Here is a 114,455-nt window from a genome sequence, read left to right as displayed (position 1 = left end):
GACTAATCATGTTTGTCCTGTCCTATAAAATTCATTCTCTGTATCTGTCATCTGGCACAAAAGTCTATGTTTCTCACAGGATTGACCAGCAGTTGCTAATAGCTGGCGTTGGGTTTTTGTTTTTTTGTTTTTTAAAGATTTTATTTATCCATTTGACAGAGATCACAAATAGGCAGAGAGGGAGGCAGAGAGAGAGAGAGGGAAGCAGGCTTCCTGCTGAACAGAGAGCCCGATGTGGGACTCGATCCCAGGACCCTGAGATCATGACCCGAGCCGAAGACAGCGGCTTAACCCACTGAGCCACCCAGGCACCCTGGAGTTGGGTTTTTTAATTAGTAGGCTCACTACTTCTAAAATACATATTTGATGTGTTCCCTAATAAATTTTTAAAAATTCATATTTCTTTAGTGGGGCTTCTGCAACATACCTATCTGATTTAAGTTTTTTGTTTGTTTTAAAGTAATGCTGAATCCCAATCTGCAAGTGAACTATAGCCGGATCTCTAGACAGTCATGCCCCCACCCCACAGCCACCCAAATCAGACATTCAGAACTCCAAAGTTACAGACATGAACTGGCATGATTTTTCACCTTCACAGGCCATTCTTCTCTTTACACATAGGATTGACCTCAAATTTTCTTTGAAAAGCCAACTTCTCTGGCAGGCAAAATTTGATTTGATTTATACACTAAGTTTTTCAAGAATATAAATGTCATGCAGAGCTGAGGACTTATATTCAGCCAGGAACAGTATTTTACACAATTTACAAGCTCCAGAGCCAGGGAACGAAGACCTCTTATTCCCAGCCCTCTCAGTCAGACAGAAACCAAAACATGATGGATGGATGGCTCTTCTACGCCACTTTGAGCTCCCAGCCTTATTTTGTACTCCTTTGCGGCAGGCGGGTAAAGAGTCAGGTCTTCCCCAGATTAGAGTTTCCCAAAGATATACAGTCCAGGGAAAGGAGTGAGGCTGTTTGTGTTTTTCCAATTCAAGTCCCATCTGGTTTCCCTGGGGCCATTTTATCTGCGATGTTCTCTGGTGCTCTCTTCTTTGTCTTGCTGTTATCCGATCACCCAAGGCTTCTCCAGTCATCATTGCGAATATTCCCACTGGTCAGGGAGCTCCCTGTGAGCATCCTTTAGCGCAGCTGTCACATTTGAACAGCATCTGCTTTCTGACAAGCTTGAAGACAGAATGAAGTCGTGGAGGCTTTCCCTGTGGAAGTGGATAACACGAGTGGCCTTTGGGACTTGGATCGATAGCTGTGAGTTTAGCCTAGAGGCTAATTCCCAGAGGGGGCAAGGATCTCTTGGTCTCTGCTCTGTCGTCCATGTGGGGTCCTAATGCTGGAATGGTTCCCTAAGCCTTTGGCTCCAGCTTTTTCTAGACAGGGAAACAGACCGAGGTAAAATGCTTGCTGTGTTTTAAATAGATTCTACTCGCTGCAGCCAGTAAGCCCCACAGCTCGGGAGGTGAATGATCCTTCCCGAGAGGGTTCTGTTGCGTCATGCCTCCTGCCTCCCGCCCCTCCCATGCTGCCCGCCCCAGCCCTCCTGCTCCTTCCCTCTGACCTGACTCCACTGGTGTCAGGCGTCCGCTTGCTGCTCCCTGGATGGTTTCTCTTCAGGCCTTTCTGGTTTTAGTACTCATTACGCTTTTATTGGTTTTCGCTGTCTGCTTTTTCTTTCCCTGAAGCTGATTTTCCTCATACTCTGTATCTTTCCATCTCTTGTGACCACTCTGTCAAGTGCATGTCTCCATCTGCTGCTGCTCCTTGTCTGACTCTGCCATGGCTTCTTAGGTTGTTTTCTTGCCCGCACCTTCCCGTAGCCTGCTGGGGGACAGAGTTGACCCCGGAAAGAAGTCGGGTACAGGGACTTCGAACGGACAATGGAGGAGCCTATCCCAGTTGTGGGGTAGGTGGCAGCACCAGTCTGGGTGGTGCTGGGCAATGTGGCAGGGAAGTGGGTGAGTCAGAGGAGGGTGGAAGAAAGTAGGGGACACGAGTGATGGCCAGCACCCTTCGAAGGTGATAATCAGAAAAGGAGGTGGAAGGCTGGGTGGCAGCTCGATGTCACAAGGAAAAGCTGAGCAGGAGCTACACTAGGGGAGAAAACCAGGCGAGCGGGACTTGCTGGAGATGCTGCAGCCCAGCTCCACCGAGCAGAGGCCAGCAGCGGGTGGGGGGGGGCGGAGAAAGGGGAGCCTTAAAGACCCTTTCTCTCCATGCATTTCTGGTCCTTTTCTTCTATTTCCTTTCATGTTCCTACCCTCATGTTATATTAGCAACAGAAAACGAAACAAAAAGCAATCTCTCTTTGAAAGGGAATGGTAAGATCTGGAGAATTTAAAGCTAGATGCATGCACTTCCCCGTTTGCTGGACTCTTGGGCCCCTTTGCGCACAGGCTGCTGGAGCTGGGAGAGTTAGCCTCTTCCTGGAGCACCTCGAATGGAGTCCCTATAGCATTTTGACTGCTCAGCCGGAGTGCCCGAGGCAAGGGCAGCCGGCAGTGGTGCCCACCCACGGAACCCCTCCACGCACATGGGGTGGCTATTGGCCATGACAGCTGGAGGGATGGGACTGGTCTTGAGCAGGGCCTGGGCTGAGGAATGGCTTCTGGCCCATGACGCCAGCCCTGTCCTGGTCCCCTCTTCCCCCCAGCAAGTGAGCTGCAGAGAGGCTTGTGGTTGGAGAAGGAGAAAGGAAAACTCTTCCCTTGCTTAAAAAATGTTTAAAGAGGTAATAAACACATGTGGCAAAGAAATCAAAGGATACAAAAGAATGTATGATGAAAAGTCTCCCACTTCTCAAGTTCCTCTCCTCAGGCATCCTGGATGTACCAATTTCTTGTACATTCTTCTTACTTCTCCTTTTTAGGTCTGCTGTAATCCAGAAGTTTTTAGGTTCTTGACCCAATGGAATATTTTAAATTGTTTGGATGTATATGTATGTATGTAATGTGTGTGGAGGGACTAATGATAATAAAGAAAACTGTGTCTCCGTTTATTGCCAACAATTCTTTCTGGGGCAGGAACGGTTTAAAATATTAAAATAACTAAATAAACTCTTAAAATGCTACCACTAGAAAGGACCTTCCAAGTCCCTTGCACCAAAGTCTCCATTTCAAACACAAGAAAGAAGCCCAGGAAGTGACTTTTCCAGGATCACCAAGTGAGGCAATGGCACTTTTAGAGTCGCCTTTAGAACAATAGGGATCCCAAAATGAAAGACAAATGATTGGGCATGGGTTTAGAAATTTCCTCCATTGGATACAAACATAGGGAAAGAAATCAGTAATTTCCAGGAAAAGCCTGAAGTCACATTCTAATTGAAAAAACAGCACACCTGCGTACATGATGCTCGCACATACACACAGGCAGTGGCAGCGGACAGAAGATGAAAGTCGGCAAAGTCGACGGTCTCTCCTGCTGAGCTGGGCAGAGGCTGTAAGAGGCAGCATGACGTCACTCCCCTCCTGGGGAACATGCACCCCTTGGACCTGGGGTCACTGGGCAGGCATTTTTTGTTGGGCAGGAGGGAGAAATGCCCACCCAAACTCAAGTAAGAGGACAACCTGTGCTTGGAGCCCAGATCAGAGATGCTGTGGGTGCGAGGAGGGTGTGCCTGGCCATGCCACCGGGGAGCTCTGCCACCACGGGATCCAGGAGCACCAGCAACCCCAACTGTTTATGCCGCCTCCCAGGAGGCAACTCCCCCACCCCCATGATTTATATGCTGACAAAACGGCAGGATAATTTTTTAAAATTCTGCCTGCTTTGACATTTGCTCCAGACTCTGAACAATTTCAGTGTCCAAACCCAGATTGATGGGCCTTTTGATGGCTTCAGTGAGAGGGGACATGTATGACTATAAACACTGGCAGTAAAAACCCTCAATTGCTTTGAAATGGTAAATTTCCAGGCAATGTGGATCTGATGTTACACGCCTCCTGCATTAACAGCTTTTTCTTCCTGTTCAATTATTTTGGCTGGTAAGGGAGTGGAAATTACACTTCAAAATATATCGATGGATATTTTCAGCCTTGCTGAGAGCTTCAAAAGATGTACCAATCCCAGGAACATTCCCTTAGTTTCCACCTCCAAGTTTCTCAGGGAAGATGGGGGTACCAGCTACAGGCACTGTTAGACTAAAGGAGGCACAGGAGCAAGGCCGGGGGTCTCTGCATTTCAGATTCTCTCTGGTCTTACCACATAATCTCTTTCTCAGCCAAATTTCACTCCAGCCCTAAGTCTAGGGGTCAATTCTAATATGTACCAGGTGATGAGGTCCTTGATAAAGAAATGAGTATTCCCAAGAGCTTGGGTCCAGGGCCTTGAGACATGGCATCCGATGGAGGTGGAAAAAACCACCAGTTCTCTATGGCTTCATTTTCATGAGGGATCCAGAAGTCCTAATCTCTGATGCACACGGTTCTCTCCTATGCCTGGGTGCTGGGCGCATGGGCAGCCACCCAGCACATTTGCCCCAGTTGTGCTTCTGGTTCTCTCATCTCTACCTAACCTGGCTCCTTCCACTCCTCTTCCTGATCACCAGACCTGGATTTACAGCTGCTTTTGTGGACAGACCGCAGAGAGCTCCAGTTCAGTTGAACATGCCTCCCAAATCTGTTCCTCCACCTGCATTTCCTGTTTCAGTTCATAGTGGATTACCTTACACCAAAGCACTTGTTCGCTACATAAGAAATGTGCATGCTATTCTTCATCCCTTTCTCTAACCCCACTTCGAACCTATCACCAAATCCTTTGAGTCTGCCCTCTCTCTCTCCTCCAGACTTCTCGCCCTAACCCAGGCCCACGGCACTGCTTGCCTGGACCATCACAGTATCCTTGTCACCCCCTGGTACCACCGGTCTCCAGCCTCCTCACTAAAATTTGTAACCGATCATGTCACTCCCTGGTTTAAAATCTTAGATGGTTCTCCATGGCTTACCAGAGGAAGTCCAAATGTCCCCACAAAGACAGAGAAGACATCTGTTAACTGGTCAATGCCTACACCTCTGCCCTTGTTACCATCAGCACCCCCTACCCCTACCCCCAAACCCCAGGAGCCATTTCCTGAGCTCCCACACAATTCCACATCCTCGTGTCCTCTGTTTGCCTCTTCCTCTTCCCAGAACACCCTTTCACTCTTGCCTACTGGCCTGCCTTTTAAGATTCAGCTCTCAGATGACTTCTTACTTGGAGAAGCCCCCTTTGTGCTTCGAGAGAGTTCCATCATATCCTCTTATGGACGTGTTTTTCCCCAGGATCAGTTACTGGGCTCCTCAGAAGCTGCGGTCAGTTTTTGTTCATTTTCATATCCGTAGAACCTAGAATTGCCTGGCATGGTAGGCACTCAAGAAGGAAAGGAAAGAAAGGGACTGGGCATACCACCCTATGTAAGCAGACTCTGTCATCTGAGCAGGCTTGTGGGATTTTCATGGGACAGAATGGGGAGGAGGAGCAGCAGCCCTTGGGTGGACCCTAGGTATTTACTCACTCATTCACTCACACAAATATTAGTGCTGTCACAATGCCCTAACACTGTGCTAGAAACTGGTGACAAAAGAAGGCTGCCAGGCCCTGCTCAGAGGAACTCCCATTCAAGGGTGAGAGACGGGCATGTGACAAACACTGCCCTGGCATTTTGGGCCATCTGTTTGGCTCTGAGGACCTTTGCCACTTATCTCCTTAGAGGCTGTGGAGAGGGGGAAGGAATGAAGCAGAGCACCCGGGAAATGGGGAGGTCAGGAAGGCCTTGCAAAGGGCTCTGCCTCCAGGACCAATTCTGCTGACCAGCTGGCTTTATTTATACATTTCTCCTTTGTAGAAACTCCTTACTGTTAAGAGAAAGTATTTGACACATTTCTAATTAACCCTCAGCCTCTGCAATCTTATTATTCCCAAATGCAACAGCTGCCTCCTTTCATGACTAGTAATAATATTCCTGGAGTTATCCACCAGAACCAGGGGCACTCCTCCCAAATTCGGATTGACCTTTCTGCTTCCCATGCCCCACCCTGCCATCCTGCAGACACAGCATTTGGCCCCGGGTCCTGGGGTTGCAGGGAGGGGGGCAGGGCTCCCAAGGAAGCACTGTTGGGGAACCTGAGTGAGTCCCCACACTGGCCACACTGACCCCAGAGGAGTCACTCCCTTTCTCAGCTCTACTCCTGCACACAGCTATCCGCTCCTCTTCCTTCCCTCCCTTCCAGCAACAACTACTTAATGAGCTCGTACTATGTGTGGCTATATGCCAAGCTGTTCTAAGTGCTGGGGAGACCATGGGGGAACAAACACAAGTACTCCTGGCCTCGTGGAGCTTACACCCCAGCGGCAGAAACTGATCTGAAAAGCCAAATAGGAGAACGATGACTGATAAGACTCTTGGGAGTTCCTTTTTTTTTTTTTTTTTTTTTTTAGTTTTTTTTCTTTTAATATACTTGACAGAGCACAAGCAGGCAAAGTGGCAGGCAGAGGGAGAGGGAGAAGCAGGCTCTCCATTGAGCAGGGAGCCCGATAGGGGGCTTGATCCCAGGACCCTGGGACATGACCTGAGCCGAAGGCAGATTCTCAACGACCGAGCCACCCAGACGCCCCTTGGAGTTCCTTTCAACGAGCCAGGCCCTCTCCTTGATGGTTTATAAGGAACTTAGCTTAGAAATAATATTCCCTTAGGTGGTGCCTTCAGTGCAGCCCGCTGGCTGTGGGGATTGTTTGTGCCACCGATCCCCCAGTGGGGGCTGAGGGACTCCTGCAGGCACCAGCCCCTTTGTCTGTGCAAGGGAGAGGGTCTGGTTCCTCCTTCCTCACAGGGTCATTGTGAGTATTCTGAGATCTTGCTTTGGCACAGTGCCTGTTGCCTGGTAACATTCGCTCTGTTCACCATGTCTTCCTCCTTTGCTGCTTAGAGCAGACACGGTGGTCTAACAAGTCCCCCTGACCCACCATCCAGGTCCCTGCTGCAGCTGCAGAGAGGGCAAGAGGCTTCCAAGCTGACCGAGTTGCAAGGGTAATGGGTATGCTGGCAAGAATGGACACCCAGCAGTAGCTGGGGTCCCGGATGCTGCCTCTCCCCAGCCCCCTCCAGGCTGCTCAACACAGACTGTGAAGACACAGGCAGCCATGCCCTGATGTGGCAGGATAGTTACCCTTGTTGGGCCTGTCCAGGGTCTGTTCTCCTTCCCAGCCCTGGTGAACATTCCCCTGCATTTGCCCTGGGCAGGCCTTTCTAGAGCCCCATAGCCAGGAGCCAGCAGCAGTGCCTGTGAGAGGCGTGCGGTGGGGTGGGGATCTGGGATGGGGATGGTTACCAGCACTGGAGTTTCTGTGCCTTATTTCCTACCTTTCACAACAGTGCTGTCAGTTAAGGGCTGTCAATGCCCCTTATAGGTGAAGAAACTGAGGGTAAGAATTCACCCAAGCCACTCTCCTAATAAGGGACAGAACCAGCATTTGAATGCGGGTTGTCCAAGTCCAGAGCCAGGGTCTCCCCTGAACTCCGCAGCCTTTCTCCCCTCTATGATCTACCCGCACATCAAAAGCACGGGGACAGAGAGCTCCCTGGGGCTTCTGGGAGCACGGGGAGCACTTCGCTTTGCCCAGTTGAGGCTCCTGAGTGCTGGCTTTGACAGCTTTAAAAGAGAAGAACCATGCGGGGAGCAGTGCCACATTTTGGAAGAAAATACCCAAGGAACAAGCGGTCCTAAAGGCACAGTCGGAGGGACCTTGGAGGTCGTCTCCCCGCATCCCTCATTTTCCAGAGGAGAAAATGGAGGCCCTCGTGGGGAGGGGAGGTCCCTGCGTGCAGAACTTCTGACCACCCTGCAGACTGCCCAGTGTGCTTGGAAGCCCTGTACTGGTGCCCAGACTCTGGCAGGGGAATCCAGCCCCGCCTCCTCCCTGCTGGGTGGCTCTCGGCTCCCGCCACCGAGAGTATCCCCGAGTCCAGGTGTGCAGGTTGTGGGGCTTCAGAGATCGCGGATGTAGGGAGCCCGCTCAGCACCTGGCCCCTGCTGGGTACCCAGTGAACCTCGGCTATTATTACCACCCTGGTTCAGTGAGTGCCGGGCAGCACCAAGTCTCTTAGGTGTCGCTTTGCTTCTCTGATTCCACGGGACTCCATTCCTAGGACCAGAGAGGAAACAATGCCCCCTGACGTCACTGATCACTGAGATCCAGCCCTGTACCTAGTTAGGATTCAAAGCCCTTGGGCTGTAGCTGAGGTGGCAGCCCCAAGTTCCCAATGTGCCTGTGGCTCCAGGCCCATTGCTTAACCTCTGCCTAGGTCAGATTTCTGTCAGCCAAATGAGCATGGTAGTGACCTGCCTCCTTACCCCCTACCCCACCATGGGAAGTTTACTGTGTCCATCTGAGGGAGGGATGGCTGTGAAGTCTAACGTCATTCAGAGAGGCTATGTCCCTGTGGGGTTTTTCTCATGGTGGTGACATGGGGATGTGTGGGGGTGGGGCAGGCAGCCTTCTCTTCCAGACAGAGCTACCAGGGAGTGACAATGGAGACAGAGTATAGCATCCTCACCACTGAACCCTAGGGAGTAAGAGGTGAGACCTGTGGAAATCCTGCCGAATTCCACCTCTTCCTTCCCTCCCTCACCTCATACAGCCCTCCTTCTAGAGCCACCAGAAACCCCATCACCCTGATTGCAGTTTCTAGCTTCATCCCCCATGCCTAGGCGTGAGTTTGGAGCTTCTCACTAGGGGTTGATGTAATGTCTTTGGATCCCACGCCCTCTCACCTGGTTTTCTCAAGACTAAAGGTAATTAGACACAGGCGAGGCTGGGCTGAGTGAAGCGGCCAGTGGCAACGGAGGGCCATCCTCCAAGTCTTTCCACTCTGCTGACCCGAGAGCCTGTGTGGAAGTGGGGGCACGAGGAGGGCAGTTCCCTTACATTTTCTTATGGTTTGGAAATGCCCCAGGCAGCAAGCTTTTCCGGGCTTCCCACAGAGGGCAGGACCCCTGGATCAGCCTCATGATTCCTGGGGAAACCAGGAATGGCTTGGCTTGACAGTTAGTTTTCTCTATGGAGATGAATCCTGGCCCCTCTAGCTGTCTAATTAAACTTCCCAGGCAAGAGACACCCAGGAGAGCAAGGCTGGCCCACGGCTCCTGGGCCAGTGGCATCTCCACAGCATCTCCTGTTGTTCTCGACCACCACCTGCCTCGGGCCTCGGATTCCCTACTAGTCTTTGTGAGACCCTCTTTGTACACTCTTTCCAGGGTCCTATTCTCAGTGTGGCTGTTTCTGGACTTGTTGACGTACCCTCAGGGTCTTGTTCGGAGTGAGGAAGAGGGTACTGCAGTAGCGACCATGATCCTTCTGCAGCAAGGACTCATTAGGCTTTTCTTTCTTCATTTTCCTTCATTCCAACAGAAACAGAATGAGCCTCTCTCTTACACGCATGGTTCAGTCCTGCATGCTGGAGAAACGGGGGGAAATGAGTACTGCTGATGGCGGTGGTTGGGGAAGACATGGGCTGTGACCTCACCTTTGCCTGAGTCCTGAGGCTGCTTCATTTAGAGTCAGGGACCTAATGTGGGCCAGGACCCTCTGTGAGAGCCAGTGTCCAGTAGCACCAGCAAGAAGCAAACTCCGTGCTAACTCTGCCCACGTCCAGGGACCAGCCTGCCCAGAGTCAACTCCCAAGTCCCTTCCAGCATCCTGGGCCCCAGCAATACCGGGCGGCTCTTTTTTCTGGAACACCTCAAGCGCGGCCATCCTCTGGACCTCACTACTCCGGCATCCAATACCTTGCCCTGCCCTGCCTCTTAAGAATTTATTCAGGACGCCTGGGCGACTCAGTGGGTTAAATCCTCTGCCTTTGGCTCAGGTCATGATCCCAGGGTCCTGGGATCGAGCCCCGCATTGGGCTTTCCCGCCCTCCTCTCTGCCTGCCTCTCTGCCTACTGTGACCTCTGTCTGTCAAATAAATAAATAAATAAATAATCTTTAAGAATTTATTCAAAGGTTTATCTACCTTCTGTGAGAAGCCTCCTCTAAGACTACCTTGTAATGCATTATTCCTTCCTTTGTAATCCCTGCTCAGTTTATGGGACATTTACCCACTTCGAGTCTGCTCTGTGCCGGACACTGTGTGGAGCCCAACTTGCCTTCCGCTCTGAACACAAGCGGTTCACATCGGATTCTCAATGCCTCCGGGGCTGGGGCCAAATCTCTGTGATTTCTGTGTCTGTGTCTCACCATCGTGTTTTGCACTCTGTGAAAGTGCGAACGGAGAGATGGCTTCTAGACTGGGCTCTGCCCACTAATTAGTCGTGTGGCCTCGGGCCAATCTTCCAGCCTCTCTGGTCTCCTTTCTCCCTGACAAATAGCTGTGATGATACCCATGGTTGTTCAGGGGACAGTGAAAGGTCTGGAGAGAAGACTCCTGAAAGCTGGGAGCCCCAGACCCGTGAAAGATATGGGGGTAGTTGTAGCCCCATCCTTTCACCGGCGGCGGCGGCGAAGCCGAGTCTCAAACCCTCCGCTCTCTTCGAATGTCAAGTGCACCAGCTTCCAATCCCTCCTCCGGGCGGGCCTTTGGGCGGCTGGGAATCCTAGGCTGCGGAGGATTCCGGGGCAAACTCCAGACTCTCCTCCCGCCCAGCCGTCCCTTCCCGAGGCCTCGCAGAACACACCTTAAACCCGGCGCCAGAGCGCAGTTCCAAGCGCAGCCCAGAACCGCAGCTTCGCGGCGCGGGCCCGGGCCGGGGTCGCGCATCTCCAGCCGTGACTCAGGGCCGCTCCGGCCGGGGGTGCGTGGAGGTAGGCGGGACCCACTAGGGCCGCGCGGGGGCAGGCGCCGGGCGCTCGGTCGCTGAGCTGTGGGAGCAGAGGCTGGCTCTGGCCCGTCGCCATTCCACCGCGGGCGTCTGGCTCGCGGGGCCTTGCTCCAGTGCCGCTTCGCACCCGCCGTGCTCCTCTACCCGTGCGCCGCGGCCCGGGCAGCCGGCGGGGGCTGGAGCGCGGGGCGGGCTCTGCGCGCGAATGAATGGGCGCCCGGGGGACGCGCGCGCTCGGGGCTGAAGGGCATTAGGACCGTGAGGATCGCTCTGCGCTCCTGTCTCTCCCTATCACCCCCCACCCCCCACCTCTCTCCCTTTTCTGCTCTGCAGGACTGAGCAGCCAGGCGCGAGCGAAAACAAACAGCTGGGGCTGCGAGCGCCCCCACCCCGGCCCCGAGAGCAACCGGACCGGGCCCCCACTCGGGGCGCCCGCCCGCCCACCATGAGGAAGATCCGCGCCAATGCCATCGCCATCCTGACCGTAGCCTGGATCCTGGGCACTTTCTACTACTTATGGCAGGACAACCGAGCCCACGCAGCATCCTCCGGCGGCCGGGGCGCGCAGAGGGCCGGCGGGAAGCCAGAGCAGCTCCGCGAGGACCGCACCATCCCGCTCATTGTGAGTACGCCCTGCGCGCCGGGCGGCCGGCCGGGGAGCCGCGGCGCGCGTCCTTAGCCCCGAGCGGCTGCAGAGGGCGCGGGGCAGGGGGCTGCGTGCCCGCCGCGCCCTGCCGGCTTTGTATATGTTGGAGCATTCCTGTCCGTTGTTATGGCAACCTCTGTCGGGCCAGCCGGGCCAGGGCGCACGGATGGAGGGAGGGTGACAGCGGATGGGGGCTGGGAGAAAGTGCTGCAAGTTTGGTGGGCCCGGCGAACGCGCGCGACTGGGAACGTGGCTCTCTCAACACTGCGCGGGCGGAGCCAGGGGCTGGGGGTCGGGGGCCGGGGACAGTCAGCACCTCGCCCGCCCCAGGAAGGCAGCTGGACCTTGCGCGTAGCGAGAGGGCAGTGGGAACCTCGCGCGGCTGAGCGCGTAGGAGGCGGTGCGCAGCCCCTCTCTAGTCTCCCGGGGGCAAAGGACGTGGGGTGGGGGCGTAGGGTAAGGCAGGGTCGCTAGGGGCTGCGCCGGGCTTTGCGCCCCCTTTTCGGCTCGGATCAACTTGAACTTGCTTCTCTCGCACGGAGGACTCGAGTTCCCACTGCACCCGCGGCATTCTCTGGGTCCGGAAAAGGTCTCTCTTCCTGTATGCGCCCTTCACCCCAACACGAAGATCCATCACGACTGGCGAGCTGGCAGTGTGTGCGCTAGGGCTGGGAGATTCCCTCTCTCGCGGTCAACTCCGCGATGCGCCAGTGGGGAAACAAAGGTGGCGGAGCACGGCGGGGGCCTCCGCGACGTTGCCGGGGCCCTAGGCGCTCCGGGGACTTGGGCTGGGGCGTGCGGAACCCCCGCCGCCCTGCAGGGGGCGTTGCTGTCGCCGCCTCGGCAGGGGCCCCGGGTGACAGCCCGGTGTGGCAGGGGCACCTGTTGAGGCGTGAGGCTCTGGGACCCGCGGAGAGGCGCGGTCGGGGGACTGCGTTCTTCCGACAGCGGCCGGTGGTGGGCGAGAGCCTCGGGCGACCCTCGGAACAAGCTGCTACGATGGGGCAGCTCTGCCAGAAGAGGACCAGAAGGAGGGAGAGCAAAGTGTGGGGCCAAAGGGGGAGAGTAGAGCTGGGTGGCCATTCTGATGGAAAAGATCTGGGCCTGGGGAGGGAGGAGTGCGAAGCTCCTCTGGAAGGGGAGATGCAGGTTCAGGAGGTCGAAGGCTTGTGTGGAGTAGAATCTGGGATATTTCTGCAAAGGCAGCTGAGCCCCAGGAATATGATGGAGGCGGGTGTCAATGTGGAAATGTTCACGTATTCCCAACCTGCCCCAGATGCCGTGTCTTGTCAATCCCCCCCACCCTCCCCACCTCTGGAAGACGTAAAAAAAACCCTGCAGGGGAATCGTATTTCCTAGCTTTGCCTCTGGAGACCTTGGGGTTTATGGGTTTTCCCCAGCCCCTCTCCCCCAACTCCCAGATCCCTGTCCAGCTGAACTCTGTGGGTGAGCCTGATTAGGTGGCGTGTTCCCTTCTGAGCCCAGGGTCCCTGTCACTAGGAACTGTTTCCAGAGCACTTGAGGATGTTTGGACGGAAAGGCTGATGAGCATAAATCCCCCAGTGTAAAGACTCCAGGGTATTGGGATCTGGGCAGACTGACAGAGTGGAGTGGGAACTGGCCAAACCAGTAGTGGCCCCAGACCTGCAGGGAGCTTGTGCAGGACCCATCCGAGAGACCCTGTTCTTACACCTTGAGTGGGCCAGCCCGGGTCTCAGGGTAGGGGGGCTTGGATCGGCCGGGGAGAGGCAGGCTGGCCAGATGTTCTGTCCTTCTCTCTGGTGACGCTCTAGTGACGTGTGGGGAAGAGGGTCTGAGCTGGAGCAGAGGGGGAGGGGAGAATGGAAGGGAGAGAGGAAGGGGAAGGGAAGGAAGAGAGCCCAGGGAAACTGTCGGTGGGAGCAGAGCTGGAGTATGGGTCTTCTCACAATTGTGTCTCCTTCAGAATCCTGACCTTGCTCTTGGACCTATCCTCACTCCTCCTTGCCCTCTGAGATCTGCCAGGAGGGCTTCTCAGACCAAGAGCCCTGGAACGGTGTGGGGGGCGTGGGGGGTGGGCTCTGCTGGAGGCCCCCGCCGAGTTTTGAGGGGAGGAAATTAGAGGTCGTGAGGGGGCACCCATGAACAACCTCCGGCCCTCTCCTTGTTCCCATGGGGTTCGACTTGCTGCAGATTGGAGCAGGGCTGTGAACTGGAAGCTAAGTTTAAAGTGTGAAGGATTATCAAGAAGATCCCGGGATCCAGGGAGTGGAGGTGCAGGAAGAGAGGGAGAGTGGGAGTTCGGGGGAGTGAGCCACAGCCTCTTCTCCGGCCGGCCACCACGGGCCCTGGCCAGCGCGCTCTCTGTTCTTCAGTTTTAGCTCTGTTCTGCTGCATAGACATTGGTCCCCAGTCACACACCTCCATGGACATAGCCTCGCATTGTCTTCCTATCTTCCGAGGTATTTCACTTCAGGAGGGTTATTAGTCATATAGGCTGTCACGCAGGGACTATGCTGGAAGCTTCTTACATCTCCATATTGATGCACACAGCCAGACTTAATAAGTACTTGTTAGGCGGATGAAGTAGGATTTCTGCCTGTCTCTGGGAGCAGCCAAGCTTCACCACCCCCCCACCCCCCCAGGTCCCCCATCCTAGTGTTTTGTTCCTGGCTCCAACCTGAGCATAACTAAGGAGGTAGGGGAATGCATGTTCATCTCCCCTGGGGGGTTGAACCCTATGTCCTGCCTAAAAGAGGCAGGTGCTTCTGAGGGTTGCTTTCTCCCGGAACGCTGTGGTGAACCTCTCACTGGTCTCCCTGCCCTTCTAAAACATGTCTCTGTCTAGTTGGGCCAGGACGCTGCATGTGGGTTTTCAAATTCTTAGGGAATGATGTGGCCAGCGCTGCTGACAGAGGCTGAGAAAATTCAGACAAGCGTCATCATCACTCCCCTGGGGAATTGGAGAGCAGAGCTGGGAAAGGGAGGGTCTGCCTAACAGCCTGGGCCGGGGGGGGGGGGGGGGGGGGGGGGGCAGCTCTGCCTTCACAATGTCTGGGCTATTCGAAGCCCGCCAAGTTGCTTCCAGACCTTGGAGGCGCTGTTTGGCATTGCGGGGTGTCGGCATAGCAACCGTATGGCCCGGATTTCTCAGGGAGGTCCTGATTTTTAATATTCTGTCCTGCTGTCAGCCCATGTGTCACAAATTTTGATGTGAAAAATTGGTTATGGAATGTGTAAAACTACAGGGAGATACTGACTCCGTCCCTAAGTGGCTGCTGACGATGTGGCAGGACTCGTGATTTTTCCATGCCGTTTTTTTCTGAGCAAGGCAGTGGATTTGGGGAAATCCACTTGAATCTACATTGATGCATGCTGGCCCTGGACAGCCGCTAAAACAGGCGGCTGAGCAGACACGGCCGGCCTTCGGTCCTCAGACCTCGCAGTCAGGAAGAACATTTGTGATTGGTTTGGCACCCAGGTTTTCCATATGCTAGTTCTCTAAGAGGCATGGGTGGGATGCTAAGGTGCTACACGGAATTCACTTTGCAGGCATATTTTAAAAAGACTGTCCATTACGAATATTTTCAGGAAAGGGGTACTCATTTGCAACATTGCCTGTTTGGAACCGTGAAAGTCTTAGGCACGAGGGTTTTTTGGTTTTGTTTTTTGTTTTTTGGGGTATTTTTTTTGAGATTTTATTTATTTATTTGATGGAGATAAAGAGCACAAGTAGGCAGAGCAGCAGGCAGAGGGAGAGGGAGAAGCAGACTTCTCTTGACAAGCAGGGAACCCGATGTGAGACTCGATCCCAGGACCCTGGGGTCATGACCTGAGCTGAAGGCAGGCACTCAGCCAACTGAGCCACCCAGGTGCCCCAGGCACAAGTTTTCTTATCCTCCAATTCGAATCCTGTGGATGATTACGGACAAAATATTTATATCTCTGGACCTTGGTTATTTTATGTCAAATGGGGGTTAAATGATTTCTAAGGTTTGTTGATCCTTAGACAAGCTCATGAGAGCTTCATTTCTAGAAGCAAATAAATTGGCTTCAAAGGAATTTTCCTGAGGCGCGTTGTGAGGTTTATTGCTTGTGGAGGGACAGGTCCCTGTCAGGAGGAGGTCCTGCAGTGACCCCCAAGGCCTCAAAGGGATCCCTGCTCACAGAGCAGGAGGGGACACTGGTGACGGATGGCTTTCCTGGTGCTGTACCCTGAGAGTGGAGGCTTCAACAAGATCTTGATGGGTTCATATTTTATTTATCATGTGTGCGTTTCGGAACTGTGGAATAGGGTTTGCCTAAAAGACAGAAAATGATTTTATATTTCATTTGTCTAGGTGCCATGCACAAGACAGAGGATGGGGAGAGAGATGCATGTTCACCTGTAGCTCCCCTTGCCAAAGGGTTCAGATTGGGAAGCACCTGGTCTCCCGTCATTTGGGTCCCAGCCTGGGTCATGCTGAGACCTTCCTGTAGGACCTGGGGACAGCACAGAGGCACCAAGACTGGTAAGGGCCTGAGAGCCCAAGAGTCACCTCCTTGGGAGGCCTGAGTCCCGAGGTCCCAGGATTCTAAGGTGCTACTCACTCTTCAGATGGGTGCCATATTTCTGTGCAGTAGCAGTAGTTCCAGCACTGGCCGCTCCAGGCCTTGGGCCTGGCTTTCTTCTCTGGTAGTTGAGTTTACCAGCTCTGGGAGCAGAGGAAGCCCTTGGGTCTGGAAATGCCATTTCAGGAGATGTGGAGGGGCGCAGGCCATTCAGACAATTTCCTGGGTGCACTCGCAGACGGTGTGCAACGGCTCTGGAAATGGCCTGCAGGGCCTTGGTGTCTCTCCTCTAAATGGACACTTCTCTTTGGTCCCTACCTGTCTGGCCTCTGTCAAGGCCGTTACCTCTGTGTGATATTTATGGAGGCTGCGTTCGTTGGCTACTTCTATGGTAGATGTCTCACAAACCTCAACCTCTCGGATTCCCCTCAACAACCTGACGAGGTAGGGGCCGTTATCAGGTCCAGCTGACATATGACTAACCGTGGCTTACTTACCCACAATAAGGCAAGTAGGAAGTGCCTTTAGAATGAGGTGTTTCTGCCTGTGAGGCCCAAGCTATGTCTTCTTTCCCCTGAAGCATCTTTAGGGCAAGACCAAGGCTGATGCCCCAGCGTCTCTTTCCTGGAGTACTTAGATCCGCGTTGTGTTGACTCCAGAAACATTTGATGGGGGAAGAAACGCAAAAACCATTGAGAACAAGATGTTAGCAGTAGAAAAGTAGGATTATGGGTAATCCCCCCATCCGTCTTTTGGCTTTTTCAACATTTTTTTTAAGTAGGCTCCATGCCCAGGGTGGGACTTGGGTCTCACAACCATGAGACCTGAGCTGAGATCAAGAGTCAGAAGCTTAACTGACTGAGCCATCCAGGTGCCCCTCAACATTTTTTTTTTTTAAGATTTATTTATTTATTTGAGAGAGAATAAGAGGAAAGAGAGAGCGTGGTAGGGGGCAAAGGAAGAGGAAGGGAGAAACCCAAGCAGACTGTGTGCTGAATGCAGACCCCGACGCGGAGCTTGATACTACGACCCTGAGATCAGACCTGAGCTGAAACCAAGAGTCGGTGCTTTAACTGACTGCACCCCCAGGTGCTCCTTGACTTTTTTTTTTTTTTTAAGATTTTATTTATTTATTTGACAGAGAGATCACAAGTAGGCAGAGAGACAGGCAGAGAGAGAGGAGGAAGCAGGGTCCCTGCTGAGCAGAGAGCCCGATGCGAGACTCGATCCCAGGACCCTGGGGTCATGACCTGAGCCGAAGGCAGAGGCTTTAACTCACTGAGCCACCCAGTGGCCCCACCTTGACGTTTTTTATAATAAACATCTTTTAACATTATAATGACAAAGCCCTTTGGGATAATTATTTTAAAATGTATTCAACGTTGAATAAAATCACTCTCGACTCCTCGATGGAAGTAAACTTCTTAACCACATCTCACACTTCTGACTCCCCCATCAGTGCTCAGCATTGAGCCAATGGAAAAGGCAAGAGGTTTATGTGACTTATTCCGTAAGGCGTGAAGGAATAGAACGGGGGTGAGTGGGCAGAAGTTGCAGTGAGAGAGGACAACGGTCACTGAACCACCCCTCTCTCGAACAGTCCAAAGGATGACCAGAGTTTCTCTTCACACCCCCTGTCAACAGGTCAGCAGTTTCTTCGCAGCGGTTGCCCGGGGATGAGAAAAGGCTTGCTGTCTGTCCATCTCCTAAGACGTCAGGCAGCTCTGTGATGGGGTTTGAAATAGGGTCCAGTTCTTACCCCACAAGGGACCTGGCGCTGTAGGGAGCAGGGCTGGCTGAGAACACGGAGGCCAGGCCAGGGAGGAGGATGACTGAAAGACCCATAGCGGTCTGCCACTGTGCTGTCCCCTCCCTGTTCCTTTGGAGCCACCAAGCAGGCAAGCGGTGGGGGGCGAAGTTGGTTGGAGGCAAAGCCACGAAACAGCAAATGTATTTAGTGTCTTTCGTGCTCCTCAGAATGAGGCCCACAAAGCTTTCCTGCCCGATTGAAGCCAGGCCTGCCCATCTCCCCGACACCCTGAATTTCAGCTATACCTCAGAACAGTATCTGGCTGGAGACAGTGTGACCACCCGCAGGATTTTTGTGAACATATCGGAATAGGTAGGAGTGGCAGCCTGGAGTATTTTGGAACTCAGGGGGCAAATAGGAGAACGCTTTTCGATTATACGCCCTAGGCAAGATAAGGCTCGGGCCACATTTGGGAAGACATAAAGGCAAGTCTGTCCCCAGGAGAGCCTTTCAACTCTTCTGGACCCATTAGGAAGAGCTTCAGGTGTGATTTAAGGGCCCCAGTGTCTCTTTTCTGCCATCCCATGAAGTGAGGTGTGGCTCAATGTACATTAGGAATAGCATATCCCAGGGCTCAGAGGTGGATGACATCTCTTGACATAGTCAGAGTGTGACACCTGCCATTAGAGGCCCTTGAAGGGGTCAGGACCTGGCAGAACAGAGTGGCCTGAGATGGAAACAGGTGTTGGCCACAGGGGAATGAAAGTGTGACGGGATGGAGAGATGATGTGGAATGAAAACCAAGTGACCCACTTCTAGGGTTAGTCTTGCCCCCAAGGGGTGACGTTTTCTTAGGTGAGTCACCTCCCCTCTCTGAGCCTTAGTCCCCTCATCGGTCAGATGAGTGTTGAACTATAGGACCTCCGAGGCACCTTCCAACTCAAACCATCTTTAGCTTTGTTGACCTACTTCTGAAGAAGTGAGGTGGCCCCAAACCAGGGCTCAAGGTCTGCTAGTGCCTAGATGAAAGAGAATAAGGCCATAAGGTGAGGTGTACGAAGAGCCAGACCATTCATGTGCAGAAGAGCATGAAACCTTCAAGGTTTCAAAAGGAATAAGCTGGACCTACTTCTCTTCCCTTCGAACGCTGTCTGATGGAGCTGCGCAGCTCCCTTTCTGCTACACTAGAAGCCTGCGGTATTTGTGTGTCTGGGGTTGCTCACAGGCACACATGGAGGGGTGTCTGTGGGTGGACTTCAGACATCTGGGCCATCTGGGGAGACCAAAAAGAAAGCACAAAGACCCCCGAACAGAGAACGGATAGTCCTGCGTCCTTGCACTTGACTCAGAAGACAGGTGTGGTCATTGCCCTTAGGCCCCAACCTGGAAATGATCATCGTAAAAATCAGTTTAAGGAGATCAGGAGGTTGGCCATCTCCTGGTAGCCTTTTGCTTTTCTGGGGTTACAAGAAGAAGATAAGAAGAAGTGAGATGAGAGAATTGCTAGGAGCTGCGGCTACACCGAGAAGGGACGACGGTTGACAACAAAGGAACCAACCAGGAAAGGCCATAGGAGTTTGGAGCAGTCCCCTCTTCCTGAACACACACACACTGGTCAGAAGTGCTGATGGCATCATTATTCCTTCTCTTGACGATTATTTGCCGAACACTTACTATGTGTCAGGACTGTTCCAGGCTCTGGAGATAACAAACTGGGTAAAAGGTCCTGGTCTTGACAAGCTCGCTTCCTAGTCTGGGAGAGACAGACCATGAACAGATAAATATACAATGCATTAGGTGTGGAGTGGGGGGCAATCCCATGAAATAAATACCATGAAAATAAAATAAAGCCACAAAAGGGGACAGAGAGACGAGAGAAGGATGGCCAGGAGAGGCCTCTCAGATAAGATGGTGTTTGAGCTGTGGCATGAATGGAAAGAGAGCCATACGGGCACCTAGCGGGAGAATGTTCCAGAGGGCCAAGGCCCAGGGCACCATCTCTGCAGGGTGTGTGCCCGGGGCACTTGGCTGGGGCAGGCTCAGCAAGGGTATAAGTGGCCCAAGGTGGAAGTCTGGGTCATTAGGCCCGTAGGCTGTGGAGAGGAGGCTCAGGAACATGTCCCTGAGTCATCAGGAAGTGATAAATTACACCCAGTGTACAGGCTGGGTACGTCAGCGGACTGTCATTCCGTTCAGAAAATCTTCCAGAAATGTGATCAAATATAATGGGAAGTGTTGATTCTTAAAGAGGTAACTAAGTTCTTCGAAAAACAGTCTATGGCTGGAACACTTCATTTCCTTATAAAGTGAGATCAATGAGGTACTTGTGTGTGTTGCGTCTCTCTCTCTCTCTCTCTCTCGGCTCATGAGGGGGAATGGAGGGTGCTGGTGCCTGAAGAAATTTAAAAGACCAAAGATAATGGTGCCCTTGTTGAAATACTGCAGTGACGCAGGGTGGGGGAGGGCTCTGTATCGGGAGGGAGAGTTCTGTGTGGGAAGAAGTCCTCCATATGGTGATACCTAGTCGAGTCCCCCTTTGTTTCCTCGTCTGCTTCACTGCATTCTCCTCAGGTGCATTTGGGACCCCAGAAAGGATGTTTTCTGGCAATGCAGGAACTTGGAAGTCTTGTCCTTGCGTACAAGCAGGTTCCCCTTCTGTACCGGCAGAACCCTGAAGGTGGAAGCATCCGGGGCCTTCCCTCAGACATGGCGTGGGCCCCCGAGGCCTGGCAGGATCAAGGACCCCACATGGCTTTTTATCAGGCAGGCAGTGGAAGAAAGGGGCTGCTTTCAGGGGCAAGACCGCTCTGCCTAGGCCTGTCTGAGACTGTGTCCACTGATGTCCAGGTGACTTCCCCAGTGCCCCGGTGGCTGGTACGATAAGGCTTCATGTGTCCCCGGACAGCCGCCAGCGCTGTCTCTGTGGTTCAGGTCACACACCCTCAATTCCAGACCGCTGTCAGTCATGCCCTTTCAGAGGCTGCTTTTCAGAGTTCAGATTTTCATCCCTTTATCTTCTCCCAGCAGCGCTGGCTTTTAGCTTCTTTCAACCAACTGTTGGGGAGTACTTCTGACATTCCAAGGTCTTTCATCTCAAGGGGGTCTGGCCCAGGGAAGCCACAGCCAGAAGGGACCCATGTTGTCAAGTTGCCAAGTCTTCAGTCAGTTTTGAGGGGTGGGGGGTAGCTTTTGGAACCTCGCACGTCTCCGACCAGATTCTTTGCTTAGAAACGAGCTTTTCCCCTCCAAGTAATGTTCCTCCTTGCAGGGTTGGAAGGGGAAGAGGCTGAGGGGAGTAGGAGAGGTTGGGGGCGTTATCCAAGGGTTTGGGGTAGAGCCCTGCCTGAGGCTCAGGGAGAAAGAAGATACGATCCACTAGTGATATCTGAGCTGGTGTTGATGGCTTAAAGGAGTCGAGTGGTAGGATTGAGCCAGAGCCCCCAAATAGTTCACCAGACCTGAGGCCAGAGGGAGAAAGGGAACCCAGGGAGAGAGCACACACACTGCAGGGACCAGGGAAGATGATGGAGGACTTTTGGGAGCCATAAGCCAAAAGGGATGTGCCGAGTAGAGCCTGGTCACAGGGTATCTGGTGGAGGGTGGCCCCTGTCCCTGGGTAGCCAGAGCGTGCATGGTCCAGATGTGCACTGACCACTACGTGACCACAGCCACATGTGGCTACTGAGTGCTTGACGTGTGGCTGGTGCAACAGGGGGAACTGAGTTTTAATTTTATTTAATTTTAATTGATTTAAAGTGAAAAAGCAAACACTCATTTCAGTTATTGGGCAACTTTTAGGAGTGTTTGGAAGAACTGAAGTTTGTGGAATCTACATTTTGAACTGTAAAGTTTATGAACTGTCAATATGGAGCAAGTATTTCTGGCGAAAATTTAGTGTCTCAGTTGAAATGTGCTGTAAATGTGACATACACTGAATTTCAAAGACTTAGTACAAGAAAAGGATTTTAAAATATTGACTACATTTTGAAATGATAATATTTGGATGTATTGGGCTAAATGATATACACTATTAAAATCATTTTTATCTGTTTCTTTTTACCTTTTTAATGTGGTTACTAGAAATACGTAAATTCTGCTTGGCTAGCATTCTATTTCTTTGGGCTGAGCTGGTCCTTACACGTGTTCACGAGCCCTCTCTAAAGTGCTAGGAGGTTGTCGGCAGAAGGTTTTACGTCAAGTGAAGAATGTAACTACATTCCCAATTTACCTTGACTTCGGGGTAAGTCCTTTCTGGTCCTGCTGCTGCAGAGTCTGGTTCCTAACGCCCGTCATCTATGGGCACGGGACACCTCCCAGCATGGGCCTTCGTCCTCATACCATCATTAAAACCAAGGCCAGTGTTTTCTTGCAGCCTCTTCTCTTTTCAAAATCCCTTCTAAGCTCTCGCTGTGATGAAAATGGGTTTTGGGTAGGAGGGGTCGGAGCAAGGGAAGCAGGGAGCCTTTTACTCCCTTGGAAAGTAGAGGGATTAGTTCCAGTCTGTTGCTTTCGGTGTTTCGTCTTTATCCTGTTAGAGCCAGAATGATAAATAGGTCTCGGCTCCACGGCCAGCCCAGAACCTGTGGAAGAGGCTGCCCGCAGCCCCGCGGGGAGAAGGCTGCTGAGGCTACTTCGGGACTGAGTGGGAAAGAGGCGGCTGATTAGCCATGTCTGTAAACGGCACGGACTGGGACTGTAGAACACGTGCTTTGTGTATCTTGATTCTGCCTGATGAGGTTGTCTTCTTAGAATTTTCCTCCACTTTAAAGACTTGCGACATGTTTTAAGAAGTTGGCCACTTAGAAGAAGCAGGGATGAGGCTTGCGCTGAGTTAGAGTGCAGAGGGAAAGTTGATCATCTCAGCTGATCAGAACCCTAACCAAAGAGATGTGACAAGAGCTTTAAAACACTGTGTGGACTTTTTAAAACACTTGTTCACTGACTCAGAAGAGGTGTGTTGGCTCTTGTCTGGGACCAGTCTACTGGCAGGATAAAGACAGATCTGTAAACCCAAGGAGAAGGGTAGACACTTGGTGGAGGGGCTGGGAGAAGAGAAGAGGCTTGGTTCTTTTTACTTTTTTCCATATCTTCCCTCCCTTAAAAGTGGGCTCTGAACTGGAGAACATCTGTTTCTTGGTGCCACATTTCTGGTTATGGCTTTGTTTGAGATGCAGAATGAGAGTGGCCAGGAGCACAGCCCCTGGAGCCATGTTCCAGCTCTGCCACTTACTGCAACTTATTTAAACATGTCGTGCCTCAGTTTCCCTATATGTAAAGTGGAGATACCAGAAGTCCCCATTGCAGATGGTTCCCATGAAGATTAAATGAGTTAATCCCCATAAGGTGTTTGGAATCATGCCTGGAGCGTAATAAGTACTACACTAGCATTGGCATACAAGTTAGTAACGATGATATAAATTATCATCATTTGTTAGCTTGTGTATTACTTATTTAAAGCTGTGTAACAAATCACCCTAAAACTGAATGGCGGAAAGCTGCACAAATCATTTAGTCTCTCTCTTTTATGGGGCCAGGTATCTGGACGTGGCTTGGCTCCGGGTTTCTCAGTGGGGTTGTAGCCAGACGGGAGCTGGGGCTGCAGTCACCCAAGGGAGCGAGAGCAACTCTCTCACGTGGCTGGCAGGCTGGTGCTGGCCGTTGGCTGGGGGCCTCCGTCCTTCTCCATGTGCATCTCTCCACATGTCTGTTGGAGTGTTTGCATGGTGTGGGGGCTGGCTCCTCCTGTAGCAAGGATCCAGGAGACCAAGGCGGGTATTGCAAAGCCTTCTTGACTTAACCTGGGAAGTCACATAAGCAAAGGAGTGATGTGATCAGAGTTACATTTGGAGAGACCTCTGTGGCTGTTGCTTGGAGAAGAGACAGGGGAAGTACAAGGGCAGAAGCACTTTCCGACTGCCTGGTAAGTGGTGGAAGCCTACCAGCTGGGTTTCATATACTTTCCCCTTTATCCATCATAGTAGGCCTATGGCCTGAGTATTACTATTCCCATTTTACAGACAGGGAGCCTGACTCAGATTGGGCAGGTTACCTGCCAACAGAGCCAAGTTACCCGGGGTTGCCTGGCACCAAAGCCTGGGGAGACACACGACCTCTCGGGATGACCCCCTCGTGATGCTGTGGCTTATAAGGGAAAACACTATGTGAAGGATCTTAATTCCTCTATTTCTCCAAGTTAGGATAAGGAACCTGAGAAAGCCAGACAGGGGAGGAACAGGGCCCTGGTGATCTCGGCACCTGCCAGAGCTGGGGGTGGAGTTGGGGGGGTAGATCAAGGGGCTGGGGCAAGGTTTGGAGGATTGTATGGACCAAAAGGGGTGGGCTGGGGTGAGACCCCCACACTTGGCTTAGTCTCTCCAAATTAGCAAAACTTTTGAGGTCAGGGAAGCCTTAGCGTTACGTGAGCCCTAGAGATTTCCATGCAGAAGGATCAGGCCTACCCACCTGCCAGCTGGCAGCAGTAAAATAAATGAACTAGACCAATATATATCTGTGCAAATGAGCTTAAAAACATGATGTTAGGGGCGCCTGGGTGCCTTAGTGTATTAAGCGTCTGCCTTCGGCTCAGGTCATGGTCTCAGGGTCCTGGGATCAAGCCCCGCATCAGACTCTCTGCTCAGCAGGGAGCCTGCTTCCCGCTCTTCCTCCGTCTGCCTCTCTGCCTACTTGTAATCTCTATCTCTCTGTCAAATAAATAAATAAAATCTCTTAAAACAAAAAACAAACAAAAAACTCCATGATGTTAAGGATGCCTGGGTGGCTCAGTTTGTTAAGTGTCCAACTCTTGATTTTGACTCAGATCATGATCTTGGGGTGGTGGGATCGCCCCGTGTCGGGCTCCACACTGGTCATGAAGCCTGCTTACGATTCTCTCTCCCCCTCTCCCTCTGCCCTTCCCTTCCTGGGCATGCACTCTCTCTCCCTCTAAAAACAAAACAAAAAACCCCACACGATGTTAGAGAGGGGATTGCAGATGATTTTGTATACTTTTATGCAAATTAGAGTAATACAGTTGTGCTGTTGTTCCCGGATGTAGGTGAGTGTGTGTGCATATATCTCTCAAAGTGTAACGATGGACTAAAGAGGAGAAGCAGCACACTTAGAGCAATGAGTGTTCTTGGAGAGAGGCGGAGGAGGGGACCAACAGGGAGTTTGATTTTATCTGCAATGTTTTATATCACTTGTTTTTGAAAAGAGATGCTTGAAGCCAATCTGACAAAATGTTAGTAAATTGTTAATTCTGGTAGCTGTGCAGGTGATTCCTAGTCTTTGTACTTTTTAGAATTAAAAAACAAAAACCAAAACCCAAAACCTTAAGTCTAAAAACATTTTAGAAGGAAGGGAAAGGAAGAGTGGATGCCCCAAGGTTGCTGGGTCTCAGCTGCATGAAGAGGGAGAAGGAGGGTAGTGGAGGGAGGGTTGAAGGCAAGATTCCTGCCCCCTAGCCCCCCAGAAAGCCTGTCACCCACACAACACTGTTTTCACTTGCCTGGAGAACTGCAAAACGATTCTAGATTCTCAGTTCTCAGGGCTTAGGCATGTCTTCTGCACCTGAAGATCAGCCGAGGAGGGGCTGGCATTGGAGGTAGTGGTGCTGGAGAGAGCACTCCCTCCAGCAAAGTCCCAAGAGTTGGGGGTGCAGGGGTCCAGGGGAAGGAAGGGTGAGGGAGGGGGAGCCCAGGCAAGCAAAACTGAGAGCCAGAGCCTGGGAGTTCCATCTGTGAAAGGACATGAATAGTAAAAATGGGTTCTTCACTTCTTTTGGGTTGAGGGGATGACAAAGTCTTGTGAGATAGATCAAGGTATGAGGTTTCTGTCTACTGTTCTCTTTTCTCTCTTTAGACACTCACATGTTTAATATACAAAAGACAGGAATTCGAGAATGAGACGAAAATCACTCCAAATCCCATGATTGGACTTACTATTACTAACATTTTGGTGAATAATCAATTCAGATCCTTTTTGGTGAATTTTTTTTTATGATTTATTTATTTATTTGACAGAGAGAGACACAGCGAGAGAGGGAACACAAGCAGGGGGAGTGGGAGAAGGAGAAGCAGGCTTCCCGCCACCGAGCAGAGAGCCCAATGCGGGGCTTGATCCTAGGACTCTGGGATCATGACCTGAACTGAAGGCAGACACTTAACAACTGAGCCACCCAGGCGCCCCATTGGTGGATTTTGTTAAATGAAATCGTATGGGACACCTGGGTGGCTCAGTCAGTTAAGCGTCTGCCTTCCGCTCAGGTAATAGTGTTGGGATCCTGGGACCGAGCCCCGTGTCTTGAGCCTGCTTCTCCACCTCTGCTTATGCTCTCTGTCTCTCTCTCTCTCAAATAAATTTAAAAAAATCTTAAAAAAAAAAAAGAGAGAGATCGTATATTTTATGCTGTTTTATAACTGGTTTTTTTCAGTTAGCACTGTATCATGAATACTTTCTCTGTCATAGTCTTCTTCCGAATTTTTTTTTTATGGCTGCCTAGATTTTCATTGGGTGAATATTTATAGATTATATAATCACAATTCATGGACACCAGAGATTGGGTTAGATTGGATAATATGAAATTGTTGATTTTAGGTAAAAAATGGCCAACTATTGGCAGTTTCAAATGATTCAACCAAATACATTTTCTAGTTTTTCATTTTTATGAACAACACAGCAATGAACATCTTTATGGGTGCACCTTTACGCATAGCCTCAATTAGTTCCTGAGATAGAATCCTGGCAATGGAATTGTTGAACAAAATATCAAACATTTTACTAAAGACAGATCGGATAGGACTGGGATTAGGGAGAGGTGAGTGGGGTGAGTGGTTTAAGTCAGGGCCAGATCGGTCCACATCTCAAATGTTAGTTTTTGCTTATTCTGGATATTTTGCAGTAATTATAATTTTTTTTAAAATTTCTTTTAAAATATCTATCTTGGGGCACTTGGCTGGCTCAGTTGGTACCCCTACAATTTTTTTTTTTTTTTGTAGGCTCCATGCCCAGCATGGAGCCCAATCTGGGACTTGAACTCACAACCCTGAGATCAGGACCTGAGATCAAGGGTAGGATGTTTAACCAACTGAGCCGCCCAAAATAAAATCTTAAAAAAAAAAAAAAGATAAAATATCTATCTTGAGGGGCAGCTGGTGCCCCTCTGTGAATGAGTCTTTAAAAAAAAAGGAGAAATGATGGGGGGCCTGGGTGGCTAAGTGGGTTAAAGCCTCTGCCTCCAGCTCAGGTCATGATCCCAGGGTCCTGGGATCGAGCCCCACATCAGGCTCTCTGGGAGCCTGCTTCCCCTTCTCTCTCTGCCCACCTACTTGTGATTTCTCTCTCTGTCAAATAAATAAATAAAATCTTTTTTAAAAATATCTATCTTGATCCCTGAGTTTGTTTAGCGTCCCCTTACATTTCACACCCCTCGTGAGTACCTCGCTGCCTCCCCCTGCTCTGGCCCCGGATAACAGTAGTGTTTCCCCTGTGGCATCGTCATCATGAGTGAGGCTTGTAAACTTCTCAAAACAGTGTCAGTGTGCTCAATCAGCATGTTTATCTCCTTTCAGAAAATATGTGTCGTCAAGCATATGACAAGCGCTAAGCTAGAAGTTGGGTTGCCAGGGTGCGTTAGGTTCCTGCCCTCAAGCTGCTTAGGAGTGTAAGGGAGCCCACCGGGGTGGGGAGCGGGCTGGATGCCATTGCGGGACAGGAGCTGGATACAGCGAAATCTTTGCCTCGTACAGCGAGGGGTGATGATGTGGGCTTAGTCTTTCATCTGGGCACATTCTGGTTGCCCACGGAGCAAAAGGGACAGGAGGCAGGAGGTGCGTCCTGAGCCAACATGCGGCGTGGGAAGCTTAGTTTCAAGTCGTTCTGTTAGTAAGGTCGTAGTCTGCAACGGGAGGAAAACCAGGCGGAGAATGAGCCTCAGTGGCAGTGGAGAGACACTGGGATACTGGGGTTCTGCCCTGAGCCCCCCTATCTGTCTGTTCCGAACTCACACTGACTATGGGAAGGCCAGGCTTCTGCGGTCCGCTCACCCTCCCAGGGGCGCCTCCTTCCTTGGGTCATAGATAATGGTGACATGGATGCCAAAGGTTGATTTCTTCTTTTTCTTCTGATTTTCTTATTTTTAATCGTGGCGTAATATACATAACATGAACTTTACATATTAACCATTTTTAAGGGTCCACAGTGGCATTGAGTAGCATGAACACTCACAGGTTGTGCATCCATCACGGCCGTCCATCTCCAGAACCTTTTCATCATCCCAAACTCAAACTCTGTCCCCATGAAACACGAACTCCCCGACCTCTCCTTCCCCACCATTCTACCTTCTTTTCTGTGCATGTGCCGATTTTAGGTGCCTCCTGTAAGTGCATCATGATCTTGAGGTTCATCCGTGTTGTAGCCCTTGTCAGAATTTCCTGCCGTTTGGGGGCTAAATAGTATTTCATCATACACATATACCACATTTCGCTTCTCCATTCATTTATGAATGGATACTTGGGTTGTTTCTGCCTTTTGGCTGCTGTGAATAATGCAGTCGGGAACATGTGTGTGTAAATATCTGTTTGAGACCCTGCTTTCAATTCCCGGGGGTATATTCCATAAAATGGCATTACTGGATCATATGATAATTCCATTTTTAATATTTTGGGGAACTACCATCCTGTTTTTCTATTCTGATTATTTTTGCCAGATCGGTCAGCTGAGGCACCCAGCACAGGCCTGACACACTCACAGTGCCTTGTGAGTGGGCAGTGGACACTGGTTGCCAGGATGAGGCTCCTAGAGATGGAGTAACTCACACAAGGCCCCATAGCTAGAGGTGGGGGAGAGGGGCCAGAACACACTGGAACCCTGGGGCCAACCCCAGAGGCCAAAGGCTATCTCCAGGCTGCGTCTGCTGTGTGAGAAGGCCTGGCTCTCCTTGGTTCTGGGAGAAGCCTCATCCTCCCTACTCCCCCCTTCCCTCCCCTGCGAAAAGAAGCTGAAGACACAGCCCTTAGGGAGCCCCCAAGCTTCAGAGCCATCAGTTGCAAAAGTTGCCAGTGACAGTCGTGACTTTCAGGAGAAGAAAGGGGCAGACGGGTCCAGTTTCGGTCACCAGAGTTCAGGAGGAAATCTCAGCTTGGGCAGCTCAGGGCAAGTGAAAACGGGGAGCATTCGCCACATGCCCACAGCATGCCCCGAGCACCAGGACTGCTGCTGCTGTGTGTCAGCCCAGCCACACTGTAGACTGCTTTTCTTCAGCTGTCCCTCGCACACCAGTGGACAGGGTCAGCAGTCATACATGACCTCTGCAGCGCCTGGTACACAGTGAGCACTCCCAGAGTCTGCCGATGGTTGAGCCTGCAGGGCGCCTACGGTGTTTCAGGCCTGGAAGACCTTGACGCACGTTCTCAGATATAACTCTGCAAGCTAGGGACTGTCCCCATCTCTACCCTCCCCATCTCCACCAACCGGTTGGAGAATCGGAGGGTCGGAGAGGGAGTGACTTGCTGTTCTTGCTGACTTGTTTGATGTGTTCAGCTGATCAGTCACAGTGCTGGGCTCAGAAGCAGGCTCAGAAGCAGTCACATGCTTCTCCAAGGAGAAGGGAACCTGTCTCAGCTCTAGACCTGGGCAGGTGGGATGCTGCAAGGGAAGGAAGCGCCTGCTTGGATCCCTGGCATGGGAGCAGTGGGGAAAGGGACGCAAGGAAAAGGCAGTTCCCAAGCCGGTGGACCCCAGCGCCCTGCTTGTCTGCCCTCCCGGCTCTTCAGTGTTCTGTGAGCTCTGGCAGAGGATATCTCTTTCCTCTGGCTGTGTGGTCATGACACCAGCCCAGCCCTCCAGCCTCCCAGGCTCTATAAGCTCACGTGACCCCGGGGAATCTGTGCTTGCTTAAAAACGATGACATCACTCTCTTTTCTCCCAGGACACTGACTTGTGGTGTCTCTGAGACCTGATATTTCTCAGGCCTGGGGACCCCAATATTGTCCCCCTTCACTCCAGACACAGCCCTCTGCCCAGGCAGAGGGGTGCTGAGTAGGAGCCGAGCCTGTCTACACCCCAAGCCACTATGGTCATCATTAGAAAAACAATATTCATTCTGAAATGACTTCCTGCTGGTGAGAGCTTGCATACACAGAACTCCTCAAGGACCAAGTGCTAATACTCTTACTTTGCATAAATTACGTGTTCGGGTTTGCCCCAGAGGACCTCTGAGAGATATTGGAATTGACATAGATTATGTCTACACTAGCTGATTTTTTCTTCTTTACAGGTAGACGGTTTAAGCTGCACGGTGAGGCTTTATATCCTTCAGAGGGGCTTGGAACCCAAGACCACCCTTGTCTTCCAGACATGAACTCTGTGTAGTTCCCCGCACAGTCGGCTGGACATAGCATTGTGTGTGGGAGCCAGGCCTGATTCGAGACCCCCACCTTACTGATCTCTTTCGTTCCCCCCGTCCACTGTGCCCCAGCCACACTGCCCTGCTTTTCCACGGGTGACTCAAGGTGTCCTGCCCCAGGCTAGCCCCCACTCCCACGCTGACTGTGGCTTGCTCCTCTCTCCAGCCCTCTGCAGCCCTTTACCTGTTTTACTGCCTTCCACACACTTATCACTCCCTGATCATGCTCGCAGGCCCTTTACTGCTCTCCATCTCACAACTCCCCTGGAATGCGCTGCACGCAAGAGGGGAGATGGTGTGGCGTGCATGTCTGTACCACCGAGCAGGGCCTGCCCTGCAGCTACCTGTAAATATGTGTCCTTAACCACGGATGAGTGACTGACCTCTCAAACCATTGCGTCATCTGCGCAGTACACGGGAGTCACGAGGTTTACATGAAAAGAGCTCTACCGCCCCCATGGACTGTGGCCTCCAGTAGACACGTGAGCCGGGGACCGAACGTCTGGTTCGCCCAGGCAGTGCCTGGCACCTAACAGGCTTGCCAGACGTGTGGATAGAACTGGAGGGAAGCTGATGGTTCGGGGCATGGCTGCTGTTTCTTTGCTCACAACACGGCTCCTCGCCGGCTGCATCACCAGGTCTGGGTTGTCAGGACGTAGGCGTGTTCGCCAGGTTCACACCTGGCCTCTTACAGGTCCCGATTCTTGGGCTCGTGCAGGTGAGGAGCTCGGTGTAAACTGCCAGGAACTTTTCCAGGGTCCAAGATAGGGTGATGGGGCTCACGGGAGCTAAGACCGTGGACTCTGCCAGGGTTCAAGTCGAGCTCCATGAGTGACTAGCTGTGTGATGGCGGGCAAGTCACTGAACCTGTCTGTGCCTAAGTACCTGCATCCCCGGGTCGTTACGAGGACTGGATTACGAACTCTAAGTAGTCTCTTCGAATGGCGCCTAGCACTTGGTAACGCCACCTTACCTGTGTTGTTGATATCCCTCTGTTTTCTCGGCTTCCCTGTGTCATGTCTTCAAGTATTAAAGCTGTAGTCATTAAGCACCTACGATGTGTCACGGGCTGTGCCGGGTGCTGAGGGTCACAGATGAATGAGATGTCCCAGCCCCTGTCCTGGAGGTGTGGGAAGAGATGATGATGGGGTCATGGACAGATGCCGGGGGAGGACAAACCTAACTAAGAGCGATTCAGCTCAACCAGGCCCCTCCTGCTTTGCAAAAATAGATTCTAGGTGCTCACACCTGTCCTGATGAACCATCTCTCTGGCCCTCTCCTGGGTCCAGCATTGTCTTAACAGGGCCATAGAGACCCTGCATCTCATTCATATCTTCCAGCCAATCCCCTGCTGCAGTTCCTCCAGGAAGGGCTGCCCGCTCTTCAGCCCCAGGGAGCAGGGAGTGGTAGCTGACGAGCCCCTATCCAGACTCAAGGGACCCTGAGCCGCCACCATCAGGGAGGAGAGATACACAGAGCTGTCCCGGGGATGGGGATGCGGGTGTAGTGGCAGTGTTGGCCGCCAACAGATGGGTATTAACGAGGGAAGCACAGTCCCGGGTCTACCCTGGGCCACCACTTGAGGTCGTCGCCCTGCTCGGTGTGTTCCAGGAAAGGGGAGAGTCAGGAATCAGAGCCAGGAGGCCCTATCCATGTGGCCTGCTCACTTGAGAACAATGTTCCAGAGCAGAAAAGTTGCCCCCCACCCTGCACCCAGCGCCGGGGCCTCGACTGAGCACCTGCTCATATGCACGAGCTGCTCTTCCAGCAAAGCGTGGGCGCTGGCAATTCCTGGACGCAGCGCGCCCACTTCCACAGCGAGCTGGGGCAAATTATGTCTCCATCCTGTGTCTGTTTCTTCACCTGCAAAACGAGGGCAATGAGAGCAAAGTGCCTCTGTCTGGAGAAGATTTCTGTGAGGATCAGCTGAGATTGTGCATTAAAACGTGTAGTATTGAACTTGGCTTTATTACCCTTTATTAGGCTGATGTCATTTACTTTGGCTGTCATTTTCCAGGGACATTCAAGTCATACCCAGAGCTCATCCCACACAGAAATAGGATGGCTGTCATTTAAGAAAGACCCCTCTTTGCCAAAACAAACTGTCCTAGGTACCATATGTGTATTTCTCTTTTGGGGGTGCTGTAGTCATTGCATAGAGAGACCCGCCCAGGTTCCCTCAGACTCTGGACACCTGAAGGAAACTGAGGTTCTCTCTCCTGTCCCTCCCATAGGGACCATGTCGTCCCTCACGCAGAGGCGCTGTCTCTCCTAGGTACCCACCCAATATTCCTCACTAACTCTGACTTCTCTGTACTTCTGCTCGGTCCCGGCATGTGGCTCGGGACCACTGTGACTCTGTCCCCGTATCTGCCTTCAGCTCAGTGTTTTGGCCCAGCCAGGGCAGCCTCACTTTCCGGCTTCCTGAGAGAGACTCATTGGCCCAGTTCATCCTGCTAAGCCAGACCACAGAGATTAAAGGTCACTAGTGAACCCCTAGATGGGATGCCTTTGGGTCAGGTGCCCGCCTGGGCAAATGGCTGAATTAAAGTGTTCAGAGTCACAGACTAGGGCAGCAGGGGGTCTGGGGATGCTGGGTTGAGAGAAGGGCAGAGGCCTTTGGAAGGGGGTAGAAAAGGGAATTCTCTGGAGTGATACCGATGTTCGATTTCTTGTTGGAGATTTGGATCACACAGGTGTGTGCATTTAACAAAATTCCTCTGAAGATACTCTTAAGATCTGTACATTTTACATGCACTCACACACAACCTTAAACAGATGTTGATCCCTAGTTAATGACGTGCATGCTGGCGGGATTTAGGGGTGAACTACAGTGAGGTCTACAGCTTCCTTTGAATACACTGGACTGTGCAGATGAACAGGATGGATAGAAGGATGGATCTAGGGGAGGGTATGTGCTTTTGGGTAAATTGGAAGGGGAGATGAACCATGAGAGACTATGGACTCTGAAAAACAATCTGAGGGGTTTGAAGTGGCGGGGGGGTGGGAGGTTGGGGTACCAGGTGGTGGGTATTATAGAGGGCACAGCTTGCATGGAGCACTGGGTGTGGTGAAAAAATAATGAATACTGTTTTTCTGAAAATAAATAAATTGGAAAAAAAATAAAAATAAAAAAATAAAAAAAAGAAGGATGGATCTATGAGGAAGTAAATACAGCGAAATGCTAATCGTGGAACCCAGGTGGTGGGTACAGGGGTATTCACTCTATACTTCCTTCAACTTTCAAACATTCAAACAATTTTCAAACATTCAAAAATGTTTATGAGACAATGTGAAAGCTTTAATAAGAAAAGAAAAAGTATGGGAGCGGGTGGGCTCTGTCATCCCAACACTGTGCTCCTTCTCCAGGACACCTGTGCCCCAGGCTGGCTATTGAAGGCCCAACATGGGCTGACCAGTATCTTACTCGTATCAGAAGCTGAGAGGAGTTGATGAATAATTGAGAGGCTCTAGGATATGTGTAAGGCACCCCCCTCTCCTGGCTGTCCAGACCAGGTCCACATCCAGCCGGTCACTGGAGAGGACCATACCTGGAGGCCATTCAGGAAGTTGCTCACCTTTGGACGGTCTCTGTAGAAGAGCAACTCTGTGCCACACCCTGACTTTTATAGTGAGTGTCTCTTGTGTCGTCACTATTGACATCATTGTTGTGTGTCCACAGCGTGAGCGTCCCCAAGATAAAATCTCTGTCTCAGAGCCTCGGGTCTGGTTGCTTTTGCAGCCCAGCATGGAGGGCCTCTCCCAGGTGCTCGGTCAATGCTTACTGGCTACATGCAAAGACGAGTGCATTGTAGAATTCAGCGCAGAATAGAAGCATCTCTCTCCCGACTGATGGGCAAGCTTTCTTTTAGCCAACAGTGAGGACAAAGCAGCCTGTGGTGCTTCCCTTTTGGTGTGGGTAGAAATTCAATATAGCAATTACAGCTGCTCTGGTGGCCTGGGGTCCCTCACTGGGAGTGGGAGGGCTCCCCACTCCTTCCCTTTAGTAACTCTGGGGTTTTTGCCTTCCTATGTTTAGTGCTACAGGGAATACATAATAAATAAATGAACAAAATCAAGGCCAATTCTTTCATTTTGCTGTGAGGAAAATGATGCAGAGAGGTCTAGTGACTTGCCCGAAGGCAAACAGCAGTCTGATGGGCAGCCGAATCAACCCAGATCCCGGTTCCCCCGCCTCCACAGCCCTTTCTCCCGGACCACACCGCCTCCCATGCTCAGATCTGAGCCACAGCCACAGCGTGGACATGACGCAGCTGGCCTGGAGTGAGATGGGCTGACCAAAGTCCGGACTGTGGGGCCCAAATCCAGTAGGGAATTCTCCACTTGATCCTCATCTGGGTAGTGAGTGATGAGTTCTGAGGACTCAGACAGAGCCCTCCCTGGTACCCAGAGCTCTGAATGGTCCCTGAGGTCTCCTGAGTCCTGAAAGACCGTGGTGCTAAGAAACCACCGTGGCGTCGGTGACCTCCCAAGTCCAAAGCAAACCAGCAAAAGTATCTGCTGCCACCTCTCTCAATTCCTGGCGCCCTGCTTTCCAGTGGGGACGGGAAGAGGCCCAGGAGGGTTGGAGGGAATGACCTGGAGGGCCACCTAGTGGTCTGATTTACAGGAGGACAGAGGGTCCCTTGCTGAAAGTCACTCGGCTTGTTCTGGCCAGCTGATGGGGAGCCGAGGGTTGGGCTCCAGGCCTCCCGGCCTCCGGCCACAGCTCTTCCCACAACAACATGCTGCCTCTTTAGAAAGCCGCAGGACAGTTGTTCTGCACTGGGGCAAACCAGAAGGCAGCTGGAACGGGCTGACCGCCAGCTGTGAAGAAACCTCTGATGCAATCGCTGGTGAATGAATTCAGCAGAGACGCCGCCAAACCTGACCCGCATGGACAGCTCAGGCCCTCAGGGCCACAGCACTCCTGCCAAAAATCCCCAGCCACCAGAGTGTCCCCAAAGCCCCACAGGGCTGGTCGCACTGCCTCTGTTTACCCCTTCCTTGAGGGAACTCTGAGGCTGGCCCAGCATGTTGTAGCCCTGGACCTTATAGGACTCCTTCAGACATGATGCGATTCATGGACCCCTCACAGGGTACATCCTCAAGGACCAGAAGTCTCCATTAGGTTTCCTGAATGCTATAGATTGGAAAATAGTCTCTAGGGCATCAGACACTTAAAAACTCAACCCAAGGTCTGTAAAAGTCAGCACCTGGAGAATGAGAACGTGCATGTGTGGCCCAGGCTCCTGTTTTGAGTCTGATGTTGACGTGGACATTTTTTCCCTGGCCAGTGGACAGAGATCATTCGTTGCTTTCCTTTGGGGCCTCTGAGGGATGCTGAGAGCCTAGAGGCCTTGGAAAGGCCGAAAAGGGCTGAGCCTATGTGTAAGTCATCGCTTTGATGGGAGTGCCATTTTGGAGTCTCTGAGGGCAAGTTAACATGAAACGAGTCATGGGGCACGTATAGGATACCTGGAAGGCTGGGAACCAGCCACATCTGGTGGTCCAAACCCCTGCAGGCCTCACTTTGCTGGAAGGTTTACTACAGTTCTCCTGCCGCCCACCTTCTGTCCTGTGGTTACCCTTTGGCAGGAAGAAGGGGGATGCCGCCAAAGGAGCCCGCAAGGACCACTTTGGCTTCCATGGCCATGTTGGAGGGGCTGGAGAAGACCCTGGAGGGGCTTGGATTTACCCTCCCACTGAGCTTGCCTCAGAGACAGGAGGCAATTCCTTTAAAGGAAACTAGGGTGCTCTTTAAGGGGTACCTGGGTGGCTCAGTCAGTTAAGCATCTTCCTTCGGCTCAGGTCATGAACCTGGGGTCCTCGGACCGAGCCCCACATCGGGCTCCCTGCTCAGCAGAGAATCTGCTTCTCCCTCTCCCTCTGCTCCCTCCACCCACCTCGTGCTCTCGCTAGCTCTCTCTGTCTCTTTCAAATGAATAAATTAAAAAAAAAACTTAAAAAAAAAAAAGGAAACCAGGGTGCTCTTCAAAAGGGGAAACGGATGCTGGCTTCCCAAAACAGACTGTCTTCCATGCCCAGTGCAGAAATTGTTCTGAGCTATTTTTGTTCATTAACTTAATATGACCATATGCTTTGTTGGTCAGTGCCAATGATCTAATATGTATGATTCTTTTTATTTTTCTTTTTTTTTAAAGTTTTTTTTATTTATATGAGAGAGAGCATGAGCAGGGAGAGGGGCTGAGGGAGAAGCAGACCCCCCACTGAGCAGGGAGCCCCATGCAGGGCTTGATGCCAGGATCCTGGGATCATGACCCAAGCTGAAGGCAGATGCTTAACCGACTGAGCCACCCAGTGTCCCAATATGTACGATTCTTAAAAGTGAAAGACAGTGCCATGGGACTAATTACTGTTGTGAACTGGTCTGTGCGTCTCTGTTATCAGAACTCCTCTTTGTAGGTGTTCCCAAGTTTGCCCTTTGGCCCACACCATCTCGCTCTGCCTTCCCAAGGTTCCTGGGACACAGCTGTGCTACATTCAGTCCTTCCAGGAGAAGGACACTTTGCCTCTGGAAGCCGACATCTGGGATGGCCTTACAGGCAAACAGGAAGGTGGGGGAAGAGAAAACTGTTCCAGGACATCAGCAAGGAACCCCCAGCTGCCTGAGCCGGGAACAGCTCTCCACAATCATCTATCTTTGGTGCCTCCCCAGAGGCACTAAGACAAAAACATCGGCGTGGGCTTTGCCCTTTGGTTTCACTGTTGATGATTTTAAACTGACGGAAGCAAATAAGAAGGTTATAAACATAACAAGGTTCTCATTGACCCCCAGATGCTATGGTGGAACGTGATTGAAAGATTCGCATTAAGAATGTGACTCCCGAGAGCACCTTCCGGCGCTCAGAGCTGCCGAGGAAAATTCCCTGTACGCTGCACCTCTGGGCTGGGAGCAAAATCACAGCCCAAAAGGTAATGGTCTCAGAAAATCATCAGCCCTTGAAAATAAGGGTAGAGAATGAAAATGTGATTTCAGCCCTCTCTGGAAAGAATGAAATGCCCAAACCCTCCATCCCAGTTCCACTACCGATGACAGTTAAATGGTGTCAGAGGAAGCAAATGTTACCTGGGAAGGCTCCCCAGAGCTTTCAGGATGCATGGAGCTCCCTGGACGCCTATGATTCTTGGAGGAGGTGTGGACGGTGGCCCACAGCGCAGGAGAGAGGATTGGAGGTCTTCCAGACCAACTGGGGCTCACCGATTCTCCTTTCGAGTTTAAATTCTTAGCTCCAGGGGCACCTGGGTGGCTCAGTGGGTTAAGCTTCTGTCTTCGGTTTGGGTCATGGTCTCGGAGTCCTGGGATCCAGCCCCACATTGGACTCTCTGCTTAGCGGGGAGCCTGCTTCTCCCTCTCTCTCTTTGCCTGCCTCTCTGCCTACTTGTGATCTCCATCAAATAAAATCTTTAAAAATAAAAATAATTTTAAAAAAATCTTAGCTCCATTGGTCTTTACCTCAAGTTAATGGATAAGAGAAATTCTTTTTGGAAGGACTGGTCTTTTTTGGGTTATATTTAATATTTTCAAATTTTACATAGAGATGTTTGAGATTTGTCCGCAAAGTCTCTTGGGGGGACTCATGTCTGACCTTCTCACATCTTGACCCTGGGGCGTCTGGGTAGACCAGGTAGTGCAGACAGCTGGGCTGGGGCAGAGACAGCCGGGTGGGACTAGTGCCGGTACCACCTGTCCTGTTCTTTGTGGCCAGGGCAATGGGAGGGGCCGCTTCTTCCACAGACATATATCAGGTCCAGACCGTGGCCGGGGCCCACCAAGCCTGTGTTTGCTGACTACTGGGCCCAGGAGCTCAGGCAAGGTAGCCATGTCAAAACTCCCCTCTGCTAGGAGGGCTGAGAATGATGTGGAACAAGAGCTTGATGTGCTGGCTTTCAGGCCCTCTTCACCAGCTGTGGAGCCCCTCTTGAATTTCTCCATTTTCTAATGTGTAAGGTGGCTTATCAAGTGAGATCGTGCTCTTGATGTTTCTTTACAAACTATCAAGTGTCTTAAAAGCATAAGGAATCCGCCATCCTTACTGTAGTGGGTGCCCCAAGTCCCCTAATGGGTGTGATGTCACAGGCAAGGCTCTGGAGGGAAGGATGTGGGTGTCCCTCCTAGGCACAAACCAGGAGGCGTCCTGCTGGGTCCCTCTTTCAGATGGGAACCTGGGATGGGATAGGGGACACGTGGATGGCTTGCCCTCAGCCTCAACACTGGCTTCTGTTTGTGGAACTTCAACTCGGTGCCGGGAACCGTACTGAGTGTTCTACACCATGTCATTGTCTTTTCCCAGCATCCCTGTGGCATAAGGACTGGGGCACAGAGAGGTGAAGTAAATTGCCCAAGGCTGCACAGCTAGTGACAGAGCTGGGACCGCCCCTACCAGGTTGTCCCCTTCTTCAGTTAGTGCTCTTAGCCTGTATGCCCGATCACCTCTTCATTTTCCATGATGACCTCTGTGCTGGCCCGGATGAGAAATGGTGGATCGGCCTCTCAGGGGTGTTGCCTATGCTGGGTCCTGCGCCTCCGGGAAGAGAAGACGGAAGCTTTCTTAACGATTTGCGATGAGCAGTATATCTGTAGGTGACAAGAAATTTAGAGAGAAGACATCGCCTCCATTTGTTTTGTTTTGTTGTTGTTTTTGTTTTTGTTTTAAATATTTTTTATTTATTTATTTGACAGAGAGAGAGATCACAAATAGGCAGAGAGGCAGGCAGAGAGAGAGAGGAGGAAGCAGGCTCCCTGCTGAGCAGGGAGCCCGATGCGGGACTCGATCCCAGGACCCTGAGATGATGACCCGTGCCGAAGGCAGCGGCTTAACCCCCTGAGCCACCTAGGCGCCCCATCGCCTCCATTTGTTAAGCCCTAAGTACATGCTGGGCACCTGTGAGGCTCACGCTACACATATCCCAGTCCTCACAACCCCCGAACTGGCACTTTTCTTTTCTGACCCATTCTACAGATGAGGAAGCTGAGACTTAACTGAAGTGAAGTATCTTGTCACCGGTCGGATGGCCAAATCGGATGAGGAGACAGGGTCAAACCTCCCCATTCTGTCTTGCCCCAAAGTCTTGGTTCGAATCTTGCCCGCATACTGTCCCAGCGCCTTGCAAAGGAACACAGGCACTGAAGTACACATATTAGGGGTCGCGCTGATTCCCTGCTACTGTCTCCACCTCTGGGTTTCTAAACCAGAGAGAGAAAGGAGCTCTTCATGGCTCATCTGTAGGATTTAGCACTTTCCTTTCAGACAGACGACTTTTTTTTTAAGGTGTTTTGGTTTTTTGTGGTCTTTAATTTTTTTTATTTTTTGAGAGGAAAGAGAGGGAGAGCACGAGCTGGGAGAGAAGCAGAGAGAGGAAAAACCAGTTTCCCTGCTGAGCAGGACCCCGGGATCATGACCTGAGCCTAAGGCAGATGCTTAACTGACTGAGCAACCCAGGCGCCCCCAGACAGACTATTCCTTAAGCAGGTTTGACTGTTTACTCCATAAATATTTCAGAATACAACTGGACAACCCCAAGCCATTTGAGTCAATTAGGTAGTGGTTTCTTCCTTGGCTAGAGTTTATTGAGCATTTAATGTATATCAAGCATTTTGTGTTATTTTTATTTTGTTCTCAGACTAGTCTGAGTTAGGTGGTGATATTGTGAGTGCAGTACATGGTTAAGCACTGGGCCCTTAAAATCAGGCTACCTTCTCTGCTGCTTGCTAATCACCTGACCTGTGCAACCAAGGGCAAGTCACTTAACCTCTCTGTGCCCCGTTTCCTCATTTGTAAAATGTCATCCACAGGAGAGTTGGGAGGCTTAAATGGATTAGCCATGTAAAATACTGGGACACCTGGGTGGCTCAGTGGGTTAAGCATCGGCCTTTGGCTCAGGTCATGCATGATCCCAGGCCCTGGGTTCGAGTTCTGCATTGGGCTCCTTGCTCAGCGTGGAGCCAGCTTCTCCCTCTGCCTGCTGCTTGTTCACTCTCTCTCTTTCTCTCTGTGTGTGACAAATACATAAATAAAATCTTAAATCACCAACAACAATGTAAAGTACTTGGAACCACTAGTGCCTGCCATTGTAGTAAGCCTTAGGTACTGCAGACCGCTTTACAGACAAGGTCAGAGGAAGGCAAGTAACTTGCCCAGCTACACTGGGAGAGTGGGCGTTTAAATGCAATGAGTCTAATGCCAGGACTCATGCTCTTCACCACGACTCCCTACCTCTTAGTGGCCCCAGTTCCCTTCCTTTAAAAAAATATCACTTTACTGGGAAGTTTGGCTGGCTCAGTCAGGGAAGCATGAGACTCTTGATCTTGGGCTTATGGGCTCGAGCCCCACAGTGGGTGTAGAGATTGCTTAAAAATAAAAATAAAAATAAATTAAAAAAAAAACGAATAAACCCCAAAACCCATTTTACTGAGGTATAACTTACATACCATGAAATGCACTCGTTTTAAGTGTATATTTTGATGACTTTTACTAAATTTATAAAGTTGTGCAGCCATTACCATAATCAAGTTTAGAATCTTTCTATGACACCACCCCCCCAATCTCTTCTGCCTATTTGTAGTCACTTTCCAGTCCCATGGACCTGGGCAACCACTAATCTACTCTTTGTCTCTATGGATTTGGCTTTTTGGGGCATTGCATATAAATGGCATCATTCAGTACGGGGTCACGTGTCTGGTTTCTTTCACTTCCGGTGATTCTTTTGCAGTTTGTATCAGTGGTTTTTTTCTTTTAATTGATGAGTAGTATTCCATTATATGGATAGATCACATTTTATTCACTCATTCGCTAGTCGATGGACATTTAGGATATTTCCACCTTTTAATTTGTATGAAAACCTTTTAAATTGTACTAATTTATTATGAAAAATTTCAAACATACCGTGAGCCCCGCAGACCCATCAACCACCTTTGGCAGGAGCTTCAGCACCCATGCGGGTGGTTTTAAGTAGACCCCCACCCAGACATCATATCCTTTCGCTCTCTAACTTCTTCCTCCAAGCATATGAATTTGCATTTTTTTTTAAAGATTTTATTTATTTATTTGACAGAGAGAGATCACAAGTAGGCAGAGAGGCAGGCAGAGAGAGAGAGAGGAGGAAGCAGGCTCTCTGCTGAGCAGAGAGCCCGATGCGGGACTCGATCCCAGGACCCTGAGATCATGACCTGAGCCGAAGGCAGCGGCTTAACCCACTGAGCTACCCAGGCGCCCTGCATTTATTTATTTTTGAATAGATAATATATTCATAAGATTCCAAGATCAAAGAGTATAAAAGACGTACAGTGAAAAGTTTCACTGTGGAAACTTCTATGCCCCATCTGCTCCATTTTCACTCAGTGCCTTCCAATGACTGTTATTTTCATGTATTCTTCCAAAATGCATATAGAAGAAAATAGGAATATACGGTCTTTGCCCCCTTTTTACACGAAACGTAGCATATATCATTATACTGTTCTGCACCTTGATTTTTTTCACTTAATAATATAGTTTAGAAATCTTTTCATATCGGAAGATAATTTCCTTACTCTTCCATTTTTATTTTTACGGCTTCGTATTATTCCATTGTATGGAGGCACTGGAGCTTTATTCAGTCACTCACCTACTGATGGACCTCGGGGCTGCTTCCAGTCTTCTATAGGCAATGAATGCCATTGTTCAGAAACTGGACACACATCATTTCTCACTTATCCCAGAATATCTGTAGAATAAATTTCCTAAAAAGGAATTGCTGGGGGGCACCTGGGTGGCTCAGTTGGTTTAGCCACTGCCTTTGGCTCAGGTCATGATCCCAGGGTCCTGGGATCGAGTCGGGCATCGGGCTCCTTGCTCCGGGGGGAGCCTGCTTCTCTCTCTGCCTCTGCCTACCGCTTTGCCTGCTTGTGCTCTCTCTCTGACAAATAAATAAATAAAATCTTTAAAAAAAAAAAACAAAAAAAAAGGAATTGCTGGGTCAGAGTATATGGATTCATAGCATTTGTGATTTTCATTGATTTGCCCTCACTGACAGTTGTACCAATTGACAGCGCCCCCCCCACGAGCAGTATATATGCAAGTCATTGATTTTAACTTTTGCATAATAATTCAGTTCTTGCCTCATTATCTTTCTTGCTTTACTCTCTTTCTTTCTTTCACTTGGTATTTCGCTTTAGTTCATACATTTTTATGTTCAGAAGTTTTGAATGGGTTATTACCTGCACACCTTGAGTCATTTTTTTAAAACGTTTTTGTTAACAGCTCTGTTGTGGTGTAATTCACATACCGTGCAATTTACCTGCTTAAAGTACACCTTCGATGGTTTTTAGTCCGTAGCCCATTTTTAATGCTCATCTCTAACCTTTTAAAAATGTGTTTTTCCTAATTATGGAAGTAATACCTGTTCAGTTCAGAAAACTTGGAAAAAACAAAAGCCACTAAGAAAAATAACGTAGTGCCATCACTGTTAACATTTCTTTTTATTTTATTTTATTTTGGTTAACATTTGGTTAACATCTTTTTATTTTTTTGAAGATTTTATTTATTTACCTGACAGAGAGAGAGACACAGAGAGAGGGAATACAAGCAGGGGGAGTGGGAGAGGGAGAAGCAGGCTTCCCACTGAGCAGGGAGCCTGATGCTGGGCTGCATCTCAGGACCCCCGAATCATGACCTGAGCCAAAGGCAGACACTTAACACCACCCAGGAGCTCCTGGTTAACATCTTTTTAAACAAAAATGGTACCTGATGTATATATTATGCTGAGGTTTGCTTTTGCCATTCTCAGTCCCTTTAAGTCTGTCGCTCAGATCTTCAGCCCCTAGGGCTGCTAATTGACTTCATCACCATCATTAGGACAACATTAGCAATACCAATGCTAATATTCCCCACTCTCACTGATCTGGCCGGGTGCCAGATGCTGGCCATTGCACGCTTTATGACATTAATACTATGCTCCTCCCACTTTACAGCTACAGAAACAGGCTCAGAGAGGTTGAGTAAGCTGCCCAGTGTTAATCAGGTAACAAGTTCACATCTTGAACTCTTATCTGTGTGACTTCAAAAGTGCTGGTGACTACCAGTCAGAATGGCTAAAATTAACAAGTCAGGAAATGACAGATGCTGGCGAGGATGTGGAGAAAGGGGAACCCTCCTACGCTGTTGATGGGAATGCAAGCTGGTGCAACCACTCTGGAAAACAGCATGGAGGTTTCTCAAAATGTTGAAACTAGAACTACCCTGCCACCCAGCAATTGCACTACTGGGTATTTACCCTAAAGATACAAACGTAGTGATCCAAAGGGGCACGTGCACCCGAATGTTTATAGCAGCAATGTCTACAATAGCCAAACTATGGAAAGAACCTAGATGTCCATCAACAGATGAATAGATAAAGAAGATGTGGTATATATACACAATGGAATACTATGCAGCCATCAAAAGAAATGAAATCTTGCCATTTGCGACGACGTGGATGGAACTAGAGGGTATCATGCTTAGCGAAATAAGTCAATCGGAGAAAGACAACTATCATATAATCTCCCTGCTATGAGGAAGTGGAGATGCAACGTGGTGTGGTTAAGGGGGTCGGAGAAGAATAAATGAAACAAGATGGGATTGGGAGGGAGACAACCATAAGTGACTCTTAATCTCACAAAACAAACTGAGGATTGCTGGGGGGAGGGGGTTGGAGAGGAGGGTGGGGTTATGGACATTGGGGAGGGTATGTGCTATGGTGAGTGCTGTCAAGTGTGTAAACCTGGTGATTCACAGACCTGTACCCCTGGGGATAAAAATATATTATATGTTTATAAAAAATAAAAAGTTTTTTAAGAAAAGTGCTGGTGACTAACCTATACTTCCAATGAAAGACGTTCAGGCACGGTTCAAAACAACCAGCTTCTCCCTCAGGAAGTCTCGGTAGAACCTGACTTCCAGGCCAGGTGGGGTGTGGACGCCTCTGCTCCTCTCTGCTCCTTTAGCTTCTGGAAAGAGAGTGGAGGGTTGGGGGATGGGTTGCTGGAGAAGGTTTCCCACCACACACTAGTCAGTTCATAGCTCTCCTAGCCCCTACCTGTTGGTACAGAATTATGGAACAATTCAGAAAGCACTGAACTCTGGGCTTCATGTTCCTTTCGTTTCCCACGTCCTCCCACCATGTTCCAGCCTCTCAGCCACTTTGGGGGTATCTTGCCCTGAGTTTGCTAAGCCAAATAGCCAGCGGGAGTCTCCTGCCTGTTAACTAGAACAGCAGGTTGGCTGCTTGGTTGCCGTGGCAACAGCTGTTGTGAGTAAGTGGTCCTTGTAGCATAAGACAATTTAATAAACCAAATTCGGGGGAAAAAAAACAAACAAAAATAACAACAACACAAATTTGGGGGCCCAGTGGACATCTACTAGAAGCCTTATTGGGTGTCTTCTGGGGCACTGGGCTGCGCGCGGTATGTGACCTTGGAGGTGCCTGCCCGCTGCTGCATCCTCTGTCCTCCGAGATCCCGAGACTCAGCCCGAGTCATCACCCAAGGCAGACGCCTCGCCCTTCTGCTCCCAGCTACAGTGTGTGAGAGCAGCTCTCCCGCTCGGAACCGCCGGAAAATCTGGATAAAGCATTCAAAATTCTGTGTGAGGTTGAGAATGAGGTGGCGAGCGCAGATGTCCACCTCTAGGGACCTATTTTAGCGCGGGTGCAGTGGCCCCGGGGAAGCTGTGAGCCGTGTGCTGCTGTGAAAATGGCAAAACTCTTGCAAAAACTTGTCGGTGCTTACTGCCCGGCTTCTCTCCTTCAGTTCCTTTTTGATCCACTCCAGCCAGAGTTTTGTCCCCACCGGTCCTCTAAAATGCTCTTGTGAAGGTCGCCAATGGCCTCCAAGTGACTAGATCCCCTCCCTAGTTCTTGGTCCTCCACTTTCTTTTTTATCAGCTGCCTTTGACACTGTCCGGTCCTCTCTCTTCTTCTGCTTTAGGGAAACCACACTTATCAAACCACCCTTTCAGGGGCGCCTGTGTGGCTCAGTGGGTTAAGCCCTTGCCTTAGACTCAGGTCATGATCCCAGGGTCCTGAGACTGAGCCCCGCATCGGACTCTCTGCTCAGCGGGGAGCCTGCTTTCCTTCCTCTCTCTCTCTGCCTGCCTCTCTGCCTACTTGTGATCTCTTTCTCTGTGTCAAATAAATAAATAAATAAAATCTTAAAAACAAAACATAAAAAAACACCCTTTCTGGGTGCTAGGGCTTCCTCCTCCCTGACCCTTAAACGCTGGAGGGCTGCGGCTCAGCGTTTGGTCCTCTGGCTTGTTCAGTTTTCACTTGCTTCCAGAGCAATCTCACCCAGACTCAGGTTCCCGGGAAACAGGCTCTGGGAGTGCCTTGGGATGAGTGCCTGCAAGGTAGCGAGGGACTCCGGGTCAGAGGGACAAGTAGACCTGTGACAGCAAATGCTTCGGCACACTGCACTGGAATCCGGGGAGCGGTGGGCACTGGGCTTCGCAGGAATTCACTCACTGAATTTGCCTAAAGCCTCTGTGAAGGGGGTTCTGTCACTGTCTCCGTTTTGCAGGTGCAGGGTTGAGGCTGGGTGAGGTTATCCAGCCCGCCCACCGCCCACTGCCCACCGCCCACCGTGAGGAGATGGGACTCAGACCCAGTCCATCTGCCTCCCAGAGTCCCAGCCTCCTACTGTTCTCGAACGATCATGTGGAGTCAACTCTTGGACCAGGTCCCTCAGAGGCCCTGCATGCCCCTCACCATCAGCACCCCAGAACACACAGCACGGGCCTCCTCAGCCCTGCTCCCAGAGCCCTTCACCATGTCGAGGAGAGGACCCATGCCCCTCCCCAGGTCTGGGCCAGGGCCTCAGGCCCCACAAAACTGTGAGAGTCTCTTATTTCCTTCAACAATGCATGAGAACTTTGTACCTGCTTCTTGGTTAATAGAAAAGTAACGTCCCATCTCCCGAACACTTGAACAAAAGGAAGAAGCACAGTGATTATCTCATGGCTTTGTGCTTCCCTGGATGGATTACCTCATACCCTTGACCCTTTTAGCTAGTAGATGTGGGGAATGAAATGTGAGCAGGTGAGCAGATTCCTCTTCCCCCTACCCCCCAGCACCTTCCTTTCCTGCCCTTTCTCCTTTTTTTGCCTTCCTTTTCTCCAGGTGCTATGACTCACATCCCCCCTGGGCTGGCTGCCCTCAGGCTGGGGGTGGTGGAAGGTGCTGCTAGAGGGGCCCCCCTCGGATTCTAGCCCGATCTGCTCCTAACACACAGAGGCTGCCGTGTTTCAGGATCTGACAGAGCTCTTCTCTGCCGATGAAAGAATTCAAGCAGCCCCAGAGGCAAGATGAAGGGATGAGCTCCTGGAGAGCTAGACCCCCCTTTTCCCAAGTACCCTAGTGGCTGCTTTCAGCGCAAAGCATGCAGACTTCAGGGAGGGACGTTTCCCACCTTACTGCCATATATCACGAATGGTTCAGAAATTGGAGGATAAAGAAAGTTCAATGTCATACAAGCATGCAGACCCAGAACTGGAGACCCCGGCCAGAGTCAGGAGTGGGACGAAGCCATGCTCACCGTTGCTTTTGGTGCTGCGGTTGCTGCCAGGTCCACCTCCAAGAGCTGTTCTTCCCCAGGGCTCTGGGGACGGTCTCTGATCCCTCTGGAAGCCATTCTTGCTCTTGCCTACTCAGAGCTGAGGTGGTGTTTGAAGGCTGCAAGAGAGGCTTTGAGTGCATCTTGGGGGCATGCCCAAGGAAGCACCTGCAGAATTTTCACAGCATGCACCCCGAGGCTGGAGGGAGAACGGGGTAGGCTGGCTTTATGTGTGATGGCCTGGATGTCTCTGACTTTTGAAGTGCTGGGCATCAGTTTGAGGCCCCCAGGTTTTTAGTTTAGTTTTGGGTGGGAGTTGGAGGTGGAGGAGGGGAGCTGGTCCCCTGTGGAGGCCCTGGACTGGGGTCCTGCCCGGACCGGGAAGAAAAGGAATGCCTGCCCAGTGGCAGAGGCCAAGGACATTGGCTGGCCAGCACCTTCTCAGGTAGCTGTGCTCGGTTTTAGGGCTGCATGCTGTGCTCCTAACCTTGGCCTAGCCAAACAACACAGGAAGGACTGGAGCTTGGCAGACCCCTCCAGCGGATCAACAGTCACACGACAGGCATGGTTGCCATTTTACAGAGAGGACATCAGGTGAGACAGCTCATAAGTGGCAGAACCAAGAATAAAAGCCCATGCTCTTTCTTTGAAAAAGATGATTCGATTTTTAAAAATCACAAAAGCATGGAGTGACTTCGTGGTTCAGTCCATCGTTGACTCGGGTCATGATCTCAGGGTCCTGGGATGGAGCCCTGAGTCTGGTTGCCCTGCCCCTAACCCCCAACCCATTCTCTTTAGCACGCTCTCTGTCTAATAAATAAATAAATTAAATAAAATCTTTTAAAAGATTAGATAAACCACAAAAGCTACACATGCCTATTTTAACAAATGCAATAATACAGAGCTATCTCAAGGAGACATTAATTGTTCTCCTGCCCCTGTTGGCCACCCCACTCCAATACCGTCTGCCTGAGCTTAACATTCACAGCCTGCCATGTGGTCTTCTTTTCCCTATCATCACAGAAATGCACACACACAGACATAGCTAGCTCTCTCTACCCTGCGCTCTTTACATAGGAGATGGAACCTTACCCTTACAAAAGATCCATCCAACATGCTTTTCCCCTTAAAATACTGGGGACATCTCTCCAGTATTTACGATCTAACTCATTCTGTAGAACAGCCTTATGACAGTTTGTATAATGGGTCCCCGCTAGTGGACATTCGGGGTGTTTCAAGCCCTTGCCAATATACACGACGCTAGAAGAAACATGCATATGTGGGGCTTTACACACTCATGCTTTTCTCTCTGTTGTGTAAAGCTCCCAAACTGGGATTACCACTCAGAGCTCCGTATGTTCTATTTTTTAAATTATTTTTTAAAAATATTTTATTTATTTATTTTCCAGAGAGAGAGAGAGAGCACGAGTGCGTGGGTACGAGCAGGGGCAGAGGCAGAGGGAGAGGCAGAGGCAGAGGGAGAAGCAGGCTCCCAGCTGAGCAAGGGGCCCGATGCGGGACTGGACCCCAGGACCCCAAGAACATGACCTGAGCCAAAGATAGATGCTTAGCTGACGGAGCCACCCAGGCATCCTATGTTTTATCATTTTTTTAAAAATTTAAGACAATTTTTATAAGCTCTGTAGGTTTTATTTTATTTTTTTAAAAATGATTTTTTTTATTTATTTATTTGATAGAGAGAGAGAGGTCACAAGTAGGCAGAGAGGCAGGCGGTGGGGGGGAAGCAGGCTGGGGTGGGGGAGCAGGCAGGGGGTGGGGGGGTGCGGGGGCCTGCTTCCCGCTGAGCAGAGAGCCTGATGCAGCGCTAGATCCTAGGACCCGAGATCATGACCTGAGCTGAAGGCAGTGGCTGAACCCACTGAACCACCCAGGAGCCCCTAAGCTCTGTAGGTTTTAAATGTAAACACACCTTGCTAAATTATTTTCCCCGGGAGTGGTAGAAAGGAATCCTTCTGCTAGCTGTGCTGTCTGCAGCCTCCCCAGCCGTGCTCAGTTCTCTTCCTTTTCGTGTCTGCCTGCCTGACAGATAAAGATGGCGTCCTCTTTCACTTTGATTTTCTACCTCTCAGTTGTCTCATATGTTCATTTGCATTTCTTCCTTGAGGAATTGTCTGTGTCCTTTGCCCATGTATCATTTGGTTGTTTGTCTTTTTTTTTTTTCCCCTGAGTAAGCCCTGAGGCCCAGCATGGGGTTCAGACTTGACCCTGAGAACAAGAGTCCTGCGCTCTACCGACTGAGCCAGCCGGGCGCCCATGTTCGTCTTATTCATATCAGTTTGGCAGAGCTCTTAACATATTTCAGGCATTAATCTTTTATCTGTCAACTGTATAAATATTGACTTCTTAAATAATAGGATATTATTTGTCTTTTGAATTTGTTAATAGTACTCCTGCCATGTGAAAATTCTTGATTTTTGTGTAACCCAGTCTAGCTACCTTTTTTTTTTTTTAACCTGTGTCTGGGCTTCCTGCCCTCCTTAAGGATCTTACTCACTGTTTGGCTATTTTACTAAATTTTATTACAATATATATTCTTCCATAGTTATATTTTATTTTTTTTGTCTTTTTCTTCAAGTTTTTATTTAAATTCTAGTTACTTACCATATACGGTGAAATTGGTTTCAGAAGTAGAATTTAGTAAGTCATCACTTACATACAACATCCAGTGCTCATCACAGGTTACCTCCTTTTTTTTTTTTTTTTTTTTAAGATTTTATTTATTTGAGAGAGAAAGAGAGGGTGCACCTGCCAGCACAAGCAGGGGAAGTGGCAGAGGGCGAGGGAGAAGCCCCAGGACTCTGGGATCTGGACCTAAGCCCATCTAGCCCCGCCCCCGGCCACCTTCCCTTCATCAGCCCTAAGTTTGTTCTCTCTACTTAAGAGTCTCTTATCATATGTATATTTTAAATTCATCTGGAATTCATTTCAGTATCTGTTGTGACGTGAGGGCCCAATTCTGTTTTCTTCCATATGAATAGCCAGTTATGTCAACACTATTAATGCCAGACTCTCTTTTCCTCACCGAATTAGAATGCCAATTTGTCATATACTGAGTTCTTGTATATATTATTTCTAGATTATATTCTGCTCTACTGACCTGTTTGTCTTTTCCTTAGGCAGCTTCATACCATTTTGATTAGAGAGGCCTTGGATTAGATTTAATAACTGGCAAGGCAAATCTCTCCCATTGTTTTTGGCTCTCTTTTTTGGGGTGGAGGGGGTGGGATGGAGAGATCAGGACTCTTTTCAGATGTTTGTTCTTCCCAAGGAACTTTCAAATCTTTTTGTCAAGATGAAAGGAAAGAGAGAGAAGATGACGGGTATTCCCCCTGGAAAGGTATCCCGTGGGTGTTGGCCTGAGTTTGGGAGCCCAGGCTCCCGCCACCAGACCCCTGGACAGGGCTGGCCTTGTGACCCCTGGATCACACAGGAGCGCTGTGAAAAAGATAAAGGCAGCTTTAGGCCGAGCTGGGAACTTCTTTGCAGAGGATTGTGTTTTCCCTTGGAAGAGAGACACAAATTCATGTTATGGTCATTGGGTTTGGTGATTATCTTTTGGTTGAAAACCGATCATGGGTTGGAGAGAACTTTGTGCTGCTTGACAAACTGAGGAAAAATGCCCTGTACCTGTCTTTTTGGGTATGTGGCTAAGTTTTGTTGGTGCATTTTTATAAAAGATGTCCGGAGGCAGAGTTGCTAGATGGGAGGGTGTGCAGAGTTAACATTTCAATAGCTCCAGCCAGATTGCCTGGCCCTGGGGTGGGGGGGGCGGCCCTCCTAGGCTCCCAGCATTCTCCCGATCTTGTCCAGGGTGCCTGCTTGGTTCTCGGGGTGGAATCCGGGTTGGTTCACTGAACAGCTGCTTGAGAGAGCTACTGCAGAGAGCAGGCGGTGGCCGGTGGCCGTGGGGCTGACACAATACTCCTTTATCCACCCCTCCCCCTCAAAGGCACAGATACACAAGTAAGAGGCACCAATTTTGCATTTCCCTTCTGGTTCTTCTTCCTGTCTGTGCAACCGGGGCCAGCTTGAACACTTTCCAGCAGTAATTCTCCTTCTGCCTTGCAGCTTCCCCCGCCCCAGTCCACCCCAGCCCCCCCTGCCCCATTGCTCGGGAAGCACTCGCTGTGTGACAGTGGCCTGGGAGTACTGAGCTAGATTCTATCCCTGGCTTTGTCTGTTTTTTTTTTTTTTTTTTTTTTTTTTTCAAAATCTATATTTAACCAGTTTGGCCCTAAGGGGAATCAGCCAAGTCAGGGCTCGAGTGAGTGCCAAAGGCTTGGGATTGCACCAGGAGTTCCGAATCCAGAGTCCAAGAATGGACCTCTGGGAGTTTGTGAACGTCTCAGGCCGCCCGCAGAAGCATGTGGGGCTGTGTGGGCTTTTTTTTTTTTTCCCCCTGAGGAGGGTTCTTAGCTTTTAACGGGGTCTCAGAACAGATGTGTGACCCCAGCCCTTCTCCCCAAAAAGAACCCCTGCCATGAGGACAGGATAAGTAACTTTATAAGCAAGCAGAATAAATGAATGGCATTCTAGAAACCCAGGGAAAGTTCTTAACAAGAAGGGAAGGGAGGGGGAACTGTATGCAAAATTTTGTGTGACTATTGCTTCTGAGAATAGAACAGAGAGCTTTCATTAGATCCCCAAAGTGTTCATAACTTCCAAATTTAAGAATCACAGATACAGAAGCTCAACGACATTAAAGTATTAATGTCATCTGAGAGGATAGAGATTTCTAATAGAAAGTTTTTTCAAAATGTAAATATCCATAATTCATTGTAGAAGATCTGAAAAACTGTTCTGGAAATCTTCTAAAATTCACTTATAATCCCGACGCCCACTTTTTTTTTTTTTTTTAATAGGATTCCTCTAGAATGTCTGCTGTCTGTCTCTGATTCTCTCTCTCTCTCCCTCTCCATGTATGTTCGTGTGTGTATGCAAACTTAGAATCATATTTTTTTTTAAGATTTTATTTATTTATTTATTTGACCGACAGAGATCACAAGTAGGCAGAGAGGCAGGCAGAGAGAGAGGGGGAAGCAGGCTCCCCGCTGAGCAGAGAGCCCGATGTGGGGCTCGATCCCAGGACCCTGAGATCATCACCCCAGATCATACTATTTTTTTAACAAGATTTTTTTCTACTTATTATTTTATGAGCACTGTCACCTCTTGTTAGTTTTCTAAAACAGTTATTTTTCAAACTTCTCTTAGGAGTGGAACCCTTATTTTCAAGCCAAATCTTATGCAGAAAGCTAAAATATGAACTAAAAGATGTGAAGGTCTAGCTAACACACAGGGACAGAAGGAACAATTTGAAAGCCACTCTTCTAAAAAATGAGCTTTAATGGCTACATGGTATCCGATCATATAGATGTGAAGTGTAGCCAAATTTAGCAAATAAAAATATAGGACGTCTAGGTAAATTAGAATTTCAGATAAACATCTAATAATTTTTTAGTATAACCATGTTCCAATTTGAATCTCAGAGAAACAATGAGTTCTTTTTTGGAATAAGCAAATCCCATGCAATATTTGGGACATACTTATGCTAAAAAATTATTCATTGTTTATCTGAAATTCTCATTTAACAGGGCATCCTGTATTTTACAGGGCAACCTTATGATGTGCCATAGTTTATCTAACCAAGCTCCTATTGTTGGACATTTAGATTATTTCCAGTGTTTTACTGGTATAAAAAATACTGAGTGATATATCTCTGTACCCCCATCTTCATAGAAGTCTTATCTTATAACATCCTAGAATCAGAATTGCTAGACCAAAAGGTGGTAAACACTTTAAAGATTTTTGGTACCCCTGCCATGTTGTTTTCCACCAAGGAAAAGGTACCCTCAAGAGCAGTGTCTAAAAGAGCCTGTTTCTGGGGCACCTGGGTGGCTCAGTGGGTTAAAGCCTCTGCCTTTGACTCAGGTCATGATCCCAGGGGCCTGGGCTCTCTGCTCAGCAGGGAGCCTGCTTCCCACCCCCCTCCCTGCCTGCCTCCCTGCCTACTTGTAATCTGTCAAATAAATAAATAAATCTTTAAATAAAAACGAAAGAGCCTGTTTCTGGAGGAGTTAAGTACGCACCAATCCATTATTCGTGATTCGTTTTGGGTGGGTGCTGTGCCCTGGCAAGACCCTGAGACAGTCAGCTTCAAGGCCGGCAAGTTTGATCCTTGGGGTCCAGGATAGCTAGACTAGGTCTGGTTAGTCCAACAGCATCTGGGTGCTTGGGGTCAGAAGTCAGGGATGGTAAGAAATAGGATAGAGATGTGCCGGCCCCTGGGGAAGGGGTCACCAGGATAGACTTGACCCAGGAGAAGTGAAAACAAGCTGTACAGAACTAGACCCATGGTAAGGCATTATTTTTAGTAAGCAGCCTCCCATTCCATAAAGACAACCATTCCAAGGAGGGGAGAGGCCACAGAAGAAAAAGTCTCAAAGGAGGTTTTTTCCACTTGAAAATAAACATTACATAAACATAGTAATAACCAAAAGGATAGAAAACCATCCGTAATCTCCTGCTCCTAACAAACCAGTTTCTATTTTTCAGTACGCCTTTCTGGTCAAGCTCCGTCATTTTCAGAGAGCTGCAGTCGCCCAGCGTCTGGGATTTATACGCTGCCCCTTTCCTCCCGTTACCGAGCCAGCATTTTTCTCGGCCGCTCCAGAGCTTTCAGAGCTAATATTATTAACGCTATTTTTTTCTTGATTTCACAGGTAATAATTATTCATTAAGACAGATTAGAACATCCAGATAAACAAAATACAGTTGAGATCCCATATTAATTTGTAGCTCGCTTTTCTTCACTTCACTTTCTATGGCGAACAGCTTCCCATGTTAAAAACAACAACACATTTCTACATCTTTTTAAATGATGGCAATATATTCTATTGAAGGCCACACCATAACTTACTGAACAAATTCCCTATTACGGGAAATCTAGGATTTTTTTTTCTCCACAATCTTTTGCTATTATAAATGGAACCCATTTTAATAATTTCCTGAGGAGGAATTCCTAAAATTGAATCCTACGTATACATCATTTTCAGACCCTTGATACATACATACGTTTACCTCTAGAAGATTTATACGAGTTTTTACTCCCTCTAATAAAGCATGAGAGCGTACTTGTTTCCCCATAGCCTATAACAATTATTGTAAATGGCTGCTAAATATTCTTTTCAAATGATAAAACGTAATTTACTTACTCTTTGCCCCAGTGTTGACATTTAGACTGTTTTCAAATGTTCATTCTTATAAATAAAACCATTGTGAACATCTTTGTGCCTAATATTTGTCTATGACTAATTGAGTGATTAAAATGGGAATCCTAGATGAGAGGGCACATTTACTCAAGTTACTCCCTCCTTCCAAAGGTTAAAATTTAAATCTTCTGGATATATGGGAGATGTGGGGCCCAACTGGCACCCTGCCATGACTAGGGGAAGATAATGGATAGAATAAAATAGAAAAGGCCATGTGCCAAAGGCTATAGCACTAGAAATGTAGTGCCAGACTGTTTTCCAAAAGGGTACTAATTTAATAACCATTCTGGTGGCTTAAAAACAATTTAATGTAATATTCTAAGATATTAGTCAAGGAAGAAAAGCACTGCCCACCATTAACCCACAACAATGTCATTCCCCACAAAGGACACTTCAACCGCAGTAAAACACACATCACATTTCTGTCCCTCCCGGACTCAAAGCTACCATGCCCATCTGCCCAGCCCGTGCACTTGGCAGGAACCACTGGTGGTGCTCCGGGGAGAACCCACTTCCTGCAGCTTCCCCACCCCAGAGACCCCGTGTTTTCCCACCTCCCGCCCGAAGCTCAAGGAAGAAGCAGGTTCTCTCTCTCGGTGACACCTGACCAGAGCTGGGGACCTCTCTCCTGGCTCCCATGGAGCGGGGATCTCAGGGACACCGTATACACGCCTTCTTGATGGGACAAACATCCCCTGAGCACCTGCTGTGTGTCAAGAACAGCAGCAGGTCCTAAACAAAGCAGCTCTTGGCTCTTCAGAGGGGATCCAGGATCTGTAATAAATACATATTGAAGAACGATGGAGTGAGTGGATGTTGTTCCAGATGATTTCAAGTTCAAGATGGAGACACCTCAGAAAGCGTCTTGCTCAAACGCCCTCCTTTTGTTCTTTGATTGTTGAATCTTTGTTTTTAAGTTTTTATTTAAATTCTAGGTAGTTAATATACAGGGTTATATTAGTTTCAGGTGTGGGACTAGTGATCCAGTTTTTCCACACCCCGCGCTCATCGCCACAAGGGCACTCCTTAATCCCCACCCCCTGCTTAACCCCCCCAGCCCCTCCCCAATGGTAACCACTGGTTCATTCTCTGTAGTTAAGAATCTGTTTCTTGATTTGCCTCTCTCTCTCTCTTTTTTTTTTCCTCCTTTGCTCATCTGTTTCAAACCCCCTCCATTTATGAGTCATTGAGAGAGGGCCTCCCGTGGATGTGGACAGGGTGCAATGATTTTATTTAATGCGCTCAAAACCCCTGGGCGGTAAGCATCATTGCCTCCTCTCTACAGCTGTGGAAATGCTGTTCACAGAGGGTACCTCAGGCCTGCAGAATGGCTTGTGGGCTAGCCTGAGGGACTTGACTAACAGCCCTTTTCAGCTCCCCTTGGCCCTCCCGCCCCTTTCAACCAAGCTACTAAGCTAAGCACTCCATACAAGGAATTTTACAAGAGGTTTTTCTAAAAAGCTAAAAACGGACAAATGGTAAAGGCAATGTCTGACTACTGTCCTCTTCAGAATGTTCTGTGGTCGGTGCTTAGAGCACAGGTGAAGTTACAGCCCTGCACCAGGGCTTGCCTTCTTAGCCCTTCCCCCAAGCCCCATTTTCAGATGTTAGGCTTGAGCTTTGAGGAGAAATCAGGAGACATTAAGCTGGGCCTCCAAGCATTACCTGGATGTTGAATTCATCTGCTAGAACACACACCCACACACTCGAGGGCTCAACCACTGTGTACTGCTTCCCTCCTGCCTCCACTTTGAAGGGTAGCAGAAAACACCACCCAAAAGATGCCACTTTGGTACGTTGATTATTTTGAGCTGTAGGCACTTGAAAACCAGCAAATGCAGGAAGATGCTTTCTCTGAACTCTCATCCCTGCCTAAACACAGATCCTCCAACAGGAACTCACTGGTCATAAATCCCCTTCCTAAGAGTTTCAGCGGCCAAGGAAGACTGACTCTTATCATGGGAGAGAAGACTAGAAGTCAATTCCACACGTGGGCAAACTGTCACAAACCACCACACCTTCCACCTTGTCTTCTAAGAGCCCATTCATCTTCCAAAAAATCATTTACTCTCCCCTAAGAGGTCTATGTCCTCCTCCCCTTACCCTCTCAAGATGTGTAATCCTGAATTCCAAGTGCCTTAGGGAGTTACTCATTTTTCTCGGTATCGTCCATAGATACATGTTAATAGAACTTCTGTTTGTTTTTTTCTTTTGTGAATCTGTTGTGATTTACAAGAAATGTATCTTTGTCTTGGTCCATGGTGCCTGGCTCACAGCTCCCAAACCCTTGGAATGTCCAGGGATAAGAGCGATGGGAGCATGCTCTATGATAATGTCGGGTCTCCTGTCCTCACTCATGTTAATGAGGTGACCTTGGATGGGGGCTGGTTGCTACGGGAATGAACTCCTTGAATTGTGAATAGAGGAGTGGATCTTTCAGTCCCACCCCCTGATTTCTGGAGGGGAGAAGAGGCTGAAGGCTGAATCAATTGCCAATGGTCCATGATTTAATCAATCACACCTATGTCATATAAGGCCTCCATATAAGCCAAGAGGAGGAGGTCTGGAGAGCTTGCCTGGCTGGGGAACCAGAACTCTTTCACACACCACCCAAGCTCCCCCAGAACAGAAGCTCCTTTGTTTTGGATTTTGCCCTAGTGTATCTCTTCATCTAGTTGTAGATCATATCCTTCAGTAGCCGGTGATGATGTAAGTAAGCTCTGAGAGGCTCTAGCAATGTAACTGAACCCCAGGAGGGGGTCTGGGTTTGTAGTCAGTTCGTCAGAAGCACAAGTAACAACCCCGGGCTTGTGACTGGCATGTGAAGTTTGGACAGTCCTTGGGCCTGAGCCCTCCACCTATGGGATCTGAGGCTGTCTCCAGATACACAGTGTCAGAATTGGGTTGATATCCTGTCATGTCTGAGAAATGCTGGTTAGTGGCCATGTTGGAACCATGTCCTAGAACACTTTGTGTGTCTTTTATTTAGGGAGTCTCAGCTAAGAACTCAGAAAGGTAGAGGGAAAAATTACTTTTTCTGCCTCTGCAGCTTCCCTTCCCCTCCTCTCCATTAGGAGTAACCTGTTCCTGGCTGGTACTTCTGCCCCCAAATATTTCAGGTGAGGAAAGTCTTACTTTTCATCTATTTATATCTGAGATGCATTCTGAAGATGATGATGTTGATGATGACAATAATTTAGCTCAAGTCTTTATCTTAGGTAGAGAGGAATTAAGGTTCTTCTGATTTTTGTAAAGAATTTTATTGTAGGGGTGTGTGGGTGGTTTATTCGTTAAGTGTCTGCCTTTGCTCAGGTCATAATCCCAGAGTCCTAGAATGGAGCCTGATGTTGGGCTCCCTGCCCGGGGTTTGAGGGGGCGCAGAGAGAGGAGGTATCCGCTTCTCCCTCTCCTTCTGCCCCTCCCCACCACTGGTGCATGTACTCTGTCTCTCAAATAAACAAAATCTTTAAAAAAAGAATTCTATTGTGAAAAAATACTTACTTATAAAAAACCAAGCTTGTGTAAAGGAAGAGATAAATAAATTCTTCAGTCTTCCAGCCCACTCCTGTGCCGCCTTCTGGAGGTGACCACTGTATACCAGCTTGCCATGTATTTTTCCAGATACATTCATACATTGATACACACATATGTTTATGAACTGTTTATTCAAAATGAATCACAATGTACATCCATAACTTATTCTAACATTTATTTAGAATCCTACTCAAAGGATAAACTATAATTTAAGGACCTTATAATCTATTACCTAAACCAAGACAAATTCTAATTCACAGGGGCTCCTGAGAGCACAGGTGTATACTGGGACTGTCTCAGGAAAACCAGGTTTATGTTTACCTAAAAATGGAACTTCTACTGAGTCAAAAAGTAGTATTTAAAATGATGTTGTCAAGAGTGTCTGGTTGGCTCAGTTGGTTGAGCATCTGACTCTTGGTTTTGGCTCAGGTGACGATCTCGGGGTTTTGAGATGGAGCCTGACCATGCCCCCATTTTGGGTTCTGTGCCCCCACTTAGGGCTCTGCATGGGGTCTGCTTGAGAGATTCTTTCTCTCTCCCCTACTGTTCCTCCCCCCAAATCACGCTCTCTCTCACATAAATAAATAAAATCTTAAAAAAAAAGAATAAAGTGATGTTGTCAAATGATCTTGGTCATAGCAATTTATAAACTATTAACATATAAGGACTTCTATTTCTTCAAACTTTCAAAATTCTGAGCATTATATATAATTATTCTTGGATTTGCCAAATTAGTAAGAAATTATCTTATTCTAATTTGCATTTAATAATCAGTGAAGTTGAATATCTTTCATTTCTCCTTTTTAAAAAATATTTTATTTATTTATTTGACAGAGAGAGAGATCACAAGTAGGCAGAGAGGCAGGCAGACAGAGAAAGAGGGGAAAGCAGGCTCACCGCTGAGCAGGGAGCCCCATGCCGTACTGATCCCAGGACCCTGAGATCATGACCTGAGCCGAAGGCAGATGCTTAACCCACTGAGCCACCCAGGCACCCTGTCATTTCTCCTTTTTTTTAAAGACTCATTCACAGAGAGGCACTGGGGTGGCTCAGTGGGTTAATCCTCTGCCTTCAGCTCTGGTCATGGTCTCAGGGTCCTAGGATCAAGCCCCGCGTCGGCTCCCTGCTCATTGGGGAGCCTGCTTTCCCCCTCTCTCTGCCTGCCTCTCTGCCTACTTGTGATCTCTCTCTCTGTCAAATAAATAAATAAAATATTTTTTAAAAAGACTCATTCACAGAAATTGAGAGAGAGAGAGAGAGAGAGTGAGCAAGCACGTGAACACACACATGCGCTTGCAGTGGGGGAGGGGCACAGGGAGAGAATCCTTCAAGCAGACTCCCCAACAAGCCGGGAGCCCCACAGAGGCTCCATCCCACAACCCATGAGATCATGAGCCAAGCTGAAACCAAGAGTCCATGCCCAACCTACTGAGACACCCAGGTACCCCTCTTTTCATTTCTTATTGGTCATTTGTATTTCACTTTTCTATGAACTACTTGTTCATATCCTTTTTGTCTACCTTTCTTTTGAATTATTGGTTCTTTTTTCATTGATTTATAAAAGCTCTTTTCATATTGAAGGAGTTAGTTCTTTGGCCTATATTTGGTTAATATTTTTATACCAGCATGATGTATGTATCTTGACTTTGTGGTATTTTTAGCCTTATAACATTTTTAAATCTGTATGTACATTTTTTGGGTAACATTTGGATTTTATATCTGAGATTGCAAAAAACAAAAACAAAAAGTAATTTTTTTCTTCATACATTTTAGTTTCTTTTTTATTTTACTTTACTTTTTTAAAGATTTTTAAATTTTTAAGTAATCTCTATCCGCAACATGGGCCTCAAACTCACAACCTCCAGATCAGTAATCACATGCTCCACCGACTGAGCCAGCCACGCACCCCTAGTTTCTTTTTTAATTTTGAGCCACCTAGAATTTATTTTGGCTTAAAAAATAAATTCAGCATTATTTGTTTCTCTATTGTCTGGTCACTTTTCCTAACATCAGTCACTGAATAGTATGTCTCTCCCTTCCCCCTGCCATTCGAAATGCAACTATACCTTGTGCCAACACTCCATATGTACTTGGTTCTATTTCTAACCTCTCTGTTTTCTTTTATTGATTTGTTTGGCTTTATACCAGTAGTATCTTGCTATATAAAGTCTGCAATCTTTCATATGTCTTAATATCTGGTAGGTCTATTTCCCTATCTTCAATTTTTTTTTTTAAGATTTTATTTATTTATTTGACAGACAGAGATCACAAGTAGGTGTAGAGGCAGGCAGAGAGAGAGGAGGAAGCAGGCTCCCTGCAGAGCAGAGAGCCCGATGCGGGGCTTGATCCCAGGACCCTGGGATCATGACCTGAGCCGAAGGCAGAGGCTTTAACCCACTGAGCCACCCAAGCGCCCCCCTATCTTCAATTTTTTTCAGATTTTCCCTGATTGTACACTGCTGTTCAAATTCTTCCAGCTAAATCTTCCTCTCTCCCCACCACCCCCAATACAGCTGTTATTTGATCAGGATTTCATGAAGTTTGTAAATGAAGTCAGGGAGGATTTACATCTTTGTATCACTGAGACTTTTTCAAGAATGAGCTACATATCATGTTAAGGCTCTTTTTAAACTACAGGGTGGTCATCAAGGAGAACATGGACAAACATATAGATTAAGCGGTTCATTTAGGTTACATTGCAATGCATGACATAGTCATGGTGTTACGGCTTATTAGAATGAGATGCATAACCCTTTGTTTCGAATGATCCCAGCCATGATCTGTGCCTCTGATTTCTGCTTGAATAAAACAACATCCTGGGACACCTGGGTGGCTTAGTCAGTTAAACATCTGCCTTTGGCTCAGGTCATGATCCCAGGGTCCTGGGATCGAGTCCTGCATCAGGCTCCCTGCTCAATGGGGGTTCTGCTTCTCCCTCTGCCTGACACTCCCCCTGCTTGTGCTCTATCTCTTTAACAAATAAATCCACAAAATCTTTAAAAAAAATTTTTTTAACCCCGCATCTTTAGCATATCCTAGAAGAATTCATCGAAAGGGCTCTGTTCATTAAAAAGAAAATCTTAGTATTAGCCCTGTTTCCAGATTTTATGGCCATTTGTATATTGTACCTAAGTAAAATGCTGGGCTATAGGGGAGGTGCCAATCTAGGGACAAAAGTTGTACTCGCCCCCCGCACTGCCCCTTGAAGAAAGTCACATGAGCCGGGCTTCTTTTTTCCTGTTCCCCTTCCCCTCCTTTTGCTTTTTGCTTAATTTGATTTTAAAAGTCTGTCTTTGTGGGGCACCTGGGTGGCTCAGTGGATTAAGCCTCTGCCTTCGGCTCAGGTCATGATCCCAGGATCCTGGGATCGAGCCCCGCATCGGGCTCTCTGCTCAGCAGGAAGCCTGCTTCCTCCCTCTCTCTCTGCCTGCTTCTCTGCCTACTTGTGATCTCTGTCAAAAAAATAAATAAAATCTTTAAAAAAAAAAAGTCTGTCTTTGTAATGAATACTCTCTCTCTCAGAGGGTACAACGTAATTGTTTAATTATACTAATTATATTAATCATATACAAAGTACAGGTAATGTACTTCTAAACTTGACCTACCATGCCAATAACGTACAGTGCCAGCTCACTAAACTAATTTGGCTCTTTGTTCTAAAAAGTGATATAAACTAAAAAAAAAAAAAAAAAAGTGATATAAACTGAGGCACCAGGCCACAATCAGCCCCTGCTGAGTACTGACGGGTGGGATTTGATCTTGGCCCAGCTGGGATCCTCAGTGGGTGAGGCAGGAGGCTGCTGACGCTCTTGAAATCATCATACTGAATGTGTTCTGTGTAGTACATGGCCTGCGCTTGCTTGTATTTTTCCAGTTAATATCCAATGGGTTCAAGTTCAGTAGACTGAAGAGGAAACACAGAAATTCACCGATAACCTACAGACACGGACATGTGACACTTGCATGATCTGCACCATGTTTTCGCTGGAAGGGTGGTTGTGGGGGTCTGGGGAGCCCCAAGGTGGCCCTGTCTCTGCTGTTCCTTCTGCTCACTTCCTTTCTCTTGGCCGCAGACCCTGGCACAGTTTTGGGGGTAGGGGGTTTGGTACCTTCAAGCAGACAAGAAGTGGAAGAGGATTTGGCTTTGTCCCCTTTTTCTGCGGCTGTAGCTGCAGGTCGTCAGGACCCTGAGGACGTGCCTGGCTGGGAAGATCAAGGAGGGCCCCGGCTGACCCAAGGAAATTGGGTTATGTGCTGTTTGGGTCTGACTAATACAAACTCTCATACTTCTCACTTTTTCCGTGTCCTTTCTAGCCAAAGCAGAGAAGTGTTTCCATGCCCATGGCAAGCCAAGGGATGACTGCACTGGGCAGGTCCGCCTCTGAGCCATGAGCGGATGCTCAGAACCCTGGGCGCAGTGGGGAGGCAACTTCCAGCCTGCATTTGTCAGGGCCTGGTTGTGTTCTGGGCACCAGAGGCCAGCTTGTTTTGGAGCCGAGGGACTCAGAACTGGAAGGGGGTGCCGAGCCCATCTGTGCCTAGGAGTAGTCTCAAGACAGACAGAGAAAGCTTTGTGCTTAGGCCCTGCAGCCAGACGGGCTTGATTCCAGGCCCAGCCCAGCCACTCGGCAGCGGTATGACCTTGGCATGCTCTTTTATCTCCCTGGGCCTCAGTTTCCACTACTGTTACAGCAGGATCAAGAGAGCACCTATTTGGCAGGACTACTTGAAGCTGGAAATAAGCACCTAGCATAGCACCCAGCTCACGGTAGGCCCCCCAGGGAGCAGTCAGCTTCGACTTATGACTGCAGGAGAGCCCTCCTAGTTCCTTATGCTCAGCAGCAGCTGTGACGGGGGTGGGGGTGAGGGGTGGCAGGGTTCTGTACTACTCAGGCTGGGTAAACCAATATGTGGCTGGAAACTGAGCTATCCCACCACACATCCCTAGCATGGCCCGCCTTCAGAATCCCTCCATCCCTGGATGACCCCTGAGCCAAGCGAAGTGTGGAAAATGGGACCTGAGGATCTTGATTAGACCAGGGATCTTCCTGAACAGAGACCATCTGGGGAATGCACTCTCCCTCTTTCTTGATGAGACCACTGGCGTCATAAGTCTGGGCGGTCATCAGCGTGCCCAGAGAAATTGGGCTGTGGTGGCAGATCTAACTGGAAGCCCAAGCTGGGCTTCCCAGGAGGCCCTTATCCTGTGCTCCTCGGTGTGGAATTGAACTAGAGCCTTCAGGGCATGTGGGCCTGTGTTGCAAGGTGGTGGTTTCTATAGCAACAACAAAGGCTCCAGCTGAGTCCAGTTGGCTTTGCTGATGGAGAAGCAATACAGAGGCCAAAACCCAGACTCGCCGTGAGGCTCCTTGGGAAGAGGGTCAGGGGAGATGGCCTCCAAGGTCCCATCTGGTGCTTGGTCCTGTGATTTCACCAACTCACCATTGTGCATCTCTATAAAGCAGCGGCTCAGCCTTGCTAGGCTGAACACCTGGAGAGCTTTAAGAACTCCTGACCCAAGTCTCCCACCTGTAGAGAGTCTGATTGAATTGGTCTTGGGTAGGGCCTGGACATTGGGATTGTGCCAGATAGTGTGCTAAGCACGTTATTTACATCGTCTCCTTTAATCCTCACAATAATCCTCATTTTTCCAGATGGAGAAGCACACTCAGAATGGGTAAGTGTCTTCCCAAGGCCAGAGAGCAGTAAACACCAGCCTTCTACCCCAGAGCTGTCAGACTTCAAAGGCCTGGCTGGTAAACCTTCCGTAACTGCTTTGGAGACCATGTGAGAGGGACATCGGGACATGTCTGGGGCAGGCCCCTGAGGGACCCTTGATACCCAGGCGAGGTTTCCTGTACCCAAGCTGAGATCCCCAGCCCTGTGCCAGCCCTAGCATCTTGTCTGGTTGGATAGGAGGGCAGGCAGGCCAGAGGGAGTTGGCTGCCTCCCCGGAACCCAGCGGCTTGCTTGTGGGGAGGCCCGGTGGGACCCGCCTTTTCATTTGGGAGAGGTGGAACCTGACACCTTGCCCTCAGAGCTGGTGAATCATGTGCTCCGTTTCCCAGCCTTCCTGATGAATGGCAGTCTTTCAACTTGGGACTGCAGCATCAGATGAGGCTTTGTTCCCAGGGGAGAGGGGAGTGGTTGGAAATCACATTTTGTTCGCCAGGTGTTTGGGGTTTAGAGCAGACTCAGGAAAGAAGTCAGGAGCTGTCCACAAAATAGGACCAGGGCCTTTTTATTTGCAGTTTCATTGAACTTGAGTGAAAGGCCAGCCCAGCAGGTACCTGTTTTACTGGCAATAAAAGGAAATTAGGCAGCAGTTATTTAAAAGGAGTGTGAGTTGTTTAAAATCTACAATTTAGAGGTGCATGGATGCTTTAAAAGAAAGTTTACAGGGCTTGGGGATTTGGGTTGAACTGTTTTTGATAAAAAACGATGTGGAAAATATTTTCCTTTCTTATTTTAAACCTTCCCCTTTGCTGTTTGTTTCCTAAATTAGCAGTCAAGAAGAAGTAAGCGAATCTAGCTGGAAAAAAACTGAAGCCAGTCAGGCAAGATTCAAAGTTTAACGGAAGTGACGGACTGAAAATAAAACTCTCCAAGATGAGACATAATTCTTCCCATTTTATAGAGCAGAGTCATTATTTCAGCTTATACAATTTCAGATGTGATTGACCTTGTTGGATATGGAAGTACTTCCCAAAAGGACAGACCAGGGAGGAAGCCTTGGCCGAGAGTTCTTGGAGGAGGCTGGAGGGCTGTGGGAGGCCCAGCAGGCTGTCACTCACCATCTCCCTATCCTCCTTCCTTGCCAGGGCAACTCAAGAGACCCTTAAATTGTGGTCCGGTTGGAACCCCCAATCTGAAACCCTGACCACAGCCCTGCGTGCTGGGGAAGGCAGGGAATGCCTCACCTGACTGGAGGCTCAAGTCACTGGGCTGGATGCTAGGGATCATCCTGGTGTCCTGGAATGGATGGCTGCCACCAAACTGTGTTATTACCATCGATGGCTCATTTTTTTTGTTCTGTTTTTTGATTTTTTAAAAAAGATTTTATTCTATTTTTTTTTATTTGATAGAGAGAGGTCACAAGTAGGCAGATAGGCAGGCAGAGAGAGAGGGGGAAGCAGGCTCCCTGCTGAGCAGAGAGCCCAATGTAGGGCTGGATCCCAGGACCCTGAGATCATGACCTGAGCCGAAGGCAGAGGCTTAACCCACTGAGCCACCCAGGGGTACTGGTTTTTTCTTTTGTTTCTTACTTTAAAAAAATTTATTTATTTATTTATTTGTTTATTTATTTATTTGAGAGATAGAGTGTGTATGTGCTTGGTTGAGACCACAAGCTGGGGGAGCAGGAGAGGGAGAGGGAGAAGCAGACTTCCCACTGAGCGGGGAGGCCAAATTAGAGCTCAACTCCAGGACCCTGGGATCATGACCTGAGCGGAAGGCAGATGCTTAATCGACTGAGCCACGCAGCTGCCGTTGTTTCATACTTTTGGAGAATGGTTTTCTATTCATTACAGCGACTGAAGGACTGACATCTCTGTATTTTTGGTTATTAGAGAAGATAGTCAACTCAAACTAGTTTAAGCAAAAAAAAAAAAAAAAGATGGAACAGAGAAGTAGCAGGTAGATAGGTAGGTAGGTAGGAAGGGAGATAGGCAGATAGATATAAACATATACAAAAAAAAACCACAAAACCCCAAGATGAACTGGGATCAGATATAATAGCCCCAGGGAACCCTAAGTAATATCACTATAACTCTTTCTTTCTGTCTCTTGGCTCTGATTGCTTCTTCTTGGCTTCATTCTCCAGGCAAAATTTCTCTATGTAATAGATAAGAGAACTTGCCTTCCATGTTTAGCAGTGATGACAAAATGAGCTCATCTTATAGCTCAGTCTCAGCGTGGATTCCGATTGGCCCAGGCTGAGTCAAATGACTATTGCTTCACCAGACTCTGTAAGAGATCAGCCTAGCCTGGGCCTCGTGCCCACCGTGGTTGTGGTGGTCCAGATGGGACAGGAGGACAGTGATTAACAGTCCTGCCAGGAGACATGAGTGGGAAGGAGATCCCCAAGGCAAGCAGAAATTACCCTGCCACCAACTTGGTCCATGTCCATTCCAAGGAATGTGTTAGCCAAGTGCACAAGGGGACGAGTAGGGTTATGACCGTTAATTGCTCACGTATTCATTAACCATTGATTTAGAATTCTACCAACAGGCACTGTTCCAGGTTTTGGGATCCAGCATTAAATAAAACAGATGATCCCTGCCTGGTGACTCTCATATTCTTGTGGGGAGAAGCAGTCAGAAAGACAAAATAACTAAGCAAAATATACCTAGAACATCAGATGACAGTCAGTGCTAGAAGGAAATTGAGAACAAGGCAGTAGGATAGGGAATGTGGGGCTCGGGTCATAGTGTTACAGGTAGGGGGGCGGTTAGGGAAGGCTCACAGGAGAAGTGAGGTTTGAGCAGAGCCTTGCAATGGGGTGAAGGAGGGAGCCGTGCAGACATCTGGAAGAGCCCTCCAGAAAAGAGAAGGAACAGAAGGGTTGAGGGGAAGGGAGCCAGCAGGCTCAAGGAGCATAAGGAGGCTGGTGTGGCCAGACCAGAGCCAGGGAGGGAACAACACCAGAACCCGAGCCCCTGAGGGAACTGGGCCCCCGCTCATAGTGTCCTGGGCCACTGTGAGCTCTGCCAGGGCCTGTGAGGAGGGAGAGGGAGAGGGGAAGCCCCTGAAGATCATGTGACCTGTCAGAGGATTCCTTTTTGTTCACTGTGGTTTTCTCCCCTGTTGATTATAGGTAAGTTTATTGTTGATTATAGGTAAGTATAGGTAAAAGCAGGGACATTATTTAGGTATTCATTCATTCTCTCTCATTTATTTCTTTATTCTGCAAACATCCGTTCAGTACCTACTATATGCTGGGTGCTGGGAGCTCTTTTTTACCATCTAGTAAACAAGAAAGAGCAGAAAAGCACAGATGTCTGTGAATTCCACAAGCAGATCCAAGCACCCTCATCCCCTCCAGAAAGGGCAGCAGGACAAGTCCAATAGAATGACTCCACCTGGCTCCAAGCCCAGGATCTCGGGTCTCCCAGGTTGATCCCCGTATAGCTCCTCACAGTCCCGCAGCCTAGAGCCAAAAGATGCATTGACCCCTAGCCAGTGTGCTTAGTAAGCAGTATGAGTCGGAAAACTGGGGAGAAGGGGAATAGCATTCCCGGGTCCCCAGTGTGTGGCACATGCCCCATCCCTGGACTCCTGTTCCAGCTAGAGTTCGGGTAGAACTTCCATGGCCACTTCTGCAGCTACCCATGATCTGAGGTTGAGGGTGAGGGTTTCTTCCTGATCTTGCGTGGCCATGTCCAGCATGGGACGGGGGAGCTGTGAGGGGTGATCTAGGTTCCCAGATTTCTGGGGTCTGTAGTGCTTTTGTTTATTTCCATCTTCCCAGCCTCTTGCACGGTGTCTGCACACACTAGACTTGGAGGAAATATTTGTTGATTCAGCACCAGTGGTGAGCTCATAGGACACCGCTGTGGATACACAAGGCAGTGGTCTCGGTCCGGCTATGGAGCATCAGGGAGGACGTCACAGGCGACCCCTGCGTGTGTTCCTGGAGGACCAGGAGTCTGTGACTTCCCACCTCTGCAACAGGCAATGCAGGAGAAGCAGCAGCCTTGGTCTTCAGTGCCGAGAATTCGTTTTGAGATGTTGAGTTTGCAGAACCCAGGGGAGAGTCAAAGTCCTGAAAGTCTCAAGATCAAAGAACAGGGCCAAAGGGCAAGGAGCGTTCAAGAGCTGGGAGGAAATGAGCTGCAGTGTGGGCTTGTGAACAGGTAGAAGAGCTCTGGGTCCCTTCAAGGAGAGGCCAGGGAGGCTCCGGGGAGACAGGAAGTTACAGTCCTTCCTCCGTGTCCCCTCCACTTGGCTGACTCGGGGCCGGCTGGGGTTTCAGCTGCGGGCCCCAGAGATGTGGGTCAGTGTGAAAGTAAGGCTAAGACCTCTGGGAGTGGGAAGGGACTGTGTCTCCCCAGCACCCTTCTTCACACATGAAGAAGGTAGCTCATAGGTGAAGGGTCTGACCTTGGAGGACCATTGGAGCATCACCCAGGCTATGCATCTGCAGAAGGGAGCAGAAGATGCTTCTGAACAGCATCTTTGAGGATGTCTAGCACAGTCTGAAGGCCCCGGAGGGAACTTCTCTGGTGCACCTTGGCCCAGTCCTCTGTTTTCCACAATATTCTGTATAGCCTGAGGAAGCTTCACCTGAGGCCTTGAGGCTCAGGAAGGCAGCAGGCTGGGGTGGGAATGAATTCAAGCATTCTTTTTTTTTTTTTTTTTTAAGATTTTATTTATTTATTTGACAGACAGAGATCACAAGTAGGCAGAGAGGCAGGTGGAGAGAGAGAGAGAAGCAGGCTCCCTACTGAGCAGAAAGCCTGATGCAGGGCTCAATCCCAGGACCCTGAGATCATGACCTGAGCCGAAGGCAGACGCTTAACCCACTGAGCCACCCAGGTGCCCTGAATTCAAGCATTCTTAAACAAATGAATGAATGATCAGATAGGCCTTGGAACTTGCCGAGGGGTGTCCCAAGGCCTGGTGGTAGATGCACAGCTCTCAATCCGTGTTTCTTGGATGATGGGTGGTGTGGGATGAGGACTCAGAGGTTTCCTGAGCCCGCAGTGTGACCAGAAGTCTTAAATAAGCAAGCACAATTATTTCCCACAGTTGCCTCGCAGGATAATTCAGTGGCATATTCTCTGCTTGGGAGCTTCTGTAGTTTTATTTTACCTCAGACATCAACTGGAGGCTGCTTTCCATTTCTCTGACCTGGGCTGGGAGGAATTGTGGGGGCAGAGTTAGCATCCATCCTTCTCCCAGGTGGGAAGGACCCAGAGGACCTCTCATGCTCACTCTCAAAGTTGGACAGCTTGGGTCCTTCTAGCAATCCAAGGTTCAGGTCAAAACAGACTTCCTCTCCTTCTCCCTCCTTCCTTCTTTCCTTCCTTCCTTCCTTCTGTCTTTTCTGAAATGGATTTCCAGCCCATGGGGGCTGTGCCACGTCTGTCCAGCCCTTGGAGTGGCACCAACTCCAAGTATCAGTCACAGCACAGCCACCGCAGAGGTGATCACTATCCTGAGCACCTGTGTCTAGCATGGGGCTGGGCCTGGTGGACGCAAGGAAAGCCTTCTCACCGGCTCCGACCTGAGGAGCTTAGGGGCTGGCTCCTAGCACAGGATGCCCCTGGAGACCAGAACTCAACAGACGGGCATCCTTGAAGGAGCTACTCGCCCCCTGGAGCCTTCTGCATTCTGGTCTGGTGAGGTCCAGGGCTAGGCTTTCATGGAGGCCCTGGGCTGCTGTGGATGTCCCCCAGTATCACCCAGCACCTCGGTCTCCTTTCCCCAGGTCTGGCTGCCTTCCAGGGACCATCACTCTGGGGCGAGGCCTGTGATGGGGTCCTCATGCAGAGTTCTGGGTCTGAACAGTCCTCACCTACCTTCCTGCTGTCTCTGGGGGCCCAAAGGTCCAGCCTGGGCTGCCAGGCAGGTGGAAGGGTTGCAGCGGATACGCTCACTGTTGATGCTATTTCGAGGCACTCTGGGGGAACATCTACCCAAGAGTTTGGTTCAAATAATGAGATGTCAAGATCCATCTGTCTCTCCATTCATCTCAGATGTGTCCTTCCCCAGGGTCTTTCATGGGGGGACTTTGGGAGCACAGAGTGGGCTGTGGCTAAGAGAAGAGGGGCTGGGCCATGGCCAATGTCATCCCTCACTCCCTGGCACTTAGCAGCAGTGAGCCAGCTGCTCTGACATGGGGCGAGGTCAGCAGCAAGCACCATCCCTGAGAAGAGGCATCACTGACTGCGTTCGTGTTCTGACAGCTCTAGCATGAGCCGCGAGGGGCCTGTGTGTCCTCACAGGTAGCTCTCGAAACTCGAAACTCGAAACTCGAAACACAGCAGCTCGTCTACCCTCTTGGTGTCGCACTGCATGCCCAGTCTGGTGTCAGGCCCAAGTTCATCCCTAGGATGCTGTATGTTGCCTGGCGACCAACAGCTTGGCTGGTGGTCCCCTCAGGACACTTCATATTGGGGGTTACCTTCTCCAAATCCAACAAAGACCACTGTTCAAGAGACTGACCTTCAGGGTATGAATTCAGAACTTGTGACTTATTAGCTCTGACCTTGGGCTTTAAAAAAGATAGACTTGGGCGCCTGGGTGGCTCAGTGGGTTGAGCCGCTGCCTTCGGCTCAGGTCATGATCTCAGAGTCCTGGGATCGAGTGCCGCATCGGGCTCTCTGCTCGGCAGGGAGCCTGCTTCCCTCTCTCTCTCTGCCTGCCTCTCTGTCTACTTGTGATTTCTCTCTGTCAAATAAATAAATAAAATCTTAAAAAAAAAAAAAGATAGACTTAATGTTTTTAGAGCAGTTTTAGGGGCATAAAACAGAACAGGAAGTACAGAGAATTTCCATATGCTCCCTGTACACGTGGGGGTACTGTTTTTAACTTCTTGAGCCTCAGTTTCCCTATCTGTACAAGGTGGGGAAATAACCATCTCCTGCTCACAGAGTTGGGATAAGGTACAAATGAGGTAACGCTGCTGGCCCCACACAGTGGCCGCTTTATCCTCCTGCCTCTCACTTCTCTGATGCTGACCTTTGTCTCAGGTGACAGGAACACCTTCCAGAGGCTTCGATGAGAAGGCTTACCTGGCAGCCAAGCAGCTGAAGCCTGGAGAGGACCCTTACAGGCAACATGCCTTCAACCAGCTGGAGAGTGACAAGCTGAGCCCCGACCGAGCCATCCGGGACACCCGCCATTACAGGTACAGCCTCTCTTGTGCCCTGGAGGGAAGGGTCGGCACCTGTCAGCTCACTTCCGTTCCTCACATGGACTGAGGAAATGAGAAAGATTTCCTCAGACTCTGTCTGGTTGTGAAGACCCTCAAACCCTCACTCTCAGTTATTCTCTTGCCTCCTCCGTTTCACTGACCTCCGGAGGGCCTGAGATGGCCAAGGAGACTCGGCGGGCGCCGGTAACACCCCTCAGCACCTCAGTCTGGAGTCCCAGGGAGTGTGAGCTGCCACGGGACCACAGGGAGGTCGGAGCGGGTGTGTGGGCCTGCCGATGATGCCTGAGGTGAAGAGAGGCCACTGACCCTGCCCACGCTGTGCAAGGGATTCTGGGCATCAGAATCCCTGTCCTTCTCCTCTTCCTGCCCTGTGGCCCCCATTTCCTCAGCAATTCCCAGAAACGCTTCCCAGCCTTGCTCTTGGTTCTCCCAGTGTGGTAGGTGGGAGAGGCCCCAAAGCAGGACCAAGGACACCTTCCACGATGATCCCCACTCTGACTCCACTTGGTGTGAGTGACCAACTTTGGGCAAGCCATCCACGCCCCCTCCTTGGTTCAGGTCCGTGATGTGTCCTGTCTAGATCATAGTCACCATCTCCAGTGCCCTCTTCCTACCCTCACCTCTGGAAACAGTCTGAGGTCCTTACCCTGAAGCACAAGCCACCTCTCCTGGCCCTGAGCCACTGCTCCTTTTCACCTAGGACTCGATACTCCCACAGTCCTCTACTTTCCTGTCCCTCCCCTCATCTACGCACACAGTTTCCCCTGCCCAAACCCCCACCCCCCACTTGCATTTTCCTAATTCTTCTCAGTGACCTCTCGTCTGGGGAAGGTTCCTTGCCAACCCAGGCTGGTTTGGAGGCTTCCTCTGTGCTCTGTGCACACAGGGTTGTTGAAGCACACTCAGCCACGTGCCTGCAGTATTGAGTGACCAACGAGGGCTGTGTTGGACTCAGCTGTGTACCTAGCACCAGGCTGGTCCTGGTCTAAGGGTAGGTGGGGATGATGCAGGTCAAGATTGATTTTCCTTCTGAAGCGGGTATTCCGCAGCACAAAAGGGGTGTGAGAGATAAGGGTACGGAAGAGGACATGCTTCTAGCACCTTGGAAGGGAGCTTGAAATCCAATGGACTGGGCAGCCTTCAGGGTGAGATGGACATGGAGTCGGGGGAGCCCCAGACTGTCCTAAATTGTCCTGACATCAGCACTGCCAGCCTCCAGAAACTCATGCTACCAAGTACGACAATTATCCTGCCACTCAGAAAGACTCACCCCCTGCCCAGGTCCAATGGCCAGCTCAGATCTCAGTTCTTTCTTGGTCAGTCCTGGTGCAGGGTCCACCTGCACTGTGGGGCCTACAACATGTCCACACAACCCTACTTGAGGACTTTTCCTGGCAACCCTGGCCATGGCAAACCTTGACCCCAAGGCCTGGAGATTCTACGGACCCAAATCTTTGAACTGATACAGGGTTAGCCTGGATCACCTCTGCCCTCCCTCCCACGAAGCCCCCCTCATACCTTCTCAGGTGTTCACAGAAGAACTTAAAGGAGGAATTCCTCTTGGGGTGACACGGGTTTTAAAATGAGACTCTTCGGGGCGCCTGGGTGGCTCAGTGGGTTAAGCCGCTGCCTTCAGCTCAGGTCATGATCTCAGGGTCCTGGGATCGAGTCCCGCATCGGGCTCTCTGCTCAGCAGGGAGCCTGCTTCCCTCCCTCTCTCTCTCCCTCTGCCTGCCTCTCCATCTACTTGTGATTTCTCTCTGTCAAATAAATAAATAAAATCTTTAAAAAAAAAATAAATAAAAAAATAAAAAATAAAATAAAATGAGACTCTTCGAATCCAAAGCAGGGGTGTTGAGGCCAGCCTCCCTTCCTGCTCCCATGTGGCTGCCAGCTCTCCCAGAAGCCTGAGGTGGATGGGGGTGGGGGGTGCGGGTGCCTGCGCATGCGTGTGTAGGAGGAGCAACAGACAGAGATAAGGGCTCTCACTTGCTGGGGTGAGCCTTGCTCTTCTCCCTCTAGACTGCAGCTTCTGCTGGTCTCTAAATTGTCAGGCTAGTTCCTAGTCCAGCCCTCAGTCTAGGGAGCCCCCCTCAAGGGGAACAGAGAGACCAGGCAAGACAGACCTTCTTGCATCACAAAGAAAAAACCCTACCAGCCCCAAACTTGAAACACAGGCCTGGGGCAAACCTCTTCAGAGGCTCTTGGCTCCTGGGACCAGGATAAATTCCCATGATCACAGTTGTAAATCCCAAAGAAATGCAGAGCAGGGGGAGAGTTAGAGGAGGCCGGTAGGGAGGATACCAAGTCAACTCTCCAGATGGGGTACGAGTAGGTTGGCCCCTTTCAGGTGAAGAATGGGCATCACTATCCAGATTCTCTCTTTCCTGGGCACCAGATGGTTGGAGTTCATAGTCACTGTCCCTAGAGGTCAGTGTTGGGGGGCCCGGAAGGCCGGAGGTGGCTGCTTCTCCCAGCACTCCCCATCTCAGCAGGCGCCCCCCCCCCACCAGTCTACACACCTCTGGGAGGATGCACTTGGGAAGCCTGGCTTCTCAGGGGGCAGAGGTGAATTTCCCTACCCCTCCACTTCACCCCCCTACTCCCTACACCGAAGCCTCACAAGATTCCTCCCATGGGGGTCCCGGGCTGCTGGGACTCCTGCCTTACTGACCCAGTCTGCTCTGCCGGGCAGGAAATGGGCCTGGGAATTCAGCTGTAAGCTGCTGTCAGGGCGTGAATGCCGGAATGAAAAAACCGTCCCTGCTGGAATAGTCGGAGAGCAATTGTAATAAAGAAGATTGTCATGAAAACCAGCTGCCTTCCCGCCGGCCCCAGGAACACGCACAAAAGCATCCGCGGAAGCGACAGGGATGGAGGCTGGCAGGAATGGATTGTTTTAATTCCCTTTCCTGAGGAGGGGGAAGCCAATGGCTAAAAATGTGGTGTGAGACGAAGAAGAGGAACACAGAGCTGCTGGGGGAGGCAGCGGGTTGGCAGGCATTGTTCGGGGTCTTCTCGAGGCTTCTGTGTGCTCCAGGAGTCTGGTCCCCTGGAGCCGTGAGGCTGCGCCCCTGGCCCGGGTCACTGGCCAGCTGTCCCTGCTGGGCAGCAAGAGGGAGGGAGTCACAGGAGGATAGGAGAGGGGCGATTCCTCTCCAGATCCTCCAAATGTCGTGAGCCAGGAGAAGAGAAAGAAGCTACAGGATGCCAGACACAAAGCAGAGGCTGTCCCCCCCACCCCCACCCCCACCCCACCCCCGTCTCCCCCATTTTGTCTCTCTCTGGCAGGCGGGGAGATCCGGCTGCTGGCCCAGGGCTACGTCCCCAGGCCTGGAGCGGTGCCCACACAGTCATGAAGGTCAGGGCCCTTCTAAACAGCTCATTGACAGGGGGTGCAAGGTCTTTGGTAAAGATGACCAGGCCTGGGAAGCTGCCTCGGCCTGTGGCTTCCCTCCAAGGATTCCAGGCTGGATGGGCTGAGTTGGGGGGAATGTGGGCGGGGAAGGGCAGCCTCACAGCCTGGCTTCAGGTTTGCCTTCTCTGTCCCACAGAGGTATTCCTGGGGGCAGCAGGCTGGACAGAGAGAAGCCTCAAGCCTGCCCTGAGGAGGCCCTCACGTGCCCTCTGACCCCTGTGCTCCATTCTCAGTTGCCCGTCGGTAACCTACTCTGCAGACCTGCCGGCCACCAGCGTCATCATCACATTCCACAATGAGGCCCGCTCTACCCTCCTGCGCACCGTGAAGAGGTAAGCCCCATCTCGGGGACCCTCATTTCGTGAGGCCTCAGGAAGCTCTGCCAAGCCCCTGCGGGGAGGGGGGCGGGGGGATGGGGACATGGAGACAGGGCGCCGAGCCAGAGGGAGTGGGAGTCCTGTCCTTCTGAGAAGCTGGAGCTGGTCAGTCAGGGTCAGGGAGGCCCCAGAAATCCGGCTGGGATTATTGAAATGCGCAAGGACAAGGTCAGATCTGCAGGACAGAGGCAGATAGTCAAGGGTCAGGAGCCAAGGGAGTCAGGGATGGGCGCAGAAGGCCTCAGGACGATGGATGCCAGCCTGGGAGGTGCCAGTCAACGGATTCAGAGGGACGTCTGTGTCCTCCTTAACTTGGCCCTGTGGTCAAGTTTAACTCCTGCTTACCCCATTTCTTTAATGAGAATAGGATTTGGATTGTTCCAGGGATTGAAGAAGTTTGGGTTTTCTTTCCCAGCGAGTGGAGGAAGAGGAAGAGGAAGGATGGTGGGAAGGAAAGCAGGCGGGCCGTCCCAGGCCCAGCTCGGGGCTGCCACCCCCTCCCCCTTCCCACCCTAGCTGGGGCTTATTAAGCCGCTACAGGTCCTGTTCTGGTGACTCAGCTGGGGCCGTTTCCACAAACCATCTGGCCATCCCAGGGTCAGCAGGTCCTCGGAAAAGCCCGAGGGGCACACCCCTCCTCAGCCTCTCACCAGGGCCCAGGAGTTTGGCTCTTGGCTAGTGTGCTGGTCCCTGAGCTGGGTGATGGGGGAGCCCTGGGGCAGGGAGAGGTAAGTGGAAGGTGAACCCTAAATCCAGGCTCCTCTGTCCCCATCACTCCAGCGTCCTGAACCGAACTCCAGCCAGCCTGATCCAGGAGATCATCTTAGTGGATGACTTCAGTTCAGATCGTAAGCTTCTACCTCCTGTTATGTGCAGTCTTCCACCCTCATTTGCCCAGAGTATGGAGCCCCTCTCAGGGCCGGGCTGGATATCACGGGTGGACCTCTGCCCACTACCTGGGATCTTTAGCCTTTTCTAGGTGCCTTCCCTGACTCTGTTCCCAGATGCCAAGGAAGGGGAAAGAGTGGGGTTGTTTTGCCACTAGTGAAATGACACTTTTTAAAGACAGAAGCAACATCAGCAGCATCCTTTGTTATTACAAATGCCTTATGCTGAGGCTTGTCCCTTCAGTGTGGCCGCGGGGTGGGGGTGGGGACGTTGGCTGGGCTCCCTGCTGACCTGCTGGTGCTCTCTGCTGCCCCCTGGGGGCAATGCCATAAGGAGTCCTCAGTCTGGCCTGGGAGTGGGGCACAGGGCAATCCTTTGGCCATAGAGATGACCATGCCCCTGCGTACCTCCCCATCTTCAGCCCTTTCCCTGGACCTACTGTGAGACACCTTCTGGGCAGTTCCAGGGGCGACCAAACCTCTTGTGGTCTGACGTCCATATTTGAATGAGCTTGCTTCCTTCTCTTCACCTTCAGCTGAAGACTGTCTGCTCCTGACCAGGATCCCCAAGGTCAAGTGCCTGCGCAATGATCGGCGGGAAGGTGAGTTCTTGGACCCTGGGTGCCTCTGCAGACCAATTTCGGTCTACACCTCTGCACCTCCCCATTCCCTTTTGGCACCATGTCCCACTAAGCCAGCATGCTCCTTCTGCATTCCTTGTGGCCAGGACCAAGGACTGTGGAAAGACCCTTCTGCTAGCCTGGGTCAGCCCCGGCCACGGCATGACTGTGGGCAAGTTGCTGTACTTCTGGCTGCCTGGGTTGTCTCTTCTGAGAAGTGGAGTTAATAATAGACCCTTTCTGTCTTGCGTGGCTGTTGTAAGGATTAAATGAGCTAACCTATATGGAAATGCTTTGAGAAAACCAAAGGGCATTATTATTATTTTTTAAGATCTTATTTATTTATTTTTTTTTTTTTAATTTTTTTTATTTATTTATTTGACAGAGATCACAAGTAGGCAGAGAGGCAGGCAGAGAGAGAGAGAGGAGGAAGCAGGCTTCCCGCTGAGCAGAAAGCCCGATGTGGGGCTCGATCCCAGGACCCTGGGATCATGACCTGAGCCGAAGGCAGAGGCTTTAACCCTCTGAGCCACCCAGGCGCCCCTTAAGATCTTATTTATTTATTTGACAGAGAGAGTGAGAGAGTGCGCAAGCAGGGGGAGGGGTGGGGGGAAAGGGAGAAGCAGATTTCCTGCTGAGCAGGGAGCCTGATGTGTAGCTCAATCCCAGGACCCTGGGATCATGACCTGAGCAGAAGGCAGACACTAAGGCCCCCAGGTGTCCCCAGAGGGCATTATAAAGCATATGTAGCCTCACTTCCCATCTAGGGGTGTTTTGGGGCATCAGCCACGTGGCCTAGTGTTGTATGTGGCACTCTAGGAGACATAAGAGAACTACAAAACATGGCCCCTGCCCTTGGAGAACACATCATAAGGCCAAGGAGTCAGGACCCACCTCAGGGATAGGTTGGTCATTATTATGTGCAGTAGATCAGAGACCCCAGGAGCGGGGCATGATAGGGGGGAGGGCCTCGACTGGGTGAGGGCATGGTAGAACAGGTGAAGGGAGCCAGGCAGGGCAGTCCAGGCTTGAGGGCTCTGCAGGCACGAGCGCTGGTCAGGCCCAGGTGTCCCTGAAATACTAACAGCCCTCCTCCCAAGTGCTCCCCCAGAGGAGGCATCCACTCTGCCTAAATCCTCACAGTCCCTCCTCCTAACAGTCCATTGTTCCCTTTTGCACAGATGGGAAGTGAGACCTCAGGAGGTTCTGCCCGGGATGATCTGCCCAGGGTGATGAGTAGAGGAGCCAGAATTCCAACCAGGAGGTGGGAGGCTACACTTAACCTCCCTCTCTTCCTCCTCCCCTGGGAGAATCTGGGTCTGGTCAGCAGGGGAAATGGTGAGGTGAGGGTAGATGGCAGAAGACCTCGGAAGCCAGAGACAGGCATTTAGACTTGACAAAGCAGGTAGTAAGGAACCACTGCAGGTTTGAGAGAGAGAGAGAAAGGGAGAAAGAGTATGAGAGAGAGATGCGAGGGGCATAATTGAGAAAGACCAGTCAGACCAAGGAGACCTTCTCAGTGGCATGGAAGAAGCCAGAGAGTAATTTCTCCCAAGCACTGGGTTGTAGGTACCTTTAGGCCCAGGAATAGTGTTTCCAGGGGTTTGCCCAACACAGGTGCAAACCTTAAGTATTTGCTAGCCTGATGGAGTGCAAGGATGGGACAGATGGATTTTTGCACAGATGAATGGATAGTCAGATGGATGGAGGCCGAGTACAGGGCAGAGGCATGGCCAGGGAACTCTCTCCAGGAAGCAACTGTATTCTGAGCTCTTAGAGCGAGTCCCCTCCATCTCCACGGCACACGGGGCACCAGCAGCTGCTCTCTTCACCAGCTGGGCCTCCTCTCTCCCCGGCAGTTGAGTCCCCAGCCCCGACCGGGAAGCTGCCAGAAGCGAGGCCATTATTTGACAGTTGGCGAACCATCAGCAAGATTGTTTGTGGTGGGGGCCGAAACAGATCGGAATCTAGCCCGTGGAGGCTTTCTAGACACAGGGCACTCTCCCCGGCGGGTGGGGGTTATTTTTTCTCTGAGTCTTTTATCTAAGAAGACCGAAGCTCAGAGAAGTTCAATAACATGCTTAAGGTACGTGAAGGGGCTGACACACTGACTCCAGCCTGTCTTAGTCTAGATTTTCACCAGGTCACACGTGATGATGCAGCTGAAGGGGACGGCCTGGAGATCCCCTGGTGGGGGGAGGGACAGGGAGGAAAGAGTTTTGGTTTCTGGTTTTCTTTGGGTACCAAAATACCCTCCATTGCACTTTCCATTCACTAATGCCTGACTGTTTACCAGTGTGTCCCCAGAGCCCAGAACAGGGCCTGGCACATGAAGGGCACTCAGAGAATGAGCCTGGAGTAATGACAGTTGATGAGTGTATGCAAGAAAAGAGAGGGACGGAGGAAATAGTCAAATACAAAGTAAAGCTCAATCACAGTAACTCAGAGGAAGCCTTGGCTCCTGATGGGTGCAGAGCCCTGAGCCTTTTGAGGGATGGTGGGGAGACAAATTGGCCCTGTCCCCATACCAACCCCTGTCCACTCCCATGCCAGGGCTGATCCGGTCCCGAGTTCGTGGGGCAGATGTGGCCACAGCTGCCGTGCTCACCTTTCTGGACAGCCACTGCGAAGTGAACACCGAGTGGCTGCAGCCCATGCTGCAGCGGGTCAAGGAGGTGAGTCCCTCTGTCCCTCGGGGAGCTCTGCCCCTTGGGACGTGCCCACCATGTTCTTGGCATGAGGGCACGTAAACAGTCATTGACTTGATAGATAGGCAGAGTAGAAGCCTAAATGTTCTGCTTCCTCCAGAGTGATGTCATATTAGTGAGCTTTCTCCTCCGAAAATGGGGGTAATTGTAATATTTGTCTTACGGAGTTGTTGGGAGAACTCATGTGGACATGAACTTGGGTGAGCTGTAAAGCTCCAACTAGGAATGTTGGGGTGGTTTTCCTCCTGGAGGAGATGGGTCCTGTGATGGGGCAGGGGACAGCTTGTGGTCAAGGCTGGAAAGTTTGAGAAGGAGGAAAATGGGGGGACGGTGTTGTCAAGAAGAGATGAGAACAGAGGCCCCCTAGCACGTGCCAGCAGTTCACTGGAAGGGGGAGGAGGATAAGACAGGTGGAGGGAAGGATGAAGTGACCACGGGTCAACCATAAAAAGACAACCGAACTCAAAAATGGGTAAAGGATTGGAATGGACATTTCTTCAAGGCAAATACACAAATGGCCAACAAGCACAGGAAAAGATGCTCAACATTGTTAAGCCTTGAGGGAAACACAAGTCAAAACCATAGTCAGATACCACTTGAGACCTACAGGATGGCTGTGACCAAAGGATGGACAGTAACGAGGGCTGGCGAGGATGTGAAGAAGTGGGTGCCCTTTCACTCATTGCTGGTGAGAATGTAATCTGAGGCAGCCACACTAGAAAATGGCCCGGCAGTTCATCAAAAGTTTAAAGGTCTTTTTTTTTTTAAATTTATTTATTTGACAGAGATCACACGTGGGCAGAGAGGCACACACAGAGAGAGGGGGAAGCAGGCTCCCTGCTGAGCAGAGAGCCCGATGCGGGGCTTGATCCCAGGACCCTGGGATCATGATCTGAGCCAAAGGCAGAGGCTTAACTCACTGAGCCACCCAGGCTCCTCTCATCATAAGTTTAAACACCAAGGGGCACCTGGGTGGCTCAGTGGGTTAAAGCCTCTGCCTTTGGCTCAGATCGTGATCCCAGGGTCCTGGGATTGAGCCCCACATTGTGTTCTCTGCTCAGCGGGGAGCCTACTTCCTCCTCTCTCTGCCTGCCTCTCTACCCACGTGTGATCTCTGTCAAATAAATAAAATCTTAAAAAAAAAAAAAAAAGTTTAAACACTGAGTTACCTGATGCCCCTTCCACTGCGGGGTACACCCCCAAGAGAAACGGAAATATACCCTCCACACTCAAAAACTTACCCTGGAGTGTTCAGGGCACTTTCTCTCAGAAGAGCCAAAAATGTGGAAACAGCCCAAATGTGTGCGGATATAACCACACGACTACTACTCAGCCATAAAAAGGAATGAAATAGTGATGCGTGCTACAATGTGGATGAAAACGCTTCCCTACGTGAAAGAAGATGGTCCCAAAAGGCCATGTGTTTTAAGATTCCACTGAGGTGAGATGTCCAGAATGAAACAAAGCCATAGAAATAGAAAGGTGATGAGTGGTTGTCAGGGGCTAGAGAGACAGAGGATGGGGAAGGTGACCGCTAACAGGTACAGGGTTTCTTGTTGGGGTGATGAAAATGTTCTGGAATTAGGTGTGATGGGTGCACAATCTTGTGACTATATTGTAAGCTACCGAACTTGTAAGTTCGCGTTAAATTGGTGAATTTCATCACGTGTCAATTACAGCTAGTGAAATTGCTATAAAAATGTGAATTACACCTTGGAACAAAAAAGTCTATGAAAAGGCAGAGGCAAGGCCCGCACCGAGCTCTATAGGAAACCATGGGTAGTCTCCCTGCTCCGCCTCCTCCCCGCCTTTTGTGGTCCTGAGACAGGGTGTGTGTGAACTGAGGGGCAGAGCTGGATGGCCTCCATGTTACAGACAAGAGGATTTTGAAGGTCAGCACAGTCTGGGGAGAGATGGGCCTCTAGGCTGGGTCCCTCTGTGGAGGGAGAGGGAAGAGAGGGCTGATGGTAGCTGATAGTTTTGCATGGGGTGTATCACACAAGCCCCCAACACCATTACCCCACGTCCCAAATCTTTAATAAAATTGACATTGCCCCCCAATGCTTTGGAGATGGATTTGTGTCTAGGAGGATGAAGGGAGTGGTGAATCTGACCTTGAAGCAGATGTGGCTTGGGAGAACGACAGCCAGGTTGCACAGGGACCGCAGAGTCCCCGCCGTCAAGCTGCTGGTGGTCCAGTTGGGAAGACTCAACCGAAACATGTACAAACGATGAATAAAATAGCAGTTCAGACCAGCACCAGAAGAGTCACCTCAGGCAGCATAGGATTCAGTGCCCCAGGAATTGTCTGGTCTGTAATTGTGAGAGCAGCTTAATGAGGAAGAAATCCTCAGCCTGCAGCAATCCGGCAGGGCTTCCCTGAGGAGGTGAGATCCCAGCAGGGCTCAGCATGATGTGAGAGGAAGAGGCTGGGAGAGCCCATGGGACCCCAGTAGGTCCTTCCAGGAGCCTGGCTGTGGGGCTGCAGGACAGCTCCCAAGATCCTGCCCAGTCCTGCGGGAAGGGCTGAGTGCCCCATGGTGGGAGAGAACTTCTCAGAGCAGGCAGCTGGGCCTTTCTTCACAGAGTCGCTGGCCTCACACCATCTCTCATTCCTCCCCTAGGACCACACCCGTGTGGTGAGCCCCATCATCGATGTCATCAGTCTGGATAACTTTGCCTACCTTGCTGCATCCGCAGATCTTCGTGGAGGTGGGTCCATCTCCCAGAGGAGAGGCTGTAGGCCTGAAAGGGGCAGGTGGGGGCAATCTAAAGCCTTGGTTTGGTGCTCTTCTACCCAGCTGTGCCAGAGTGTCTCACACCACCCCCTTACCTCCAGAAAATGGAAAGGGATGGGATGGTGGAAAGCTCTGGGATTGGGGACAAAGCCCTCTGGAACCATAAGTGACAAAACCAGGCTAGTCTTGTGTCTTCCCCTCCGAACAAACACTGACACATCCTTTCCAAATGCTGCCAGCCCAGGGACCATGCCTACAGTCCTGGCAGAAGGACATGCTAGGACAGTGTCTTGTGTGAATTCCTAATACATACACCTGGAGGTGGTCTGGACCCAGGCCATCGAATAGAAAAGCTATTAGCTACATTTGGCTATTGAGCTCTTAAAATGTGACTGGTCTGCCTTGAGATGTGCTGTAAGTGTAAATACACACCAGGTTTCAAAGTCTTATTACAAAAGAATGTAAAAAAATCTCATCAGTAGTTTTTTTTTTTTTTTTAAGATTTTATTTATTTATTTGACAGAGAGAAATCACAAGTAGGCAGAGAGGCAGGCAGAGAGAGAGAGAGGGAAGCAGGCTCCCCGCTGAGCAGAGAGCCCGACGTGGGACTCGATCCCAGGACTCTGAGATCATGACCCGAGCCGAAGGCAGCGGCTTAACCCACTGAGCCACCCAGGGGCCCCTCATCAGTAGTTTTTTATATTGATTACATGTTGGAATGATAACATTTTTGGATATATTACATTAAAATATATTATTCAAATTAATTTCATACATTCTTTCTTTTTGATATGGCTGCTAGAAAAAAATTTTAAGATTTTATTTATTAAAAAAAAGATTTTATTTATTTGACAGAGAGAGAGAGAGAGACAAACAGGGGGAGTGGCAGGCAGAGGGAGGGAAAAGCAGGCTTCCCACTGAGCAGGGAGCCCAATGTGGGACTCAATCCCAGGACCCTGGGATCATGATCTGAGCTGAAGGCAACCTGAGCCACCCAGGTGTCCTAAAAAAATTTCAATTACATATGTAGTTTGCATTTCTGGCTTGCATCATTTGCCTTCTTTTGGACAGCTCTGGTCTAGACTTTATAGCCGTGCTGCTAAAAGAGCCATATTTGGCTATTTTAATTTAAATTAATTGCAATTAAATAAAATTCAAATTTACTTCCTGAGTTGCACCAGCCACATTTCAAGTGCTCAATAACCCCATGTGGGTAGTGCCTACCATATTGGACAGTCAGTGCAGATATAGAACATTTCCATCATTGCAGAAAGTTCTATTGGACAGGCTGCACTAGACAATCTGTTGCTAGGAGCTAGTGGGCAGAGTGGTTTTCCTATTTGGGGCCCAGACTTCCAAAAAATGGAAACAGCTGTTACTTAGATCCTAGAGTTGAGTGGGGTTCTGAAGTGAGCCAGGCGTTTCTCCTTTGGGAAATCACCTCAGGACCTTTGCACTTGCTGTTCCCCCTGCCTGGAATTCCATTTCCCCAGATGCTTGCATGGATCAGACTTTCAGGTCAAAAGTGATCTCTTTAGAGAGCATTTCCTGACTACCCTTACTAAAATAGCATGGGTACCTCTCTTATCTTTTCAGCACTTTTCACCTGTGGCAGATTATTCCTTTATTGATTTCTTTTTGTAGCTCTGTCCTACCCAGTAAATCAATGAGGTCAGGGACCCGTCTCCTTCTGAGTGAAGGAATGATTGCACGAATTGCCCAGGGTCCTCTGCGAACTGGGTTCTGATCAGGGGAGACCAAGGGCTGGTGGAATGAAGGGGCAGCAGCTCTGCCCTGAGTTCTGTCCTCACCCCTCTCTGTCCATTAGGATTTGACTGGAGCCTGCATTTCAAGTGGGAGCAGATCCCTCTTGAGCAGAAGATTGCCCGGACTGACCCCACCAAGCCCATAAGGTCAGTGCTGCTGTGGGCTCTGCAGAGACCCCTTCCTTCCCTGGGCCAGGGGCATGGGAATCTGTGGGGAGGGGGGTGGGGTGCATTTCAGTTGCTGGTGCTCCTGAGGGCACACTGTCTAAGTGCTGACTCGGTTCTGGGCCCAGGGACAGAGAGGACAGAGACCAGGGAGCTGCTAGATGTCCTTCCCCTATGACTCTGCAAGTGGGGGATTTTGGGGCAAATCACCTGGTGTTCTGGGGCCATCTAGAAGGGCTCCCAGCCTCTCCAGTTCATGTGTTGCTCTTTCCTCTCCTTGCTCCCAGGACTCCTGTTATAGCTGGAGGAATCTTCGTGATCGACAAGTCCTGGTTTAACCACTTGGGAAAGTATGATGCCCAGATGGACATCTGGGGGGGAGAGAATTTTGGTAAGTTGGAAGTAACACTAACAGTGACAACAATAATAGATAACCATGCTCGAACACATTCTATGCATAAGGCCCTGTTCTACACATGTATTCATTCGTTTAATCTCACAACTCCTTGGGGTATGTGTTATATCTCCATTTTACTGATAAAGAAACAGAAGCACAGAGAGGTTAAGTAATTGGTGCAGAGCCACACAGCTCATAAATATTGAGATGGTCAGGGGGAGCCTGTGGTCCCACAGTTAGACGTGTGTGGAAGAGCAGACAGACTGTAACCGGGGCTGCAGCTTAAACTCACAGCTGTTTTTTTCTTCCAGAAAAGCCAGTGGGGGTAGGGGGTGTAGCCAAGTTTGGTGGTTAAATGTAAGGATGGAGCCAGATGGCCTGGGTGCAAATCCTGGCCCTCCCACCTGCAAGCTCTCTGGCCCTGGGCAAGTTAAAGCCTCCCGAAGCCTCGGTATCCTCAAGAGGCTGGTATGAGTGCCAACTGGGAGATAGGTTAAAACACAAGGCACGCTGCTGGCGGCCATCATCATTACTTCCGGGGCCAGGGGAGCCCTGAAGCTCCAGCAGGAAAGGAAAGAGCCCAGAGAGCTCCCAGTGTCACAGCAAGGTTCTGTTAGATAAAGGCCTGATATAAACGGATCGGCCAACTTGGGTACTATAAGGGGGTTTATAAAGAGACTGTCCACATAGGGTGGGCGAGACATAGGGAAACTCTGGGACAGTGTGACCCTGGGTTGGGCTGATGACTGCTGTGAGGTGTGGCCATCCCTCAGTCTGGAAGATGGGGAGGGAGCGCCCCCTGACAGGAGCTGTGGTCTTGGGGCACCCGCAGCCAGCCCATAGCCCAGGCAGAGGGTGTCAGGGGAGAGAAACACCCCCCCCTCCCTCTCCCCTGTCCCCGCTCTGACTGACGCTGCCAGCCCACAGGAAGGAAGCCAGTGGTGCAGCCCACTCGGCAAGGAGTGGGGTGAAGGATGGGGAGTGACCCGGGGGCCTCCTGTTCTTCGCAGAGCCCTCTGTTTCCTTGTTCACCCTCACCAGGTTTCTTGCGAAGTAAATAACGGCCAGTGGTATCTCACCCGTTTGACAGGTGGGAAAACTGAGGTGAATGCTGCCTTCCAGATTTCAGTCAGGAAGCTCCACATCTGACGGGTGTGCGTAGTGCCCCCAACTTCCGCGTTGTGAGGGGTGATCAGAGCAAATTCTGTGTTTCTGAGAGGTGAGAAGCAGCTCCTTCTACTCTCTCCTCGATCAGGACACAGATGAGCAGGGGGGCTTTTGTTGTTGTTTTTTTTTTTAAATTAAGATTTTATTTATTTATTTGAGAGAGACAGGGATAGTGACAGATAGGGAGAGAGCACAAGTGGGGAGCAGAGGGAGAAGCAGGCTCCCCACTGAGCAGGGAGCCCAACACAGAGCTCAATCCCAGGACCCTGGGATCATGACCCAAGCCGAAGGCAGATGCTTAACCCCTTCACCGGCTGAGCCACCCAGGCTCCCCAGCAGTGGGGTTTATCATAGGTCTGATCTTAACTCAAAACCAACTGGAGTGGAAAGAGGCATGGAATGTTCTCCCCTTTGTAACTTATTCTTGGAAACCATTTGCATACAGGCATTTGAAGAAGTAAATTCTGGGAACCGGGGTGCACTGACCCTTCCCTTCTAACCTCCTTCCGCATGTTCTGGGCCCAAGTGACCTCCCATGTGCCCTCAGTCTCAGCCTGAAGGGAGGTTCGGCAAAGCGAGTTTCTTGTACAGACACTGAAGACTGAGAAACTAATAGTCTCTCCTGCATCCAGGAGCTTTTTTCTTTTGTCTTTTCTCTTTCTTTCTTTCTTTTCTTTTCTTTCTTTCTTTTTTTTTTACAGCTGGTGATTGACAGAGGAACAAGTAAATGATCAAATGGCTAACTTCAGATTCGGCCTGAGGCGAGGGCCCAGTGGTTGGGGAACTTGAAAGGTGAACCACAGAGTGGTTCTGGGAAGGTTTTTGTTTCTTAGAAGAAATTCAAAGAAATTTTTAGGCTAGCCTTGGTGCTCATACGTTCAGCTGCTGGGAGCAGTTTTGAGTCAGGAGGGCTCTGCTGCTGGTGGGTTCGGGCCTTTTCATTTCATTCTTTTGTTGAAGGAAGGAAGATGCCCAAAATGAGACTCCTTCCTGTGTCCCCTCAGAGAGCCCCAGAGGCAAGTGGAGGTGGCAAACTTGGAAACCTTGGGATTCCCATTAGAGGGCCTTTTAAAAGGTAGTCTGATCATGTTGGTTCTCAGCTCAAGACCCTGAAGCGACTCTGTGCCTTCGCTGAGAGCAAAGCCCGCAGTCTTCACGCCATCTGCCCTTCCCCCACAGCACTCCACCAGCTCTGCCCACATCTCCTGCCTCTCTCACCTGGCTTCACTCCACCCCGAGCTGCCTCCTCTAGGCCCCCTCGAGGCCCTGGAACTTGCTGCCTACTCCAGCCTCCACAGCTTTGCCCTTGCTGGTCCTTTTGTCTGGAAATGCTTCTCCCATAAAAGCGACTTGACTTGCTTCCTCACCTCCTTCAGGTCTTACGCCAGATGTCCCCTTTGGATAGAGAACTTGCCAATCAGATTAAAACTGTAACCCACCCCAGCCCCAGGGGTTCTCTTCAGCCCTTCCTGCTTCATCCAGTCTCCATTGCTCTTAGTATCATTGGATAGACCGTGTTTCACTCGTTTTCTTGTCCACTTGCATTTTTGTCCCTTATTTTAGTGACTTCTTGTCGCCTACCCACAAGTGTGTAAGGATTCTAGAACAGTGTATGACACATAATTAACAGGTGCCCAGTAAAATTTTGCTGAATGAACTAAGGGATCTGATTCGAACAGTGCAGCTTGCTGGACAAAATGTGAACCTGACATTGTAATTCTGCAACAAGGTGTTTGGGTGGTCTTGGAGAGGTTAACATGTTTGAGCTTCCCAGTCCTGATTAAAAAACATGGGGACAGGAGCACCTGTTTGGCTCAGTTCACAGAGCATGGGACTCTCAGTTTCAGGGTCATGAGTTCGAGCCCCATGCTAGACACGGAGCGTACTTAAAAAGAATAAGTAAATTTTTAAAAAATTAAAACAAACAAAACATCAGGGTGATAATACCAGCTTCACATGCTTGCTGTGAGAATTAGACCTGGGTTCTAGAGCATGGCACATTTAAGGGCTCAGTAAGTGAGTAATGGTGACGTGTTGTGGGTGGTGACAGTAACAGTATGGACAGTGCAGGCTGGCAGGATGAAGTGACTTATTAGCATAACCAAGTTAGTCTGGTAGGAATGGAACCAGAATGCAGCTATTCTGTTCTTCAGGTGGTTCCTAGTTCTAAATTTCACTTGCTGACCCAGCTGCAGAGCTCTTCCCAGGAGAAGGAACACAAGCCTGGCGGTCTGCAGGCTGCCCTAGGGGACCCCATCAACATGGCCACCCTTGCTATACCACATGTCCAGCCCTGGCCCCTGGCCCACGTCTGGAAGCTTCTGCTGCCCACAAGCTGGACAGAGGCCGGTGTTAGCTCAGGGGTAGGCAGTGGGCCCTGACAAGTTGCAATAGGTGAGAACCCTCCAGCCTGTCCAGGGACAACGAGTGTCCATACTGCCAGCTGGGGAGAGGGTAGAGGGACCAAGGCTAGAAGTCATGAGTAAACGGTCTTTCTTTCTTTCTTTCTTTCTTTTTTTTTAATATTTTATTTATTGATTTGACAGACAGTGATCACAAGTAGGCAGAGAAGCAGGCAGAGAAGAGGGGAAAGCAGGCTCCCCACTGAGCAGAGAGCCTGATGGGGGGCTCACTCCCTGGACCCCGAGATCATGACCGGAGCACAAGGCAGAGGCTTACCCCAGGCGCCACCCAGGCGCCCTTCTTTTTTTTTTTTTTTTTTTTAATTAAAAACAAAACAAACAAACACAAAACAAGGGTTGTGTATTTTCTGAGATAGGAATGAGTGTTTTAATGTCAGAGGTGTCTGTCCAGCTATAGGGTTCATATGAAGGGGTAATCGGAAGAGATTATGGAAGGTGCAGCCCCCTGCCCAGGGGGATCCTTGCCAGAAGTGACAGCGGGGCGGGCAGTTTGTGACAGCCTCCTCTAGGAGGCAGAATGACCACTTGCATCTCCCAGCCCTAAGGGGGACCACAGTCCCTCGCGGTCCTGCACAAGCTCATTCAGCATCCCCACCACTATCACAAGGAAGCGTGTCTCAAGGCAGCCAGTGGGTGCCTGTAAATGGAGACCCCCTGGGCCAAGAGGGAGGTCTGGAGCCAGGAAGACACCAGCCGGAGCGGCCTTTGGCCTGGTTGGTGGCTGGTGTTCCAGCCTCGTGAATGCTCAGAGCGGACTGATGAGCAAATGTGTTCTTCCTTAGCAATGTCTGGATGGGGCTTTCCAGGCAGAGGCTGGAAACGATGCTGCCATTGATTCGGTTTTTCTTCTCCTCACGGTATTGGTGCTGCTGCAGGGCTTTCCCCGCTGCTCTTCCTGGGATCAGATGCGGGCAGGGTGTGTGGCGGTCGGCAGTGGAGGGTGTGTGTATAGAGGGGGGTGGCTATGTGTGCTGTGTGGGGGGCAGGATGTGTACGTGTGTGTGTGTGTGTGTGTGGTGTCTGGGGTGGGATGTGTGGAGAGGGTGTGTGTGCAGGGGGGTGTGGGGCGGGTTGTATATGAAGGGAGTGTGGATGTGGTGTATATGGAGAAGGTATGTGTGGGATGAGATATGGGGGTGGGGTGTGTGGATAGGGATGTGTGTTGTGGGGGGCGGGGGTGTGCACATTCATGGAGTGAGCAGTCAGGAACGTGTGCAAGGGTAGGAACATCTCATGTAGATGGGCCCAGGAACCCCAAGCCCCACCTTGGGGTTTGGCACCTTGGTGCCTCCAAGCAGACACCTGAGAGGCTAGCTCCTTCCCACTTTTTTTTTTTAAGATTTTATTTATTTATTTGACAGACAGAGATCACAAGTAGGCACAGAGGCAGGCAGAGAGAGAGAGGAGGAAGCAGGCTCCCCGCTGAGCAGAGAGCCTGATGCGGGGCTCGATCCTAGGACCCTGGGATCAGGATCCGAGCCAAAGGCAGAGGCAGAGGTTTTAACCCACTGAGCCACCCAGGCGCCCCACTCCTTCCCACTTTTGCTCCATGGGGACTTGCCCGGGTCTCCTCCCTCCTGACGGCTGCTGTCTCCTGCAGAACTCTCCTTCAGGGTGTGGATGTGTGGCGGGAGCTTGGAAATCGTGCCCTGTAGCCGGGTGGGCCACGTCTTCAGGAAACGACACCCCTACAACTTCCCTGAGGGCAATGCCCTCACCTACATCAGGTAGGTGACAGTGCAAAGAATGCCAGGCTAGGAGCCAGGCCACCTTGGTCCAAGACCCCACCAGCCCTGTTGGTCTTTCCTGCAGCTTTAGGCAGCTGCCCCTCCCCCTTTCTGGGCCTCAGTTTCCCCATTTGTTCCTTCCAATTCTGGGATTCCAGGTACCCTGAGGCGTGGAAGGATGAAACTGAGAATGTTGCCACCAGGCCTCCCTTGTCTTGACCCTCTTTGTCCATGAGCTTCTTGGAGAACTGGTCCAACCCCTAACCGGGGGCCGCCCTCCACTCACCAGGCTCCAGGTTCTGGTCATGGGTGTCCTGTCCTGAGCCTGACCTGGTCAGCGTCTACCCATCCACGTCCCCAGCCACAGGGTGCACTTGGCCCTAGAGTCCAGCCATCCCCTGAGCTCCTGGTGGGGATGGAAGGGGAAGAGGGTCCCGAGGACCCCCCTGGGAGGACAGTTCTTTCACTTGTCAGGCCCGTGCTTCCTTGTTTGCCGCAGGGGCTCCCCAGTCTAGCTAACCGGATGCTTTATTATTTTGGTTTGCTTCCCCCAACCCCATTTTTTGTTTCTATAATTATAAAAGTAATCCATGTTCATTACAAAATGCAAGTCTGTACCAGAACATACAACGCATACATATCTGTACCTGTATGTGTTCTTACTCTTTCTATCATATAGAGAGGAAAAAGCAAAAGTTCCTTTTACCCAATCTGACTCCTATCCCACTTGTCTCTCCAAAAGTAACTTCTGGGAGTAGGTTTCTGATCTATCATTTCAGGCCTTTTAACTCCTTTTCATATATGCAGTTCACGTAGAGAGAAGCACACACACACCATAACTTTGTGTTTTTCTATAAACGGGGTCACGCTGTGTATCCTGTCAGTGGTCTGCTTTTCTGCCACTCCACCCTAAATGACAGGCATCCTTCTGTGTCCATACCTGCTCACCGGGGTGTGCCCTCCATCCCGTGGCAGCGTCATATAAAAACCGTTGTTCTCCTACGGGTGGACATTCAGGTCGTTACCCATGCTTTATCAAACAAGTATTTGGTACCCGTTCCTTGCGCCCACAGGCAGGCATTTCGGCAGAACAGAGTCCTCCAGGGGACTGTAAAGGGTATGCGGACATGCGCTGATGGAGGTTCACAGACCTGACTCCTCTCTCCCACCCCAATCACTATTCCTTTGCGTCACCCTGCACGGCACAGAGCGGATCGTGGTCCTCACTCTGTCACCGCCCTGGTGACTTTGTTTTGTTCCTTCCTCCCCTTTTAGGAACACCAAACGCACCGCAGAGGTGTGGATGGACGAGTACAAGCAGTATTACTACGAGGCCCGGCCCTCAGCCATCGGGAAGGCCTTTGGCAGGTGGGCCCCTCCACCAGTCCCATTTCCCTCTCTCCACCCGCGTTAGCACAACCAGAACAAAACACAAAATGGTGTGGACGCCAGGGAAGCGCTCACAGTCTCCTTGGTAACTGAGCCCCTCCCCGCTGGGCTCTTGGGAGTGGGGGGCTCTGGTAGGAGAGGCAATGTGGGGCAGGACCGGGCCCTTGAGGACCACGCAGCCGCATGGGGAGAAACAACAGCCAGAGGAGGCTCGCTGCGGAAGAAAAGCTCGCGTTCGCCCCGCCTGAAGGAGAAGGGACATCTGTGGGAGTAGACAGGGCCGGGCCGTCTGCAGAAAACACTTGGGGTCTGGCCGCCATTCAAAACACGCCTGTGATCTTGTTAGCCTGTTTTCCTGTCCTGGGCTCGTATGACGACAGTCTAGTTAAGCATTTTCAAAATGTAGATTGGTTATGAAATCAATTTCATGGGTCGTGACCGACATTAAAAAAAAAAAATCGTAGAGAACATGATAGATTGGACCAGAGCAGAACAGAAAAGAACAGTTGATTGCAGTTAAGGCTAAGTATTGTTTGGTGAAATGTCTTTCAGTTAGGGGTGTGTGTGTGTGTGTGTGTGTGTGTGGCTATATACGCATATAGGAATACTCGATCACAGTGTGAGATACGTTTATTTCTAAAGGTTGTGATCAGAACATTAGTGATCGTCTCTGAATCTTCTGCACTCTTTTATTCTTAGCTATATCCCTTTAAAAAATTACATCACTATTTCTTTCCGTGGTGAACTAACCTTTGCTGAAGATCTACCCTGTGCTAGGCTCTTATCCTATCTTAATTCATTTTATTCTCTGAAAACCTTCTGGGACAGGTGGTCGTGTTTACTGGTGGAGAAACTGAGGCTCAGAGAGGCGGTGAGGGTCATCTGTCAGTGGCCATTCCCATCAGGGTAGCTGAGGACACTGGGGAGAGGAAACTGTGGCATACAGGCGCACCTCAGAGGGATCTCATTTGCCAAAATTCCTGAAAAACCTTTAAAGCGTGCTTTTCTTGTTGGACACTTTCTGCTGAAATTGGAATATAGGAAGGGAAAACTTGGAATTCCTTAAGGCTTTGTTTGAGGACCAGCTAGGGGTGCGCTGAGGTCTCACAGTGTGAGAAGCTGGAATCAAACAGGGCCCCTGGGGGGCTGCTCTGATCCTTGAAAGTGTGTAGGAATTTGGGGAAAGAAATGAGGAATGGCGAGGAGACCTAGGGGGACCTTGCAGGTCAGACAAGGATTTTCGGCAATTGGCCACGGCTGGAGGGCAGGCTGGGACAGCTCCTGGCCCTGCCCCGCCTGGGGTAGGCAGAAGGAGGGGGCCAGCCTCCTGGGGCTTCCTCCCTGCGCCCGCTTGCCAGAGCCTGAGGCTTCCCTTCTCTTTCAGCGTAGCCACACGGATTGAGCAGAGGAAGAAGATGAACTGCAAGTCATTTCGCTGGTACTTGGATAATGTCTACCCAGAGCTCACGTGAGTGCGGCCCTCAGCTTGCGCATCTGGCCTGGCTGGGGGGCCAGTGGTTTGGGGGCCCCCCCACCCTGAGATCACCCTATCTTGGGCAGTCCGGCTCTTTCCAGCTGTCAGTGTTTCATCTTCATGTGAAGGCTCTGGGGGTGGGGGGGAAGGAGTTACAAGTAAGACAGGGCAGGAAGCAATCTTTTTTTAAATTTTATTTATTTATTTGACAGACAGAGATCACAAGCAGGCAGAGAGGCAGGCAGAGAGAGAGAGAGATCGGAGGAAGCAGTCTCCCTGCTGAGCAGAGAGCCTGATGCAGGGCTCGATCTCAGGACCCAGGACCCTGAGATCATGACCCGAGCTGAAGGCAGAGGCTTAACCCTCTGAGCCACCCAGGTGCCCCGGAAGCAATTTTTAATAGACTGGGTCACAGAGCCGGAAATGGCCCTTGTCCCCACAGGGAAACAAAGCTGCATTACGTAGCAAAAGCTGCAGAAATAAAGACTCCTCCCTTTTGACTCTGTTCTCTCCCTTCTGGGAGTTTATCCTCAGGAAGTAAAGCAACCGAAGCAAAAATCTATTGACAAGAGCTGTTCATTCAGCGTAGGTCTCTCGGCTGCTGTGAAAAATCTAGAGATAACTAATGATAAGGGGTGGGTTTAGTGAGTCCCAATGCGTGGATCCGAGCAAACAGTAGGCGTCCATTAAGATCTCAATCAGAGAGACTGCAGAGCCCCAGGGAAATGTTTGCTCTGACAAACTGGAAGTAGACACAGATGGGGGCGCCGGACCCACGGCTGCTTCTGAGCGTGTGTGCAAGCTCCCCAGCTAGGGGTGAAGTGTAAGGCTGCTGTATGGCCCTGAGGCTTCCTTTTTTCTAATTTCAAAAGCCTTCTCAACTACCTGGCTCATGGCCTCATTTCCTTCGGGTCTCAACTCAAATGTCCTCTTCGGGGGCAGGAGGGGCTCCCTGAACAGTCTGTTTGCAGAACACCCCCATCCCCAGCATCCCCTGTTTAGTCCATGCTCACCACCCTCCAGCGCCTATGTGGCCAATTCATTTCCTTGCCCCCCCCACGTGACAGTAAGCTCTATGCGGGTAGGGGTGTGATCTGCTTTGTTTCCTGTCTCAAAACGGGCACTCGATATGTATCTTTAACCGAACAAATTGCATAGTCAATAAGCCTCAATAGTAATAACTCGGGAATTAGTGTTCTCCTTTCTAGAGCTGTCACCTTAGGGAACGGGTAATTCCATCAATGTCAGTCACAGCAGCTTTCCAGAACACTCCACCCCTCAGAGCCTGCGGGTCCTCGAAAAAGGCGACTCCCTGTTCTTTAAAAGCAGCTTTGTTTTTTGGAAAAGAGCCATCGTTAGGTTGTCGCCAAGTCCAGTGAAGAAGGCGATTCCCCCCCCCCCCGCCCCCTAAGGTGATCCTGGCTCCCTGATAGAGCATGACAAGGACTGAAACAAGTCAAGAATAAACTGACACTGGGAGCGAGTTTCAAGGATTTCAAAACAGTTCAAGCAAGAGCAGCATCTTTTATTTATTTTTTTAAGTATTTTATTTGTTAAAGAGAGAGAGTGTGTGTGTGTGTGTGTATGCACAAGTGGGATGAGCGTCAGAGGGACCCGATGCGGGACTGGATCCTGGGACTCCAGCATCACAACCCAATCCGAATGCAGACGCTTAATGCCTGAGCCACCCAGGCGCCCGAGAGCCGCATCTTTGAGAAGAGTTGGCGGCCTGGGTGAGCCAGCCCCCAGATGAAGGCTGTGAAAGGAAAGAACATTATACTTTTTGTAAAAGTCTAATAAATGGACCACTTTCTCCAGTGGCCACTTTTTTTTTTTTTTTAAAGATTTTATTTATTTGTCAGAGACAGAGGGAGAGAGAGCGAGCACAGGCAGACAGAATGGCAGGCAGAGATAGAGGGAGAAGCAGGCTCCCTGCTAAGCAAGGAGCCTGATGTGGGACTCGATCCCAGGACGCTGGGATCATGACCTGAGCCGAAGGCAGCTGCTTAACCAACTGAGCCACCCAGGCGTCCCTCCAGTGGCCACTTTTAAGGGAGGTAGTTTCATTCAGACATGTCATTTCTGAGACAAATAAACAATCGTTTCTTTACATCCTGTCAGAGTTCAGACAACACTGGGATGGAGCCCCGGGCTCTAGTTCTCAGGCAGGAGCTGGGAGGCCCATGGGAGACACGGAGAGGACCGGAAACACGCCTTTCCTCTCCACACCCAATCCCCATGGACAGGGTCTCATGTCACCCCCTGAGGACTGAGAGGAAAAAGTGTTTTATTATAACTACCAGAAACCTGGATCCATGACAAGACAGGACAGTGGATGAAACCAGCTACGTGAAGTGAGGAGTATGAGTCTTCTGTTTCTTCTGTCGGTGTGGGAAGGTTTTATAAAACGATCCTGTGTCGGTAATGTTGAAGCCACGCACCTCATTCCTGTCCAGGTTACCATCCTGGTCCACTCTCCAAGTTCTGCCCGGGGTGAGGGGCCAGCAGCGGCTCAGGTCGTTGGTGAGGAAGGACTTCTGTATGCCAAGTGATACAAGCTTTCCTCCAAACAGGGGAGCCTAATGGTTGGCCCCACTTGCAGAGGGTCAGTGGGTAAAATGAGGTGGCGAAGGGAGAGGCCTCTGTTTTGCTAGGCCTGCCTCAGTCCCGGCACAGCTCTGCCCCCTGCAGACCGGAGTTCTGCTGGCCTCAACAACTGCAATGTAGTCCTTTTGTTAGGACTGTCAGGAACAGTAGGGCAAGCTGTGCACACCACATGCGCCAGGGCACTAAGCTCACCGTGGATATCGTACATTTATTCTAACACTCCCTGGTAGATGGCAATAAAAGTCTTCGAACAAGACCAGTAGATTATGATAGTTTTCTAATAGATGGAAGTCTAATAGATGGGCCAATTTTCTAATAGATGGAAGTAAAAAGTCTCAAGGAAGGGACGTTTTTGCTCTTTCTACAAAGGCATTTTAAGGGCTGATGGCTGCCCTGCTGGGAGGAGACCCACAAAGAGGGAAGCGGTTGCAGACGTAGTTGGACTCGGCCAGGAAGCTGAGGGAGGGTGGTAGAGACGACCGTGCCAGCAGCTCCAGGGCTGGGACCACAGGGACACCTCACGAGCCACTGCGGGTTTGGAGATTGCTGCCCGAGCCCCGCGTACCCTCCCCCCAGCCCCCCAAGTATCAGTGGCCAAGCCTTCCTGCCAGTGGCTGTTGCCACATGTAGACAGTGCCCACCTCCGCTCTGGAAGCCGACCACCCTGCACATCTCCCTGAGGACAGGGCCAGGAAGAGGAAGCACGCAGAAGCATCTGGAACAGCCTGGGGTGCATTCCTGAGCGGGTCCGAGGGGCCTCAGCAGGCATCTCTTCTCCGCAGGGAGGGGTAATAGAACAGGTTGGCCCTGGACGAAGCACAGTGGGACGAGTCTTTGCATCCTAACACTCTCGCCCTTGGGAGAGGTTATGAATTCAAATCCTACAATGATCGGTTGGGTGATGCAAACCAATCAGGTGGGCAGCAGTGAGAGGCAAGGGCAACTGGCGACCGTGGCGAACTGGCATGCAAAAGCCCGTCCCCCAGGGGGCAGCACGACCTTGTGTTAGTGCCTTGAGTGCCTCGTGGGAATCCAAGGCTCCTTGTGGCCTCATCTTCCTTTTTCTCAAGAGAAGCTGGATTCAGATTTCTTTGTGTAACCTTCAGATTTTTAATATCGCCAACTAGCCTGAAAGCCACAACAACCACGCTATGTAGGACAGAGAAAATGTGTTTGAGGCCAGAGCTTCTCCCCAGCCCCTGAATCAGAGGCCTCCCCCTTGACACCCGCTGGCATGTGCCCACCCGGATCCCAGGACCGAGAGACAGGAGGGGGCAAAGAGCTGGAGGAATGCCATGCTCCGGCTGGCCTGGGGTTGTGTGGAAATTTGGACTCAGAGGGTCTGGGTTGGAGAGTGACTTAGAGGCTGGTCTGGGTACCCAGTGACTCCTAGCCCTTATCCTGTCTTTCTGTTCTGCTCCCAGCCCCTAACTGTGCTGGCTACTGGGAATAGAGCTGCCCTGAGGCCCATCTGCCCGGAGTCCAGGGGGATTATGCCAGAGCTCTCCTTTCCAGTGCCAAGCCTTAGAAAACCGGCAAGCGGGCGCCTGGGTGGCTCAGTGGGTTAAGCCGCTGCCTTCTGCTCAGGTCATGATCTCAGGGTCCTGGGATCGAGTCCCGCATCGGGCTCTCTGCTCTGCAGGGAGCCTGCTTCCTCCTCTCTCTCTCTCTGCCTGCCTCTCTGCCTACTTGTAATCTCTCTCTGTCAAATAAATAAATAAAATCTTTAAAAAAAAAAAAGAAAGAAAGAAAACCGGCAAGCAAGAGTCGGGATGAGGGGTGGAGAAGAACTGGGTCCCTGGGGGCAATCTGGGGTTTTGACTATGGACTGTCCAGCCTCTAGGTGGGTCCAAGTCTCTGCTCAGGGTCAAGGTAGGAAAGACAGACTCTGATCCAAAGGAAAGGAGGATGAGGCATGAGGATGAGCCTGGCTCAAGTCAGTAAAGCATGCGACTCTTGATCTCGGGGTTGTGAGTTCAAGCCCATGTTGGTGTAGAGATTACTTAAAAAATATTTTTTTTTTCCAAAGGAAAGGAGGATAGACAAGGAGGAGGGAAGATATAGGTGAAAAGAGGATGTAGGCAAAGGAAGTGGAAGAGGGAAGGGGAAGGAGAGGAAGTAGAAGACGCAGTGTTAATGGTTGGCAGGAGGGGAAAGCATCCAGAGGAGGACAGGGATAAAGGGGGGCAGTGAAGAGTTGCAGAGAGTGGAGGGGGCTGGGCCAGGGGATGGGGGGCAGAACATTACTGATAGGAGCCTTTCTGGCTGGGGAGGAGCTTGGTGGACTTGGGAACAGAGAGGGGCCTTGTGAACCAACTGACATTGCATCTAATCTGCCCCTGGGGGTGCTGGGGTCATTGCTAGACCAGGACAGGATGGGGAGGGTATTTATAAAGGCTGCTTGATGGCACCTGATGGGGGGGGGTGCTGGAGGGTCCCCAGGCATTTCTGACCCCTCCCAGAAAGGAGGGGTGGTCCTTTTTTTTTTTTTAAGATTATTTATTTAATTATTTGATAGACAGAGATCACAAGTAGGCAGAGACACAGGCAGAGAGGAGGCAGAGAGGAGGAAGCAGGCCCCCTGCCGAGCAGAAAGCCCGATGTGGGGCTCAATCCCAGGACCCTGAGATCATGACCTGAGCCGAAGGCAGAGGATTAACCCACTGAGCCACCCAGGCACCCCAGGGGTGGTCCTTTTATTCAAAGCTTTAAGCACCTTTGTATTAGGGGGTCATAGGGGGCATTTTATTATGGGTCATATTCAGGATTATCTTTTTTATATTTTATAATATATATTATATTTTATATCATATTATATTTTATATCTTTTACCTTTTATATTATCTTTTTTATATTACTACTTTTATTAAACTTCCCTCTACTGACAAATTGGGAGCAAAATAAGTGTTTATCTCTTTAAACACCATATTCCCAGGAGGGATTGACCCTGATGCTCTGTGAGGCAATAATAAACCAATAAAGACGACTGAGAGAAAAACATGAAAGCGTGTTCGGGATCATATTTAGCTTGGGAGCCAGCAGTTTTCAACTTGGGGTCTAGAATTATGCAAATTCTCAAGAGGGGCCTGGCAGGAAGTTTCGAGAGAAAGTGAAGGTGTCTTCCTGAGGCTCTGTGAGGGTGGGTCGTGGTTTGGGGTTTCTGGGGCGTTCTAACCAGCCCCGAGGAAGAAGAAGCTGGTCTGGTTGAGATCAAAGAATGCCAAAAGTATTATGATGCCCCCCTCCCCAGCCCACTTAGGTTCTTTTTGGATAGAGGTAACAAGAGGGGGTTAAGATTAGGTGCATGGCCATACTCTAAGCCCCATCACTCACTGGGGCCATAACCCAAGAGTATGTGTGACCTTCTAAACCCAGGAATACAAGCCTGCATCAGCTGGGCCCCGCAGCCTCCTTGGGTTTCTTAACCACAGAGTAAGACAATGTGTCATGTAGGGGTGTGTTGTGTGTGTGTGTGTGTGTGTGTGTGTGTGAGAGAGAGAGAGAGAGAGAGAGATGTGTGTTTAAGCATATTTTCTTGTGCATTTTAAAATAAAACATTTTGAAACACGCCTGTTTTATTTAACAGTATGTTCTAAACATCTTTCTGTGATATCAGATATTCATTTGGAGTCATTTTCAATGACTACGGGGCTTTCCATCCTAGAGATGAATCGGTATTTAATTAGCCTCTCCCCTATTGTTGGATATCTATGTTTTCAGTATAACCAATCACCCTGCCAACAGCCCCAATATTATTGCCTCAGGATAACAAAGTTCCAGAAGTAGGATTAGGATTGTTAGGTCAAAGGTATGTCCATTATTTTTTGTGTGTTTTTTATTATTGAACTACGACTGACATACCGTGTTGTATTCATTTCTGGTGCGAACGTGGTGAGTCAGCAATCTTTGCATTACGCTGCGCCCCCACGATAAGCGTAGTTCATCACCACCTGTCACCATGGGTCGTTATTGGGGTAAATTTGACCATATCCCCTAGGCTGGACGTTTCATCTCTGTGACTTATTTTATAACTGAGGGTTAGTCCCATGTAACCTTTTTTATCAATGTGTGCCCATTTTTGAGGCTTTGGATACACAATGCCACATTGCCCTCCAGAACTGCTGGGCCAGTTTATGCCCTCCCCCGCAGGGAAGGAGAAGGTTCGATCCCACAACTATTGCCAACACTGGGAACTGAGATCATCGATTGGTGTTGTTACACTAGAATACATATGAGATATTTTATATAAGTAAATATCTAGAAATAACGCATATTATTATATATTATATTTCATGCACATAGTTATGGTAAACAGACCGTGGGAACTCTCAAATACGTATTTCCTTAATCATTAGTGAGATTGAACGCATTTTCCCATTTGTGGGTTTTCAGTTTGCCTCTCTGAAGTGACCTCTTTCCTGTCATTTTGAGATGTCATATTCAGTCCATATTTAGGCTTTAGGCCTCAGTCTCTCGCCCAGCTTTTCTTCTTTCTGGTCTGGGGAGCCCTGGGTTTCTGGTCTGAGCTCTTTCCCCAGGGTTCTCTCAGGCTTGGCCTCCAGGGCTGCCTCTGGGGCTCCCACAGCAGCTCAGACCCCGTGGGGCGAGGCTCAGTCTTCCCAGAGGCATCCCTGTTCCTTCTCTCCTCCCCTGCCCTCCTGCCCCTGCTGGCTAGGCTGCTCCCCAGGGCCCCTTCCCTGAGACTGAGACCAAGAGCATGGTTCCCTGGGGAGCTGACCAAGTACTGCCTGGAGAGGGCAGAAGCCAAGCCTGATTGTTCCCTTTTCTCTCAGAGTCCCTGTGAAGGAAGTACTCCCTGGCATCATTAAGCAAGGAGTTAATTGCTTGGAATCCCAGGGCCAGGACTCGGCTGGAAACTTCCTGCTTGGAATGGGGATCTGCAGAGGGTCTGCCAAGAACCCCCCAGCACCCCAGGTAAGCTGCTGAGGGCCTTGAGGTTAGAACCAGAAGGGGGGAAGGGAGCCTGGGTCATTGTCCCGGAGTTGGGGTGGGTGACGGGGGAGAGGGCTTCCCTTGGCTCATTCTCATTTTATCTCTGCTTACACCCTCCACAAGCTCACATTCCCAGGGACCACGCATACTGTGCCCCCCACACTGCTCCTTGGGTCTGCTTCTGCCACATTTCCCTTTTCCCACCTGTTGCACAGTTGCCCTCTGGATACCACCCACGTTCTCCTTGGAGGGAGAAATGCTACCCAGAGGGCACCTGGGTTCTCTCCGGGGATGTGGCTATGGTCAGCATGAAGCGTGGCCAGACATCCAAGACTCCTGTGTGTACGTGTGTGTACAACACAGGAGGGTCGTGGACTCCCCTAGCTGCCCTGGTCCTGTGTCCTGTCTCTCCCTGTCCCCCCTACCCCCCATAGCAGCCCTTGGTACATTCCGGATTGCCCTCTGCCAGCTCCAGCCAATCCTTTTATTATGGAAACTTTAAAACATATAGCAAAGTTGAAAGAACAGTACAGTGAATACCCATATACTCACTCATATTATTTAGAGAAAATTGTCCCAACAGAATATTTGTCTTATCGCTTACCTGCTCCCCTTCCCTCACCGCATCCTTCGACTTGGCCCTTCCGGTCCCTGTCTTCTCTTCTAGGCGTGGCTGTTCAGTGACCATCTCATCCAGCAGCAGGGGAAGTGCCTGACTGCCGCCTCCACCTCCGTCACCCCAGGCTCCCTGGTCCTGCTGCAGGGGTGCAACCCGAGAGAGGGCAGGCAGGTGAGTCTCCTTACCCACTGGGGTGCGCAGGCTGGGTGGCAGCTCCTGGCAGGGGAGCCCTGGGCTGAAACAGATGGACTCAAGCCCTTCCAGAGGGAGGGTCAGTCCAAGTCAGCGGCCAGGTCCAGTCCGTTGTACTCATGAGGAAACACTTCTTCGAGTAAATACTGTTAAGTGTCCATCCTGCCAGCCTGTGAGCTCCACGAGGGCAGGGGCTGTCTGGCTTGGGTCCCTAGCCCCTGACAACCACCGCAGCCCAGCTCAAGCTGGCTTTGACCAAGAGCTGGTCATGAGAGTTTTACACAGATGGTCTCACCTTACCTCGTGCCACCCCAGGGGTTTGGGCCCTTGTGCTGTCTTCGTCTTACTGGTGAGTCAACTGAGGCTTGCTGAGTTTAAGAAACAGGTGTCAGATGAAACCCAGCTGGGCAGGGATGGAGCTGAGATTCAAGGTCAGTGTGACCCCTCAGCCCACGGTCTTAACCCAGGACTTAGTAGATGCTCAGTAAGTATTTCTCTTGTGGCTGCCAGGAAAGTGAGACCCAGATACCCCGATTTCCAGGCTGGCATGACAACCTCACGTGAGCACTGCCTTTTCCCTTTGTCAAACCCTCAGTCACCCTGTCTCCATGAATCCTGGGAGACAGGCCAAGCCCACCCCTCTGGGGAGAAACTGACGAGAAAGGATATCCCTTGCTCAGGATATGCAGCGGCCAGTGGCAGAGTCAGCCCCCTTCCTGGCTGGGGGGCAGGGGGGAGCCCTCTGCTCAAGGAATGGGACATAAAGGCCAGAGGTCTGCTCCAGCCCTTCCACTGCCCACACCGCCCGGGAGCCTTCTCCGTGCTTGACCCTGGCCAGCCAGCGGGACGGTGGAGGGCTGAAGAGAGGGCCTGAAGAGAGCTGCGGGTTTCCTCTCACCCTTTTCCTGTTTGCCTGGGTCAGCTCTTTCTTTAGGGATGACTGGCAACTTGCTATGCCGTTTGGAAAAGCAGCCAGATTCCCCTCCCTCCAGCCTCTGAGTGTGTGTGTGTGTGTGTGTGAGAAAGAGAGAGAGAGAGAGAGAGAGATCGATCTGCTGGCTGGGCCTGTTGGACCCTTCTGACATGTTTCTGACTGGCAGATGACATCTGTCCTGCTCCCTCGGGCTGCCTGCCCTCCGCCCCTGCCCTGCAATGAGGGATGGCCTCAGGTTCTTCTTCACTGAGGGCAGCAGACCTCTCCAAGGGTCAGGCTTTGAGCCCACTTGCACCCCTCCTTGCCGAGGACAAGCGAGGAAGTAGCTCCTGGGAAGGCCCCCACTTCCATAATTCCCTGGAGCTCCATCTACTCTGCTCCTGCAAGGCCTGCCAGGCCCCCTGCTGCATCTGCCCCCCCCCCCCCGGGCCCTCTCCTCCCAGAGGATAGGAGGAGTGGGTCTCCCATGCTGGGGCCTTCCAAAGCTAGGCCTCCCTTCTTGGTCCACCTCCAGCTTCCACGACCACTGGGCATCATGAATCCGAGCGGCTCTGTGTCCAGGAGCTAATAGGACGGAGTCAGCAGGCCCCAGCACCCTCACCTCTCTGAGCCTCGGTCTCCTCCTTGCCTGCCTTACAAGGCGCCTGCAGGAACAGAGGCTGAGGAGATGGGAGAGGGCCGTGAGGGGCACTGTTTCTCTGACCAGGCCCAGGCCTGAGTGTCCGGGAGAGTGCTCAGTGGCACAGGTAGAAAGTGAGAATCCCGTGGTTCGGGGAGTACCTCTGGGGATCAGGTGATCCCTTCACTCATCCTCACATTCCCACTTTATAAATAACACTGTGCTGGGTCTCTGCCCGTGCTTGGGAATGGAAGGCTCCTGTTGGCCATGGGCAGAAAGGAGGACAGGGTCCAGCGAAGCCCAGGAGAGCGGGGAGCATGGTCAGCCCCTCCCGGGAGGTCGGGGACTAGAAGAGCACAAAGCAATAGGATACTGTGAGTTCCAGAGGGACCAAGGCCCTGTCCTACGCACCGCCCAACTTTTAGGCCAGGGACCCCTCTCCCCTAGGGCTGCATGGGCACCCCACAGGCCCACATTCCCAGGGGGAGTCCGCACCGCCCACCTTCCCTCCCAAGTCAGTTCGCTTCTCTGCCCACCCCAACCCCTGCAGCCCTAGGCCTGGCCCTACCCCCACAGAGCTGGGGAGTGGGGAGTGGGGGGGATGGGGGCTCCTCCCTTCCTATACCGAACAGGCAGGATACAGGGAGAGGAGAGATGGACAGACAGATCTCTCTATTTATATTTCCCTGAGCCTTGAAGCCTGGACCAGCCTCTCCTCTCCTCCCCTGAGTCTTCCAAAGGACACTCTGTCCTCCACCCAGGCACCCCCAGATGTTCCACAGGAACACCTCTTTCCCCTTCATCAGGTCTGGAGAAGGGGAGGCCCAGGAGAATACCATAACGAGGACCCCAGGCCTCCCACCATCCCGCAGACCCTACTCCTCATCACTGCAGATAAGGTGGCCGGGGCCGACCCGTACGGTTCTTGGCCACCTGCCGCACGGTTCCAGGCCAGGCCGGAAGCTCTGAGCTGCGGGGAGAGGAAGTCTTGTGGGAGGAAGATATAGACTCATGTGCCCACAGGGAGGAGTGGGGTGTGCTGCAGGGGTGGGGCTAGCCATCCTGGGCAGGGCCTGGGGAAACAGAGAGCAAGAGCCCCACCTCTTGGAGGGAGCAGCAGCTTTGCCCGGAGCTGCCCTAGGCCACACAAGAAACAGGGCCCAGGTCTAAAAGGAAGCTAGAAACGCACATTTTCATGGGACAATGAAGCCCAATTTCAAATAGACACTGGGCAGGCCCAACGAAATACAGATTCATTTGGCCCACAGACCTTGATGTAGACTTCTGCTGAGCTATGGAAGCAAGCGTGCATCAGAAGGGAAGGGGTTTAAGGCTGCATGGGGGGTCAGGGAGCTCTTGTGTCAGGGACATGGCGGGGCATTGTCCTGGGGATAGGCCCCTTACATCCATGCAAAACGAAGTTCTGGACATTATTGTTAATCTTTGTGTTTTTCTCCCCTGTTCTTCCCCCCAGAGATGGAGGAGAAAAGCCTCTTTCATCCAGCACTCGGTCAGCGGCCTCTGCCTGGAGGCCAAGCCCGCCCAGCTGGTGGCCAGCAAGTGCCAGGCCGACGCCCCGGCCCAGCAGTGGCAGCTGCTGCCGCACACATGACGGTAGCCCCGGGCCTCCTGGACCTTTTGCATGAGACTTCGGGACCGGAAGCGGGTTAGGGTGGGGGAGTGTAAAGCCGTTCCCATCTCCTCACATTTCTGCCGGACTCATCAGCAAACACCCCTGCCAAGACACACGTCTCTCCAAAGCTTGTTTGGGGTGGGCGCGGGGAAGCAGGCCCCAGTGCGCTGGCTGCCAGCCTGGCCTTGCCCCAGAAGAGAAGGTCAGGATGCTGGACTGCTGCTGGACAGAGACTGGGCAGACCCCCACCCCCACCCCCTGGCCCTTTGTCCCCTTCCCTTCACCCTCCTGGGGTCCCGGACAGTGTTTGGGGGGCCGTCCCCCATTGGCTGGGGAGAGCAAGGACAGAAGCCCGCACGGGGCCCCTCCTGGGTCAAGGGCCTACCTGTGGGTTCGGCATGAGAGGAGACTGTGGACAACATGGATGGGGAGGCTGAGGGCTGGACGAGAGGCAGCCTGAACGCAAGTGGAGAACAGGAAGCAGGTGAGAAGTTCAGTGGCCTGTCCTAGGCAGGTGCTGGGTTGAGTGTGGGAGGGATGGGATCTGGAGCAAAGGATGGATAATTTGCAGAAGGACATGGATGGAAAAGCAGCAAAGCACCAGAAGAGTTAGTTTCTTCCCAACAAGCTATCGTTCCTCCCAGGCTGTGTCAGTCCCTGGGCATTGTGCCCTCCCTGTGCTCTGGTCTCTACATTCCTACCAGAAGCTGCAAGAGCCTTCATGGGCAGCCTTGGGACCCGGTTTATGAAACAGATCCCATTTCTGTTTGGCCGTGTGTCAGGCCAAGACCTCTTTCTTGGGCCTTAAGACTGCTGGGGCCGTGTCCCCTCCGCCTGGGCCCATGGTGATGACCTGGTGAGGGCCGGCAGCCACCACACACCACAGGAACAGCCCCATCCTTGTTCAGGCCTTTGGACTCCTGCCTTCTCAAAAGCTTTCACCTCTGTAAATACAGCAATGGGATGTTGAAGTGGCTGGTAAGAACAGGACCTCCCTTCTGGAGCTAAACATTCCCCAAGACTTGGGCAGTAAGTCGTGGAGCCTAAGCCTCATGCATACCCCTCCCCACTGCAGGACGGAGGCCTGGGAAAGGGTGGGTTCCCACAGTGCAGGGGGAGGCTGGCAGGTGGCTCCTGTCTGTGTGCAGAGCCCCTAGTTCCTTCTCACCGCCACTGGGCCCACAGCCTGGTCTTGGAAACGTCCCTGCTATTTCCCATTTCCTCTTCCCCAACCCTGGTTCTCAGGCATTGTGAGCTTTGGCAAAAGATCAAGAGTGTGCGGATCCCTGGGTATCTCCTTCCCAAAGCAAATCAGCCTGGGGCTTCTAGGGAGTTCATGGATTCCAGAGGGCCTGGGATGCTCCTGAAATTGTCCTCCAAATCGTGCGTGTGTGTGCATATGTGCATCTCCTGGGGAGAGGGTCCACGGATCGTCCCAGCTTCTTGCCGAGGTTCGTGATCCCCAAAGGGACTGAGCCTCTGCTCTGGACTGAAGTGACACCACGGCCCCCACCCACCCACCCCGGCTGAGCTGCCCTTCTCCCTCCCTGGCATTCCTAGACTGCTAGTTCCTGCTCCCCAACGTGGCCCTCAGGCCAGCAGCCCCACCATGGGGGCTTCCTCTCAACCCCCCCCAGCTCTCACCAGGCCCCCTCAAGCAATGCTCCTGGGCCCCAGTACGGGGCCACCATCTCCCATCCTCTGTCACTGTGTTTCCTCCACCCCCATCTGTTGTGCGCGTCCCCCCACAGGATGCATGGACCCTTGGGGATGGGGAGGGGAGCATGGCTTCCCTCTTTGAATGTAAGGGGGACGCTGCTGGGAGAAGCCCCTGAGAGCCCCCTCCTTCCCGGTGGTCAGAGTGCACCTGTCAGCCATCCTTCGTGGGACTCAGCCCTGTTCTGTTCTTGCTTTTCCTCTTCTTGACCAAAGCATGTGCCACTTGTTGTCCCTGAGGGCCTCATCTTTATAAAACACACACCTGGAATAAAACCACTTCTCACACGTGCACGTGCACCGGTGCCTTTCTCTCTTACTCCAAGCCACCCTCCCCCGCCTCATGCGCAAGTTGGGGCCTTGATGGTGTGAAACTGAAACTGAAGGTGCTCGGGTCTCACCCCCTCCCATACCTGACAGCCTGTTCCTCTGCATGTCAGGGTGTCCTGGATGCAGCTCCGGGAAGGGGACCAGCAGGTGTTCCTGCTGCTGCGGCAGCCTGGGACCAGAGGCCCGCTCCGGCTCCATGGCCTCATCACAGGAGCCTACTTGGGGCTTTGAATTGGAAGCCACAGGGCTTTTCCTGAATGCCTGCTTTTTGCCAACCCTCTCTCCTTCCCTGGGTGACAGCCCTGACCTCACAGAACTGCTCACCCCCGCCTCTACCACACAAGAAGGCAGTGGGGAAATGCAGGTAGGAATCTTCCTGGGTAGAATCAGCAAAATAATTCCAGAAAGAGTCCTATCAGCCCAGCCTTGTTGATTGGGTAGCAGATGCTCTGCCTAATGTTTCCATGGAAACCAGCGGAAAGCCCCCCCAGCACTCCTGTGAGCAGAAGCTGAGCCTTCCCAGGTAAAAATAAACGCTGCCTTGGCGCACATGTGCACTGTGGCGGGCAGGCTCCCTGTCCTTCCCTGCGTGCAGCCGTTTCTGCCCCCCGCCCCCACTTCAGCTCAGGGCCGCTCTTTTGGGGTTCCCAGAACTTCTGACCACCATGCTCCAGGCTGATGACCATTCCAAGCACACAGTGTGGCCGCAGAGCCCAGCTTGGGCTGACTGGACATAGGTAACAATTCACTAAAGACTCTGGCTGTAGTCTCTGTCTATCTGACCATCCTCTCAAGGAACACATCCCATTGCCCACCTTCTCAGGCCTCTGTCCTGGCCAAGCTGGGCCAGCTCCCCACATTCCTTCTGTTTTCCTTCCCAGCCTCCAAGGGCTCTGGTGCTGCTTCTCCTGAGTCCTGCTCTCTTGCCTCCTCCAAACCTACTTCTCTGAAGTCCCATTTTTCTCTTCCACCCCGACAGGTGGGGAAGGCAGAAGGGACACGGGCATGAAGCCAGCCTCCCTTTTACCCAGGAGGGAAGGGTGCCTCTGTCCTTGGGCCTCTGTGACTTGCCTTCGGTTTTTCCCAGAGGCTTACCCCGCTCCCCCCAGGAGAGGGCTTCCATCTGCAATTGGGAGAGATAACATGGGCAACACCTGTCTTCCAAGGTTCCGGCACCCCAGGCCTGTGGACAATCTTCCATCACCGAGCAGGGTGTGGTCCTCCCCACGGTCCTTGGTGTGTCCCTGCAGTGGTTGGGTCTGTTTCCCCCAGGGGGAGGGAGGGGTCCAGGCAGCTTCTCAGCTGAAAAGGTCTTCACTGCTGGGCAAAGAGCTCAGGTGAGGCAGGTAGGGGCCCTATCCTGGGCCCACAGCCGGGCTGTGTGCCGCCAGGACGGTGAAGGCTCCAGAGCCATCTGAGGACAGCCTCTGCCCTGGGACTTGGCCCCATGAAGTATGAGGAAGTTTATAGATGGAGTGTGGACCCCAAGGCCCTTGTCAGCCAGTCTGTCCCCACTCTGCCCTGTGGCCATGTGGTCTTGAGTCCCTCCCGTCATCTCTCAGCTTTGGGTTCCTCACCTGGAGGAAGGAGTTACTCTTAGCCCTGGAGGGGTTTTGTGGGGAATGATTAATTCCACAAGGGCAAAGAAAGCATCTCTCTAAAAGCCTAGTAAACATGGATTCATGCCGCTATTAATAAACATTTTTGGAGTGCCTTCTACGTACTATGTACTTTACCAGGGGTGATGACACAAACATAAACCAGAAATTATCTCTGCCCTTAAGAACATTCTAGCAGAGGACATGGACAAAGAACCAGGCTCCTTGGATACCACATGATAAAAGCCACAGGGAAGGCAGGAACTATGGGGGCAACAAGGAGAGGCCTCTTGCTGGGGGCTGGGGGCCAGGAGTCCTGGTGCTCCCTGGACAGCTGCATATGACCTTCTGGGCAATGCCTGCTTGGGCTGGGCGGAGGGCGAGCTGGGTGTGGCGTGGTGCGAGCTAGTCATGCTAGCCGAGCTGGTGGCTTGGCAGGTATTGTGGAATTGCCTGGGCTCGTCACCTCAGTGTACACAGCACCGTGGGGATATAGACCAGCCTATAATCACAGAAGGATTCTAGAAGGAAGCTGTGGCAGCCGTTTACACCCAAACAGATAAACCCTTTGCTTCTTTTTTTTTTTTTTTTAAAGATTTTATTTATTTATTTGAGAGAGAGAGACAGTGAGAGAGAACATGAGCGAGGAGAAGGTCAGAGAGAGAAGCAGACTCCCCATGGAGCTGGGAGCCTGATGTGGGACTCGATCCCGGGACTCCAGGATCACGCCCTGAGCCGAAGGCAGTCGTCCAACCAACTGAGCCACCCAGGCGCCCCGACCCTTTGCTTCTTGAGCTAATGACCATTCCTCCAGGGTTTAGTCTTCTTTGGTGAGGCCAGAGGAAAGGATGGGGAAATATTTGGTGGCCTGGAGAACTGGGAGGTTCTTACCTGGAGAGAATGAATACAAATAACCAGGTGGTGTTCCAGAAAGACTTGTTTTCTCCTTCCTCCTCGGTTGGGCTTATCCCTGGTGCACTCAAGCCATCTGAAAATCGAGCCTGTCTCTCAATAATTTGTCTTTCAAATAAATGTCTCACAAGATTCGACCCCCAGATAAGCTGTGGCAATCACAGGAGGTGCTTGTAGGCATGTTTGTCTCCAGGGTACCACTCCCCACCTGCTGACTCGGAATTTCCTTGTATGCCCTGCAGTCTCAGTGATACAGATGCCCCTAGGCTCTGCGACCCTCTATAGCAGGAGGGACACCTGGAGGCTCAGGGAGGAGGAGCCACGCAGGGGGTAGTCAAGATGAGCCCCAGCTCTGGAGCACCTGGGTGGCTCAGTGGGTTAAAGCCTCTGCCTTTGGCTCAGGTCATGATCTTAGGGTCCTGGGATTGAGCCCCGCATCAGGCTCTCTGCTCAGCTGAGAGTCTGCTTCCCTTCCTCTCTCTCTGCCTGCTTCTCTGCCTACTTGTGATCTCTGTCTGATAATCTTTGAAAAAAATAAGATGGGCCCCGGCTCTGGACTGACTACTCCAGTACTCAACCTCACTGCGAGCAGGAGAAGCCAAGAGGAAGGGAGGCCACTGCCATGCTCCTTACTAGCAGAAGGCTGTAGGAGCTGGATATCTGAGCCAGAACGGGCCCCTGAGGAGAGCAGGGATGGAGGGATGCCCCTAGCTAGGACACTTCATCTGAACAAGAAACCAGGGCTGGCAGGAGAGTCTGGGGTTCTAGGTCCAGAACAGGACCAGGAGGGAAACGTCTCCGGATGTGGTGGCTTGGGCCTCCCCTGGGCCTCTCCCCATCAGCCCCCGCTGAAGTCCCCAGCTGAGTCAGAGGCAGCTTGCTGAAGTGTGGGTGGTCCTTAGGCCCCACAGCAGTCTCAGACACCGCCACCCACGTTGGCAAGGGCGGCCCTCGCCCAGGGATGACCGCTCCCCAGAGCCTCGTTCTCTGTGGCAGTAGGAGAGCGGGGAAAGGTAAGGTTAGATCGGGTCATAGTGAGAGGTGGGAGCAGGAGGTGGAGCAGCAGAGCGGCCCCAAGGGGCTTTCTCCTGGGTATACAGTGCCACCTTAGCCCCGTCCATGCTCACATCCTGCAGCCGTCGGGTGGAGACTGATGGCCTCTTGCGTTACAGGGGATGGCCGGCAGGTGAGCAGGCTCTGGGCAGAGGTCTGAAGTCCTCAGGGATGCCTCTTGTGGATCGTGCAGTCTCTTACCCCTGTGGCATCTTCACCATGAACGTCACTGAGCCCACGATGATGTGCTGAGCGCCAACCCCAGAGGATATACAATGGGCTCAGAGAGTCCTGCAAACCCCCAACAGTCAACGCTGTCCACTACTAGACACCGGACAGCCAGGCCAACCTCAGCTCCTGCCCTGTGTCCTTCATCCTGTGATCCAGCCACACTCACCTGTGACATTTCTGGAAGCTGCTTTCTGCCTTCTCTTGCCTGTGACTGCTGCTCCCTCCACTCTCCATCTTGTCATCTCCATGGGTCGATGCTCCCCGTTTTTCCAGTCACATGGCTGCTTCCACAAGGAAACATTCCCAGGTCTCCCCCTTGTCTGAGGGCATCCCTCCAATGTGTTTCTTCAATGTCTTGGATGTTCCGTCCAGCCGCAGTGCTCACTGTCCTCCATTTGCTGTGATGAGGACTTGTCCTCTCGGGTCCTTATTTGTCCTCTCTTTGCGGTCGCGCTGGAGCTCTTGGATAACAGACACGTGTCTGTTCCCAGCAGCCACAGTTCTGAGCCTGGCTCTCAGAATCACAGTAAATGCTGGCTTGCCAAATGAATGAACTCACAGATTCTCCCTGGGCTGTGTCTTTGTTTTGTTTTGTTTTAGTGACAAGGCATTTTTACATTTAGGAATTAGGACAATGCATACAGAAAGTCCCCAGTCCATATTTGTTCATTTCCCCCCTCCGGATAAGCTTGAGATCTTCACGGCTCTACCCTTCCTAGTTAGTTGTCTCCAAGCCCTCAACAGTGAGGTGCTGGTGATGCCGTGGGCTGCCACAGATGGAGCGTTTCCTGGGTACCCCAAACTTGATACTGCTACAGGTATTGGTCCCTGACGCCCCTGTGAGGGAAGTCCTGGTGCACCTACTTCCTGGATGAGGGAGCAGGGGTTTGGTCAGAAGAAACTTGCCCGGGTGCCTGGGTGGCTCAGTGGGTTAAACCGCTGCCTTCGGCTCAGGTCATGATCTCAGGGTCCTGGGATCGAGTCCCGCATCGGGCTCTCTGCTCGGCAGGGAAAATGCTTCCACCTCTCTCTCTCTCTGCCTGCCTCTCTGCCTACTTGTTCTCTCTCTCTGTCAAATAAATAAATAAAATCTTTAAAAAAAAAAAAAAAAGAAGAAGAAGAAGAAGAAACTTGCCCAAGGACAATAGCAAGATTTGAACTCGGTGCCAGAGAAGCGAGCGTTGTGTGGGCCCACAGAGCAGCAGCATCAGCACCATCCGGGAACCTACTAGCCATGCAAACTCTTGGGCCCCACTCAGACCTACTAAATTAGAAACCCGCCCCAAGAGGCTTCTTTTTTTTTTTTTTTTTAAGATTTTATTTATTTATTTGACAGAGAGAGATCACAGTAGGCAGAGGCAGGCAGAGAGAGAGAAGGGGGAAGCAGGCTCCCTGCTGAGCAGAGAGCCCGATGTGGGGCTCGATCCCAGGACCCTGAGATCATGACCCGAGTCGAAGGCGGAGGCTTTAACCCACTGAGCCACCCAGGCGCCCCCCGAGGCTTCTGAGGTTCACTGGAGTCTGAGAGTCACTGGTTTGGTGACTAGGATGGGTCCTGGTCCCCTGACTGGAGGGCATGGGGCACCACCTGGCACAGAGCCCTGGCTGTGATGGATCTCTGGGGTGGGTGGGGGGGTTGGTCAGAGACAACGGCCAAGGCTCACTGCTGAGTCCCTTGCCCCATGCCAACCTTGCTCTGTGTGATTTATGAGTTTCTGTCCCAACAGCAGCCACAGACGGCTGACATGTTTGTAGATGAGCTCTCCCACCCCAGAAGGTTCATTAGTCAAGGCCTCAGTAGTGGTGCGCCCGCCAGCCTGCAGGATGGGCAGACGTTCTATTGTGAGTGATGTGGCTCAGTCGTTTCTAGGGACCCCCTGAGCGGTGACGTTCACGTACTCACCAGTTGCTGAGCCTCCCACATGTTCACTGGCTCCTCACAGCAGCTCTGGTGTGCTGCTGGCTGAGGATTCTCATTACTCCTCCATTTACGAGTTGGGAAACTGAAGCCCAGAGAGGCCAGCACACCTGCCCATGATTACCCGAGCCGGAAGGGTTAGAGCCGGGATTTGAGATCACGACGTCCGCCGCAGGCTCCCTGCCCTGCACCGTGCTTTACTGCCTTTCACGTCTGAGCTCACAGCCTCGTACCAGCACCGACACTCGTGTATTGTGCTGTCCCTGCCTTGCATTGCGGAAATGGAGGCCCCTTGCAAAGCTCTCAGTCTCAGCCCAGAGTCCAAGGCGTGGATCCCGCTGCCCGACAACCTTTCACAGCTGATTGTGGACGCCGGAAGGCAGGCGTGGCCGGGGCTGGCTCATCACCTACATGAGCGGCCCATGAGCCCCAGGTCACAGGCAGGGAATCAGGAGCACCAGATGCCATTGACCGGAGAACGCGACCGTCCCTTTCACAGCGACAAAAGCAATGGCTGCTGGCTCTGCCCGCCACAGGGTACCTTCTCCAGAGCTCAGAGAGGTGAGACCCTCCGCAGAACCGGGCCCCATGGGCTCAGGGCTGCTTTGCTGCACTGACTGCTTTCTCTCTGTGCGCCGGCCGGGGCTCTTGTTTTCCAAACGCATTCTTTCTCCTTGGACACTAGCCTTGTGCTTGCGCAGGTTGCTTCTCCTTCTGCAGGTCCGCCACTTTGGCTCTATCCCCTTATGGCAGGGAGTGGAGGGTGCCTCGTGAAGCCCAGGGGCTCACCCACACTTTGTACTGGGAGCCTGGGTCTCTGTGTGCTCATCCGGCAGCTGGGCTGATTTTAAATTTACTCTATGCAAACGAGTCCATTCCAGTTACTTTTGGCTGATTGACTGGGTGCCGGTAGAGGTGAAAGGGAGAGTTGTAGCCTTGCAGTAGGAGAACATTCACTCCAGCTCTGGCCCAGCCATCCATGAGCTGGGTGACCTCCGCCAAGCCACCCAGACTTCCTGAACCACAGCATCCTCAGCTGAAAAATGGGGCTGACGTGGGGGAAGGTGAGATGAGAATATGTGTGTGCTCAGGCCTTGGAAACTGGAAAGTGTGGGCCGCGGTCTGGGAGCCACGAGGGAGCGTTTCTCTGACCCTGGGGCAGGCTGTGGATTTCCTCAGATTTTCTGAGGACATGCACTAGCCATCAGAGCTCAGTCATGCGGGCCTGCAGGGGTGGGGAACTAACTAGGAAAGACGACTTCAGACTAGTGGGGTAAGAACAGGATGGGAGCCAGAAGGGAGACTGAGGCAGGAAGAGTAGCTCTCTCTGAGGTCTTCAGAGCAGAGCTGCCCCCTCTCACCCGCATCCCCCACCCAACATGGAGTAGATCTCATGGGGCCTGCCCCACAGAGCAGAGGAGCTGGGGACTGGGCTGACTGTCCTCACCCAGGGCCTCTGTCTGTGGAGGACACACAGGATGAGGCCTGGACTCTCAGAAGACCTCAGGGAGGATGACCAAGTCACACTGTAGAGAAGGCCCCACAGATGCTTGTCAACGACACGGAGAACGCCATGGTTGGGAGCCCCCTTCCTGGCCCAGGGTTCAACCCACAAGCAGGACAGAAAGAGCCCGGGCTATGGAGTCCAACCTAGAGCTGAAGCCTGGCTGTTTCTGCTAGTAGCTGGGCCACACGTGGCAAGTGACCTTCCCTTTCCCAACCTCAGTCCTCTCACTGGAGAAACAGGGAGACCACCACCCACTTCTTAGGCGTGTTGTGAAATTTGACGAGCTGACAGTTGTGGAGGCGTTGGAGTAAAGAAAGAAAGGGGGGGCACAGTGGTGAGAGGAGTGTCCACCCTCTTTGAGGGGATATTTGTCTTTTCACAGCTGGACCACCAGACCGTCACACACAGAATACGGTCATTAAGTGTTTGTGAATGAATGAATGAGGTAGCGAATGAATGAATGAATGAAGCTCTGTGTGAGGCAAATGCGTCTCCCTGGAAGGCCTTGACTCCAGGCTTAGCCCCAGCCCTTGCCCAGGGTCCCCAGGACTGCAAAGGGAGTATTCAAGATAGATATTCAAGATATTCAAGATAGATATTCAAGATAGGTATTCAAGATAGATCCACGTTAGCCTAGTTAACTTTTTTTTTTTTTTAAAGGTTTTATTTATTTATTTGACAGAGAGAGATCACAAGCAGGCAGAGAGGCAGGCAGAGAGAGGAGGAAGCAGGCTCCCTGCTGAGCAGAGAGCCCAATGCGGGCCTCGATCCCAGGACCCTGAGATCATGACCTGAGCCGAAGGCAGCGGCTTAACCCACTGAGCCACCCAGGCGCCCATAGCCTAGTTAACTTTTTAAAAATTTTTATTTATTAGACCAAGAGAGAGCACACGAGTAGGGAGAGAGGCAGGCAGAGAGAGAGAGAGGGAAGCAGGCTGCCTGCTGAGCAGAGAGCCCTGATGTGGGGCTCAATCCCAGGACCCCAAGATCATGACCTGAGCCGAAGGCAGAGGCTTAACCAACTGAGCCACCCAGGTGCCCCTAGCCTAGTTAACTTTGCAGACTGACAAGTCCCGGCAGGCAAGAAACTGAGAGCTGGGCAAATAGGTGTCCTTTACAGGCAAGCGTGCCGAAGACCATCCCTTAGATTCTCCACCCCCATCCCTACCCCCTGGGTCAAGGGCCTTCCTAGAGGTTCTTTGAGCGTCTGCGCTGCTGCCTTTGACGGTGAGTCACGGTCGTGTTGGAGGGGCTCGTGTTCTCCTATACTCCCACTAACCTGCAAACTGCGTAAAGAAAAAGATGTGTCCACAGCGCCTAGTACAGGCCAAGCACCTGTCAGCTGCTCAGTAACTGTGTGTTGAGTGAATAAAGGAGTCTAATAAAACTTGCTATTCTCCTTGAGGGCCCAGACGCTCAGGTCTTGGAACAGGACTTGGGATGCATAGCAGTTTGCTCTCAGCTTTCTCTTCTAATCTTGCTGTTGATTCGGGTTTTTAAAGAATCGGGTGAGGTCTGACCAGTGAAAATTCCTTTTCATCAGTCACAGGAGACCCAGCATTTGCAAGTTAATGCGAGATCCGTGCCTGATTAAACAATGCATGTGAGGACAAGGGGAAACAGCAGAGAGGATGTGGCAAATTCAGATGGGGATGCCCAGACCTGGGGAGAAAAGTGCCTTACATACTAATGAACGTGTCAAAGGCTAAGGCAGTGAAAACTGCAGCTTTGGGATTATCAAAGGTTTTAGTTTAACCTGACAGCAGAGAGAAAGGACGAAGGCTTCTCTGCGTACCAAGCTGTGGTCTTCCTGAAGCTTTTTGGGCCGGGGCCAGGTCTCAGCTCAGAATACGGAGTCTTTAGTTTATTTGCATACAAATTGCTAACATCAACAAAGTCTTTGCTCAAGCAATTTTTAAGTACAATGTTATTGCTTCCCTGAAGGCTATAACT

The 114,455-nt window shown here is 50.9% G+C and overlaps 1 protein-coding gene across 1 annotated transcript; it reads left to right on the top strand.

Moving 5' to 3' along the window:
* Positions 1-11,137: 11,137 nt before the first annotated feature.
* Positions 11,138-105,245, top strand: GALNT16 (polypeptide N-acetylgalactosaminyltransferase 16). Its single transcript, XM_044230173.1, has 15 exons — positions 11,138-11,428; positions 70,240-70,397; positions 74,076-74,174; positions 75,000-75,067; positions 75,643-75,708; positions 78,280-78,401; positions 81,059-81,146; positions 83,001-83,085; positions 83,391-83,494; positions 88,691-88,817; positions 90,093-90,185; positions 91,591-91,674; positions 99,081-99,222; positions 99,908-100,030; positions 103,079-105,245. The coding sequence occupies exons 1-15, from the start codon at positions 11,252-11,254 to the stop codon at positions 103,214-103,216; spliced, it is 1,674 nt and encodes a 557-aa protein (XP_044086108.1). The 5' UTR covers positions 11,138-11,251; the 3' UTR covers positions 103,217-105,245.
* Positions 105,246-114,455: the final 9,210 nt, after the last annotated feature.

This window comes from Neovison vison, chromosome 13 (assembly GCF_020171115.1).
Source record: "Neovison vison isolate M4711 chromosome 13, ASM_NN_V1, whole genome shotgun sequence".
Taxonomy (NCBI): Eukaryota; Metazoa; Chordata; class Mammalia; order Carnivora; family Mustelidae; genus Neogale; species Neogale vison.
This window is presented reverse-complemented; position numbering and strand designations above follow the sequence as displayed.

Coding starts and splice junctions, on each gene's coding strand:
- GALNT16 (XM_044230173.1), top strand. CDS start 11,252: ATGAGGAAGATCCGCGCCAATGCCATCGCCATCCTGACCGTAGCCTGG. Junction 81,147..83,000: donor ATCCGCAGATCTTCGTGGAG/GTGGGTCCATCT, acceptor TCTGTCCATTAG/GATTTGACTGGAGCCTGCAT. Junction 83,495..88,690: donor CTGGGGGGGAGAGAATTTTG/GTAAGTTGGAAG, acceptor TGTCTCCTGCAG/AACTCTCCTTCAGGGTGTGG.